The 142,509-nt window shown below is 51.8% G+C and overlaps 1 protein-coding gene and 1 non-coding gene across 4 annotated transcripts; one reads left to right on the top strand and one right to left on the bottom strand.

Moving 5' to 3' along the window:
- Nucleotides 1-25,315: 25,315 nt before the first annotated feature.
- On the top strand, nucleotides 25,316-142,137 carry ATP2B2 (ATPase plasma membrane Ca2+ transporting 2). 3 transcript variants are annotated; one of them, XM_042910832.1, is made up of 22 exons: nucleotides 25,319-25,555; nucleotides 64,412-64,609; nucleotides 70,502-70,759; nucleotides 71,764-71,889; nucleotides 84,646-84,771; nucleotides 86,467-86,499; nucleotides 87,637-87,696; nucleotides 92,853-92,894; nucleotides 93,732-93,890; nucleotides 96,899-97,113; nucleotides 100,817-101,059; nucleotides 113,025-113,266; nucleotides 114,402-114,636; nucleotides 120,387-120,566; nucleotides 120,748-120,835; nucleotides 124,913-125,019; nucleotides 125,486-125,677; nucleotides 128,507-128,720; nucleotides 130,434-130,645; nucleotides 130,818-130,925; nucleotides 132,759-132,941; nucleotides 141,136-142,137. In XM_042910832.1, exons 1-22 carry the CDS (start codon nucleotides 25,357-25,359, stop codon nucleotides 141,445-141,447), a joined length of 3,732 nt encoding a protein of 1,243 aa, XP_042766766.1. In that variant the 5' UTR covers nucleotides 25,319-25,356; the 3' UTR covers nucleotides 141,448-142,137. The 3 variants fall into 3 exon arrangements, with proteins under 3 accessions (XP_042766777.1, XP_042766766.1, XP_042766773.1); XM_042910839.1 differs by lacking the exons at nucleotides 86,467-86,499; nucleotides 87,637-87,696 and adding an exon at nucleotides 134,189-134,302; XM_042910843.1 differs by lacking the exons at nucleotides 86,467-86,499; nucleotides 87,637-87,696; nucleotides 92,853-92,894 and adding an exon at nucleotides 134,189-134,360 and having other exon boundaries at nucleotides 25,316-25,555; nucleotides 141,136-141,257.
- Nucleotides 40,391-40,463, bottom strand: TRNAN-AUU. Its single transcript has one exon. It is a non-coding gene; the product is annotated as a tRNA-Asn (tRNA).
- Nucleotides 142,138-142,509: the final 372 nt, after the last annotated feature.

Genomic DNA, 142,509 nt, shown 5'->3' with positions numbered 1-142,509 from the left:
TCCCCTGAGTTCTTTCTTCTTAGCTGTACTGGCATGGCAGGGAGTTGATCACTACAGGATTCTGAGCCACTGAACCATAGGAAAGCTGTGGAGTGAGAGGTGATTTTCAAGGGACCTTGCTTTACTGAGGGTTTCCAAGCAAGGGGTTCCAGCCTTGAACCTCGCTCTCTGTAATCATCCCCAAGCCACTGTGTTTCCTGGCCCCACCACCTCGGTGCTGTTTCTACACAGCATTCGTTGAAAAGCAGGGAGTTGGCTTGGTCCTGCTAGACAGTGATTCTGAGTCTTTGTGGAGCAGAGGGGTCCGGGACGCCTTGGAGCAGCTGGTGAAAATGACAGGCTTCCTTCATAGAAAACTGTCAATCTATACAAACCTTTACAAAGGACCTTTACACACGGACCTCAGCTAAAGACAGCTTGGTTGGAGCTCCCTGTAATGGCGCTGAGGCCACCCAAAGTGCTTTTCTGCTTTGCCCTCTGGTGATCTTCTAGGGGAAATAGGATTGTGCCAGTTTTGCAGATGGAAAAACTGAGGCTCGCAGGGGTAGCCCAGGAGGCCTGCCTTGTCCAGAGGGAAGTAACTGGGCCTGTGAGCTTGGAATTTGCAAACTCACCTTCTTCTGTAGAGTCAGGAGTCCCCTCTCTCAGCTTCTCTGAGAAGGGGTTATGAAATAGTCAGGGGTGGGTGGGAAGCTCTGTCCCTCGAGGGCAGAGCTTTTGTATGAATCATCTTTAATTACCCAGAGATCAGCCCAAGGTCCCAGATTCAACCAACTGTATGACAAGTAAGAATGTGTGCACGGGGCATGGCAGACTGGAGGGGACTTTGGCTTCGAAGGAAGAAATGTTCATAGTCATCAGCTCTGTCCATCCTAGCACTATGATCTGGACCTCTCTGAGCCTCAGTTTCCCTGTTTGCAAAATGGCACCATGCTCAGTGTTTCACAGAGACTGTCACACATCATCTTCCCCAAAGCCTAGGCAGGCACATGTACATATCCCCATCTCACAGATGGAGAAACTGAGGCCCAGAGCAAATCAGTGACCCACCCAAGGGCACGTAGCCAGGAGCAGAGCTGGAATCAGAGTGCAGGTCTGCCTAACCTCAGTCTGTGTCCTTGACCAAATGCAGAGTGCCCAACACCCAGTAGGTGCTTCATAGATGGATAAGCTTCCCCTCCTCAGTCCCTCCAGGCAGAGGGGGCTTTCTGAAAGAGCATGCAGGTGGTGACATCAAGCATAAACAAGAATAAAAGGGACTGGGGAGGGTGCGGGAGCTTTGACATGACCCCTCCAGGTCAGGTCCCCCACTCCCTGGTGAACTCTTTGATTTCCTACACAGTAAAATCTCTTGTTATGAGCTTGGGCCAGTTATCTGCTTTTGTCTTTTTACTTTTTTCTTTTGTCGCAGTGGCAGGTGGGAGGCCCAGCAAATGCCCAGTGTGGCCACCCCGCATTCTCATGCCCATGCGCCTCCTCCCTCCGTTAACGTTCCTTCCCGCGTCTGTTCAGAGTAGCAGCCCAGGCTCAAACTAGAAGTAATTAAGTCTGTCATCTCAGCCCACCCCAGCTCTGATGATGCATTTCAGACTAGTGGGTGACACAGGGACAGACGCCGAGTGCAGGAGGGCTCACCATGCGCCACGGGCATGCTGGGCCCAGGACACGCAAGTGGACCAGCCACCTCCCGCAGGGATCTCCCAGGAAGACAGTGACAGCGTGGGGTCTCCAGAAGGCCACAGAAGCACAGATGGTATTGCAAAGTCTGCCTAGGAAGTTAGAGAAAGCTTCAGAAGAGCAAGGCTTGGAATTAGCCTCTGCCCATAGGAGGACACTTTGGGCAGGGCACCTGCCTGCGCAAATGTCCGAAGGCACGGAACCTCACAAAGGTGTCTATTATGATTGGAAGGAAGGGGCCGGAGGACATGAGACTGGAGAAGTAGGCAGAGCCTGCGTGTCAGGCTACAGATTTTGAACCCTGTCCTGAGGACAGCAGGAAGCCACCCAATCAGGCCTGCTAGGGTAGCTGCATTCTCTGTCTCTACTTGACCTCTAAACTGGGGCCTCAACTCTGAGCCTCTTCCCTGCTCTCTCTCTCTCTCTCTCTCTCTCTCTCTCTCTCTCTCTCGATGATCTCACTCTATCCTATGGCTTTAAATACCATCCTTAAGCTGCTGATTCCCATATTTATATCTTTAGCCAAAGCCTCTTCTGCACCTCCAACTCGTCATCCAACTGGCCACTTGGCATCTCTACTTGGATTTCTCACAAGCCTCTCAAAGTTAACAAGTCCAAAACGGGATTCTTGATCATGTCCACCCACCCCCCTAAAACCCGCCCCCTCCCAGACTTCCCATCCCAGGAAGTGGCACCACCATCCACCCTCCTGCTAAAGGCAGAGCCTTCACCATCCACACCTTACCCCCTGAGCCCTGGCCCCTGGCTCACTCATTTGGTTCTACTTCCTAACTCCCACCTGCCCACACCTCCTTAACACCACTGCCACCCCATCCCCGCCTGCCTGGGTGATGCAGTAACCACTTTTCTCCCACCCTCCCTCTCACCCCCTGACAGTTCATCCTCCAGTGGTTGATGGATCTTTAAACAACTCTGTGCTAGTCTTCCACCTAAAATTCTTTCGAGATGTCCCTCTGCACCTGAAGCAAAAATCCACATTCCTCACTGTGGCTTCAGAGGTTTGCACAGTCTGGCCACTGCCCACCTCTGAGCTCACTGTCCCTCAGTCAAGCCCCAGCCATGCTGGCCCTCTTTGGATCATTAAAACCACACCCAACCCCTTTCTACCTCCAGGCATTTGTCTGTCCTGTTCCTCCTGCCTGGAACACACTGACCCCAGCTCTCTGGCAAAATGAGTCCCCAGGCGGCTGGTCATAATGCCTTATTCTCTTCATAGCATTTTGCATGATCTGTCTTCCCCAACAGGAGCAAGCTCACTGTGCCTGGCACACAATAAGTACTTCCTAAATAATTGTTGAGTGAATAAACCTGAGGACAGCAGAAGGGCCCCTAGAAGCAGGAGATCACAGGAGGGAGAATGAGACCTGACAGGTCAACAGAAGGTCACATAGAGGACAGGAACCAGCACAGGTGGGATGTTCGGATTTCATCTGAGAGGCACTGGGGAGCCACAGAAAGTTCTTCAACAGAGTCCAGGAAGTGGAAGCAATCCTTAGAGCTTAGAGCTGGGGAGGCTATATGTCTAGTGGTCACAGGAGTGGGTTCTGGAATCAGACTGCTTTGGGTCTTGGTTCACCAACTCCCCAGCTGAGACCTTGGGCAAACCACTTAGCCTCTCTGAGGCTCCGTGTGCTCCTTTGTAAAATGGGGCCTGCTAACGAAGCCTACACTTAGGGGTACTGAGATGTGAAACGAGCTGGTGCATGGAAAGTTCTCAGGGCGTCCCAAGTGCTCAATAAACATTGGCCGACACTGCTACTTGGGGGTTGTGGATGCTACTTATTAAGACTGAGTGGCAGGCATCCCACGTGGTACCAGGAAACTAGCCCTCCTGCTCCTGAAGCTCACAGTCTGATGGGACAGATGGGCAGGTATGGCTCGGCCGGCGGTTCCCGAAGATGAGTACTGAAAACTGAAGTAAGCCAAGCCCTGTGTGAGCAGAAAATTAAATCTGGGAGAGTCGGGGAAGGCCTCTCAGAAGAAGTGACATTGGATTTTGGGGAGACAGTTTCCTTGAGAGAATATTTTGAGTCAGCATCTACTGGCCCAGGAACAAGGGAGGAGGGAGGTGTGTTCTAGCTGCTCAGCTCCCAAAATAACCCGGATCCGAGGGCGGACAGCCCAGCAAACCCCAAGAGCTGCCACCATGCCTTTCCTGGCCAGGTTCCGGTGACCTTGGAGCAGTCCTTGCCCTGCCCTGTGCCCCCAGGTGGCAAGAGGGGGTGGAGTCAGGATGCCCAAGCCAGAGCTCCCGCCCTGGCCGAGAGGGCTGGGCGGCCAGCACAGGCACCGGTATAGGCCCTCTCTCCTCCTGCTCACGGGCCACTGAGCTACCCCGTGAGACGGAGTCATGTTTGCATTTTGGCTTCTGGACCGGTGGCATGACCTCCACGGCCAAAGAGAACATGCTCTGGAGCTTTGTCCCTCCCCTCTTCCTGTGCCTCTCCGTCTGGGCTTCTAATTGCATGTTTCACTCTCAGTGCCTTTACTCCGCTTCCTCTGGCTCTTTGTCCCTCCATCTCCCCCTCCCTCATTCCTCATCTCTCCCACTCTCCATCCGTCTCCTCCCTCTTTCTATCTACCTCCTTCCCTCTCTTCTCTCTCTCCCTGCTCCACCTCCTTTCCTCCCCTTCTCCCTCCCACCCCTGGGCTCTCAAGTTCCCCTCTATCTGACAGCTTCTTGTTCTCCCCTTTCTCTTTCCCTCCCCTTTCCCCTTTCCCCTCTCTTCTCCCTCCACAGAAAAGCACTCCAGAACAGCCTCTCTCTGCCCCTGTAAGACCAGAGCCCAGGCTCCAGCCCCCCCTCCCCCTAACACATACAGGCCCGGCCTGTCCCAGAACACAGGGATGATGGCAGGATTGGCCAGAGGGGTAGATGCTGAAACTAATGCAGGTAGTGGGGGACAAGGGCATGGGTAGTTCCTGTCCTTCCCCCCCCCCCAGACCTTTCCTCACCCCTGTGTCAGAGCTGGGGGTCAGGAGGAAGTCCCTGAGCAGTTTCCTGCCCTCTGTGCAGCTGCTGGGCTTCCCGGGCGGTCAGACAGCAGGTCGGGTCATTGGGCCCATTCAGCAGAATTATAAATAGCAGCTTGTGCCCAGCCTGGCCCACAGAGAAACCTCGGCCGCCGCCGCAGGGCACCCCCGGCCCCCTGTCCTCCACCCCTCCAGCCATTCCTCTGAGGCAAAGCCTGCCCCTCCCCTGTGCTGCCAGCGGGTCCCCAGGTCAGTATCCGATGTGCTGTCGCCATGGTAACCTGCATGTCCCCAGCAGGCTCAGGTTGCGGGAGGTGGGGGTGTGGGCAATCCAGGAAGAGGTCCAGTGGCCTGGAATCAAAGGTCACTGCTCTGTGCTGGGGCTTGGTGGCTCTCTTGGGGGCTGGGGGTGGGGTCCTGTCACCCAGAAATCTCACCTTGCTGGGGGACATGGGGCAGAGAAGTCTGATTCTGGGAGGCCTGGCCGAGGGGCACTGCCAGTTAACTGGGCACAGCAGGTCAGCCCAGGACTTAAAGCCAGAGAGATGTGGATTCAAATCCTGCATCCCCACCTACTGTTTAGGTCACCTGGGGACCACCACTTAACCCCTGAGTTCAGCATCCTCACCTCAGGGTTGAGCCAGGAGGGGTAATACTCCTCCCCTCTTGGGGGATGCTGAAGAGATCAAAGCCTACCAGCTGCGAGGCAGGTCCTTCAGTCCATACCCTTTTTGTCCCTAGGGACAGTGCGGAGTCAGGGTGAATCTTAGAGACTTCAGAGTTACACTGACCTGGGTTCCTATCCAACCTCTGCCATTCACCAGCTGGACGATCTGAAGTAGGTTGCACGATCTCTCTGAGCCTCAATTTCCCCATCTATAAAATGGGCGTGAAAATAACATCTACACCTCGCTGTGTTGTTTTGAGGATGAGTGGGGCCATTGTGGGAGGGGCTGTTGGCACAGTGCTGGGCACAAAGCCAGCACCCTACACGTGGCGGCTCTACCTGCCATCACTTTCTGAACTGTTATTTCTGTTCCAACCTTCCTGGCCAAGATGACCCTTGCTTCTTCACCAACACTGGTCACATCGGGCAACTCCCCTTCCCTCCCAGGTCTGTCTCCCCATCTGCAAAATGACAGCGGGACCACTCAGGCCTTGTCCACGTCTGAGATTGGTGTATCTTGAGTAGCCCTACCGGGCTGGGCTGTATCTATTATTATTTACTGACGCCCTCACCCGAGCCCTATCCTCCACTCCTGAAACTTGAGCTGCATGGTTGCCTGGCAACCAAGGTGCCAGCTCAGGAGGCTTGGGTGTCAGGGTGTCCGGCTGCAGCCCCCTCCCCGAAGGCCGGGGGCCCATCACTGGGCAGCCAGGGAGTGGGAGGACCCAGGGCAGGGGCTCTTGCCTGGGCCAGTCCAGAAGGGACCTCCTCTTCTTCTCAGACCTGCCCAGGCCCAGCCTGTCTCAGAGCCCACTCTTTCAGAGTAAAGGGGCCCATTGGCCTGGGATATTTTTATAGGTGGGGCACGTGGTCAGGCACAGAGAGAAATTGGAGCCTCCTCGCGCTGCTAACTGATATGGCAGCTGTCATTGTCACCCTCTTCCTGGAAGCCTGCAGCCCAAGTTTGCCCAAAAGCCTGGAGAATTCTCCTACCCTCTCTTAGCACAGTCGTTGGGAGGCCTGATGCCACCTCCTGGAGGTCCCAGGGCTCTTTACATGGCCACACTTAGCAAATAATATCACCCTTATGTTTACTTGGACGATGTCCTGTATGACCTCTCCCGTGTTTTCATTCATTCACCCAACAAGTATTTTATTGAGCATTCATCCCAGCTCCACTGTGTCCTGCTTGAGTGACCTCAGGCAATTTAACTTCTCTTTGCCTCTATTTTCTATTCTGCAAAATGGGTATAACAAGGATATCTGTACAGAGTTGTGGTGTGGATCCAATGAGATGACATATACAAATGTGCTGGTGCTTAGCCTAGAGCTTGGCACAGAAAAGGCCTTATTGTGATTGTTTTTATTAAATTGTTATAAAGCATAGGCACCGTACCACACAGGGAGAGAATAGGGCAGAGCTTTTTCAGAACAGGGCTGGGCCTGGCTCCCCTCTATCCAAGTTGCATCTCATAGGACCTGGCACATAGCAGACCTTCAGCAAAAGTTTGCCAAATGAGCAGAGGTGAGAAACGAACCGTTTCCCTTGGAATCCGTTGCTGCTTGGGGAACTGAGAGCTGAGACATTGACTTTAAACATGTTTTACAATTCCAGGTATTCCTTAGAATCTACTATGGCTGTTTCCTTCAAAATTACCAAAATAGTTTTGGAATTTCTTTGTAGCTTTTCAGCCTCAGCCCTGTGTTTGGGGTGGGGCTGGGGAAGGCAGGTGCAGGGGTAATCCCGGTGGACTTAAATAGCAGGGCAGACAACTGGTGGCAGCGTGGGGACTTGCCATTTACAGGAACCTGAGAATCAGCACCTCCTTGCGTGGTGCACCCTAGGTGCCTCACCTGCCTCACCACAGCCTCAGTCTCTTTGTCTTTAAAATGGACACCCTGCCCCCTCTGCCCCAGGGTCAGAGGCGAGATAAAAGGGGCCATACAGTGAAGAGCACCTTCCAGTAACAGTCCTTAGTTGCAATAGGATAGCCATGCTATCCATAGAAAAGGACTGGGCTGATGGCCCTGCCTCCCCAGGCCTCCCACTCCACAGCAAAACCATGTTGGGTGGCCGCCAGCCCTCTGGCCTGGGGGCCATTTCTAACAGCAGGTGATGTGGCCAGGCTGCCGGGTCCAGGATTTCACTCTTGACTTCTTCCAAACACAGGAAAGGTCTGCCATCTGCTTCCCACCCCTCACACCCAGCCTGCCAGGTCAGCCAAAGCCCCCGCCTCGCACCTGTCAGCAATGTAGGGGAGAAGAATCCCACTGGGGTTTCCTTAGTGGATGCTAAAGATGGCAAAATCCTGGGAGCCTCCTCCCAGCCCCCAGCCCACTTGGATGCCAGGCACTATTCCTCCACCTTGGATAGGAGGGCCATGGTGGCTTTGTCAGAACCCCCAGCACACTACGTTTCACTCCTCTGATGTCCCCATCACAGGACAGCTCTATTTGTGCTGGCTGTGGGTCTGGAAATCTGTTGCATGCCAACATCAAGAACACAGCCTTGCCACTCAGATGTTCATGTGACCTTGGCCAGTCAGCCCACCTTCTGAATCTCAGTTTCCACATCTGTGAAATGGAGAAAATAAGAGCATCCACCTCAGAGGCTGTTATGGGTATGAGCAAGATCATACATGAGAAATTTCTGAATATAAGGAGTGACCTTGGTAGTAATAAAACTTAGCTGCTCATAGGACTATTCTTATTACTGTTACAACTACTCAGATGTGGCTGCTACTGTGGCCACATCCCTGCTGGAAGTGTTACCTTGTTTCCTAATTCAGTCACAGCTTCCCTCCTTCCTGGAGGCCAATGCTGAGTACACAGTAGGTACTCAATGCCTGCTTTCTACCTTTGTATTCAAGCACAAGCATTTGTTGAAGTAGATGAGTCCATGACCCAGGCAATCGTATTCTCTCTTAGTTCCTGGGGTCAAACTATAGGTTCCTAGAGCCACTCAATAAGCTTCTCTTAGGCACCAGTTGTGTCTGTCAGGTGCACTGGGGACCTGGCGATGGAGGACACCGTCCCCTGCCCTCTAGGACATGAATGGTCAAGCCCCATGGAGGGATCAGTTGACTCTGACTTAGAGGGTGGGGTCAGCATAGGGTTCACAGAGGAGAAGCCCCCTGGGCTAGGCCCTGCAAGGTGAATAGGAGTCCACCAGGCAGAGAAGCAAGAAGGGAGGGAAAAGCTTGTGCTGAGGCATGGCCAGTGGTCCACAAGGCATCTCTGAGTTGCTTTTTTATTATTTAAACAAGAAATTTTCCCCTTATAGATGTCTCAGTGCCCAGAGGGTGACTCTGGCTGATCCATGGGCAAATCCGTGCCCATCAGGGTTGGGTGTTAAGAGCTACAGAGGCCTTCTTCTCTGGGCCTGATCTAGTGTCCAAGACTTAGCGTGAGTCAGCGTGTGAAGGTCTCTTAGAAGCCATCTAGTCTGACCTCCTCATTTTACAGATGGAGAGACTGAGACCCAAAGAGGGAAGACAGTTGAGCAAGGGCAACTAATGGCAGATCTCCTAGCCGGGCTTGCCCAAGACTTATCCACCCATGCTGGGGATGACCAGCCCTGGAATTACACGTTCTTGTAGGGTCCTGAGCCCACAGACTGCCCTCTGGAAATGTCGTTCTCTGTAGGACCGGCCATTTTTGAAATGAATTTTTGAAACCTTAGTTTCCTGCTTGTGAAATGGAAATAATCAAAGCGTTCTTTTGAACTTCAAACTGAAAAGCACTTTATGAACACTCTTATAAAATGCTATTTTGTCACCACTGTCGTTTTGTTCAGGGTGAACCCTAACGGCCGCATTCCCTAAGAGCTGAAGTCATCTGTGGCATGCTTTGGGGACCATGATTTTCAGGGCCACCCTGTAGACAACCCAAGAGACAGTGACGAGGCATCTGGTACAGGTTGGCTTTCTATTCTGTTCTGGAGCCTTAGGGGGTACCCTCTCTCAGTACCCACCCATCTCTCAAACTAGGAGACCTAAGATAGTCTCAAGAAAGTAATAAAACTCTTTGCTATGTCCCATCGCTTCACACAAAACCCCTATACACACACAGTCTAGAGTCTTATTTCTTAAATACGTACATTTTTTTGCACACCTCAACACATACCCTGCTCAGATATGCTCAAGCAGGCTCATACACATTCTCGGTGCAACCACACATGTGCTCCACCCTGCTCTGACACATACAGACACACATTTGTACACGCATGCCTGATTGCACAGCCATGTACACATTCTGGATGTGTGCATGCTCACACACACACATCTATGCACTCATTGTCATGAACTTTCAGTGAAGAAGAGGGAGCAGGGTTATTTTGCATGAGTCAGAAAATGCCCATTAACTATAAAACTAAAAATAGTTGGCAAGAAGAAGCATTTAGGTCAACCTAAAGAACTTTGAACCACTAGCATTGGCACAGATTATCATGGAATGAGGGAGTGAACCCCCTGTCAGGAGAGGCATGCAGGCACAGGTGGGACTTGATATAGGTGCTATGAAGGGACTTGAGCATTAGGGACTTTGACCCCTGAGGTCCTGCTGGTCTCTGGAGTAGCATAAGCTCAGGGAATCAGAGCCTCTTGCTTTTCTGTCGGGCTTTGCAAATAATGGTGCCCCTTTGGTGCTCTCTGCTCTGGGGTGGTCTTCCAGGGGACCTCTGTAGTACAAGACAGGGTAGTCAGTGACCAGGACCATATAAGCCTGATGTCATGGGGTATCAGCCACTAGAGATGCACACACTGGAGGCCCCCAATCCTGGCACCAATTTCATGTGAGGGCGGATCCTGAAAAGGGAAAGATGGCAGCTCTGACCTTGTCAGTCCCTTGTAACAAGGAGTCCAGGGTAGCAGAAGCCCTGATTTGGGCATTGCAAAGCAGGGGTGTCAGGGACTGAAATATCTAGAGGAGTAAGGAGTGAGTAAGGAGGGCTGGAGAAAGACCCCTTGACTTGGAGTTGTGCCAGACTTGAACATAGGTTCTGATTGCATCTGAAACCTAAAACCCACCTCCCCTGGATTATACCCCACACAGAGGCCTCAGAGACTGTACAACATGAAGCCTAGAATCCAGGCCTGGATCAGTCCCCTGTGGGTCCCCCTCTTCTTCAAGGAGATACCCAGAGCCATTGAGAACCCCAGGAGATAAAGGAAGAGCAGAAGTGGCTGGGGAAGGACTTTTGAAAGACAGAATAAGGTGATAGAAGGCCTAGGCCATGCCTCACTAGAGGAGAGGGAAGCAGGCAGAGCACTCCCACCCGCAGCCCCTATAAATTGCCCCATCATCAGACATGGGAAAAAGAGAGAGGGCTTCAAGCCTAGAAACACAGAGGGAAGAGAGCCTTTGCAGGCCATTGTGGGGCATCTGTTGGATGTTGATAACTTTGGGTCCAAGGATTGGGATCTCCTGGGACCCATGGAAGCTCTTGTCCTTTGAGCTCTTTAACTTTCAGACAACACTTGAACCTCCTTGAGAAGCTAGAGGGGATGGGCCAGGGGTCAAGTGAGAGGAGGCTCAGGGCTGGTTCTTAGCAAAAAATGGAGAAACTTTGGGGCATCTTTTAGACCGCCCAGGCCAGCTCTCAGGATTGAAGAAGAGACTGGTACTCAGGGAAAATCATGCCCAAGGATGAAGGTGAGACACATCCTTGGAGCATCCTGGGAATCAAGGGGATGGCTCAGGAGGGTGAGACCTTAGGCCTGAGCCCAGATATGCCAGCACCTGTTCTGTTGCCTTGGGTGGTACCTTTCACCCCCGGGCCTCCATTTCCCCATGTGGAAATCATTATCATTCCAGCTGATTGTGTGCCCCTTGCTGGCCTGGCTCTGGGCTGAGCCCGGTGCCCTGTGCCCTGCATGAACTCCCATAATCTTCCCAACAATCCTGTAAGATTGGGGGGGGGGGGGGCGGGGGGGGGGATTATCATGTCCATTTTAGAGATGTAGCAACTGAGGCCAGACAGCTGCCTTGGTTAATCCACGGTCACTGAGTGAGGGCATAGTGAGGGTTCTAACCCAGATCTCTCTGACTCTAAGTCCCAAAGAGGTTCTGACCCTACAAAGTTGAGTCAAATGAAAAGTGGCTTAAGAATCCATAGAAGGAAGGAGATCTGGGGGGACAGAGGAAATTCCCAAGAGGACATGGCACTAGGGGTTGTAGATCTAGGGATTCGGATATGGGGTAGAAGGCAACAGGCGAGAAAGAGAGGGATCCCAGATAGGGATAGGGCTCCAGGCTCCAGGCTCCAGATAGGGATCCCAGCCATGCAACATGTGCAGGTAGGGCTGCTAGGGCAGCTGCAATGATGGGGGTAGAGGAAAGCCAAGCTGTACACACCTGCCATGGCCTTGCTTACTCTCATTTCAGGGCTCAGAGCGTCATCAGTAGGCCCATGGTTCTGTGCAGCTTCGGTGAGGCTGGGGTCCCCTGGGCCTGTTTCTCCCGGGAGGCTGCATTTGCATCTGTCCCCGTGCAGATGGTTGGTGAGTGCAGCCAGCAGCCCCCACCCTCACCCGCACCCCCTTCTGTCGCTGGGACTAGGCTGCTCAGGGAGCGTGGTGCAGCGTTATTTTTAGAAGTGGCACCATCTGTTCAAGGTGCCGGGCGGATTCTGTTCATCTCTGCAGTGTCCAGGACAGCCACGCCAAATCAGGGGTAGAGCCGCAGAGCTGGCCGACTGGGACGGTCACTAATCAGCATGCCGGCCTGCTGGATGCAGGAGCCAAAGAGATTCTACAGGCCCTCAGGGTGTGGGATTCTGGAATCTGGGATCTGGGACTGCCAGTGGGATAGTTATGGAGTCAGAGCAGCCAACACAGAGGACAAGTTCAGCATAGAGGGTTGTCCTGTGCCCCCACACACCCGCATAGTCCCTGAGCCTAAGCCTAGGACTACCTCCTGGCAGATTCTGAGTGCCCTGCCCTTATCCCTGACCTCCAGCTTTGTATAGAGAATGGAGAAGAGGCAGGAGGAGAAAAGAACAATAGTCAGACTACAAGGATCCTCTGTGAGACCTAATACTGGTGTGGCAGAAACCACGGGCTTGACCAGTGTGATCCAGAAGTACTAGAACCTCTCCTCACTGGAACCCAAACACTTCAATGTGTCTCACTGCCTGAGCCACCACTACCCAGAGCTTCTGAGTCATCACAGGAAGGAAATTAGGCTGTTGCTTACGAGCAGGGGCTCTGACGGCAGACTGCCTGAGTTCAAATCCAACAGTTCTGTGACCCTCAGCAACCTCCTCAACCTGGCAAAGCCTCTTTTGCTCATCTGTACAATGGGACACCAGTAACTTCTGCCTCACATAGGGTTTAGCTGTGAATATGCCAATTTGATGCCTGTAAGGCTGTGGCATCCTGCCTGGATGCATTCAGCATCAGCTCTGTCTACCATCTGGCTGACCAGCTTCCACTTTTCAAATGCAGGCCACACTCTAAGATTCATTGTCCCCATTGGCTTTCCTTAGTCAGATTGATTTCTCAGCAGTGGAACCAGCATTGGTGGAGGGTGGTCCTGTGCTGGGGGCTGGTGTGGCCCTGTTCTCAAAGAGTTCGTGGTCTAGCGAGGGAGGCAAGCTGGCAAAACCCACCCCAAGACTGAGAATAGAGGGTACAAATCAAGGAATGATCTGCACATGATAGGCTGGCAATGGAAGGGTGGGCTGAAATTTGAAGCAGAAGAAAACTTCACAAAGAAGTTGGCATAGAGGCTGTGCCCTGGAGAGGAGGGTTTGGATTAATGGAAGAGTGAGGGCAGACAATCCTGGATAGAGGGGACAGTGTATGCAAAAGGTGGGAGGCAGGAGCATGCATTCATTGTTCAGGAAATGCAAGGAGTCCACTTAGCTCAAGCCAATCAGGCAGAATCCTGGATGCCATGGTCATGAATATGTTTTTCTTAAATAGGTACCAGGTGCCAGAAATGGTTTTTAATCTAGAGAGTAATATGCTCAAATGCAAGAGGCAACATCTTGTGTTGGTTTTAGAGCCAGACAGGTCCCAGTTCTACTCCTAGTTCTGCCACTCCTTAGCTGTGTGATCTTAGGCATGTTGTTATTTCACCTCTCTGACCTTTGGTTTCTCATCTATAGAATAGGCTTAATAATGTCTACCTCTGGGATTATTGTGGGTTATATACATTCAGAGCCTAACACAACTCCTGACATATGGAAGCCATTCAGTAAATGAGAGTCACCACCAGCATTATTTGGGGGAAAGTGAAGGAGGAGGAGTGAGAGGTCATTTGGGAGGCTGTGGGTGAGGACACTGAACTAGTATCAGGAGTCCTGATGGTAAGGAAGAGGAAGGAGCCTGAGCCCTTACCCCACTGCTCTCTGGATCTGTGCACCTGGTTTGTTACAAGTCAAGGGTGACCCTGATAGTCAACTCTGGGACCTGGGGATGCTTTAGTTGTCATAAGTGACTCAAGTCACAGAAGGACGAGGACATTGGGGGAATATGAAGACCTGAATGACCTTTAAAAGAGACATTTGTCAGTCATAGAAGGTTGGTTCTAGAGCTTGAGAGAAAGGGCAGGGTGTAAATGTAGGTTTGGGAACCACTTATGTTAGGATGAAAGTTGATACTAGGTGGGTGGTATTGCCCAGAGAGAGTGGGTCTTTAAGAGGGTTAAGAGCAGAAACAGGAAAAGGTTACAACTGGCCCAAAACAGAGATGCCATGCAGATCCCTGGACAGAATTGGTCAGAGAAGCCACAGGAGAGTGGGGAAAATGGTTGGGAGTCATCAGCATAGCAAGGGTGTGAATACTGAAAAGGGCCTTGGAGTCAGCCAGTGGGAGTCATCCTCAGAAGCCACTTGGGACCTGGTCAACAGGGAGTAGCATTTGGAAGGGCAGAGACAGGGACCAGAGGTGATTTTGAGCCAGAGGCTGGGTCACAAGAACAGGGCAGGATTCTAGAACCCAAAACTGGGGGGATGTTGGCTACAAGAGGAAGAGAGCTGAAAGAGGGGCTGGAATGGGAACCCCTAAAGCACTAGGGCAATGGTTCTTTTGCTTGTTTAAAAGTCCCAGCCCCCACCACTGGACTGACTCATCTTTACAGACTTAGAGCTAGGTATCTATATTTCAAGTAGCCCCCAAGTGATGCCAACACAGGTGGCCCTGAGGGAACTGCACCTTGAGCAGACATGTTCTGAAGTCCCCAAGTTCCACCTAGAGAAGCTTTTATGAGGAGAGGAAGGAAGGGAAACCTTGACTGTGGGAGAGGCAACTCCTTCTCTCAGCTGCTCCTCTGGATTCCTGGCTTTTTGGTTCACTTCCTGCAGTTCTGAGGCCAAGTCAGTGGCCTGACACAACTCTTTAGCTTTCTACCAGGGAGACTCCAAGGGGGATAACCTGGACTGAGGCAAAGAAGGCAGTGAGTGCACAGTCACAAAACTGGGGCAGCTCTTCTTCAGCCTAGAAGTCTGGCCACAGTAGTGAGACATAGAATCTAAAAAAACACCCCCCCACACGCACCCATACACACACCAGTCCCTGCAAGTGCTTGCATCAGTCTGACTCCCCTCTCAGTCTGACCCCCCTCCTCCTTTGAATCCAGGAGTCCTACTTTCTTTTTTCTTCACCCTTCTCCATTAGTTGTTTCCTGGCCTTTGTATTCTCAGGCCACATAGAATGACTTTCCTCCTAGCCTTAGCTTCTTTATACTCCGGACCCCAAAGGACCCACTCAACTATTCAAAAGTAATCTCCAAGGGGCGCCTGGGTGGCGCAGTCGGTTAAGCGTCCGACTTCAGCCAGGTCACGATCTCACGGTCCGCGAGTTCGAGCCCCGCGTCGGGCTCTGGGCTGATGGCTCGGAGCCTGGAGCCTGTTTCCGATTCTGTGTCTCCCTCTCTCTCTGTCCCTCCCCCATTCATGCTCTGTCTCTCTCTGTCCCAAAAATAAAATAAACGTTGAAAAAAAAAATTTTTTAAAAAAAAAAGTAATCTCCAAACTTAGACTTATCCTCTGGCACATCTGTGAATGAATAACACACTCTGCAGAAGAAAAAATTTAACAAACTCAGCCAGACTGAGATGCTACCACTGAAATATGTTCCAGTAGGAACCAGAGGTAGAAGACCATGCACAATGCAAAAGCATGGATAACTAATGATGATATTTCTGGCATCAGTGACAGATAGCACTGATGAGCCAAGCTGGGTCTTTTGCATATGCACTTAAATGCCCCCCAAGTGGCCCTTTGCGTAGTGTCATTTTATTGGCTCAGGCCTGCTCACTGGGACACCCCATTGCCTGAGAATCTGGCTTTGTGCATTAGCACCAAATCACTGGGGTCGCCTCCCCACACCTGCTCACAGAGCTCATGGAAAAAACCCTGTGCCCTCCCCTTTCCACCCACACCCAAAAACCTCAGGTTCTCCAACCCCACATCCTGTTGGTCAGCACTACAGTCCTGGATAGCTCCTAGAGGCACATTTAACCCTTTGCTCTGTGTCAGCACCATAGCACATGGATAGCTCCTTGGCTCCTGGTCCTTAAAGTCCACCCAAATCCCCAGTCAGCACCATTGCCTCAGGGACAGCTCCCAGTGGAGCTAGTTCTTCAGTGCCTGCTTCTTTGTCCTCCCCTGGGGGGGCTGTCAGTCAGCATCATGACTGCATGGACAACACTCACTCCCAGCCTCTGCTGGTCAGCCTGCAGGAGAGAGAGGGCCTGCGGTTATCAGGTTTCCTGACCTCAGCCACCCAGTCTCTCCCCAGCACCCACCTCTATCCATCCGTCAGCACTTCGTCAACAGAGACAGTTCCCTGGGCCCCAGTGCTCCATAGTCAGAGGTGAAGCCTGAAGACTCATCAACCAGCCAGTGATCTGTTGTGTGCGGCCAGAGCACTAAACAAGCAAAACCCTATGCTTCCCTATAGGAAACCAGAGAAAAAGGCAGGAGCCTGGTCTGGTGGTGAGAGGAATGTGAGTGAGCCTGGGAGGTGGGGGACCTATGTCTATGTGTGTACGTTTGACAGCTGGGTCTGCCACCCCCTCATCAATCACCTTACACCAATAACTACAGTCTCTTTTTCTGTTTTCTCCTCTGTAAAATGGAAGTGTCAGCAGCCCCTGTGTCATGATTGTTGTGAAGGACTAAGTGAGATAAGAAACAAAGTGCATAGAACAGTGCTTGGCACATAGTATGTATGATCTAAGTGTTGCTGTTGTCATCATTTTTTGTCCTTTCTTCAGCCTCTGCTTGTAATCCATCAGAACAGAGCAGGGGGTGGGAGAGAAGGAGGGAGATGAAGACAGGAGAGGACAGTGTCACTATTGCCAGTTAGGATCTGGAGGCTGGAGGCATTCAGGGCTGCAAAAAGGGCCTTAAGGCATTCAATGTATCTGTAGGGAGCGTTGAGCAGGGTAAGAGATGAGGCTGGGGAGGTGGCCAAAGCATTTGGCTGAAACCAGAGAACACTGTTCAAAGCAGCTGGTCTACCCCGGGCAGAGCCACCATCCTCAACCTTCTCACTGATGTCCCCTCTTGCAGCCCAAAGTGAAGTCCCACCCAGTGCTTTACTGCCTCAGCTAGGCTTTCTTGTCTCCATCTACAGTTGACGTTACTGTTTTAGCTTCATCAGGAAACTCTCAGACTTTCCTTAAAGGGAAGAATTCTAAACAAGGAGCACATAAAGTGTACAAATCCTGAAAGGCGGGCACTGCTGTGCAGATGCCCAAGGTGGGGCAGGAGATGTCAGAGGTAGCAGATGAATTCAGATCCACTTGTGATTCCCAGGTTGTAGGACTTTTCTGTTTCCTTTTGCCTCCACCCAAGCAGGACTTGGCCTACAACTGAGTGGCCAGGTCAAGTAGGACATACTGGGGACAGTGGGACAGCCGGGAGACCCAGTCAAGTGTGTGTGCCCTGAGAAGCAAGTCTCAGGTGATGGAAGAATCCTCAAGGATGGCACTAAAATGGCCCTTTGAGACTGAGCATCTGTCCAACTGACCCACTTACTTTACAGAAAAGGAAGCTTAGGTACAGGGGAGAAAACACTAGTCCAAGGCCATACTGTGAAAGGGTGAAAGATAATGGGACACAGAGGCTTTGGACCTGACCAGGCAAATTTAAACTATGCCAGATTCTATCCATATAGACTTGGTCATTTGTAACATCTCTGAGCCCCAGATTTCTCACCTGTAAGGTAGGGGCATTAACACCACATAGCCCATGGAAGTATTTGCTAGCAATCACTGTTAATAGTAATGCTCGAGCCAAGATCTGGACCCAGAAGATATGGTTCCCAGGCAAGTGCCATTTGGGTTATATCATCCCAAAACCTGAAGCAAATGTGTACAGGAATCACTTGACTCAGCCTACAGATCTTGACCATGGGGTTACTGGGGCTCTATGTGGCAAAGTGAGCAGATTTTAAATGGCAGGAAGGAGGGTCTGAGCACCTCCCTTGCTCTCCTCAGAATCCCAGTGCCCAGGGCAGGGTCTGAGATGCGCCTCCTCACATTTTTTTGGTGGGTAGATGGAAAATTGGAGAGATGGACACATGGACAGACAGCTGAAGAATGGATGGACGGATGGAAGGATGGATGGATGGGTGGGTGGATGAGTGAGTACATGGGGCACCTATAGGACCAGAAACTGAGTTTTTCCTACCACCTAACATTGGCAGCTCCTCTGGAGAACAGGGGACAGTAGAAGGAGTTGACCCTGGTGGGCAGCTAAGGGCTGGACTGACCCTCCCTCAGGCCAGACAGGAGGGCAAAAAGCTATGCAAGAAAACCCAGGTCCCTAACAGCCCACCCCCTGGCCCTGATTCTGCCATCTGTGCCTTCAAGGCTGATGCGTGGCTGTTTCTGTGGGATTTTTTTTTTTTTTTTTTTTTTTTTAGATTTTCCTTTTCTGGTTAACAGGATAGGAGTTTTCTAAAAATAGCACTAAATTTGCTTCTGAGGTATTCATTTTCAATTCCCTTCCTCTTTCTTCATTCTGTCTCCCCAACTGTGAGAATTCCAAGCTGAAATTGTCATTGTCAACTTTGATGCACATGCGCGCACGCGCACACACACACACACACACACACACACACACCATGGGGCTTGCACACTCAGATGGGAGTGGGTACAGACATTTCTGTCTCACATTCACAGACACGCACTCATGCTGAGTAGACCTGCACACAGCAAGCCTTGTCCTTCAGGGTCACTGACACTAAGCACATGTCTGCTGACACACCACAGGGACCCTCTAACACACACACATACCTACACACACACACACACACACACACACACACACAAAGTCACTTCCAGGCTCAGCCTGATACTGGCATTTTCACACTCCTTTTGACTCAGGTGTGTCCCCAGACTATGTACTGGCTGTGCTGAACATCCACCGTAACACACTGACACTGACCCTGCGAACTCACAGTGACATGCACACCCACATTCACATAGTCACTCCAGACCCATCAGCCTCTCTCCTTCTCATACACATGCACACACATAAAGGATATTTCCCTCTCCCAGAGGGACTATGACTCTCCAGGTGAGGTTGAAGGAGAAGCAGTTGTCCCTTTGTCTCCAGCTGCCTGGCTGAGTTAACCCATTTCCCTGGGTCAGCACCAAGGAGGAGGGTTCCCATCACCAGGGCATGGGAGGCACTCCTGAAAGGCCAGAATTTGCATCCAGGAGAGGAAAGAAAATGTCCTGCCCCAAAGGAACTAGTTAGCTAGTTGTGCTATACAAACTAGGACCCTCCCCATCCTTCAGAGCAGTGCCAGTGGTATTGTGGTACAGTTGGTCTGAGTTCTGAGCTAAGGACAGTAGCGTGGGGGACAACGTGGGTGAGCAGAGGACAGAGGCAGGACGTAAGTTCAACTGATATTGTAAGAACAGTCACCATTTACCAAGTTCTTCCTCCGTGCCTGGAATTGGGCTAAGCTCTATCTTGATAAGTCCTCACACAACCCTATGAAGTAAGCTGTCCAGTTGGTTCTGTGTAAGGAGGAGGAAATTGAGGCACAGGGAGGAGTTAAGAGCCTTGCCCAAGCCACAAAGCTGTCAAATGGGCAGCACCAGGCCTCATTGCCCAAGATCTCCAAATGGGACCTGGGTTCCTCACATCTGCCATTGGAACTACTGACAACTCAAAGGAAAAAGGAACTTTAAAAATACTTATTAAGGTGGCATTTAAATTCAGCATGTCTTAAAACAGAAGGGTTCTGCATCCGAAAGTTATTTTTAGTACATATTTCATTTGTAATTGTCCCAGCTATCATCCTTCAGTTAGGATTTAAAAAGCTGTTGGTTTGGGGTTTTGGTGGGTTTTTTTTAATCCTTCCTTCAAAAGATAGATTACTTCTTTGTTAAATTAACTCCAAAAAAAAAAAAAAAAAAAAAAAAAAAACATTGCTCCTTCCTCTGCCAGCATCCCTCCTGGCAGAGACTTTTATTAAGGCGCCCCTAACCTATTCTTGAGTCATTGAAATGTAACAATACAGTCATTTAAATGCTAATAAGATGAAACTGAAATGCATAAATCTAATATTATCAGAACATTCCCCTGGATTCTGAAGGGCCTGCTGCATCAGAGCCTGAAGGAACCCCAGAGAACATGTCCAATTCCTTCACTGTCCACATGGGGAAACTGAGCCCAGAAAGAAAAGGGGCTTGGTCAGTGTCACACAGCTAGAGCTTAGAAAACTGAGAGGGACTTTTCAATGGGCCTCTGACCCCAGTTGGCTCTGTGACCCCTGATGGGTTGCTGAAGCTCTCTGGACCCTGGCTATATGGCTTGCTCAGGTCAATGTCTCAGTCAGCTCAGACTGCTATAACAAAATACCATAGACTGAGTAGGTTAAACAACATAAATGTGTTTCTCACATGTTTGGAGGCGGGGAAGTCCAAGATTAAGGTGCTGGCAGATTCAGTTCCTAATGAGAGCCCTCTTCCTGGCTTGCAGATGGCCGTCTTCACACTGTGTGCTCACATGGCCGAAAAAGATTATTTCTCTCATGTCTCTTCATAAGAGCACTAATTCCATTCATGAGGGCTCCACCCTCATGACCTAAGCACTTCCCAAAGGCTCCACCTCCTAATACCGTCACATCGGGGATTCAGATTTCAACACATGAACTTGAGGGGCACATTGAGTCCATAGCAGCCTGTGTGCCCGTTGCTTAGGGCAGAGGTGACTGCACCATGTTGAGTGCTGGCTGCAAATGAATCTCATCACAACAATGAGAAAGCTGCACTTGCCAAGAAGGGGGTGCAGAGGGGTCAGGCAGAGACACAGAAGCCAGTGTTGTAGAGTGTCTGTTCCAGGCCAGGAGCCACACCAAGAGCCCACACACAGGTGTATCAGTCATTCCCACAGCAACCTGCAAGACAGGTAGGTCAACTCCACTTGGCAGATGGGGCCCAGGGAGGCTAGGTGACTTCTCCAAAGTCACACAGCTCATTTAATCCCTCAGCCATAGAGTGGTAGCTCATGTGGTATTTGAGTGAGGCAGTAAGAAAATCCGAGTCTGGTGGGCTTTAGCTAAGGAGACAGCTGCCTGCTCTAGTTTTAGCCTCACACCCGTGCCTTATTATAACAAAGAGACACTGGGGAGTGGAGGATAGGGGATGTATCTCAAAGAAAAAAATGCAACTACTGATTCTGACATCTTTTCAGACCTCCAGCAAACCTGCAACATATATGGAAAGGAATCCCTACTCCATTTTATAGATGAGGAAACTAAGGTATGAGGACCTATCTAAAGTCATACCTCCCAAAGACAGATGACCCAAGGGCTGATCCATTCATTCACCAAGCATTTATAGAGTGCCTTCTGAATGCCGGGCACCATACTAGGTACAAAACAGACATGGCTACTGTTCACACAGAGCTCTCAGGCTCCCAAGAAAGGGACACAGCTAAGTAGGCCTGAACAATAAAGTGTGAAGTGCAGTATGATACGAGAGGTGTCCAGAGTTGGGAGCATTTACACACTCCTGGGTGGTCAGGGAAGGCTTCCAAGGAAAGCGCACTGTGCTGAGCAGAACAAGCCATTGCCTGGGTGGGGAAGGCCCAGATACTGGAGAGTGCTCTATGACAGATATAGGGCAAGTATGGAGTTTTCAGTGAATTCTATACAAGCTAGCAGGTCTTCAGTTCCGTCTGCCAGAAGATCATTTGTGCGGCATCATATAGATGCTTCTGTGCCCGTGGACTTCACATTCTCAAATCAAGCAAATCCCACAGTCAGATCCAGTACCGAGGTGAGCTCTACAAGTTAGGACAAACCAAGATGCCCAGAACAACGGTTGTCTCATACATGCACCCATGAGATGCAGGAGTAGGGGACAAGTGGTGGGGGAAAAGCCATATCAGAAGAGGTAGCTGCAATGGGAAATCTCAAAGAAGGAAGTTCGTTTTGTTTTGTTCTGTTTTTATTCAAAGAAGGAAGTTTAAGATCATTTACCTACAGAGGCAGATTTCTGATTTTTAACTAATTTTGTTATCCCAGAATTGCCTCCCTCCATATGTACAGGTCCCTTCCTGCACCTTTTACTATGTCTCTCCCAACCCGTTAGTAATAGACAGCTGTGTATTTGAGTTTCTTCTCTGTTCATCTTTTGGCTTAAGTCCTGCTTTACCTGCATGGGAAAAAAAAATATTCTTTACTCATAATGAGAGGAAAAATCTTTCCTGATACCCTGGGCCAGATCAGATCTTCCTGCTCTAGATATCTACAGCAACTATCACTCCCCATCATGGGAAACCAATCATGTTATAGAAGTCACTCATTTAATTGTCTCTCATCCCCAATGTCAGTTTCTGGAGGGTGGGAACTCTGTCTGGATTGTCCAGTGCCTGGCACAGAGTAGATGCCTGAAATACAATTATTGAATGGATGGATGGATGGGTGGATGGATGGATGGATGGATGGGTGGGTGGATAGGTAGATGGGTAAATACATGGTTGAAGATCATTGTTCATCTTAACACAATAGTTAAAATCACCAGTAGCCCATTAACTCGTGCCTACTATTGTCATTGTAAATATAATTATTACTAACGATTCTCGTAGCTCATGCTGCCAGGGATGTAATTATCAGTGCCTGTAAGGCACCCTGCAGGTAGCAGGGGGATAGATAGAAAACAGCACCTCGGGTTTAGAAAATCCCTTGCGGCTTGCAAAGCACTTTCTTGTTCACATACGGCACTTTATTTATGCATCGTAAGAACCCCATGAGAACCCCATGAGAGAGATTCACAAGAGGAGGCAGCATAGTGTCCTGATTAAGGGTGTGCCTCTGGATCCAGACTGCCTGAGTTCAAATCCCAACTCTGGCACTTACCAGCTCTGTGACCTTGGGCAAGTTGCTTCACCTCTCTTGACCTCAGTTCCTTCGTGTGTTGTATGGGAATAGTCTTATTGGTTCGGTTGTAATATTTTATTTTTCAGGAAATAACTCATTTAAGCCTCATAGTACCTATAAGGTAGATATTATTATTCCCCTTTCCTTTTTTTTTAGATGATATTAAATTCATTTGATTCCCATTCTACTAGGAGGTGGAGGAGCTAGAATTTGAACCCAGAGACTGTAGTTCTTAGTTCTCCTGCAGCTAACCTCTATGGCATGTCCACACACAGGCATCCTTGGGCCCTTCCTTAGCCGCTCTTCATAAGGATACACCTTTGGGGTCAAACCCAACTCATGGTTTCTGGGAGTGGTACATGCTCAGATGGCCAAGGACCATAAGTGCTCCTACAGGACTGGGGGTGGGAGCCCCAAGCACACTCTTTCTTTGGTGTCTTTTGTCTCTGCTAAAGACATCAGGACCATTTTATATTTCATTCTATAAGATACTTGCTGCTCCCAGGATAAAAATAAGGCTTCCTACTGCACCCTTGAATACAGCTGCCCTCCTGTAAGGCATGGAAAGTTTCTCCAGTGGCTCCAGCACCCTATGACCCATAGCTGGGAAGCCCCACAACCCAGATGGAAACACGACAAATTTGAATGTGGTTTATAATTAGTTCCCAATAAATTGGGAGGTAGAGGAGTCAATAATTATTATTTTGCAAATGAGGAAACAGAACCTTGGGAAAATGAAAGGACTCGCCCAGGGTCCCATAGCCAGTATTTGAGAGGACTTGGATTTGAACCCGTCTTGCTCTGACTGTGGAACCTGTCTTGTTCACTGCCATCAGGCACTGTTCACCCATCAGCCTCTGCTCTTCAGAATAAGGAGGGAGCGCCCCCTAGGGGAAGGGGAAGAAGCACCAGGCTGGGAGTCCAGAGACCATCCCACCTCTGGACTGCCTCCCTCTGTGTGACTCTGCACAAGTTCCTTTCCATCTCTGAGCTTCCAGTTCCTTACTGAGAAAATGAAATTGAGTCTAAAATGCCTCCAACACTAAAATTTTGTGCAAGAGGAAAGGATGGTGAAGCAAAGAAATGGGGCAGGGGACAAGGGGAAAGAATTGGGGCTAGGTCAGGGGCTCAATCCCATCTTCCTCTCCCCACCCCTCCCCCTTACCGTCCTGGACCTAGGATGGCCAGGTGTCTATGCCTACTGGGTGGGGCCAGTCCCCATGCCAGGCCCAGCCAAGCTCAGCAGAGGCCCTTTGTCACCCAACGCTTGCCGGGGGCCTTGGACACCGGTATTGGGTGTCGGGGTGGATTGGATTCTCTCCTGGCAGCCCTGCAGATACGGCACTTCTGCAAGGGTGGACAGGCAGGCCAGCAGGGAGAAGTCCGTGCTCTCTTCTCCCGGGCTCCCCGAAGGACGTCGTGGCTGCTGTCCGTGGTGCTGAACTGTGCCCCCCTACCCCCCAGGTGAGGGCTCCATGCACCCCAGCTCATCCTTGGGGCCAAGCGGGGTCCTCAGTGACATCCTGGTGAATATGCATGAGCTGACTCCTCTGGCCAGACCAAGGGCCTTGATGAATGTGGTTGGGGGCTACAGGTGAAAGTGGGAGGCTTTCTCCCATTCCCATGCCTGGGAAACCAAAGGGGGGATAACAGTGTATCAGCAGATGTAGGTGGCATGGATGAAGGAAGCGTATATGCTGGGGGACCTGGGGGCTCTGTACTTGGGGGATGGATGGGGTTATGCTCCGGATCGTGAGAGCGTGGTGTGTGTGCGTAAACAAGACTGTGAGCACAGGTATTTTTGAGGAAGGGAGTGGGAATATTAAGATGTATTTCTAGAAGCATGACTGCATGTGACAGTGTTTATGGTGCCAAGGGGGGTGTCCATCAGGGTATGTGTGAAGTGGGACTCATGTGTTGGTATATGTGTATGGCAGGGGGATGGGACCTAAAAGCAGGCAGGTTAGGTGTACAGAGCACCCTGAGCTGTATAGGTCAGAGGGTGTGTATACACCAGGGTGCATGTCATGAAGTCAGTGTGTTAAATAGCAGAGTGGATGATTAGGGGGTTAGGGTATGTTACGAGGTTGCACTAGGCTGTGGTTTGGGGGTGGTATATTGTGGAGTGCCCAAGTGGGCACAGTATATTTGGGTTTACAGTGTTTGCTGCTGTGCTATGGGGTATGGTATGAAACACCCACGTTAGGGTATGTATATATGTAGTGGTTGTTATTTGGGGTGGTTTGTGTGTGTACAAGCACGTGCAGGCTGGGCCTTCCTAAGCACCTGTCCCATGAAGCCTTCAGTGCCTGACCCTTGTCACCACTCTGTGCTTGCCCCCACAGGAGCCACCACCCCTGACCATGTAGATGCCAGCTCCAGGGAGCAGCATGGGCCCCACTGAATGGAGACTCCTGGGTCTACAGCCCTGAGCCCCTCCGGCCCCTGGACGTTGCCCCGTGCCCAGGGACACCCCTTGGAGCTCACCACCGCTGTCGCCAGCCCACCTCGGCCGCCCCCTCCCCCTGGGACCCAAAGTCGGCCACCGGGAGCCACAGTCATCCAGTGAGGTTGTGCTAAGGACAGGCACACGGAGCCATCGCCCAGCAGCCTCTTGTCCAGCGCTGACTCTCGGGCCCACCCTGAGCAGGGACTGGGGCAAACATGGGTGACATGACCAACAGCGATTTTTACTCCAAAAACCAAAGAAATGAGTCGAGCCATGGGGGCGAGTTCGGGTGCACAATGGAGGAGCTCCGCTCCCTCATGGAGCTACGGGGCACCGAGGCTGTGGTCAAGATCAAGGAGACTTATGGGGACACTGAAGCCATCTGCCGGCGCCTCAAGACTTCACCTGTGGAAGGTAGGTGTGGAAGACTTGAACACAGTGCTTGGATTTGGGATCTAGACACCCAATCCCTGGCCTCCCTTCCCCAGACCCCAGGAACTGCCTCATCTGGGTTTAAGCATGGGACCACAGCATTGCTACTGTGCATTCAAATCCAGCTCCATAACCCACGTCACTGGCCTGGGTTGTGTCCAGCTGTCCCAAATCCAAACTCTGATGGTGGCTCCCTAGGTGTCTGGGGCAGCCATAGGCCGTGGAGCTGCTGGAAGACAGGGAAGGCAGGAAGATGGGCCGTCACAGGAAAGGTGAAAGATACCCATATGTGTCTTGCCCTGGAGATGGGTGTGGGGCTTTTGTGTAACTGAGAAAATGAACAGGCCTAGGATCTTGGGAGAGAGAGGGTTTCAGCTTCTGGGTGCTCCTCTGAAGGGGACCAAAGCCAGGTCACCCGCTGTGAGGCAGAAGGAAGAGAAACCAGCCCAGCCTGAGCACCAGAGCATAGAGTGTGGGTCACCATTCCCGCTATCACTTTCCCCTTGCCATGAGGGAGAAGAATTCCCTGCATAAACCCCAAAGATATGGGTGTGAGGCACCTCCACAGCACTCCCCATGCAAAGAGGCTACAATGAGCCTCAGTTTCTTCCTGTGGAAAATGGAACCGATGGCTACCTCACAGTGCCTACTAGAAGCCTGAGCATACAGTAGGTGCTCAATAAGTGGCAGCCATTATTATTCTAAAAAGTGGATGATAATCTCTCCCCCAAGCACAGATCACAAGCTGGAAGACAGCATTTGAATTCTTTTTTTTTTTTAAATTTTTTTTTTAACGTTTATTTATTTTTGAGACAGAGACAGAGCATGAACGGGGGAAGGTCAGAGAGAGAGGGAGACACAGAATCTGAAACAGGCTCCAGGCTCTGAGCCATCAGCACAGAGCCTGACGCGGGGCTTGAACTCAGGAACCGCAAGATCATGACCTGAGCCGAAGTCGGATGCTTAACCGACTGAGCCACCCAGGTGCCCCAGCATTTGAATTCTTATCCCCATGTGAGAGATGAGAAATCCAAGGCCGAAAGGTCCCTCCTGTCCTGTCTCCTGACTCCAGTCCCCATGCCCTGGGCACTGCTGGGTACCAACCCTCAACGCATTTCCTATAGAGGCTGCTTAGGGATCCAGCTGCTCACCTAAGCAGAAGTTTAGAAACACCTTGCTCTCTTGGTGTTGTTTGGTTTTGTTTGAGGGTGGGGAGGAGAATAGTAGCCCAGGGCTTGAGAATGGCTATATGTGCCCCAAGACAGGAGGGAGTCCTGCCTGGGGGCTCCTGGGCCTCATGTGAACCCTAGTCTGTGGCAGAATGATCCGTGCTCATCTCCGCCATCAGGTTGGCACACTAGCCTTCCGGGAGGCAGGGTTGCCCTGGTCATCTTTGTCTTTTCTATGGGACGAGGAGATTCTCTTGAGTTGGAAAATCTTAAGTGTCTCTGGGCCTCCGACCTTGTGAAGAACCTAATGAAATTGTAGTCCTTTTTCCCAGAAAAAAAACAAAAAAACAAAAAACACCCACATACTACAGACATGGCTCACGCTATCAGCACATTCGCAGAGCCCCTCCAAGCAAAGCCATGGACCTTGGCATACGAGACAAACCTTGGTGTTAAGAACCCCACCCTCCCCTCCCCCCTGACAGGCTCTTGGACCCTGGGAAATTGAACGGCCTGCGGCCAAGCTCCAGCACCGTCCGGGGCCATTACCATTTGGTTTACTGTGTCCCCCACTGCGTCCTGCTGGGAAAGCAGGAGCACACCAAAGGGCAGGGATCCTGTCCTGCTCCTCTCCACCCATCTAGTTCCCAGTCTGGTACCTGGCACAGACAAGGTTGGATAACTTCCCAGTAAAACCCTGAGACGTGGCCACTGAGTCCCCAGCCCACAGGGAGCAGCTCATATGGCTGAGCAGCCAAAACAGCACATAATTCAGCCCAAGTGTAGCGTGGACCCCAGAGCTCAGAGGAGAGGCAAGGTGGGTGGGCTGTGAAGGTCAAGGAAGGCTTCCTGTAGGAGGAGGCATTGGAACTTGGCTATGGAGAAAAGAGAAGGAAAAGCATGTAGCATGGCATAAAACAGCATTTCTTAGGTGGACTCCCGCAGAATGCCAGTGTACTTGCAAAAAGGTAGGCGTTATGTGGGAATAAAGGAGACCCGGTTTTCTCATCTTCTCGGAACATTGCTCTGCTGCCTGTCAGCTGTGTGTGTTTGGGGCCTTTTGTCTGACCTCGCTCGGTCTTGGCTTCCGAATTTTTCATGAGGACCCAATGAGATCTCTGATGGGAAAGATCCCTGAGAAGGAGGAAAGGCCGCTGCAGGACTAACCAGAGCCTCTGCTGTGTTGGTCCCTAGAAGGATCTCCCAAGTGCAGGTAGAGCTGGAAGAGGTTTGGGGAGAGGCAAAAGAGCAGAATGCTATTGACCTCAGACTTGGGTGACCTGGGTTCAAATCCCAGCCCTGCCATTTACCAGATGTGGGATTCTGGGCAAGGTATCCACCACTCTGTGCCTCGGTTTCCTTGGTTGTAAAATGGGATCATAATAGTGACTGTCTCATAGGGTGGTGAGGGCAAAGTGCAGTGGCTTAGAACAATGCCTGGTGCATGGATAGTGCTACGTGTTAGGATTCAGCCCCAGAGACTAACCACCTCCATTTCCGCATTGGTAAAATGGGTTGTGAACGTTGAATGAGATTAGGCCGAGTGCCTGGTCTCTAAGTGCTTTATAAGTGTCAGCTCCTGTTGCTGTTGTTTTCATTATGGTTATCATTAGTCTGGAAGAAGCATGTTCTCTGGAAAAGGTGGAACCTGACCCTCATGGAATGCTGGCCAATGTCCGTGAACGGTGTGACTACTTTTTCCCAGGCCCTTCTGTGTTCTCATTGCACGTGTTCCTAGAAGCATGCGTGGCTATCCCATTTTGTGGATGAGAAGTCTGAGGGCTCGAGGTCACCACCACAGTTCCCATCAGAGCAGACTTTGGACACAGCTCTCTTGGACACTATCCCCAGAGGTGCCTTCACACCTGAGCCAAGCGTGTGCACCTGGGAACAGTCCTCTAAAGACGCCTTCTGTGCGATGAGGGCCTGAGTAGTTGGGGGCCACCTTTTCTCTCGTGTTCAGCATTTGTCCTGCCCTGTTTAGCCCTCTTCTGACTTCGAGAAATGCTTGCTTGGCCTCCAGCCCTAACCCCCAGCTTAAAAGCCATGTGGTCTGGGGCTGTGCCAGGCCTGGACGGGGACTCAGGTTGGCCATTCCCGACACCCCCTGTGCCCCTGGTCTGCTCACGTCAGCAAGGAGCCGGCCTCTGAGTCACTCTACAGGAAACTGCTCCAGGCCGTGCATAAATTAGCCTTCCCCTTCACATCCAGCTAATTTTAGGCAAAAAGATCTCTGCAAGTGATAGAGGGAGGTTGACACCAGCAGAATTCAACTCCCACCCGGGGTACCACCTACTGCCAGCACAGGCAAGGGACTCAGTTCCCATGACCTGACAGTGTTGGACTTTCCCCCTGAAGTCCTGACTCTGGTGACAACTCTGGGGTAAACGGGCTCCCTATGAGGGCCTCTCTCCCTGAAATGAGTTCTCTTTCTTTCCTCTTCCACTGTTGGTTCTGTTCCACTCTGGTGATGCCCTTCCCTCCTTACCCTCCACTGCTTCCTTTCCTTCCATACCCTTCCAGCATAGGACAATAGAGCCCAAGGCCCAGCTTCAAATTCTGACAGGCTTACTCTTCAAGGGACACTTATCTTCAAGAGACATACCGGAAGAATTCAATTAACTTCCCCCAGCAAGCCTCCATTGCCTTATCTGTGAAATGGGAATAATAACACTACCTACCTCACAGGATGTGAATATTAGATAATCCACATGAAGGGCTTAGTGTGGCATATAGCATATCCTAGACACTTCCAAAATAACGTTCATTGTCATTATTATTATAATCAAATATTTCTTACAACAACAACATGCATGGGCCATATCCTCATGAAAAATGGGGCGATTAAATAAGACGGTACTGAGCAAAGAGTAAAAGTGCTACCAGAGAAGGCTTCCCAGAGTAGGCTACTTTGTGATGAGTCTGGAAAGATGGGTGATGAGTGGCCTGTGAGCCCCCAGAGGCAGGAGCTGTTTGTCATTCTCCACTGTGTCCCCAGCACTTGGTACAACACCTGGGGGATTGAACACATATTCACCGAAAGAAGGGAAGGAGATGGGCACTGAGGTGGCTTGGTCAGTTGAGTGTCTTGACACTGGATTTTGGCTCAGATCATGATCTCACAGTCGTGAGATCAAGCCCCACGTGGGCTCCGCACTGAGCACAGAGTCTGCTTAAGATTCTCTCTCTCTCTTCCTCTGCCCCCTCCCCTGCTTGCACGCTTTCTCTTCCTCTCTCCCTCTCTTCCTCTCTCTCTCCATCGTTCTCTCTCTCCATCGTTCTCTCTCTCCCTCTCTCTCTCCCTCTCTCTCTCCCTCTCTCTCTCCCTCTCTCTCTCCCTCTCTCTCCCTCTATCTCTTTAAAATAAAATAAAAAATAAGAAGAAGGGAGGGAGACAGAAGAGGTTGGGGATACCCCTGGTGCGGGGTGGAATGGACAGAGGGGAGGCTGTAGCCAGGGGACAGGACACAGGACACACGACACACTGTGTCACCCATGGAACTGGCTTCAGTTCCCTAAGCTCAGAGTGGCATTGCCCTGAGCTGCTGGGCAGGAACACCCCTTGTCCTTCACTTCCTAACACCTGCACCTCGGGCTGTCAGAAAAGACAGCTCAGACAGGTCCCTCTGGGTGCCCCCTGCATTGTGTGTTTCCTGGTGGGGGAGAGAAGGGGACAAAGAAGGTGGGGCAGCAGCAGGGTGGGGTGGGAACTGGATACTGGAGTGTTGTGAAACAGAACCTCTGGTTAATTTTGTATGAATCCTGCGGCCTGCCCAAGTGGAGGAGAGAGTGGGGCTGAGGGAGGAGAGGAGAGCGGATCATGGGGACGGTGCCTCATGTTGCATAAACACAGTGTTAAACCAGAACATCCGCGGACCCGGCAGGGCCCGTGTCATCATCCACAGAGCTGCCACCAGCTGGGCACGGGGGAGGGTGTGAAGGCCACGTGTGTCTTAAATGTCTCTGGGTCCCAGGCAGTGGGGATCGTCTGTTTATCATTGTGACACTCTATTTCTCCATGTTCTCCATCTCCCATGCATCACGGGGGCCCGGAGAGGTTGATAGGGAAACCGAGGCAGCCACAGATTCAGCAGTGTGCCAGGCAGGGTGAGGCTGGGCACCGCTCAGACATGGGGTCCATGTGGGGAATTCACTGCCTGGCCCGAGATGTGCAAGAATGCCTCTCAACCGGGGTCTTCAGGTGAAGTGGCCCATGTTCCGTTGTGGAACTCAGGACTCTCAGGGGTGAGGTCTGGAGGAGAAAAGCTCATCCAAGTATATAAGAAGCTGAGGAAGTGGGGCACCTGGGTGGCTCAGTCGGTTGAGTCTGACTCTTGACTTCAGCAGGGTCGTGAGATCAAGCCCCGCATCGGGCTGTGCAGTGAACTTAAGATTCTTTCTCTTCCTCTGCCCCTCCCCACCCCCACCCCCCGCACACACATACATGCTCTCTCTGTCTCTCTCTAAAACGGAAAAAAAAAAGGCTGAGGAAATGCAGTTGCCTTCTCAGATACTTGCATGGGTGGAGGAGGGGAAGCTGCGTAGGGGGTGCTCTGGCCTCCCCTCTGTCACCAAGCAGGATCCTGACCTCGGGAGCAAGACACTCACACTCTCTGGACCTGAAATGGGAATTGTGCCACGTTTGGAGACAGTGAGTTGAAAATACTTTCAAAGTTTTCTTCCAAAGAATCATCTTCCCGTATTCCCTGAGTATTTCTACCCATTAGGATTACATTTGATAGAAACCCATCTTAAACTGGCTTATGAAAACACGGGATTTTCTGGCCTGTGCCAAATGAAAGGTGCAGAGACCATCTAGCATCAGGCAAGGCTGGATCCAGGACCCTCAGTGCTGCAGGAGGGCTTTGTCCCTCCCTCTCCTGCTCTCCTTCACCTCCATTGCCTTCCGTGTTGGTTTCATTCTCGGACAGGCCCTCACACTGTTAGCTTCAGGCTAACACCCCCCCCATCCTGGCCCCCCCAGCAGCCAGAGGCATCTCTTTCCTCATGGTCTCCTCCCCTGGGTCCCAGAACAGATTCTCATTTGGCCACCTGGAGTCACATGGCCATTCTTGACCCAATCCCTGCGGCCAGGGGAAGGAAGAGGCGGATAGGTCAGATCCGGGTCACATGCTCGCCCCAGAGGGATGCAGGTCAGTCCATCCAGACCACATGGAGATTGTGGGAGGGAGAGGGAGATAGAGGCACAGGCCACACATGCTTGTGGGCCTACTGTATGGAAGGCCCCACTGTGTGCGGGGAGGGTGTAGGCATGCTCTGTGCCCTGGAGGAGAGCTTGGCCTGGATGAGGAGAAAGGGTGGAACTGAGGAAGCAGCTGAGCAGTAAAGGAGCGTTTGGGTCACAGCCAAACCACAGCACTGTTAACATTTACACCAGTGTGGCGGGCATAAGCTGGGACCGTCCACAAGAAGTAGGTATATGACTCGTGTCCCAGCAGTGAAGTGGCCAAGTAGGGGTCACGGTCAAATCCCAGCTGCACTTCTTCTCCAGCTGTGGAGCACTGGACCAGTTATCTACCTCTCTGTGCCTCAGTTTCCACATCTGTAACATGGGATGATAACAGTGCCTCTTTCATAGGGTTCCTATGAGGATCCAAGTAATATGCACGAAATGCTTGGTGCCTGGCATGCAGCAGGTGCTATGTCGGGGTCAGCTGTTATTATTCTATGCTGAGGATTCTGTGTGTGACTGTAGGGGCAGATTGGGTTTAAGTTAGCAGAGAAGACAAAGGCAGCTTATCTGGGCAGATCAGTGGGCCCAAGCAACGCCAGGGGAATCTGTGGGTTTAAAAAAAAAAAGCCCCATATCTGATTGGCAATGCTTACACCACCCCCCCCCACCACCATCACCAGGAAAAATACATCCCTTAAAAGCACTAGCTTTCTGTGAAAGTCTGATGAATCACGTGTGGATGCTTTCCAGAATGCCACCCTCACATCTTTCTGAATCATCAATAAGATAACCCCACATGTTGATTGAGACACACTATCCATTCTCCCAGGCGGAGGCAGCGGAATGTGTGCTAGGCCAACAGTTCTGCAGGCCTGGGCGCGGCCGGAAGAGAACAGGACAGGTAGCAAAAGCCCTGACCTGCCGCTGACCGAAGAGCTTCTGGGTGGATTCCAGCAGGACTGGATGAACTTCGTTTTCCACAGACAATGCTGAGTGGCCTCGTGGGTGCTTTGCACAGTCAGGCACCCACAGGGGAGTGGAGGCTCTAAGCAGTTGTGCGGAGCGTTTATGGGTGCGTGTCATGCTGTACAGACCCACTGTGGAAAACGCAAGTCCCAGAACTACCCAGCAGCTGTAACTTGCTGTGTGCAAACTCCTCAGGGCCAGGCTCTTCCACTGGGTTGCCTCGTGTGGTCCTCACAACAGCCCCTTGAGTGGGAAACAAGCACTTGGAGAGAAAGGGGGCCCTGATTCTTTCTCTGAAGAGATCTTTGCTCTGCAGAATAAATATGCACCAAACACTAAGTGCCTACTCAGGAATGCAAAGAGCACAGGCTTTGAGGCCTGACTCCACCACCCTGGAGGACTTTGAGTGAGTCATTCCATCCCTGTGAGCCTCGAGATCCCCATTTGTTAGGGCATGATCATAGTGCCCACCTCCCAGAACCGGTGGATACAGGTGCTCAGTGACTGTCCCACTGCTTCCCCTGCTTCAGGCATGCCAGGCAGAGATGTAGGCTGACACACATTCACTTGCTGACCACGTATGTATTGTGCACTTACTGTGTGCAGGCTTGAGCCACACTCCTCTTCTCCAGGCTCCTCAGGAGCGGTGTTTGTGTGATGTGGCTGTACACAGGACAGGTGGGGCAGCCAAGACAGGGACAGCCTTCCAAGACATTCCCTCTCCATCCAAGCATCCAGGGCAAGGAGAGAAGGATGTCAGACAGGAGACAACTCCAAGGTCACAGAGGCAGTCAAGAACCAGTAGGAGAGGGCAGCCAGGGGCAGGGGCCCGGGCCTCAGTCCAGGAGGAGGAAAGGAGGGAGGAGCCCCTCCTGACCCCCTCTCCCTCCAGAGCTCCCTAAAGACTTCCGGGAAAGGGGGTATGCAGAGCTGGGTTGTAAACTTCCCTGCCCTGAAGACCCTCCCCGTCTAGCTATGATACCAGTGACAGCTGTGACACTAGGGATGCATTAACACATATCGAGTGCTTTCAGACCAGGCTCTCCGCGGAGGATCCCTGGCACTACCTCATTTCATCCTCTCAGACAGGAATTGTTCATATCCCCAGCTTACAGATGAGGAAATTGAGGCTGAGAACAACACTAGTCAAAGGGGCCCAGCCAGGATTGGTACCCAGGCAGGCTGGCTCCTGAACATGCACACATAATCCTTCAGCTATTGCCTTCTGCTGACAAAAATAACTCTGCAGCCAGAGGGAGTGTGCTGAAGGTCAAAGGAGGAGGCGATCGGATCCATGCCTGATGGGGGACAAATACAGGAGAGGCTTTCTCGGGAGCTAGGTCTCAAAGGACGGGAATGAGCTGAATATGCAGAGGTGGAAAGGAAAGCACCCTCTTAGTGAAAGGGAACAGCATGAGCAAAGGCCCTGAGGTGAGCCCTGGGACGTTCACGGGAAGAAATGGGGAATGCATTGTGCTTGGAGCCTAGGGGACATCTCAAAGGGCAGAGAACTCCGGCCCACAGACCGGGGATTGATTTTTGTAGACTGTGACTTTTAGTTGGTTGGTTCATGCTATGTGTGCAGACTCAGCTTGGGTAATAGGTATTTAACTTGTCTGTGCTGTCCGTGAGAGTGTGAAAAATGGGGATGGGGTTGGGAGAGGGTCAGAGTACAGCTCCTCTTCATGGGCCAGAAGAGCCAAAGAACTTGCTGAATGCAGGAGAACTGAAGTTTGGAAAGGCGTTTCTCATACCGGGTTCTCTGGGGTTCCACAGAGGCACCCCAGGGTACAAGGAGATAAGTGGGTGAAGCTCTGGGCTTCCTGCCCTACCATGTACCAGAGCAGCTCCTTTTTTATCTGCTTTGCATGGTGAAGCATCTGGTAAGATTTTTTTTTTAACAAAGAGTTTTAAAAAAAGAAAAGAAAAAAATTTGAAAACTTTTGATGAAATTAGAAAAAGGCAGTAAACTAGAGTATCTAAAAGCCTGAGTTGGGGGCCAGGTTATATAAGTTCTCAGCGCCTTGGTTTTTATATCTGTAGAATTGGCAGGTGGTAAACAGCTCCAGGGCCCATACTGGTCTGTGAATTCAACGAGAAAACGCACAGGGAGTGCCTGGCCCACAGTGGGGCCTCAGGGAAGGTTTGTCCGTCCTCTTGTGTTGGGTCCCCAGGGGGTGCAGGGAAAGGACATTCAGCCCCCCAACCTGTATTAGAAGAGACACTGAGCCAGGAAGATGCAGGGGGGACCATCCTGACTTTGGCCCTTATTAACTGGGACCATCTCAAGCCCGCCCACCCTCACCCTGCAATTCTGTGCCTCATTCTCCCCATCTGGAAAATAAAGAGTGTGGGTCTGGTTGTCTCTGAGGCTCCTCCAGGCTCAGACATTCTAGAATTCTAAACACGCTGCCTCGCACCCCCAGTAGTACAGACATCAGACTGGACAGAGGGTGGCTGACTCACAGCCAGACCCAGTTCCCTCTTCCCTCTGGGAGACTGTGGCCTCAAATCCTGGGGGCATGCCTGAGGCTCCACCCCAAACCTTCCACAGCCTTGCCCATGGCCCCTCACCCTAGCCCCAGCCCAGCAGCCCTTCCCTAGAAGGCGGCTTCTACACACACTGACTTCCAAAGGCCCCGTGGGCATTTCTCTGGCCCCCAGAAATGTTCTGTTTCTGATGACTTTGCCTCCCTGAATCGTGATCTCATCTGCCAAATGGGCCGAGGGGTGAGAGATGTTCAGTAACTCCAGGCTGGACCAGCTCTAGTGTTAGGGCAACATCAGTGTTCCCCCCAGACTGGGTCCCACGAAGCTTAAGAGAGCTGAAGCAGCCTCTCCCTGCAGACCCGCCTGTCATACGAGAGGCTCCAACAGGGCAGGTAAGTTATCTATACAGGCCCCCCTCCCTGCACAATGATTATCTTACTCCTCCTGGCGCAATCCAGGCCCCTGCTGTGGTTTCAGACCCAGAGTTATTTATAGTCAGTGGAAATTAGTGCCTCGGCTGATGGTTCCCTAGTACCCCCCTGCCAGCATCAGCCTCCACCCCAAAGGGAGGCCCCCTGGAAATTTCCGTGGTCCCAGGGACTATTTCTGAGCAGCAAAGACTGCTTTTTCTGCAGGATAGCTTTGGACAAGAAGCCGTGGAGGTGAGAGGCAGAAGTGAGAACTTCTCACTGAAGAATCTAGGAAGGTTTTATAGAGGAAGCAGTATTTGAACAAGATGTTGAGAGATAGGCAGGGTTTGCGATAGGGAAGGGCACTCCAGGTAGAGGGAACAGTGCAGTCAAAAGCACAGAAGCAAAGAAGGGTGTGTAAAAAGAAGAGCCATACATTCTGTTTGGCTGGAGCTTGGGGGAAGGTAACTGAGAGTAACTGAGCATTATATCTTCCAGACACTATTCCAAGAGCTTTACATACATTATTACCCCCATTTAATACTCCCCAAACCCTATGAGGTAGGCATTAGGATTATCCCCATTTTTACAAACGAGGAAAAGGAGACACAGAGAAGTTAAATCACTTGCCCACGGTCACACAGCTAATGGGTGCAAGAACTGGGATCCAGATGCCGGCAGGCAACCCCAGAGCCCATGCTAGGAACCTCTGTGAAGGGATCTGAATGTTGAGCTAAAGGTTTGGGCTTAAGTGAAGAGATAGGAGGGAGCCCCTGAGGTTTCTTGAGCAGAGGAGCAGTGTGGTCAAGACAGTTGGTCTGGCAGCCCTGATCTTAGTTGTAATGGGGAGATACCCCAAGGGATAGAGCCAGAGCAGAGTGGGGGACAGGCATCCAAGAGAGAGGTGACAGAGTTCGACCTGGCCAGGGTGGTGGTGATGGAGAGGAAGGAGCACCAAGCAGAAGGTCTCAGCCTGTGGTAGGTGGTCAAGGAAGAGAATGGTGTCAGTGCAGACTCAGCTTTCTGGACAGCAACTGGCTGCTCGTGGAGGAGACTAGCAAACAGGAGTGGAGCAAGGTTCAGGGTGAGACAAAAGGTTTGTGTTGGGCATTATGCACTCTCGGGGCCTGGGGGATAGAACAGCAGGCATGGAACCCTGCAGAGAGGCTAGGCCCGGAGATGACAGAGAAGTCCTGTCTCTGCTCCCAAGTCCCTCAAGGGGGGAAGTAAGCCACAGGAAGGCAGAGATGTGGGCCTGTGGTGTTCGCTGCTCTATCCTAGCACCTAGAACAGTGCCTAGCATGGAGTATACCCAATAAGCATGCAGGAATGAGTTCAGCTGGGGCACTCACCAAGCATGGGTCCTTAGGGAGCACCAGCTACCCAAGGGAGCGGGCAAAGCAGGAAATATGCGAGAGATATAAGGAGGGTCACCTGCAGGTAGGGTGTGATCAGGGTGTCTGACACTGGAAAGGCAGTCAGTTAGACATAGAGGTTGCCAGGAGAGGTTCAAGGAGGACAATAAAAGAGCAACAGCCTTGAGGGCAGGCTGCCGGATGAGGTCTTGGGAAACATCTGCTGGACAGAACAGCAAAATAGAGCATTCCCTGGGGCTGTCCCCCATTGCCCATACCAGCTCAACTGGGTAAGAGCAGAAAGAACAAGGGCCTGAGGGACTCAGGCACCCATAGAACCACAGGTCTGGAACAGCTCTCGGGGACCAGCCAGCAATCCCGGGGTGCACATGGGAACACTGAGGCCCAGGAAGGAAGGGACCTGTCCGAGCACATAGCTCCAGGGACTGGGGAGCCCTGAGTCATCCCTACATGTGGTGAAGGGGACAGAGTCCCTCCCCTCTGCCCCCAATGCATCCACCCTTCCCCCCAGGCCCCGCCTCTCTCATCCATCCGTGCAGTTTCTGTGTTTGTTCCCAGAGGCCACATAACAAAGGACCACAGATCAGGAGGGAGCTTAAACAACAGAAATATGTTGTATCACAGTTCCGGAGGCTGGAGGTCTAAGATCAAGGTGTCTGTCAACAGGCTTGTTTCCTTCCAAGGGCTGTGAGGGAAGGATCTGTTCAGGGCCTCTCTCCTTGCCTTGTGGATGGCCATCTCCTCCCTGTGTCTTAACACTGGCTTCCCATGAGTCTCTGTGTCCAGCTTTCCTCTGTATTTAAGACACCAGTCATACATGATTAGCACCCCCTCCCCAACAACCTCATATGAACTTAGTAACTAGTCACCCCTGCAATGACCCTGTCTCCAAACATGATCACATTCTGAGGTGCTGGAGCTTATGGTTGTGGAGGGACACAATTCAACCCAGAACATTCTGCACTCAAAGACAGTTTCTCTCCTGTAAAGTGGGGACATAAATGGGAACAGACAAGGACTGTGGTGCGGGCAGACAAGCTCACTGCTCTGTGGGCACCTATGTTCTCCAAGAGCCTGTCACACGCTGGGCATTAGGAAATAGTGATGCGGCCTAAGCGTTAAACAACAGACGCCCTACATCTGACTCCCCACTGTGACACTTACTTACTAGCTGTGTTGTGCCAAGCAAATGACTTCACCTCTCAGAACCTGTTTACTCATCTGTGAATTAGTACTTATTCGTGGGCCCCTGTGAGGAATAAATGATCAGGTGCGTGTAAGAACATACAGCACAGAGCAGGAAGCCTGCAGGGGATGAAAACCATTATTATTCTTGTCATTACCGATGTCATCATTCACATAGGTTTCTGAGGCCCAGAAAGGGAAAAATCCTGCCCAGGATCACACAGCCATCTGGCACAAAACCAAATGAGAACTCATGTCTCCTGACCCATAGTCCCAGCTTTTTAAACCACATCTCTGTAGGATATTTTTTTAAAAGGTGGAGGGTGGGGGTGGTGCCCGGGTGGCTCAGTCGGTTTAGCATCCAACTTCAACTCAGGTCATGATCTCACGGTTCGTAAATTCAAGCCCCGCATCAGGTTCTGTGCTGACAGCTCAGAGCCTGGAGCCTGCTTCAGATTCTGTGTCTCCCTCTCTTTCTCTGCCCCTTCCCTGCTCACTCTCTCTCTCTCTCTCTCACTCTGTCTCTCAAAAATAAACATTAAAAAAAATTTGTTTAAAGGGGCGTAATTCACAAATGCCCAGTATTAGGAGAGCACATAAGCCTATTATCAGCTTCTCCATGTGTCTCGTGGAACACTACAGAAAATGGTAGTAACGGAGAACATAACGCAGAATGAATGAGGCTCTTGAAATAGGTGATAGGAAAAAGGTGGGGTTTACCACTGACCATGGCAGCAGCTTCACAAAAACAGATGCAAGGGGAAAGAGGCATAAAGGAAGTATCCCGAAGGTCCCGGTGCTGGGGTTAAGGGGTGAGATGAAGGGCGATGGTTTTTCTCTCAGGGTCACTCTGCATTTGTGAGGATGTTGTTCTAAAACGGGTCAGCCGAGGCATGCTGGGTGTAAGCAACAGAAACTGCCTGAGCACATGAGGAAGATCCCTGATCAGAATGCTCTAAGTTGGAGCTAGGTCTGAAAACCCCGGCTCAGCTTTCTGGAGGGAAATTGGGATGTGTCTGGATCTGTGGCAGGACTGACAGAACCAATGTCCCTTTGGGTCATGGGGGGTAGGGAAAAGTCCACTCCAGCTGTGTGGGTCCCCACGATCCTCAGGATTCCAAGCAGTGCTTTGTTGGAAAATGTATAACACGCAGCTGTCTGGGTAGCCAAGGAGTCCTTGTTCGTAGTGTGTGCTGATTTCTGTGGTGCAAATAGTCCCACCACGTCCCCAACACGATGGCATTGAAAGCAGAGTTGGGAAGAGACATATGCCGCAGCACAGTGTTATATCCTTTTTCTACCATCGGGCGCAATGGGCTCTCTATGCAAGACACAGATCCTAGTGACATTTGGTAAAATAATCAGGAAGGGATGAGTGTGAGATATTGTTACCCTTTGAATATAATTTATATAAATTTTAAGTATAATCATTTAATTCCAGTGATGGCTGCACTAACCAGTTCACAAAATTATCTGAAAACGTAGCAATGGGCTGTTACAAGCAGAAGTGAGCTGGCTGTGCTGCATCACGGATTCCAAGTCCACGGAGAGAGCATGTGAGTGGCCTGGCTTGGTCACGTGCCCACCTCCAGGCCAGGAAGGGGGAGGAGCATTTTGATTGACAGCCACCAAGACTCCTCCCAGTGCACCTAATTTCCCAAAGGAAGGAAGAAGCCACTGGACAGCCAAAACCCAACACCTGCTTTTGTTTCTCTTTTGATAATTTCTTTTCTTTTCTTTTCTTTTTTTCTTTTCTTTTCTTTTCTTTTCTTTTCTTTTCTTTTCTTTTCTTTTTAATATAATTTGTTGTCAAGTTGGCTAACATACAGTGTATACAGTGTGCTCTTGGTTTTGGAGGTGGATTCCCGTGATTCATCGCTTACCTACAACACCCAGTGCTCATCCCAACAGGTGCCCTCCTCAATGCCCATCACCCACTTTCCCCTCTCCCCCACCCCCCATCAACCCTCAGTTTGTTCTCTGTATTTAAAATGTTAAAAAAAATTTTTATTTTCAAGTAATTTCAACACCCAACATGGGACTTGAACTCACAACCCTGAGATCAATAGTCACATACTCTACCGACTAAGCCAGCCAGGCACCCCGGTAATTTCTTTAAGTTGTATTTTTTTCTCTTATGATATCCTCTTAATTTTTTTTTATTCATCATTGCTTGAAGTCCCAGAGTCCCTAAAAATAATCCAAAGCTTAATCCTGAGACTAGCAAACCAAAGGACCCAGCCAGGAGGGACAGTTACAGGGGCTCAGAGCAGCCACATCCGGGCCACATCTCCACCCCAGCCCAGCCTCCCCACCTTCTCCTGGGAGGGAGGTACATGAACTAAATCTCCTGTCACATGCCTGAGAGCCCACCCTTAGAGATTCTCCCAAGAGGACACAGACATCCCTAGTGGAAGAGTGTCATAGGGCAGAGTCTTGACAAGTACCCCTAAGGGTAGGGAAAAGTGAACAGAGACCCTCAGGGGTTTGGAGTAGCCCAGATAAGAGACAAGTACCCCTGAGGGCTTAGACCTGATATCAAAACCAGGCCGAGTGGACATCCTAAACATAGTGAATCCATGATTTAGCAGGGAGCCCCACCGACCCTCCAGGAAGATGGGAGTTCTCTCTTGTGGCCACATGTGCCTGGCTCATGGCCACAGATGTCCAATGTGAAGAACCAGATCCCCACACCAGAAGCTCTTCTGGGGCTGCCCTCTTATTAGGGACCACCTGGTGGCCAGCAGAAGGCTCAACCTAAGGCAGGCCAGGAAGTCGATTTAGACTGCCCAGTCCTCCGGTGATAGCCAAGTCAGCCATCGTCTTGTCCCAAGCACTATCCCAAAATGCCACTGTTTTCCCCATTCTGCAGATGAGGAAACTTGAGAAGCAGAAGGGGTGACTCACTTGTCCAAGCCACACCCCTGTGGGAATAAAACTCTGGGCCTGGATGAGGCCACACTTCATTCTCTTAATGGGCTGTTAAAAGGGGATGAGGGGGCATCCCCAGGGCTCCATGCTCCCCGCAGGGTGGTGCTGGGACTTTGCCAGAAGTCTGGGAGTTTTTAGCTGCTCCCAAACACAGTGGAGCTCAGGCCCAAATATGAGAGAGAGAGGCCAGGGTGGGGGCCAGGCAGATGCCTGATCTGCCTATGAACTTGATCATGGTTTCCAGGTCTCACTCACCTGACTCTTTCTGGCCAGCAACATTCTCAAGGGCCTCCAGGTCTGGGAGTAATGGGCTATAAAAGATGAGCCCAAATTCTAGGCCCAGGGGCTGGAGGCTGTTTGGCAAGTCCTGGACAGGTACACCAACTGAAGATCCAATGTCAGCCGCTCCGCTCACTCCTGTGTGACCACAGGTGAATTATAGTCCCTCTCTGAGCCTCAGTTTCTTTATCTGAAGAGTGAGTTTAGATATGCCTACCTACAGGGTTACCAGAAAAGTTAAATGAAAATAATGTATGTATAAGCCCCTCCCTTTTCTATCCTCTCCCCCTCCAAGTTATTCTCCCTATCATGGCCAGAATAGACTTAAAAATGAATCTACTTGTACCACCATTTACTCAAAACACAATGATCCCCACTGCTCTTAGAATAAAATATAAATTCGGGGCGCCTGGGTGGCTCAGTCGGTTAAGCGTCCGACTTTGGCTCAGGTCATGATCTCACAGTCTGAGTTCGAGCCCTGCGTCGGGTTCTGTGCTGACAGCTTGGAGCCTGGAGCCCGCTTTGGATTCTCTGTCTCCCTCTCTCTCTGCCCCTCCCCTGCTCACACTCTATCTCTCTGTCTCTCTCTCTCTCTCTCTCTCTCTCTCTCTCTCAAAAGTAAATAAACATTTAAAAAATTAAAAAAGAGGGGCGCCTGGGTGGCTCAGTCAGTTAAGCATCCGACTTTGGCTCAGGTCATGATCTCACAGTCCATGGGTTCGAGCCCCGCGTCGGGCTCTGTGCTGAGAGCTCAAAGCCTGGAGCCTGTTTCAGATTCTGTGTCTCCCTCTTTCTCTGACCCTCCCCTGTTCATGCTCTCTCTCTGTCTCAAAAATAAATAAATGTTTAAAAAAAATTTTTTTAATTAAAAAAGAAAAAAAGAATAAAATTTAAAATCACTGTGGCCTTCAGGCCTGGCATGATCCAGCTGCCACCCTGTTGCAGAGTCCTCAAACACAGGCTTCCAGGCCTACAGGAGACCAGAGTCCCTAGAGCTTCCTTTAAAACTACACAGCTTGCACCTCCATTGGTGCCATATTAGGATTCCAGAATAAATTAAAGATAACTGAAAGTAAATTATAATAATTATAATGTTGAGACTATAGATGCCCTACCACTTACTACTCCCCACCAAATTTCACACATCCTCTGGTGGGGTCTGCACCATCCTCTGGCCGAGAATCACTGCATTCATTTAATTCATCTATCCTTTGAAGAAGCCTTTATTGAGCATCTGCTTGTTTGCTAGGTGCTGTCCTAGGTTCTGGGGATACCTCAGTGAACAAAGATACCTACCCTCACAAAGCTTATAGGAGTCCAGCAAAAAATACAGGAAACTAATAAATGAACAAGAAAATGTATCAGGTGGATAAGGACTTTGAGGGCAACCATGGGAAGGGGCAGCTTAGACAGCCAGTGGGGGAGGGCTTCCCTATGGAAGTGATATTTAACCTGAGCCTCAATGACGTGCTGGATCCCCAAGAATTGCTTTCCCTGGTTCACTGAGGGTGAGTTCTGGTGGGGCTACTGCTTTTTCAGTGTTTTCAGATCCCCTATGTCCATTTCCTGGGCTCTGCCAGGTACTCTGCTAGGCACGACAAGCTTTTGTGATCTCTTTCTATATCGTAGATGCCATAGGAGAAAAGAATTTTCCGCCTCCTGTTTTAAAGAAACTGAGGCTCATAGAGGGCTTGCACAGGATCACACAGTGGTGGGTCACAGAGTTGGGATTTGTCTTTGAATCCACTAACTTTCCCACTCCTCCTTTTCCCCCACCTCTTTCCTTGCTGGGATGTATTTGGAGAAATCACAGGGTCAGAAAGGGCCCCCTAGTTTGTTAAACCTGGGGCTCTCAGCTGGGAGAGAACCAACTTCCAAGAGGTCACTGAGTGCTCAGTGAGAAAACAGGGTTCCAAAACTGCCCCAATCACAGAGGAATAAGCATGTGGAGAAAATCCTGGGCACGCCCCCTGCAGGGGGAAAAAAAAAAATCCCTGCAGAGGGAAACTGTAGAACACTATCAGTAGCTTTGTAAATGACCATAGTTTGGCTTACCTCCTAAAGGGCGAAATCATTTTTCTTCCACTTGAGAGAGGCAGCCATAGCATAGGTGGTGGGTAGGCAGGCAACCTCCTAGACGTTTGGATTTTATGCTTCCTGAGGGCAAGGGCAGTTTCGTTTGTCTCCGAATCCCCAAGTACCTAACAGGGATTCTAAGTAAATGAAAACGTGAATGGTGATTACATGTGCGTGTGCATATTATGTGCGGGCTGAAGGCTCCTCAGTCCACCTTTCCCCCAACCGGAACCCATCGCCCAGCTCAGCAGGGAGACCACAGAAATATCAGAGACTAACCCTGGCCAAAGCCACCAGCAATCCACCACCTCCCTGTCCCAGCCCTGGCCCGACTCCCCTGCATTCCCTGTCTCTGATGTGGAAAGGTGTGGGCCTTTCATCCCCACCCAGAGGTTGGGTCAGGGGGAATGTACTGGCCAGGGAGGGGCTGGGATCTGACTGGCAGAGAAGCAGTTCCTGCCGCCCCCTTGCCAGCCTCAAGGACGCATGAGCTGACACGAAGCCGCCAGCATCCTCTTGAAGTCCTGGGAGATCTAATTACCCAGACAAGCAGACAGTGTTGAACAAGTGAGCACTGGGGTTTGGAATAATCAGTTTTTTGGCTGCTGCAGTTAATGTGAGGCCAGGCTGCAAAACTGTCCCTCTGATGTTCTGATGACGGACCCATGAGACGGCTGACTGTTTGATCTGGAACTGCCAGCTTTTTTGTCACCCCCAAAGGCTTACCTAAATTGTCCTAACAATTACCATCTCAGGGAGTCAGCCGTGCTGTAATGAAAAAAGTACAGCCGCAACATGGGAGGCTGAGGGAGATCCTGCTGGAGACCAGGGTGGGTCTCATCCCTGGGGTTTAATCCTGAGCCTGGGATGTGGCCGGGGGGACTTGCCCTTTAAATACCACATCTCATTTCCGTAGTACCACCATTTTACAGATGAGGAAACTGAGGCACAGTGTGCTCAAGGTTACTCAGCAACAAGTTGGTGGATGACATCTGAACCCAGGCCTACGTGGCCCTAACCCCTGCCCTTTCAGTGTGTTCATATGCCCTCAGATCGTAGATATTTTTTCCCCTCTCCCTATTTTGTGTATTAAAATTTCAGAGCCTCTTGGGATACCTGGTGCTACTTCTGTCCTAAGTTTTATCCCTGAAAAGTGCTAGGCATGATGATTTCCTACTAGCATGCTTTTCGGTTTACAGGTATTTTTATTTTTTGCTATACATCCCTAGGAAGGAATTTCCTCCAGTAGATGTGGGGCCAAGCAGCAGGGGGTTAAGGGTGTCAGCTCACTCAGCTTTGCAGAGAAGAAAAGCCTAAAGTGAGATAAAGGTCGCAAAGGCTTGTGCACACCCGCTAAGCACCAGGCACTGGCAAAGCCCTCCATCTGGTTATGCATTGATTCAACACATGTTTCTTGAGCACTTACTATGTGCTAGATGGCGTTTTAGGCCCTGGAGATAGACACAGCAGTGGACAAAATAATGAATGTTGCTGCCTTTATGGGGCTCACATTCCAGTGTGGGCGACTAGCAGAAAGCCAAATAAATAGCAAAATCCCTGAGATTGTCCCTTGTAACAAGTGCCCTGTAGGAAATAAGCAAGGGGCTGAAGTTGGGAGTAACAGTGGATCCTCTGATCCTGGGAGCAGGAGGCAGAGAACACTTGGAAAATGAAAGGGAGGCTGCATGTAGGAGGCCTGGGGTTGGGGGGCTGGGGGGGGGGAAGTGGCAGGGGCAAAGGCTGGAGGTGGGACCTGAGGGGACATTTGGCAAGAGGTGAAGCCAGGGGAGTGAGCAGAGTTTGCCTGTGAGCTGTGGGAGGTGTGTGAGATTTCTTCTCAAGTGAGGCAGCCACCAGGGCTGAGAAGAGGGAGTGGCATGGCTCTCGTGTTATTCTCACTGGGGCCCTGAAGGCAGGGACTAAATCCTCACTCTGGCAGGTGAGGAGAGGCTCACCTGATGAGGAGGTGATGAGGCCACTTTTTGAACCCAGATCTAGGTAAGGGCCTCTGTGTTGTCCTACCCAGCCCATGGCCGGAGCCCCAGCCCCAGGGCACAGGGCCCTCCCCACCACATGCCTTGGTGCTCTGTTCTGTTCATTTTGGTTATGTTGCTCAGCCTCAGGCTGAACAGAACTCACTGGAATGTGATTTGAGGGTTAATCAGGAACATTTTGTTTCCCCATAAAATTGCAAGCTGTTGCCAAGATGTATGTTCCTGTTGCTAGGCAATCAAGCGTGACCTGTGAGCAGTGGGGGCCATGATTCTGCCTGGGCAGAAGTGACTGGGCCACCCACCCTCCCCTTTCCACAGCCCTCCAAGGCTCAACCCCCCTGGACAGGACCCCAGGGACTCACAATCAGTAGACAAAATACAAGGTAGACACAAGCAGGAGAGGGTGACAATTCCAAACACTGAATGGGTTCAGCCCAAAAGGATAAATAAAGAGAAGGGCCTTTTTCCAAAATGTAGGGAAAGACCTTTGTGACCATAGTAGTGGCCAGCAATTTTACCAGGTCCCAAACCCTGTCCTAAACCCATCAACATATATGAGGAAAGTTCTATCATAATCCCCATTTTAAAGATAGGAAAACTGAGGCATCTAGGGGTTAACATACCCAACCTGTAAGTGGCAGGGCCGTGCAGTCTGGCCCCAAGCCCAGCATCAAAGCAAATGGATGGATGGCCCATCTGAGAGGTCAGATTGGGGTTGAAGAGGAGAAATAGAACACATGAGAGATTTAGTCAAAAACTGGAAGTGATTCAATTCCAACTGTTAGTGGGGCCCTACTGTGTGCTGGACAATTTGCCTTATACAGAAATGACGCAAAAGCATCAGTTGGTGGAAAGGGAGTAGAAGCAGGTAGACCCAGACAGGCCATCATTCTGTGCCCCAGAGTGTGGCAGGTGCTGAGAGAGAAGAACCCTAGGAAGAATGGCTTTGAGTCAGATCCCAAAGGAGAGATGAAAGAAATGGTCTGGAAAAGGAACCAGAGGTTGAAAGAGAGGCATTTCAAGTGTCATTTTATTACCTTGGATTGGAGTTAATTTTTTAGGTGTCTGTTTCCACCCCAGACTGTGAGCTCCTCAAAGCAGAGATCATGCGTAGTTTATCTTTGTGTCCTTAGGAGACAACACATGTCTGACATTTTCCATGACAGTAATCACAAAATGTCTATTTAACAAATACATGAACAAAGAGGAAAGGAAAGGGGAATGAATGAATGAATGAATGAACGAATGAACAAACGAACGAATGCGATTGGTCTTAACTCTCAAACAAGAGATATTAGATACTGTTTATTGAGCATTTAGATCCATTGCAAGTTCCAGTGTGGAGAGTGGGCACTTATGGGAGATCAGAGCAGCATATGTTGTGGGTCAGAGGCAATGGGGCTGGAAGGACAGAGACTCCCTAAGGTGCCATTGCAGCAGTAGCCAGGCGAGAGATTCTGGAAGCCCAGATTCAGATGGTGATCTCAAGACTGAAGAAGAAAGGCCAAATCTAGAAATGCCAAAGAGGCTGTCAATATGACCAGAAAGAGGAATAGATTTGAAGGAAACAATAAGATTGGTCTTAGACTTGCTGACTTGGAAACATGGACGAAACAACCAGGGGCTACCTTGTGGGTCCCATAAAAATCCTGGCCCAAGGATCAAAAGAGAGCAGACAAGATGAGAGACATAGCAAATACCTGAAACACAACTAATTCTCCACTTTCTGAACCCACATCTGTGGCAGATCCATCACCCATCAATCCCAATGCTCAGACTCCTCAAGCACAACTCCAAGTAGACCCTACTAATCAATAACAGTCGACTTGCAAAAGGAAATTTATTTGTTGCCCCTGCATGAGAAGCAACCAGGGGAGCCTTCAGAATGGGCCGCTCTCTGACAGCCAGAATAAAAGAGGGAGGGAGGCAATGAAGGGGCAGAGGTGGGAGCAGTGAGCCTTGGAAGTTAAGGTCAGGGTGTAAACCACTTGAGATAAAGGTCAGAACCATGAAATTTTCCCTCTGTGTGTCTTTAAACTCTTTTTTAAAGAAAGATTTTAAAGAGTTTAAACACTTAAACTCCTTAAGAGGTTTTTTTTTTCATGTTTATTTATTTTTGAGAGACAGAGTAGAACAGGGGAGGGGCAGAGAAAAAGAGACACAAAATCCAAAGCAGGCTTCAGGCTCCAAGCTGTCAGCACCGAGCTCAACGTGGGGCTTGAGCTCACAAACTATGAGATCATGACCTGAGCCAAAGTCAGACGCTTAACGGACTGAGCCACACAGGTGCTCTAAAAGTTTTTTTTTTAAGAACTCTTTTGGGGTCACCTGGGTGGCTCAGTCAATTGAGTGTCAGGCTTCAGCTCAGGTCATGATCTCATGGTTTGTGAGTTCAAGCCCCATGTCGGGCTCCTCACTGGCAGTGCAGAGGAGGCTGCTTGGGATTCTCTCCCTCTCTCGGTCTGTCTCTCAAAATAAATAAATAATAAATAAACTTTCAAAAAATAAATAAATAAAGAGAACTCTTTTTAAGCGAAATCACCCAGCTCTTAATATTCATTCATTCCAATTTAGTGAAAAAGTATTTATTTTTATGAATAATATTCTGAGGGCACATTCAGAATATCACTAACTTTCCTGATAAGCCTAACTGTTCTCAACTGATTTTAGTTTCATTGTTTGCTGAAGACTTTAAGGAGGATGTTTTTCTTATACTGTGAGATCTGTAGCCTCCAGGCATTCATTCTGCCACACTTGTTTATTGAGCACCTACTGTGTGCTGGAACTCTGTGCCAGGTATCAAGCCAGTCTCAACCAGCCTCCTCATGCAGTTCACAGTCTGGCACACTGGGGCAAGAGCTGGCCTTAGAGCTGTCTGTGGCTTCACCAGTGGCCAGGCTCGACAACCTTTCTTCCTCTACAAACTGTCAGTTTTACAACTAGAGAAAGAGAGAGAAATGTTCTCAGTCTCCTTCCAGTCACCACGTAAGCATCACAGCTGGCATTTCAGTGTCCCTGCCTTCAACCTGGCAAGAACAGGGACATGGCTGGTTGGCAGAGTAACTGTCTCTTCTCTCCCAGAAGAGAGTGGACTTGCCTCCCAACAGAAATGTCACTGAGGGGTTGACCAGAGACCCGTGGGTCCTTAGGCATCACAGGAACCGGATTCCTGAAGCCAGACACATGCATCCTGTCTAATGCTTAGAGTTAGTAAAACTTCAGAAACAGTTTGCTGAAGGGAGCACACTGTGTCCCAAAACAACGGCCTTCTAAGTAGAGAATGTAACAGGTTTCTAGGTAGGGAGGGGAGTAGCCAGCTTCCTGCTGGACAGATGGGAGGTATCTAATACATGAAATGGAAGAGGCGCTGAGCCTTCTCTGTCACATGGGCAGCAATGGAGGTGGCCTTGGTCAAATTTTTGGAGAGATCCACAAAACATCTAAGTTACAAAAGAACATCCACCAGCGTGCAGTTAACTCTCAAGATAGACACGGGTTGCGAATGCTTACCGTTCCCAGAAGGGACACGTACACACCCGCCAGAGTCATGGAGCGGCGAGAGCAGGGGGCCTCGGTGTCTCAAGACTTGGGTTCTGGTCCCGGCTATGCCACCAATGGCTCGGGTTCCTCCTCCATAAAGGACGAGGCTATTGGCCTTATGTAGTTGAAACTGAAGTCCAACTGGTGACTTGAGGGAATATTTATTAAGTGCCCACTCTATGCCAAGCGCTCTGTGCCATGCATGGCCTCACATAATCTTCTCATCGGCCTCTAGAGTCTCCAGGGTTCTCCCATTTTATAACCCAAGAGGTCCAGAGAAGGTGAGTGACTCACCTCAGGTCACACAGCCTTAAAGGGGGTACAGCTGGAATCACGGGTAATCGTTGGATGCTGTAACCACACAGTTCAAAGCCCAGAGGATCAAGATGAAATGCACGTCCCACTTGCTCTCTAAAGATTCTGAGATGGCATATTTGGTATCAGCAGTACCCAGTCAGGCCTCCAGGTGGGTGTCCACCTACCATTTCTGCTCAGCTGTGTATGACCACTGTTTGGTGGGGGTACTGGTACCAGGGAGGAGCACTGTCACGTTTGATCGAATGCATGAGGCCAAACACTACAGCAGTTCAGAAGAGAATGCAAGCCAGCTTCCCTGGGTTCAAGTCCAGCCCTGCCCGTACTAGTTGTGTGTAAAAGGAGTTGTTAACCGTACCCCCCCCCCCCCAACAAGGAGTCACTTTGAGGATCAAATGGACTTATACGTGGCAGAGCTGTGAGCACAGAACCCGGCACGGGGGAACCGTGAAGTGTTGTCGGTGGTGATCAGGAGGGTGAATGATTGGACCAGAGGGGTTTGTATCCACGTGGTGACTGAGCACAGCCAACAGCCCTCCCTCCCTCCACAAGCACGTGGCGTCTCCTGTGTCCAGCCACAGCCAAGGACACAAAATGACACAACACAGGACTTGCCTTTGAGGAGCTCGAAATGAAGTAATCAGAAGGGTCAGTTGAAATGCCATTTGATAACCTCTGTGGAGATAGGAGGCAGCAGCATGGGGCCATCAGGTCGGATTGGGGCTGCTGGGGGTGGGGGGGCTTCCCAAAAAAGGTGCTGAGAGCCACCCCAGAAGGATGAGAGCCAGAAGGGCAGCCAGGCTGGTGAACGGCCAGGCAGAGAGCGAGCGGGCACACGGAAGGCAGAGCGAGGGGAAAAGAAGCTCGCCACCAGAGTGACATCATCGGCAGGGCGCCCCACACCCTGGGTGGGACCCTCTCTGTGTGTGCCACGCACACAGTGCACCCTCATCCCTGGGCAGCTCCATCCACGAGGTGAGCGGCCACAGGGCTGACCCAGCAGCCTAAAAAGGTCCCTCATTAAAGGTTAATAGCTTCGTGAATGAGTGATACGGTTACAAGAGAAGTGTGCAGGAGGACCTGGGAATTTGTGAGCGGCCAGGGCCCATACAGAGCTGATCCAAGCCCCTGGGCGGAAGGGTCCAGGGAGGTCACAGCCAGTGATTGGAGGAAGGTCGACCCGGGAAGCCGGCCCCCAGGGCTGTGTTGCACCCTTGCTCACACAAGTCTCACTTACCGACCTGTCTCCTTCTTCAGGGCTCCCCCCAAAGCAGAGCGCAAGTCGAGGCTGGGGTGCAGGTGGTATATTTGGGAGTGATCCCAAGAGGGAGTGGGGAGGGGAGGGGGGTACAACAGGGAAGAGAAGAATGCCAGTATAAGATATGTTACCGGCCGGTTACAGCTTTCACAGAGGTACCCTCAGCTTTCTGGGGTCCTCGTGGGTTTTCTGATTTGCTTCATAACTGTCACACCACCATCTTTTTCCTCCCCTCTCCATCTCCGTTCCCCCACCCCCGAATTCTTTCATCCTGAGGGAGCATCTATTTCTAGGAGTTGCCTCCTAGTCCTCAAAGAAGCTGCTTTTTTTTTTTTTTTTTTTTTTTTTTTTTTTTTTTTTTAGCAACAGAGAGAAGCTGCTGTCACAGATATGAAGGCCTCTACCTGCGTTGGCATATGTCTGATACTAGATCTCACTGACATTTTTTCCCCAGCAGCCACTTCAGCCCCCTACGTGGGAAGTGTGAGGGATGCCCCAGCATGAGGCTTGGCCTGGGTGTTTCCCCAGCAAGTCCCTTTGCAGGGGCTGGCTGTGGGCTTCTCCATCCCTCCCATCAGCAACAAGGACGGAGGAGGCCGCTGAGGTCATTGCAGTGTGGCCTTGGCCATATTGGGGGTGACTTGAGGAGACCCTAGTCTCTCCCCTGCCCCTCAGATCTCAGCATGAAAATGTCCCAGAGCAGGAATTGCCTTGGAGTTACACACTGTCCCCTCCTTACCTCCTTTCTCCCCATGCAATTGTCTAGGAGAGGCCCCATGTTTATTGAATTGAGTGTCTGTCTATCTAGTGTGTATCAGACCAAGACAGATGTACTCACTGCCTGCATGGATCTTACAGTCAACAGGGAGTCAAACATTAAGAAAAACGAGTTACATTACTAATTATTAAAATCATGATAAAAATAAAAGGGATTTCTGGAGAGCTCTGAGACCATTCAAAAGAGAACATTCTCTCTGGGGGCAGGGAGAGGGACAGGTTCAGCCAAAGGAAGTGCTGAGTTAGGTGCAAAGGGGGAAAGAGCATTCCAGGAAAGGGAGGGAACACCAGGTGCAAAGGCCCTGAGGCAGAAAAGCATTTGTGTTCAAACCGCAGAAAAGAGGCTAGAGTCACCGGAGCACAGTGGTCAGAGGGGGCAGTGAGTTTGCAGAAGAAAGTGAAGGCCACCACTTGGGGCGCCTGGGTGGCTCAGTTGGTTAAGCAGCCAACTTCAGCTCAGGTCATGATCTCGCGGTCCGTGAGTTCAAGCCCCGCGTCGGGCTCTGTGCTGACAGCTCAGAGCCTGGAGCCTGTTTCAGATTCTGTGTCTCCCTCTCTCTGACCCTCCCCCGTTCATGCTCTGTCTCTCTCTGTCTCAAAAATAAATAAACGTTAAAAAAAAAAAAACTTAAAAGAAAGTGAAGGCCACCACTGTACAGGGAGTGGAAGCCACTGGGGGATTTTAAGCAAGGGCCTGACGCTAACACCATATATTCCATACTTTTGAAATATCCCTCTGGCTGTTGGGCGAAGAATATTAGAGTGGGAACAGAGAGACCAGCGAGGTGGCTACAAAAGCCCCCCAGGGTGAGCAGTGATGGTGGCCTGGGCCAACGTGCAGGCAGTAGAGGAGAGTGGGCAGATCTGAGACAACCGTTTCTTTGGGTGGGGGAGGTTTTCTGGGTGGTGTAATAGGGTTGGGGGCAAGAGGGGACCCTGATGGGAGATGAGGACAGGACTCGGGGGAAAGAAGCGATGATGGCCATTGTACACGGAGCACCTCCTATGTGTGTGGCATGTCGCACCTGCCCCCCCATTTTAATCTGCACAACCAGGCTCTGGGCCAGACACCACAGCCCCTGCAACAGACAAGGTGAAGCGACTCACTCAGCAACACCCAGGTAGTAAGTCATGAAGCCAAGGTTTTAATCCCAGAGTATTTGTCCCCAAGCCCACTCTCTCCAAAGGTTATATGGAGACAAACCTATATTTTCTTGTAGTACATATTCGTTGCCTCTTTAAATTAAATTTGAATTATTCAAATAAAACATGAGCACCTTCTCCTGCTTAAAAATATTTCAGTCAAAAATAGGGTCCCCTTGACCACTATGATTGTACAGTCAATCCGAGCACCTTCTCCTCCTCCACAGAGGTCCCACCTCCATGAGTTTGGAGCAGATCTTTATAGGCCCGTTTGCTACACATTTTCATATATACGTACCCACAGGAAATAGAAGCTGTTGTTCTGTTGAGTTGTCTGTTTTACATATATGGAATCAAACTACATGTTCCTCTGTAACTTGCTTTTTTTCCACTCCCCAGTTTGTCTTGGAGAGCCTTCTCTGGGAGTACATAGACATGCATCTCATTTCTTTTAAATGTTTTTTAACGTTTATTTATTATTGAGAGAGAGAGAGAGAAAGAGAGAGAGAGAGAGAGAGAGCATGAGTGGGGGAGGAGCAGAGAGAGTAGGAGACACAGAATCCAAAGCAGGCTCTGGGCTCCAAGCTGTCAGCACAGAACCCGACACGGAGCTCGAACTCACAGACCTCGAGATCATGACCTGAGCCGAAGTCGGACATTTAACCAACTGAGCCATCCAAGCGTCCCCGCATCTCATTTCTTTTAACTGTTGCATAGTACTATTTTATGGTACACTATGTATGACAGTGTATTCAGCCCGCTCGCCTTCCAAAGACAGAAAGGCGTTTTTCTATAAATTTTGTAGCTTTTGAAGGGCTTGCAGATTTTTTTTCCCTTTCAAAATATGAGACTTTTATTTACGTTAATGGAAGAATCCAGACCTCACTGACAACACAAATATTTGGCAACACCCAGCCTGGTGACTAAGTTCTCCCATTTTCCTTCAGGTGCTTGGCATCCTGGAAGCTACCCCTTGTCCATTGCCAAGTCTCTGTTGATAGCAAAAGGCTGTCTCAAGAACAGCAGGAGAATGGTAAAGTTCTTGGCTTTGATTTCAGTGCCAGGTCCTGAAGCCTGGCACAGTGTGGAAAGGGTACAGCTATGGACCCTTAAAGATCCAGATTCAAATCCCAGCTTTAGCTCTGTGTCGCTGGGCAAGTTACTTGACATCTCTGAGCCTTGGTTTGTCCAGCCATCTAATGCGTAGAACTCATAGAATGGCCAGGAGAATTAAATGCAAGGCACGTGGATAGAGGGATGATCACATAACTGCACATACGTGCACATTTGGCCCCCTCTGCGGTCCCAGTGTAGTGGAGGGATGGGGGTGTGAGGAGCCCCCTGCCTCCCCAAAGGGTCAGTGAGAAGGCATATATACTCTGCCCCTCTGGCGATGTCATGTGGGGGTGGCATTTGAGTTCAGAGGCAAGAAAGGGCTATCTTGGCCGGGTTCTGGGCATCAGCTGTTTGCCAGGCACTTCCCACATCTCTCCTCCTTTCATCTTAACCCCAGCGGACAGAGCAAGATTGCCCCTCAGCTCCAATTTCCAGATGAGGAAACTGAGGCTCACAGAGGGGATGCCATTTGCTCAAGGCCTCAGTAAGTGGTCAAGACCGGCACTCTGCGCCTTGGTACGTCCCCACCAGGGAGGCTGCAGGCAGCAGCTGTGCAGAGCGCCCTCTCCTGGGGAGATAGAGAAGCTCCTCTCATGAGCTCTCCCGTGTCTACGTTCAGCCACCAAGACCCTGTCACAGAAGAGAAAAATGGCTTTTCTGGCCTCCATTTTTCCAAGGGAATGAGATAAAAGCTTCTCAGAGGTCACTTCAGGACAGTCTGAATCACATCCCTTAAATGAGATTGACACACAGAGAGAATATGAAATGGCCATCGTTTGGGGGTGTGCAATAAAGCTCACTGTTCATTTGAGTGAGACTAGCGTCCCCTCCCTTGGTGAAAAGGGCCTCCACCGGGAATCAGGAGCCCAGCCGCAGTGCCACAGCTGAATCACCCTGTGTCTGGGCTGGGTCACTTTCCCGGCTCTGGGTCTTCGTTTCCCTCATCCTCAGATGGGAGGGCAGGACTGGTGGCCACAGGACTTGTCCTGCTCCAACAGTGGAGAAGCCAGGAGAGGGGACTGGGGGAGCCTCAGGGGTAAGGTTACCAGATTTAGCAAAGAAAAATACAGGCCTTCCGGTTCAATTTGAATTTCAAGTAAACAAAAAATAATTCATGCTTTTATTAGTCGTATGTCCCAAATATTGTATGAGATATAACTTTTCCTAAAAAAAGTTATTTGCTGTTTATCTGAAATTCAGATTTAACTGGGTTCCTGTATTTCATCTGGCAACCCTATTCAAGGCCCCAGCTCCCCTGGACCCCTCATGCTTGGTAATTGCTATTTTCACAGCTTCAAGATGAGCCCCTGGCCACCCGCCTCCCAACCAGATCGCCACCACCCACTCCCACACTCCCCCATACCCCTGCCCTGCCCAGATGGAGATTCTGGAACCATGCGTGGAGAGATGTTACAGGTGTAAGGATTCCTACCATAGACTAAGGGTGGAAACTTGGCCTGACACGGGGAAAAGGTAACTGGTGGATTTAAATCAGTGGAGAAGTTCGTGTCCGCATGTGGGTCAAGGTGGCTTAGAGGGACACAGCGTCTGGGGTGCCCACAAGCCCTGGTGCCCTTCCATGCCATGTCCATGTGTATGCACATGAGCCAATGGACGTCGCATCCACGTGCTACGGAGAAAGCGGCCAGTGCTGCGGCCGTGCGCGTTCACACCAGCTGTCAGCTTTGTGTGTGAGCTCCTGCCTCCACATCGCCACCCGTAATATTAGAGACCCTGGATCCATGGACGACCTCACCTGGGGCCATGATATTTCAGAGACACAGCCCTCCTCCTGCACCCATCCGTTGGGAATCACTAACACCATGATGTGATCATGAACTCCAGGCACCTGCCCGCTGTGCACACTGGAATAAAGCCATCAAATCTCCTCTCTACTTACGGTGACTGGCCAGACACATGCAGGTGCAGACCGTAGGGATGCCCATGGCACGGGCTGTTTTTCTGCAGAGGGGTTGAGCCCAGGTGTGTTAAGCGGCTCTTATGGGTGGCACAGGCTATCGCTCGTGTGTGCAGGGGCCTCGGGGCGGCCCCAGCATTCACATCCCCATGTCGGGTCGCCAGAGAAGCAGGAGAGGGAAGGAAGTTTCCTAAGGGCCAACTCTCCCAGGCACGAACAGCCTCCTCTAGGGTGTGCTGGAATCGGAATCTAGAAGATAGTGGCAGCGAAGAAGGGTCTGTCGGCCTTTGACCCCAGGGCCAAAACCAGCACAGGAGGGATGTCCAAGTAAGTGTGTTAGTGAATGTCCCGGGTGACAAATGGTTTCAGGGAAGGAAAGAAGAATGGATTGCTCTTGCTGGGTAAATCAAGGAAGGCTTTCAGAAGGTGGTAGTGAATTTTCATCTGGGTCTCAGAAGACTGACTAGCTCAACATGGGGGAGGGGTGGGCCTTCTGGGTCAGGAGCCAAATGAACATAGACACAGCAGACAAACACCAGCAAATGCCAGACATGTTTAAGAGCTTGGCAGCAGAGAGGGATAAACATAGCAAGACCGAGAGTGAGGTGGGAGAAGTCCTTTGGGACAACCTCAGAGAGCCCACCAGCACAGGAGTTGGTCACAGTTGTGAATGGGGAGCCATGGAAGATTGTAGAGCAGGGCAGGACCTCTGTCAGCTCGACCTTTAGCTGCCTGATCTCCTCTTCTGGTCTCCTTTCTCTCCTCACCTTGTTCCTAGTTTTTCTCTAGGCTCCTTCAGCCACCAGCAGGAGACAGAAGGTCTGACTGTGGCCTCCATGACCCCCTTGGCTTCAACTCTGGGTCTGTCAGCTTCTCAAAGCACAACACTCATTCCCTCCTCTGCCACCTCAAGGCAGGTTGTGAGCTTGACATGCGTGTGCAGCCTTCAGGGAGAGAGACCAGCCGTGGGGGAGCAGGCACCTGCTGCTGAAGGAAGGGAAAGATCGACAAGGCTGGTCCAGGCTCTGTCCCCCACCTGCTGTGTAAGCCGCTCAAGCCACTGCCCGCTCAGAACCTCGGCAGAAACCAGGGTGGTCGGTGAGGCTCGAGGGCAGTGCCATTCCCAAAGCACCTAGCACGTTAGCTACGTCCTCTCCACCCTCTGCCCCTTCTTCAGCCTGTCCCCGCAGGAAGGCTGTTACCACACACATGCCTGGACCCCACTCCCAAGCGGTCAAGTCAGTAGGTCTGGGCTGGCGTCAGAATTTGCATTTCTAACGTGTTTCTAGCTGCGGGTCTGGGAACCAGTAAGTCCTTCACCCAGCACATCGAAGGCCCAGGCCACACCCCAGTCCATTTCAATCAGAATCTCTAGGTTTGAGGCTCAGACATTAATATTTTTCAGAGCCCCTTAGTGATGCCAACATACAACCAAGTTTGGAGCTAGTGGCTTGGGGGTGGCTCAAATAACAGCAGCAACAGTAGCAAGCCTACTGCTTATGAAGCCTTTACCCCGAGCCAGGCCCCTGTCCAACCTAACACATCCAGTGTGTTCCCTCCCCACAGTGACTCTGTGAGACGAGTGCTGTCCTCATCCCCAAGTTACACACCAGGAAACCAAGGCCCAGACCGGGGAGGTCACCTGCCCAAGGTCACGGAGCTCAGAAGTAGCCTTGGGCAAAGCTCAAACTCTGGTCTTTCCTACCGTTTCACCATTTTGTCTTGAGCATTGTGAAGTCCCAAACATCTCAGCAGTGATGTCTTTGTAAGCGGCCCACTCTCCCTGGCCTCTGACAGGGTGGGAGCATGTGGACGCCCCCTCCTACGTGAAGCTCCAGGCCACTCATGTGCACACGGACACAGCCACACCCTCGAGTGCACGCATACCTGCACAGACAGCCTCTCTCACATACTAAGTCACACACCTGCCTTCTGGGTACATTTCCCAGTTTGCACTGTCTTCCCTTTTTTTAAATGCACACAAGAGCCATGAAGCCCCCTTTGGCCTTCCTGGGGAAGCATTCACAATTTGTTTCATCTGAAATTTACTAAGCACCCCACAGCTGACAGATCAGGCCTGTGTGAGCCAGTGACTTATGTCAGCTTAATCAGGTTAAGATCGCTGTGGGGCATTTGTTCTGGGCAGACGCAGCCCACCCCTAACTAGATCAGGCTGGAGGAGGGCACGTGTGACCCCTGGACTCTGTGGCAAGGGGCCTGACTCAGTCGCCATCCCAGCAGAAGGACTCTGTGCCTCAGTGTACATTCTGCATAATGGGGTGACCCCAATAGAGGAGGAAGAATGTCACAGTTCACAAAGCACTGTCAGAGCCTGGTTCTGTTTCATCCTCAAGTGAAACAACCTGAGGGCCCCCAGAGAGGGTAAGTAACCTACTCAGGGTCACACAGCAAGTGAAGAGGCATCCAAACCAAGTCTCGGGACCTAGGTAGGGGTGTGGCGTGGCTGCAGTGGTGGGTCTCAGACAGTCTCAGACAGCAGCCATGCTGACAGAAACATCCAGGAGGCACATTCCAGGCCGAGAGTGATGGTAATGCTGATAGTGTGGTAGTTAGTAGTAACAACTGCATCTATGATTTATGAGGGCCAATATATGCCAAGCACCGGCATCTGGGGGGGCAGTTTGTTTTTGCACTAACGCTGAGCAGCAGATGGAGAGTTACTTTCTCCTTGAAATCATTTGCTCAGACAGCAGGCAGGTTCACTCAGCCAGGCAATGCCCCCCAAATATCAGCCAAATTCAGTGGCAGCATTCATTATGGCTACCTTCCTGGGGTTGAAAAAGTTCTCTGGCATCCCTCTGCGGGGAACAAGGATGCTCAGCCTTGTGGGGGTCTCAGAGCAGGGAAGAAGAGGTCAGAGGTCATCCAGATGGCTTGCCAACTGTCACCCTGAGCCCCTCCCAATGGCCAAAGCCCCCTACTTTTCACAGAGCCCAGCTGGTTGGCATGAGGAGTTTCACGTCAGTGTCCCCCACACAGGAAAAGCAGAGCCCAGCCCCCAATTACCAGGGCCAAAAGTAAGTCATATGTGACATGCCCCCATTCCTTCATCTTGCCCCTTCCTTCTGACCTCTGAATCCCTGCACCTGTGCCTACCTCAACACTCCCTTTTTTCCTACTTGATTACGCATGTCCTACAAGCAGAGCAGCTTGTAAAAGTTTGTCTCATACAGAAAGATTTTTAATGACTTTCGTGAGGAAATTCAGACAAAGGGAAGAAAGGAGAAGTAAGATGATGATTTACAGGCACAACAGGTACCACTGAGTCCTCCATGCAGCTCTAAGAAGTGAACTGTAAATTCAGTGCTGAGCTAACAGGCAGGCAAGGGAAAGAGGGCAACAAGATGAGTTCCGCTATCCATTAGATAGCCCCGCCCCGGCACTCCAAGGCCTGCTCAATGAGGACCCCGTGTGGCACCAAAAAGATGTGTCCTCTCCCTTGGAGACCATCTGCCCCCTCTCCTGAGGGGCAAACGGGAGATGCTTCAGCCACATTGGCCTTTCCCAAGCCCTTTGGGGTTTCTTCTGCCTTCGCCAACCCTCTTACCCTACCCAGACCCTTTCACCTGATTAGCCCCCACTCTTTCTTCTGAGCTCACCCAATTACACTTCCTTCAGGAAACCCTTCCTGGCACCAGAGTCCCCAACATGTAAAGCAATGTTTGGCTTATAGTAGGTGCTCAATAAATATTTGTCGATTAATTAAATAAGCAAGTGGAAGATTGGATACACGCCATCTAATAGGATCCTAACTACTTTCTCTACCTTCAGAGGGGCCGGGGGGGAATTCAGGCCTCTTTAGAGAAAAGACTCCTGAGTCGCTGGGGGCCTGGCATCTAGTGACAGGACACCATGGCGGGTTGTCCAGCCTCTGGGTGTGTTTCCCTTTCCTTCCTCCCTAGACATCCATCCACTTCAGCCCACTGGTGACAAAGTCCTTCCCTCTAGGGAAACCAGGATCCCTTCCTGCACTCACTCTTCCTGGTCCCCAGCTCTGCGCTAGGTCCAGGCGATGCAAAGACTTCCTCTGCTCCTGGAAGAACTTAAGCTGGTTCTCACTGTCCCCCTGAGCTTTCCTTAACAGGAAACATGTCCGCCAGCCAAGATGAGGCCAATGTTTGGGTCAGAGAGCTCTCATCCACAGGTTCCAGCTCCCTGAGGTCCACGCACACATCCTTGCTGAGCTAGACATCCGGATTTTTATGTGGAAGTACCTGAGTTTTTAATGATAGCAACAAATTATCATTTATTTTATTTTATTTATTTTTGAGAGAGAGAGAGAGAGAGAGAGAGCGCACACGTGCAAGCAGGGGAGGGGCAGAGAGAGAGAAAGAGAGAAAGTCCCAAGCAGGCTCCACACTGTCAGCCTGGAGCCCAATGCGGGGCTCAGTCCCACAAATCATGAGATCATGACCTGAGTGGAAACCAAGAGTCAGATGCTCAATCGACTGAGTCACCCAGGCGCCCCTATCACTTTTTTAACACTGTGCAAGTGTGCAGCTGACCAAACAAGACCTCTCTCATGGCCTGAGGCTGCCATTTGCGGCACTCAGGGCTGGGCCTGAAAGAGCTAAGGAGAGAGAAAGGCAATCCACATAGAGGAATGAGGATTAGCAGGGGCACGGGCTTAGAGGCTGGGAACAAATCCAGTTGTGTCCAGGACAGCGGGATAGAAATGAAGCTTGGCACAAAGGTTATTCTAATATCTAATGATAGCAAACAGCCATTGCAGCAAATAATTGCTGTACAACCCAAGCTTCCCATGCTCTGTGCTTGGCTTTCTCCTATTACGTGATTAATAGAACACACAAATTCCGATTCCAATAGAAGAATTTGTACAAGTGATGGGAGGCTTTTTACTGTGAAGGCACAATTGCTACGCCCGTACAATTTTGCACACATTCTTCTCTGCATGGTTCACCACAGTCTACGAGTTACTTTGCTCCCATTTTATTGATGAGGACACTGAGTCCCCTAGGGATGAGATAAATGGCCCAAGTTCATCCACAAACCTGACTCCTCACTCTGTCCTCTGCCTCTTGTGCAAAAAAAGAAATTCACATTAGAAACCCACAACCCCACACAGCTTCTGACATCAATGCCCAGGCACTGTGTTTCTGAATTTTCAAGGCCTTGTTGGCTTTGTCCAGCGATACTTGACACAGAATGTTAATTTTTAATATGCTAAATGGTGAGATGCTCTTTAATCTAAATTGAATCTCCAGCACCATTCATCTCTCACATCACCTTCTGTTGTTTCTGCTCCCCAAAATAGGCATGTTCATTTTCAGCCAGAAGGCAGGGAAACTATGAGATTCCACTCCTGGGGAAAACATGATAGGTGGATTAGACAGTGGGAGGTCCCACCTGTATGTCCTCAAAACCACTGTCTTTGGATACAAGGTATCAGAGCCACCAGCCCCTATCCTTCCGTCAGGCCAATCCTTCATGTCACCTATGGGGAAACTGAGGCCCCGAGAGGATAAGTGGCTTGTCTGCAGTCATATAGCCCTTCTGCTGTTCCTGTCCTCACATTGACCATCTTACTGATCTCCTCCCCATCTTACTGAAATGCCACCTGTCCAAAGTCTTCCTCCTCCGGCAGGCCATAATTATCACACACACCACCTAAAACTGAGCGACACTAACCAATACCCTCACCCAGTGCCAGGCACAGCACCGGGCACCTTACGCGAGACATCCTGCCAAAGGCCCGCCCAACCCTGTGAAGTAGGCCCTGCAGTTACTCACGTTTTACAGATGAGGAAACTGAGGCACTGAGAGGCGACGCCTCTTGCCGAAAGTCACTCAGACCTGGCATCTGAACCTATAACATCTGAGTTCAAGCCCATCTGAGTTCCTGGGGCTGGGTATCCCCATCTCCAGCTCAGCCCACCTTCTTCCCCTAAGAGGAAGAGGGTGAGCAAGATGTCATGGCCACCATCTGTCATCTCAGTCACCCTATGTGAGCACCTCAACACCCAAGGTTCCCATCTTGGGTTTATATACTAGGGTGTTTGTTGTGTGGAAACTGCCTAGAGATTTCTAAATGGGACTGGCCCTACAGAACACACAAATATTTTTATTCTGTGAGCTGTTATTTCTAAAAAACAGAGGAGACCTCAGAACCTGCAGGGAGCAGAGCAGGGCAGGGTGTAGTGCTGGGGAAGGGCGGAAGCCCGGGAAAGATGAGGAAGAGACAGGGAGGCTGTTCTACTCTGGCACCTCCCTGCTCCTCCCCTCTCCCCAGTCCATAGCCTTGGGGGTTTCACACCAGCAACCCCAGGGCTGAATCTAGCTCACAGATACATCGTATTTCATCCTGGGCTATTTTTAATGGGAAGATTTTACGTCAAATTTCAGGTGTCCAGCTTCCCTTGGAAGACTGACAGATCTACCTCATTGGTTCCACATTCTCCCACAAGAGCTAAGACATAATTTCCCCCTTTAAAATGACTGAGATTCTTCATGTTGCCCCAGTCCCCACTACTCCCTGTTGCCCCCACCCACCTACTTCACTCATTCACAAAAGCTGCTCAGCCCCATGGCTCTGCAGATTTGCAACCCCCTGCCCTGTGCTCTGTCCCAGGACCCAAGATCTCAAAGCCAGTCCCATGAATCCCCAGATGAATGAACCCCTGAGCTATGACCAGACTCCCAGAACTGGGGAATACCCACATTTTCAACTGGTCACACTCCAGAACGTTTGAATCACAGACCCTCAGAAGATTCAAAGACTCACTCTCTGTGAATCAATCAGGACAGGCCTAGGAGATAGACTGGCCCCAGTTTTGCTAAGCTTCTTCTTAGTGAAGCCCTTATTTATACCAAACCTACGAAGAGTTGTGAATAGACCCCAGCAGGACGACTTCAGGAACCTTGGAACCTGTGGGATCCTTAGGACCCACCCATCCTACTGAACTCTCCTATTATCAAGACTGAGGCTTGGAAAAAGGAAATGACTGGTCAAAGCCCAGCAAACTGCCATAACAGGCCAGTATTGACTGGTCATAGCCCTTTCCCTCCGAGGCCCCACCACTATCCCCAGTTCTCCTTTCTTCCCTTTACCAAATCCCACTCCCAGGAAAAAGCCTGAAACTCATTCACACCATGGTGTTCAGAACTGATGATGGCTTCCCTGTCCCAGGGAATCTAAAGGAATTGGAGTTTTTATTTCAAGGAATAAAGCCCAAGTGGAATGATTTCAAATGTTAACTATGGGTAGAATTGGACAATTCTTGTCCACACCTTGGAGCGAATGAGTTTGGGAGAGGACTTGCAGACAGGCAAACGGAGCAGGGAGGAGGGACGTGGAAGGCACACCCGACCAAACATGTGGCAGGAGGTATACACAAGCCACGCCAGCAGAGGACTGGCCTGATTTGGTTGGGAGGGGGCCAGGTAGTGAAAATGTGGCCGCAAGCATGGCTTGGGGGTCCGATCAAGAGGCCAGAGAGCCAAGCTGAGAAGCATGGACTTTATTCTGGAGGTAGTGCAGAGCCTCCAAAGATTGCTGAGCAGGGAGTAAGGATCGGATTGGTGAGGCAGGGAAAATTGTCTGGAAGTGAAGAAACAGTGGGTTGGAAGCGGGCCGCTATGTCCCGGCCCTGCATGATGAGGACTGCACTTCACCCCCATGGTCCATGAGACAGGCCACTAGCCTCCACTGAGTGTATGCCACACCCCAGGCACCGCTTGACCACGTCTTGTGTGTCCCCTGGGAAGTCAGCACTTCCGGCAGGGTGCTCTGTTTGTGTCTCTCACTGCTCTGTCCCAGTGTCTGGAACAGTGCTGGACACATAGTAGGTGCTCAACAAACACTGACCTAACGAATTCTGTCCTGAGATGCTCACAACCACTCATGGGCTACGTACAGTCGTCATCCCCGTCACAGAGGAGGACACTGAGGCTCAGAGCTGGAGGCACAGGCTGGGATTCACACCCAAGGCAGGGGTCTCCAAGTGTGTGCTCGATGAAGAGATTGGGAGGAAATGCAAAGCAGGCACACGGGTGTGGTGGGGGGTGGGCCTGGTGGTGTGTATGTGCTTTCTGTCCCCCCCATAACAAATGGCTACAGACTGGGTGGCTTTGGGCAAGAGCAATTTATTCTCTCACAGTTCTGGAGACCGGAAGTCTGGAAATCAGGTGTCGGCAGGGCCATGCGGCCTCCAAAGGCTCTAGGGGACATTCCCATCCTTGCTTCTTTGAGCGTCTTCGTGGCTCCGGCGTTCCTTGGCTAGTGGCTGCATCCTGCCATCTCTGCCTCCATCTTCGCATGGCCTGTGCCCTCTGGGTCTGTGTCTTCTCCCTCCGTCACGTATGAGGACACTTAACACTGGGTTTAGGCCAAGATCCTTAACTATATCAGCAGAGACCGTTTTCCTTATTTCCAAATAAGGTCACCTTCATAGTTTCCATGGATTAGGATGCGGAAATATCATTTTGTGGGGGACCACTCTTCACCCCACTTCATGGTGTCTCTGGCATTTCACAGGAGCCCACTCTGGGCCTGGCGCGAGTGCTGGGTGCCTGGCTGGTGCCTGCAAGTTTTCTGCTTTGTTTCCACCACCCCACCCCCACCCCCCGCTCTGTGCTTCCCCATGGGGCCAGCCCCATTCAGGATGATTCCCGGGAAGCTGAGTGTCTCTCCCAGGCCAACCTTCCTGCACTCTGTCCACAGGTTTGCCGGGCACCGCTCCAGATCTGGAAAAGAGAAAGCAGATTTTTGGGCAAAACTTTATACCTCCAAAGAAGCCAAAAACCTTCCTGCAGCTGGTGTGGGAGGCACTGCAAGATGTGACACTGATCATCCTGGAAATCGCGGCCATCATCTCCCTGGGGCTGTCCTTTTACCACCCGCCTGGAGAGAACAATGAAGGTAAGACCCCAGCGCCCCACCCTGTACCAAACGTGCACCTGCGGGTACCCGGGACTCAGCCACGGCTCCTCCAGGTGAGGAAATTGAGGCCCAGGGGACAGGGCCCCACCCACAGCCCCCAGTCCCCAGTTTTTCCATGTGCAAGATGCAAGGATTGCACCAACAGTGGAAGGAACTACAGTGAGCATTTATTGAGCACTTACAGTGTGCCGAGCTCTGAGCTCGGATGTCATCTTCCTAAATCCCCATGAGGTAAGGGCCATGATTAGGTGCATTTTAAAGATGAGGAAAACAAGGAACAGAGATGGGCATTAACTCACTCGAGGTCACCGAGTGGGTGCTGGACCTGCTACCACCATGGGTGTGACGGCCCCAGGCTTCCTCCTCCCAGTTTCCCTCGTAGGTCTCATCCTTCATGCGTGCGAGAGACTCAGTATCCACGCTATTCCTCCTCTTTCACATTCCTATCCCAGAGTTGGTTCACTATCACCCACACACTTGTGAGGCTGACGCCGAACATGTTTTCCCACGTGAGGAGTCCTGGTCTTGAGAGGGCCTCCCAAAATCTGTCCCTGAGTTCTGACTGGGGACACTGCTCCGTTGACGGAGGAAGCACCACCCACTCATCCAGGGAGGGTTGTGGAGCAGACCTTCTCTTGTCAAAGTCAGAACTTAGGACTCCTAATGGAGAACTTCAACTTTCCCTCATCTTTTCATTCCAGAAAGTGAGCACCTGCTAACAGCTAGTGCTTTATCAACTCAATGACTCTTTCCTTTATGATGACACAGTCTTTCAAACCTATGTCACATTACAGATAGATAGATAGATAGATAGATAGATAGATAGATAGACAGACAGACACATACTTTGGGATCACGTAAGATATATTGTTTTGTTAGATTTTTACAATCTGATTTTTCATTAGTAGGATGTTATAAACACTTGTTATTATTTATGATTCGACATTTTCCTAGTGAATGTGCTACATCAACAGATAATCCTACTATGTTCATTGCTTCAAGCAAGGAAATAAAAAGTGAATAGCTTATAAGAAATAACCATTATGGGCCTCATTTCCCACATGAGGAGGTGGTCTCTGAAATTCCTTGAACACCTGTCCCCTCACCCCATCCAAAGCCAGAGTTGCCCAAGTCTATTAGTTGCCCAAGTCTAATGACCGAGTCTCTTAGGCCAACTACCTCAATTTTATGCATAATATTACTAAGTTGCTTTTTATCCTGTGTGACTCTTCCCAGAAAGGGTTTAAAGACACAAGAAGGGCACATCTCACAAGATGAAGTTGAACAGAAAAGACAGGAAAGGAATGGAAGCAAATAAACCAACCATATTTCCTGCCATGACTGAGATTTAAATTTGACTTTAAGCTTCCTGGATGCCAAGGCAGAAAGGGAATTAGGATGACTTTCTTAGCTCAGGCTATCAACAAGGCAGGAAAACAGTTTCTTTGGTTGGTAGCGTGTCCCCTGACAGTGAATTCTGGGATGAACTTTCACATAGGGCCTTATAAGAGATGCATATCGGGCAACAATCTTTGCAGGAGTTTCACAGAAAATGTAGAAGGCTACACATGGCTACTTGATTGAATAAGCCTTGAACTCAGCTAAAGGTGCAACACACAACCATAATAATAATGATCATTCTTCTAACTATTTGTGTAGCTGGCACTAGTTGGGAGCATTTACAGTAGAAGTTCATTTGATCTTCACAAGAACCCTGTGGGTAGGTGCTGTTATCATCCGGGAGCCAAGGCCCTGAGATAGTAAATGACTCTCTAGGTCACACTCTAGGAAGCAGCAGAAGCATGACTCAGACCCAGACGTTCTGGCTTCCGAGCCCACGCTCTATCACTCAGCTGCATTTCCTCAGGAAGGGACAGGACTGAGTCAATGCCCCCCAGGTAAATGGCTTCCTGTGACCCAGTTTAGTGCAAGATAGAGAAGTCAGAGGGCAGATGGTAGAGGGGGGTCCCGTGAGAGCACGGATTAACTCCAAGTGCATGCCAGGAGGAGCCTTCCCACACACAGCCCTCCAAACAGAAGGCTGCCCTTCCCTTCTAGAGACATGGAAACCAAGGCCCAGAGAGGGGAAGAACCTACCCAAGGTCACACAGCTTGTTAGGCAGTAAGGCTCGACTTTCAATCCAGGTCTTCTAGTTCTTTCCACTGCCCCTCCCTACCTCTAGCTGAGACACTAGCTCAGGCCAGACCTGGGTGGATGAGGGCAGCCACTGCACATATCCCAGCACCAGAGAGTGAAGTTCCTGCACTCTGTGGCTATACGTTCTCCCCAATGCCCAGGCTCTGGCCTGAGCTCTGAGTTCTGGACCTTTCATGTTGCCAGGCCCACCGCCCTGCCAAGTCAGACTCAAGCTTCATCAGTCGTGTCCAGAATGATGCTGGTGATGGGTTTACAAACCGTAGAGCCTTGAGGCACCCACCGCACTTTCCTGTTTGCTTCCTTGGCTCAGAGTCCTCTAGATACTTGGGGGAGGTCACACAGCATGTTCATGACAGAGCTGGGATTGGCACACCAGTGTTCCCAACTCCCTGTTCCTGACAGCTCCCCTAGTGTCAGAGTGCCAGCAGAGTGACAGGCACATAGTAGGTGTTTAGAAAACGTTTGTGTCTCTTCTAGTTTCGAGGGCCCATATTTGATCCCGGGCCCTGGTAACCTTCTAGCAAGTCATTTTCCCATTTTACTGATGGACAAGAAGAGTAGGCCCAGAGAGGCCAAGAAGTTCCCTGAGGTCACACAGACAAAAGCCGAACCTTACAAAGCCTCAGGTCCAGGGAGAGCAGCTGCGGGCTGCTCAGAACCTGTTCCTGCCCCAGCCCAAGGGGCCCCAGAGGAGACCTCAGCAGGGTCTGCCCAGTGCCCCCCTTCTTTCCATTTCCCCATCTCTTTTCCCTGATTGCATCTGGGGCAGCAGGAGTTGTTCCCAGGGTCCAGCAGTTCCTGGTAGCTGAAGGCCTAACCCAGCAATCCACAGCCCCACTCTGGCCCACCCAAGGCACAGAGTGACCATCAGACAGTTCTCGGAAGGAAGGAAAAACAAATGGGCTTTGGCCAGTAGAGTGCCCTCAAGGACCCAAAGGGCTCCTTGGTATGGAACCAGCAAAGGCAACAGGCAGGGTTGGGAGTCAAGGGAACAGAGTGTGAACCCTGCTCAGCTACCACCCCCTTGGCTTCCAGAAGCCAGTCCAGGGAGAGTAGCTCATGAAAAGGAGACCATTTATCTTGTACCCAACAGATGCCAGGCCCTTACTAGGCCCTGGGATCACAAAGTCATCCCACATTACAGCTGTCCAAACGGAGACTCAGACAGACCAAGTCACTTACCCAAGGTCACACAGCAGAGCCAGGATTCAAAGTCAGTCTTTACAATTCCAGACCCCAAAGGCTTTCCATGGTCCTTGGTTATCTCTGAGTGTCCTAAATGCTGCAGTGACTGCTGTCATCTGTAAATGGGGGGGGGGGGCAGGGGGGGGGAACCAATGAAATACACAACAGGGAAAGAGTAGTCTTCCCATTTACAAAGCACGTAGCAGAGGCAGAGAGTAATAAAAGTCCCATAAAGCAAAGAACAGGGGCTCTGTATCTCAAGTCACTCCCCTAAAGCCCAAAAGAGCACATTTCCATGGATTGGGTTTCTGTTTAGAAAGGTTCACCTGTGTTTCCCAGGCTTTGGGGCTTCTGGTGTCATTCATGATGGTGGAGAGGTGCCCTTGTTTGCCTCCCCCGGTCATCGCAGCTGAACTCCAGCTGGACGCCTCCATAGCTTGGGGCCCCAGGCTCCATCCAAGGCTGGCTGTGAACTTGAATGCATTTAGGCACTCTGCACACCGGATGACAAAAAACAGCAGCTTTCACTCTTTGTTGGCTATGTGCTCAGGAGGGTGAGTGCTTTACATAAAGGCTCTCCCTCTGTCCTCTCAGCCACCTTCGAGGGAGTGTCTGTCACCACCCCCATTTTATAAATGAGAAAACTGAGGCACAGTGGTTAAGTAGCCCGGTCATAGGCACCCAGCAGTGACTGAATCAAAGCTGGGATTCAAGCTCAAGGCTGGCCCAATGGCAGTTACTTTAGCATGATTATGATTATCATCAGCACTAAAGGCTGGTCCAGTTAAGCAGTTTAAGATTATTGCAAAAGTCTGAAATTTCAAAAGAAAAAAAGAGTGACATCGAGGACCTTGTGCAGTGATACGGTTGTTTACTAGTCTGCAGAGTGTGACTCGTTTGGTGAAAGCTGTGGAATTTTCTAGTGATACATACTGCTGGGCCACATGATTCTGTACCGTCCCAAGCTTAGGCCCACCAGCTAGCCTTGACCTCCACCCCTCCAGGGGCTGGAAAACATTCCCTGGTACCACTTGGCCTTCTGGTCATGTTGCTTCTGACCCTCTGGCTTCCCAGAAGCTCCTGCTGGGATCTCTCAAAACTGTTCTCTCTTCCTTGGGGCTGAAGTGGACTTCCAGACAGTTAGCCAAGGGTCTTTGGCAACGTGAGGCCAGCACATGGCAGAGGAGGCCACTGGGCTCAGGGACAGTAGGCAGACCAGACCCAGATTCCAGGCCTGGATTCAAACTCCAGATCTGTTGTATGACCCCAGGTGAGTTGCCAGCCCTCTCTGAACCACTTCTCTTGGTCAGCTTGAGAACTAAAGTGAATGCTTGGCACAAGTCACTTGTGACTGGTCCAGTCCCCTGCCCTGCCACCACGAAAGGGAAGCTCTCTGAGTTTTCCGGGGATGGATAGTCTGATGCTACTCGGGTCATTTTCCATAGAAAGGGCAGTTCACCACCTCCTGGTGGGGAAAAGGGGCTGGGCTAGTCCTGGCTGTCACACCTACCTTGGCTGTTCCCTCACCTCTCTGAGCCTTAGTTTCCTCATCTGTAAATGGAGGTAACTCTCCCTCTCTGGGTCCTTTGGGGGACACAGGAGGCAGGGTGCATGGAGGGGCTTGGAAAGACCCTAGGACCTAGTACTGCATGGGCAGGGCCTGAGGCTTTTGTATCAGATAGGCCTGCTTTTTTCTTCTTTGGTTCACATGGTGGGCCTGGCAGGCCTCAAGCAGTTTGGGGAACCAGACTGGGATGTTCAACAGTGCAAGAGTGTATGGGATGCACAGTCACTGTAGGACAGATGAGCAGCCTACAGCCTAGAGGGTGGCATCAAATCCAACCAGAGATGCAAAAGGGCTGTGTGCTAAGCTCTAGGTGGGGCTTTCACCTTCCTCTCCTGGAACCTAGAAAGAGGTCTCCGTGACTCCAGTTTTGCAGAGGAGGACACTGCAGCACAGAGAGGACGGTGAGTTACCCAGGATCACGGAGGGGCAGTGGCAGAATTAGAACCAGCTCGTTGGAGGTCGGGCCCGGCACCGTGGTTCCTGCCCTCCAGCCTGCTGTCTGCAGACCTGCCTCACAGTTGCTGGAAGAATGGAAAGAAAGCACATCAGCCAAACTGCGCTCCAGACCCTGATCAATACTGACTGCCTTCGTCCTGTTACATCCTCACTTTTTCTCTTTCTTCATGAATCAGACCTGCTGGGTCTGTGCTGGAGCCACCATGGACCTTACCTCACTGAAGTTCAGCCCTCACAATAGGTCCCCCAGATAAAGAATATCCATCCCTTTTTACAGATCTGAAAACTGAGGTTCAAAGAGATGGAATCATTTGTCCAAGATCCCACCCCTAGAACCAACACAGGAAACCGAAGGGCTCACCACCCAGACACATTGGATAAATTGGATCGTGTTCATCTAATTATCAACGTTTTTTACTTGGGGAGCTGGGATTTAAATCCAGGCCCGTGAGGCCCCGCCTGCCTGGCTGACCCCACCCTGCCTGCTTCCTTCTGCCCTCTGCAGGATGTGCGACGGCCCAGGGAGGGGCAGAGGATGAAGGGGAGGCGGAGGCGGGCTGGATCGAGGGGGCGGCCATCCTCCTCTCTGTCATCTGTGTGGTCCTGGTCACGGCCTTCAATGACTGGAGCAAAGAGAAGCAGTTCCGGGGCCTGCAGAGCCGCATTGAGCAGGAGCAGAAGTTCACCGTGGTTCGGGCTGGCCAGGTGGTCCAGATCCCTGTGGCCGAGATTGTGGTTGGGGACATCGCCCAGGTCAAATATGGTAAGCGTCCCAGCCACAGAGCCAGGTGCTAGAGCTAGAGTCTGGGCAGAGGCGGGACAGGACAGGCAGACCCAAAGAGGCTGGCCCAGGGAAGGGGGTTGGTTCCTGAAAGCTAATCCCAAGGTAGGATGTCTTCTGAGATCCTTTGGGAGGTAGAAGGCTACTTCTTGGAGGAGGTAGGATTCCAGAATCCATTGAAAGTCAGAAATGGCAGATACATGACACATGTGCTACCACTCTCAAAACCTCCACCTGTAACAGACATTACTAATCAATCACAATTCAAAGCCTAGATACAGAAGCCTTCTCAACATAATGCTCCAAGGACCACTGACACTCAGAATGGGTTTATGAGACGAAATCCCTTTCCCATCTATAATTGGGCTGTTGATGGATGGTTGTTGGGCTATAGAGGGTGTTGTAGGGAGTGGACGTGGATGGGCCTGTGATACTACCGTGGAGAGAGTGGTCAGGCTGGCTGGTGCCAAAGGGGGTATAGGTGAGATATGTCCTGGGTAAGCAGAGGCAGACGATGGGGAAGAGATTGGAGTTCCCTCTTCACTCCACCTTAGGAGGCTTGGTTTCCTCTGATAAAGTGACCTGTCATAGGGTCTCCTCAGCCTAGCCAAGACAGACTAGTCCCTCCTAGAAGAATTTCCCAAACCGTAGTTGAGACCAGAGAATGAATCATTGAGAAAACTGGACCCCAAATCCACACCAGGCCAAGAGAAGCACTTTATAAACAGAAGTACAAGCCCACTTGAGCTAGGATTGTTCTTGGGCCCAGCCTCAGCCCTCCAGGCCTTGTGCCATTCACCTTGGCTCCAGTCTTCAGCTGCCTATTGGCCTGTGATGAGTGCCATCTTGGTTCCAACACCCTGGGAGCTCTAGGCAGCTGGTCCCCAATGGTGAACTTGACCTTGCAAACAAACCTTCAAAGGAATGTTCCTAGACCCTCCAGCCACCTGAGACCCTGCTAACTCGATTGCCCTTCCTACCACCAGGTGACCTTCTCCCTGCTGACGGCCTCTTCATCCAGGGCAATGACCTCAAAATCGACGAAAGCTCCCTGACGGGAGAGTCTGACCAGGTGCGCAAGTCCGTGGACAAGGACCCCATGCTGCTGTCAGGTGAGATGTGGCCCAACGGTGGGTCACTCCCATTGCCAGTTCCTGCCTCTATGCTGTGGGGGGCACCTGTGTCCCCTTCATGAGGCTGGAAGTTCTCAAAGACTTTGTTCCTTGGCTTCAGATCTCCAGCCAGCTCAGCCCCAAATGACAACTCCCTCCCTTTCCCCCCAACAACCGTACTTTGAGCCTACTGTGTACTTAGCACTGCTCCAGGCCCTGGGGATAGTGCAGTAAAGAAAATCGACAGACAATCCCTGCCTTCATAGAACTTACTTTCTAGTGACTTGGTCTTCTGAAAAGTCAAATGCCAGAGGCTGTTCTTATCAGGGATAGGGAAGGATCGATCAGGTGACAGTTATGTTGAATACCTACCATGTGCCAGACACTGGGCTGGGTACTTGGGATACAGCAATGAATGAGGCTGACAAGTCCCCTCCCCTGAGAAGCTTGTGGTTCAGTGAGAAGCCCCAGACATTGTGAAAACTCCAGGAGGTGGTGGGTCTATGATGAAAATAAAGCAGAGCGATGGAAGGCAGGTGGCTGCGGGGGGCGGGGGGGCCATGTTTGAGGTGAGGTGTGAACGATGAGAGAGAGCTGGCCTAGTGACTATTTGTGGGGAACGTATACGAGGGAACAACAAGTGTAAAGGTCCTGACGCAGGAGGAAATTGAGTAAAATGGACGGGGTGGAGGGCCTCGATGCCACCTCTCGAAGAGTTAGTTTGGAAATGTTCTAAGTATGATGAGGGTCATCTGGAATAGTTTTAAGCAGTGAACTAGACACATTGCATTTGTAAAATCTCATTCTGGCTGCTGCAGGGGGCAAGAGAGGAGGTAGAGAGACCTCGCAGAGGTGAGGCACCTGCTGGATGAGACACTCCCTTCGAGGGGACACACAAAGGGTCTCATTGCTCAGCGCAGCTCAGGAAACATCATCTGAGAAGCTGCCCTGGGCCAGGCCCCCACAATGATTCTGAGCCTCCTCCTGACCGTAAGAGCCTCCAGCCTGTAGACTGCAAACAGCTCATTCCACAGTAGAGGAGTGAGAAGATGCGAGAAAGCCAGAAAAGGGACAGAACCACTTAAATTGGAATTGAGCTGGGTTTTAAAGGGTGAGTAGGAGCTCGCCAAGCAGAATTATAGAGGAAGGGCCTCAGAGCAGAAGCAAATGTGTGCAGAGACACAGAAGTCTGAAGGAATATGGGATGTCCTAGCAATACGCAGAGGACAATCAGCATGTCTGCAGGGTAGGATGGGAGAAAGGAGTGAAAATCGGAGCTGGGGCATTTATTTATCCAGAACATACGTAACCAACATTTGTTAGGTAGCTCCTGTTTGCCAGTGGTTGGTGGGACAAGTAAGGTCCCTACCTTCCTGGAGCTTAAAATCTAGTAAAAAGAAACAGACAATAAAGGAACAAGCAAGCAAATATGTAAGATAATTTCAAATATTCAGATGACATTATACCACTGTAATGAGATAGAGGTTCTGAGAAAGGGGACAGGAATCTTTTTGGTCAGAGAAGGCCTGTCTGAGGAGGTTTCTTGTGAGCTGAAACCAGCACAATGAGAAGAAATAACACTCCAGGTAGAGGGACAGGAAGTGCAAAGGCTCTGGGGACTAGGAGATCATATAAAGCCTTGAACTCCTTCTTGGAACTTAGGGCCACATCAGGGTTCATGTCACTGAGGCTCTGGTTCTGACCTCTGAGATAAAGTGGTTGACGGAGAGGCAATCATCCTTGGGAGAAGTGGCCTGGTGGGTCATCTGGATCAGCAGAAGTCAAGTGGAGGCACTAGGCCTGAATGGATGGGTGATGAAGGTTCCAGACAGTTTGAAGAAGGGAGAGGAGGGGTAGTTACCTCACAGGAGGCTAAGGAGATAAAATGTTCAGAATCACTGACTTGGTGCATCACAGACCAGCCAAGGAGATGGGCACAAGTACAGGGAGACTCTGGAAAAGACACAGACAGTGCAGAGATGGGATGGGAAGTCAGCTAGCCAGCCCAAGTCGAACCAACTGTTTGGGCCTTTACCTATACATCTAGCTGGAAGCCCAGGTAAATAGTATAGGCCCTGGGCCTCCAGATGTCACGAGACAGCAGCCAAGGTGTCTTGGGATGCCCCTGTGGGCAAGATACAGCAGGATGTGCTAGGGGCCAGGAGATTTGGGTGGGTTTGTGCTGATTGATGGGTTGCTGGTAGTCCAGTGGGAGGTTTCTGGGCTTCTCTGGAGCTCTATCCTGTTTCAGCATGGAAAGTATGCCTGTCAACTTTGCAGAGACCATGCATGAAGTGCAGGGGGATGGCAAAAAGAAAGCAAGAGTCAGGACCCACCAAGAATGCCAGAGCGCAGGGTGAGCTTGACTGTGAACTGTAGTGCTGACATTCTGAAACATATCTGCATGGGGCTGGGACGGCCGAATGATTCACGCAGGCTCACGGGGAATGGGGGGGGTGAGAAGAGCGTATAGGCAACCCTACAGAAAGCAGTCTACAGAAAGAGAAATTCTGTAACGAAACCATTCTAGGACAAAAGAGGCTGCCTGGCAGGTAGTGAGTTCCTGGTCACGGTTTGTGTGTAAGCAGGCCTGGACAGGCTGTGGGGTGTTGGGGGTGTTGTGGAGTGGACCCAAGCACCGAATGGGCACTGCATTCAATGCCCTCCCAGGCCTGAGAGTCACAGATTCATCACACCCATCCTCACCTTGTACCTCTGCTACAGGTGCACCTTGCTTTGTTCCCTCTGCCCTGCCCCTGCTGAGGTTGCTCCCCACTCTTAGATGGCCCTCTCCCTTCCTTGTTACACATTTAACTCCTGTTCATCTGCTCAGGCTCCACCCCCTCCAAGAAGCCTTCTCTACCCACCACTGCCCGTGGGCAGTCACCCCCATACAGCATGGCACTCACACACATTTCAGCCCATGACACCCACACTGTGCTTGGCCCTTTCGAGCACAGCCCCGTCATGTTGACCGAGTCTCTCACTGTGCAAACCATCTCAGATAAGGTAAAGAGTAAAATTCTTCCAGTTCTGCCTCCCAAAGAGATCTAATGATGTCATTCTTACGGGCCCCTTCCATCCTTGGCCGTATGCAGATAAACACACACCATCACCATTTGGATGCCCTTCTTCGTGGATCCTCTCTCCCAGACAGGTCCAGCAGCCAGGAACCCTGGTGTGAGGCTACCAGGAGGTCATGCCCCGCCCATCCATGGGTCCACATGGCGTGGGGGCTCAAGCACTGTCTGCCAGAGAGAGGAAAAAGGCTGGGGCTCTTGTAGAAAAAGCTGGGTGGGGCTGGACTGAGCCAGATCTGGGCTTTGGAATGAACTCACTGTGTGGCCTTGGGCCATGTCGCTCCACTTCTCTTGATCCATGAGGACAGTAGGGATGTTCTGGTGTGTGATGTAGGCAAAGCCCCTGCCTAGCCCAGTGCTAGCTGAGGGATGCCCACAACGGGTTGGTTCCCTTCCCTATTCCTCAGATGGAGCCTGGACTTGGGAGTGAAACAGGTCTGGGTTCAAATCCCCACTGCTCTCATTTGCTAGGAGCCCCTGGACAAGCTTCTTACCCTTTCGGAACCTCCATTTCCTTGCTTATAAAATGGGTTGACCCCAGCTCACGAGTCTTCTTTCATCTTGACTATCTCCCCCTTCCTCCTCTCTGAGATCTGCCCCATCCAGCTCCTCCCCACCTTCAGCCTGCATGAGCCTGCCTCCTCCAGGGGATTTTCCTCGATTGTTCTGAACTCTGGAGAACTGCCATTTGGATGCTCGTTTTTGTGCATGGACAGACACCTTGGTCGCCTTCCCTGTGCCGGAAGGCCTTGTTGGGCCTTCCAGTTGAATGACCCCTGGGGAAGACAGGGACCTGGCTGGGGGCACCTGCAGGGTCCTCATGGTAGCTCAGAAACCCCCCTCATGGCATCTGGCACAGTGGTTCAACCTAGAGGAAGGCAAGGAACTCTCTGCTGCTGGGTCACTTGGCCCAGCCGTGCCCAGCCTGTGACCCTGGACAGGTCTGTCCACCTCCCTGAGCCTCAATGTTGGGAGACCAGCTCTGTGCAGTGGGGGAGTTGGTCAAAGGCCCTTCCCCTCCCCCCCGCCCCCTGCCTACCCCACAGGGCTGTTGTGGGGACCACATGCATGGATGGACGGGACTATCCTTTGCAAATGGTACAGGCGTGAGGTGCTGTGGGATGGGGAGCAAGGACAGCGTTTGGAGGCAGAACACCCAGGTCCCAGACCTCTGTCAGCTCCACCTATGACCTCTGCCCCGCAGGTCCTCAGCCTCTCCATCTGACAAATGGGGACAGACCTGCCTTCAGAAAGACTCAGATGTCCCCAGTGTTCAGGCACAAAGAAAATCCAATAACGGCCTGGAGCTCGTCTCCCAAGATGGACAGGTAGACACAGGCCCGTGACTGAGGTGTCTTTGGGCCAGGCACGGTAGAATGCTTACGGGGCGCGAGCTCCCACCTCCATGGGGTCGGGCAGGGAGAGCGTGGGTGCCACACCAAGAGCATGACTACTTCTGGCTGCTGCCTGCAGAAGCACCCTGGCCCCAGTGTGGCTGCAGCATCCTCTGTACAAGGGGAACCAGAAATCCAGCTTTCGTGTATGATCTCACAGTGTTCAACTGTTGGCAAGAAATTCCCATTTTTTAAAAGCCTGTGTGTGTGATCAAGCAACATATGGGTGAGCCCTGGAGTAAAAACTCTGACCTGGGCCTTTTTTTTTGTTGTTGTTGTTTTTTTTGTTTTAGTTTTGTACTTTAAGATAATTTCCAACTTTCAGGAAAGTGGCAATACTGGTACAAAGAACACCTGAACGCCCTTCCTTCTGATTCAGCTGATGTTACCATTTTTGCCCCATTTGTTCTCAGGAGGCTCATCCTGTCTTGTGGTCGTGATGGCCCTTTGGCCCCTTCACACTTTATGTGTATCTCCTTTTTTTAATTTTTACCATTTATTTATTTTTGAGAGACAGAGAGAGACAGAGTGCAAATAGGAGGGGGGCAGAGAGAGAGGGAGACACAGAATCCAAAGCGGGCTCCAGGCTCTGAGCTGTCGGCACAGAGCCCGACGCGGGGCTCGAACCCATGAACTGTGAGGTCATGACCTAGCTGAAGTCGGACGCTCAACCGACTGAGCCACACAGGCACCCCACTTCATGTGTCTCTCCTAAGGAAAGGATATTTTCACACATAACCACAGCACAGCTAGCAATTCAGGAAACCCAACATTGATGTAATACCATTAACTAATATTCTGTACGTATTCGTGTCCATCAACGGTCCCCACGGCATCCTCCTGGCTGGGACCCAGTGTAGGCCCTGTGAGGCGTCTAGATGTCCAGCCCCTTCCGCCTCCTTTGACACAACAGCTTCCGTTCATGGAACCCCGTGGTCTCTCATGCCCCCAGGTCATGAATCCCTGTGAGAGCCCCTTGGAAGCAGCGAAATAAATGAGAAATAAATACCTAGACTTGTGATTCGGCAGCCTTCCTGGAGATTCGCTGATCCCTAGAGAACTGTGGTCTCGTCTGGATTTACACCTGGGGAAACTGAGGCCCAGAGCAGGAGTGTAAAGCGCCACAGAAGGCAGGGCCAGAACGAGACCCCAGCCCTCCAGCCTCCTAGCCCCAAGCTCTTCCCGTAGCCTCTATGCACAAGCCCACCTCTGAGGACACTGTGACTTTATGACCCAGCAGCAAGGCCTGTTTGAGATGTCTATCGTAAATTCCATTGGGAAACCAGCGACCAGGCGCCATCTATGTGGCCGGGAAAGGGGCAGGAGCCAGGGGGCCGGGGCAGGGGGGGTGTCCCCAAAAGCAGCAGGGCCCAGCTCCAGCCAGGCCCATTGGCTCAGCCCCCTGCACGACCCCCCACCCACCTCCACCACCCCTGGAGCCAGAGCGTTAACAGCACGAAGTTGCCCAGGACATCGGCAGACCTTCTCAGGCCTGCTGCCCCACCCTGCCTGCCAAGCAGAAGGCCAGGCACGGAGAGCCAGACCTGCCGCCATTGCCGCCGCCTCCAGGGAGCCTAGGACGACACCGTGACTGCAGGAAGTCCCAGTCTGCTGCTCGGCCCGCGCTCTCTCCATTACACTACCCTGCCTCTTCTCCATGAGAGGCAGCGGGGTGTAGTGGATAGAGCACGGGTTCAAGTCCCGGCTCCACCGCTCACAGCTGTGTGACCCTGGGCCACCACTCCACCTCGCTGAGCCAGAGAGGCCATGGGGAGGGGAGGGGCTTGGGGTTGTACTTGCACCAAAACCTACCTCACAGGGCTGTTGTGAGGAGGACAGTCTTGTGGGCGCTGAAATGCTTTGCAAACTGTCTAGTGCTCTGCAGGCATGTGTTATTACTGTTATTAACTGCGTTGATAACAATAATGATGAAGGAACTGCTCCTGGGCTGGGAACCGCATTGGCTTTGCTCGGAGCCTGTGCCTGGAGGCAGATGATAATTCCCAGAAAGGCCAGAAATGGCCTTTATCCTTTCTTCATATCTCTACCCCCAGAAAGAGACCTTTTAGGAGGTAAGACCTCTCTCCTCTCCTGTCCAGAAAGAGGCCTGGGAAGTCAGAGCCAGAAGAGCGAGGAGCCCTAGGTTTGAGCCCCCAGCTGTGCCCCATGTACCCATGTACCTCATGTACCCATGCCCTCATGTACCCATGAGGTACACCGTGCAACCTCAGTCAGTCATTTGCCCTCTCTGGGCGCAGAAGCCCCACTCTGTACAACTAGGCCCCTCCAGCTCTGCCACCAGAGGCTCAGTGCACCCCACTTGCCATTACATAAGGCTTCGGGACCGAGACAGCTGACATCTGGACGAGGCACAGTGGGGGCCATCTCCTGCTGCCCAGAGCCAGTCTGAAGCAGAGATGGCCTTTGAGCCAGCAGTTGGGAATGTTCTGGCCCACCCTCTGCTGCCTGTGTGGGGAGGAGATAAAGGTTCAGGTGGGACGGGACAGGCCATCTGGTTGGTGGAACACCCAGCATTCCCTGGGCCTGAGCTCCTTCTGTCGTGGACAGACGGCCGCTGGGTGGCTGACACGGTTTCCCCTCCATTCTCCTGCCTCCCACTTCACTACAGGCCTTCCCAGCGAGGTGGAAAGAACTGGCATGACACCCTCAGTCCACCCTGGCCCTCTCCCCCTAGGCTGAATGCGGGGATGACCTCTCCAGGCTGCTTCCCTGTCTGTAGAAATGGGGTGATGATGGTCGCTCACAGGGTGATTATGACAGCCAAGTGGAAAAAGCAGCTCAGACAGTATTTGCACAAGGGACTGCTCACTAAATACTAATTGTCTCCCTCCCTGCCCTGGAAATGCTTCCAGCGGCTCCCCCCTTGAACACCCAGCAGAGACCCAGCTCTGCAGCCCTCTCTCCACTCAGGCCATTACACCGTCCAGCTTCTCTCTTGCTCCTCCTCTCACGACCCTGAGCGGCTATCGTGCTATCCCACCTCTCCATCTTTGCCTGGGCTGTGCCCGCCCCCGCCCCCTGCCAGCCCACCAGGCCCTAGGTCTCTCTTGTCTTGCGTCGTTATTGATCTGTGTTCCTGTCTGCTCCCCTCACCCCAGCTGGACTGTGAGCTCCTGGAGGGCAGGGACCTCCCTTTGGGCCCTGCTGGCGTTGTACCACATCTGTCCATCAAGTAAATGAGCATGGTGTGCACAGAAAGTGTCACACGTAGTCGGTCTGTCTGCACGAGCCTCTACTGGCCCATCCAAACCAAGATCCCAACTCCCAAGATAACAGCCTTTTAATGGAGGCTGCCCTACGCCACCCAGGAGTGGCCCTTGTCTCTCTGGGACCCTGGGTGCCCAGACTTCATCACTCGGAGGTGATGACCTAACATAGACCACCCATTTTACAAAGGACAGACCGAGGCCCAGAGGGGAGAGGGCTGGCCTCAGGTCACACAGGAAATCAGAAGTAGACACCAGACCAGTTCCCAGGTCCCACCCTCCCCTCAGCTCACGGCTCTCTCAGTTTACCCACCCCCCATGTTTGTGTATTCCAAGGGGCTCTGTGAGACCTACAGGAGGTGGAGGCTGCAAGATGATGGCAGAGGACCACAGACAGTGAGGTCCTGGTGCAAGGCTCTGCCGGGACCCCCAAACCTGAAGGGTTCTCACCTCCACCTCTCCCCAGAGACCCTGCCGTTTTCCTGTGGAAGATTTGGTCAACCTTGACCCATATGCCCGTGGCTCCACCACAGCTGCGGCCCTTGGGGTTAAACATTGCCCTTTGTGGGGTAATCTGGGGCTGGGGTGTGATAGCTGAAGGGGGTGACCTGGTCCATTCAACTCCTCCTCTAGGAGGAGGGTGCAGCCAGCCCCTGGGAGGGGAGATGGACGGCCCAGTGCGGCGTGGGGATGAGTGCTAGGCAGGGATAAATCTGACCCTTTGCAAAACCATAAGGACAGTGTACGAAGGGTGTGGAGATTTTCCATAAATGTAACACGTACCCACCACAGAAAATGCACAGCAAGGAGACAGCAGTAAAAAGGGGCTGGAGTTTCCAACTATGAGCTGGGATCTGCTAAGAGGAGACTCACAGTCCGAACCTACAGCAAGTAGTTCGCAGCCTATGGGGGAGCCAGGCCTGGAAACATCCCCAGGGGAAACTGCAGGGGGTGGGGCAATCCAGAGGAGAGAGAAAAAGTCCCCTTGTGGGGATCAGGGAAGGCCACCTAAGAGGGACATTTGTCCCAAGCCAAGAGGAGGAGGTTTTGGACCAGAGGAGGGAGAATGCCACTTGGGGGGTGGTAACTGGGTGAGCAAAGGTGGGAGGCTGAACACAAATTTCCAGTCAGCTGCCCGCTCGCAGGGCAGAGGCCACAGGGCAGAATCGGAGGTCAAGGGTGTGGAGCAGGCTGGGGTCTCATCCAAAGCCTGCTGAGAGGTATTTGGATTTTGGAGATGATGTCAGGGGTGTCTGGGCTGGGAGACAGTGGTTAGAGCCGTGGCGGGGGGGACCGCTGGGGCACAGGGGGAGGGAGGACCAGGGCAGGGGCGGCTGATGCCCCCCAGCACTCTTGGCCCATCTAATGCTGAGGCCTGGAGGCCCACCCTGAGGCTCATCTGAGGCTGAGCAGGCATGTGCTGCGCCTTCACCCCGTGTCCCCATATCCTGTGTCCTGTGTGGTGCCCCCTTGGCTTCCTCCTCCCTCCTCCCTACCTCCTGAGGCACAGCTACCAGCTCCCTACTGTGATGGGAGTGATTAGATTAAAAGGTGATTTGGGGTCTGATTATCTTGGGTGGAAATTGGCCCCCTATGTGTTTTTCCATCCTGCTTAGGGCTGGGGAGGTGGGGAGCGGCATCCTCATTACCAACGAGGCAGAGAAACTTCCTCAGAATACATTTGAGACGAGGGTGTGAGGGCCTGGCTTCCTGGGGTGGGCACTGGTAGGTGACAGAGAGGATAGGCTCAAGAGAGAGGGGAGAGTTCAAATCCCAGCTCTGCCCCCACCAGCCAGTGACTCTGGGCAAGCCACTTCTCCCTTAGCCTCAGTTTCCTCCTCTGTAAACTGAGGGCGGGTGTGAACTCTAATGAGATAATGGTGTGTGAAAGGTTTGACTCAATGCCCGGCCCACGGTAGGTGTCCTACAGAGGTCAGCACTGGCCACTGCCCCTGCCATCTGTGCTCTGAATCAGTGCACTGTACTCCTCACCTTGAAGAATCTGGTGACCCCACCCCCCACATGACCTCTCCAGGCCCCAGGCTCCTCATCTGTCTAATATTGCTGCTGTCAAACTGTCCCCCGCCCACCCCACACAAGCTGAGCCAGTACGCAAGAAATCTTGTCAGCAAGTTACTGTAATTACCAGGGTCCTGTCAGTGGGCCCTGGTGTTCCCAGTTAGTGCCTCTTGGGCAAGTAGATGGGCTCCAGAGTCGGCCTGGGCTGCTTGGCCTCTAGTCAGTGTCTGAGCTCATCCTGTGGTCCCCACTGTGCCCTGCCCAGAGATGAAAGAGTGTTGTCCTTCTGCCCTTAGAATGAACAAGGAGCCAGCTGACCATGTGGGTTCTGCTACACCTCACCAGGCGGCATGCCCCTTCTGGGAGCCTTCATGCCTTGGTTCACCCATGCACGGTCAGACAGACTGACCTTTACCCACCATGAAGAAACTCACTGGAGAGTGTCCATCTGTCTGCCTGTAAAGCACTTTGAGATCATGAGATCTTAGAGGGCCAGAGGCTAGAACACACATATACACACATGCGCACACATACGCCTATATACACATGGGTGCACACACATGCACACCAGCACATGCACACACACAATCTCAGGATATCGCTCAGGTCCTAGAACAGAAAAGAAGGAGTGGGTGAAACCTTTTGAAAGGTGAAAATAGATTCCTTTCTTGAGGAAAATGTTGTAAGGTAGATGTTTCTTGAGTTTGCTGACCTAACCTTCAGGTCTAAAGCAAACCAGAAAACAGAAAGCTGCTAGAGACAAGTCACCCCGAAAACAGGGAGAAGTGGCCAGCAGTCTGGAAGAAAAAGAAGGAAAAAGTCTAAAATGCAGAACTGAGTTCAAGAAGCAATTCATCAGGGCCTTTTAGCATCTGGGTCGGTGTCTGTGGCCATTGGGCTCAGCCCCTGTCTGGTTCTTACTGTGCGGCCTGTGGATGGCCTGAAATGCTCCAGCCAGGCTGGGACGCTCACCTCTCTGTCGGAGAAGGAAATACATGCTGCATTGAAGAGAGCTTTCTACCCTGGGTAGTAAGGATTTATATTTAAAAAAAATACAGGTGCCCAAAAGTCCAAACTTCACTTACCTAGGTTCTTTACTAAATAGAGGGACCACTGGCAGGACGGAAGGTGCCTCCTCATGTGTTCCTTGGAGCCTTCTGCATGTGACCCCACACAGGCCATGCAGGTTAACTCTTTCTGTGAGTGACCTGTCTGTCTGTGAAAGCTCCTGGGACACAGTGATGTGTCCCCAGCACCAGCCTGAGGATAGAGGGCTGGCTTCACTGTATCTCCTGTGTCAGAACCAGGCTGCCGTAGTGGCCATCCCCTCCCCAGGCTGGGTCCCAGCTGCCCTCCCTGGACTCCCCTTGTTTCCCCAGTGAGGTCACAGCCAGCTTCAGTGGGTTTGTTTGGTTTTTTTCCCCCAATTTTTCTATCATGGCAAAATACACATGACGTGAAATTTACCATTTTAACCCCTCTCAAGTATACAGGTCAGTGGCATTACATCCATTCACACTGTTGTGCACCCATTACCACCATCCATCTCCAGACCTCTTCATATTGCAAAACTGAACCTCTAGAGCCATTGAATGGGAACACCGCCCCCACCATAAGTTCCCCACTCTAGCCCCTGGCAACCACAATTCCACTGTCTCTGCCTCTGTGAATTTGAGTGCTCTATGGAGCTGCTGTACTGGAATCCACCATAGACGTCCTTCTGTGACTGGTGTATTTCACTGAGCATAATGTCCTCAAGGCTCATGCCTGTATCAGAATTTCCTTCCCTTTTAAGGCCAAATAATACTCCATTGTATGTATATAGCACACTTTTCAGCAGATTTACCTTTGCATTTAATCCTCACTCTGGTACAGAGTCCCCCGAATGAACCTTGGACAGGCTGCCCTCTGATCCTGCACGGTGGAGGGGCCTGTGCAAAGCGCAGCTGACACAGAAACCCCAAAGATGAATAAAAGTGGAGCCACTCTGACCAGAGGCCTCCCTCACCCCCCACAGCCAGCCCTCCTGCCCCTCAAAAGAATTCCAGGGCCCTTTAAACCAGTTTGAGGGGCACCTGGGTGGCTCAGTCAGTTAAGTGTCTGACTCTTGATTTCGGCTCAAGTCAGGATCTCACGGTTCGTGAAATCAAGCCCTGCACGGAGCCTTTTGGGGACGCTCTCTCTTCCTCTCTCTCTCTGCCCCCCCCTCTCAAAAATAAACAAAGAAACTTTAAAAAAAATTTTAAAGTCCAGTTTGGAAATCTTAAAATTCTACAAAAGGGGTTCTTAACCTTTCTTTCACCAAGGAGCCTGGGGAAGTCTGGTGTCCTCAGAGATGCCACCCCTAGTCGGAATAAAGCTTTAAAATGCATAAAATAAAATACATTGGATCACAAAGGAAGCCGATGATATTGAAATAATTAAAATAATAAAAAAATGTGTGTGATAGAGTAACGTATGTGCTTCTTTGTCAGCACACTAATGACAAGATCCAGCGGTCAGTCTGATAGCTGCCTTCCTTGTAAAATCAGGATGAGCATGAATGACTGCAACAGCTATAAAGTCGCATGACAAAGAACCTGTCATATTTGTAATACATGTAACGGCGTCGCGGGCGACTAACACTCCTGGGGTCGGTAGCCTATGTCATGGTGAAAATGCTAACTTTCAGTTAGACGGTTGTGAACACCAAGATGTCATTGTCTTCTCATGCAAGTTCACAGAGCCCTGAGTTCTTTCCCAGATCTTTGGGAGGGAGTGGACCCCATTTTAAGCAGTCCTGTCTAGTCCTGTCTAGGACAGAGTGGGGAGGTGGCTCTCTAAGAGAAGGTAGTAGGTGGTAGACGTAGCAGGGTTTGAGTCCCAGGCCCGTGACAGCTCTGTCCCAAGGGCATAGTTTGAACCCTAATCATGGGCGGCACCCCAGGACCTTGGCAGACAGAGCCAGGAGCTTTCTGGGACCCAGTTCCTTCCACTCCTCTGGGGAGGGGGCTTGGGCCCATGCAACGGTAACTTGGCTTTCGTCCCCCTCCCCAGGGACCCACGTGATGGAGGGCTCTGGACGGATGGTAGTGACCGCAGTGGGTGTGAATTCTCAGACTGGCATCATCTTTACCCTGCTGGGGGCTGGCGGTGAGGAGGAAGAGAAGAAAGACAAGAAAGGTAAGCGCAACCCCCTCACAGACCAGGAGAGGAGCTCTTCAGGTCACTTTTTTTTTTTTTTTTTTTTTTTTTTGTCGTTTATTCATTCACTCAACAAAATAGTTATTGAGTGACTTTTATGTCCATGCCCTGTGCCAACAGCTGTCTCCTGCATCCTTGAGGCCCTGCTTGGGCCAGGAGGGTTCTGTCTGTTCCATCTCCAGGGTCTTGTCCCAGTCTCTGTCTGTCTGGTCATGTCATGGAGTACCCTCCCGTCAGGCCAGGCCCAGGGCACTGAACACTTTGTTGAGTCTCCAGCCTTGAGCGTGACCTGGTCCCATCATCAGCCCTGATACGGAGTCGAAAGCCCCACCTGCACTCACTCCTGCCATTAGTCTCAACTCCACAGAGCAGGGCTGCAAACCCACCCAGCACTGACTCAGCCCAGATGTGGGCAGAAGAGATTCTGGGGAATGTGGCCAAACTCATGGTTTCCTCCCCTATCCCCCCAGAGCTGGCACCTTGCCTGGGTTCTAGCTCCTCTGCCACTTTGGAAACAAGATTCCTACTCCCTGGGCTCCCCCTCGGTGCAGCGAGCCGGTAGCCTGGCTACAAGTGCCTCTCAGAGCAGAGGGAGGGATGCACGGAAGACCCTAGAAGCCCAGGCCCAAATCCAAAGGCCCAGGCCTCTGGCCCTTGCACAGCCAGCTCCTTACCCAACACCTAAAGTCAGTCTCAGGAACAGACCCCTCTCACATCTTCAGTCTTTTGTCCTATCTCCTTCCCCAAGCTCCAGAGGAGGGTCCACAACACCCACACCATCTGGGGTCCAGGGGAAGAAGATAAGAATGCTCTCCTTGAATTTTAGGGACAGGCCTGCTACCTCCAGCTCTCCATGGCCGACCAGGCCCAGAGCCTGGGTCACAACCAAAGGTTGCTTGTTCCTAAGGGTAATACCTTATATTTTCTAGAAGGGTCTCCCTAAGATTATGGCAGCCCCAGCAACATGAATAGTGGAGCTAAGCTGTGATCTGAGAAATCCAGAGGTGGGAGAGAACCTGTCTCAGGAGACAGCTGAGGTTGAAGCTGAGGACACAGTCCTTGTCAAGAGCCCCAGAGGGTGTCAGGACAGTGTTCTCACAGTGACGTAGAAGCTGTGGCCAGCTCTGGCCCCAGGGTGCAGACGGTGGGGCAGATATAGGCAGTGGGCGGGGTATGGCAGGATGACACAGGCTTTGCCCCTTTTCTTGGCCTCCCTGGGTCCTGGGTGAGGGGCAGAAGCACCCAGAAGCTCCCACAGGCCAGACCAGTGTTCTCAAAGATTTCAGTAGGAAGATGGGCCTCTCCCGCCCGGAAGCACAGGTCAGAGCCCTTTACTGAACACACACCTATGGCCCAGTGAGATGGGGGTGTCAGTGTAGAAGGAAGAAGTGGGGTGTGGGAGGACAGGGCAGAGGAATATACAGGGCAGCCCCACCTCTCAAGCCCCTGTGAGCAGCACGGCCAGGGCTGGGCCCCCTCTGCATTCCCATTTCATCACCTCCACCAGGGTCATTGCTTAGAGCCTGCCAACCCCGGGCCCCCATTTCAGGATGAGCACAGGCGTGCAGCCGGGTGTGTGTGTGGGTGCGTGTGGGTGTGTGTGTGCGCGCGTGCGCACAGATGAGGCTGGATGTGCTTCTCCTTCATTAACGTGTCTCAAAAATCATCACACAGGTGTGAAGAAGGGGGATGGCCTTCAGCTACCAGGTACAGTAAGACACCCCTCAGGGTAGATGGGGCTTTTAGAAATAGCAGCAGCCTTCGAGCACTGAGCCCTGGCCCCAAGCCACCAGCACACAGCTGGAGGAGGCTCCCTGACCCACCAGACCCTCCACTGTGCCCCCACGCGATGCCAGCCTCACGGCAGGAACCGGCGCCTCACTCTGCCCGTTTGCCCTTCCGGACCCTCACCCCGCCAGCCCATGCACATGGCGCCACCACAGGGCCCGCAGCCCCACACACTGGCATGTAGTGCCCCGCTCACCACCCTGTGACCCCACAGCCCTGCTCTCCTGTGCACACCCCACAGAGCCTGTCCCAGCTCCCCTCACCACTCAGCATGTGCCCCCCGCCCACTAGTGTCACTTCCCTCTCCTGCCCACTCAACCCATTTCCCCACGCCTAGAAAGAACAACCAGAGTGGATTTGAGCATCTCATGTCATTTGTAATTTCTAAACTAAGGGAAACTTGCTAGTACTTTCTCTGTCTCAGGCACAACGTGTGACATGCTTGGTATCACCTATTAAATGATGGGGCATCTCGTAGGGGGGGTAACCAAGGCGATCTTTTGAGTGCTGGTTAGGAAGGAGGAGGTGGCCGCAGGCAGTAGCCTGAGTCAAGGGCTTGAATCCTGAGTCACCACCACGGCTGTTCCATGTTCCACTGGGACGCAGTGATGGCAGTCATAGCAGATACCCAATCAGAATGCCCACACTGCACCCATTACTGAAGGTTTGGAAATGACTCCTGGCCATGGGTCCCTCTGGCCCTGACGGGCAGCCAGATGCCCTCTCATAGAAGCTCCTGTGACGGGGACTTGCCCGATTGGCATGGCCAAGGGGTGCATCCTACCCAACCACATTGATCATCTGCCATGTTTTATTTCAAAGACCCTCCATGTCTGAGTTTTTTACCCTGATTTTTACGGCATCTCTATGGGAACATTTCACCCCCGCCCCCAAATTTGAGTTTCTTGATTTCCAACGGAGATTTTTTTTTTTTTAAAGAATATAGTCATGTTACCTCCCGCAAGTTGGTTCATGTCTTTATTGTTGTTGCTGTTCTGCATTGTTGCTTTTCTCCATTGTGACACACTGCATTTTCCATCCCTCCCACCCCCACAGCGGCCGATGGTGCAGCAGGCTCAAATGCTGTAGATAGTGCAAATACCAGCCTAGTCAATGGTACGTCTTCGATGGCGAGCGCTCGGTCTCGGTTGGATGGGCGTCTCTCTCCCCCACCCCCAACTCTGGGCTTGCCTCTCCCTGTTCTGGACCGCACAGATCTTGGATGTGCATGGGCAGCTCTGGGACAATCGTCCTCTCACGTGGGGCAGGCGCTTAAGAGAGAAGCCACCACCGGGGAATCCGCTCCGCACCCACTTGCGGCTGCCAAAATGGCACTGGCTCCTGGTGGGCCCTCAACCCCCAGTGGAGCCCAGAAGAGGGACATAACGTTGGCTTCAGATTTGACTCCCAAGAAGCAGCATCCCACCCGGCGTGGCCCTCTCCTAAGTACATTCCTGGCCCCAGCTTGGGGAAGAAGGCCTGGGGTCAGGACCTGGGCTGAAGCTGGCATCTGGGTCCCTAGTGAAGTCTCCAGTCCTTGGCTCGAAAATTCCCTCGAGGCAGGGGGGACCCAGGCCGGGGTTCAGCCCCTTGGCCCCACCCCATAGCATGGCTGAGCCACAGATAAACATTTCTTCCTCTTCTCTTTCACGGAGTGAACGGGCAGGGGGCTCGCTTGGGCTCGGGCCTGGTTCTGTCCCTCGGACGTGGACTGGTGTTTCCTGCTGTTGCCTGTGCTGGAGCATTTGTCCTGAGTCTCTGCATTCTTATGGGCCCCTCGGGGGTGAGGGGTGGTGGGGGGGGGCTGCCACTGTACATGGGGTCTGCATTTTAACCTCGTTACCCACAGGCATGAAGGAATTGTATTCACTGGCCTCCAAGCCTTTAGAGGGTTTCTTATTTCTATACCCTCCCATCTTCAGAGTGAAGAGGCTTCCGTTTGCTCAGAAAGCTCCCCTGTCCCCAAATTAGGTAGCATGATAGTCACCCAGACTAAGAGCTGTAGGGCTTGATCATAAAACTGTTGCCCGAGAGAATCGAAGGGAAAGGAAAAGTCTTACAGCATCACTGTGTACGAGGCACTGGGCTGTGGGTTTCTCATTCATTATATCATTTACTCCTCACCACTCCTGGACGACATGGAGACCCTATCCTACCTCATACTCCCATCCCCTGCCGCAGACCTCTGGCTGAGCCACCTGCATTCAAAATGACCAATGATGGAAGCACCTAGTGGATGTCAGGGGCCAAGCAAGACACTTCGGCGAGCCGCGCCTTGCCAAGAAGGGCTAATTCGGGTGTAGGTCTATTTCAAGCATAGGAGGAGAAAGGAGAACAGCTTGGGGTGTGGGAGGTGTCATGCGTCATGGAGGAGTGGCGAGGGGTGACAGGGAGAACCGATATAGGCAAACCCGGGGGGGGGGGGCGGGGGGGAGAAGGAAACGGGAGGTGGTATTCTGCTTCCCCCAGAGCAGTGAGCCTCCTGGGCTCGTTGAACATATAGACTACATCCAGTCTGGTCGGTCCCAAAAAAAGGCAGCTTCACTTCCAAACTGTAGCAGAAACTCGCAAGTATCCTGAGGAAAATTACAGGAAAGATGGGGAACTTGACCACCCACTGTAAACCAGGCACTTTGCAAACATTTCATGCTCGTGGCCTCATTTGGTCCTCATGATAACCCTATGATACAGAGTTTATTGTCCCCACTTTAAAGATGGGGAGACTGAGGCTCAGGGAGATCAAGACACTAGCCCAAGGTCACAGAACTAGAGAGCGGCAGGGCTGGCATTTGAACCCAGGCCTGCAGGCTCTAAAGTGTGTGCTCCTCTTCCTAATCCAGGATTTCCTGAAGGAGTATGTCTTATAAACTTCATAGGGATAGTTATCGGTCCTATCTCCAAAAAAAGGATCCTGTGGTCAAAGATGGTTAAGAACCGTGGGACAGAATTGGTCTCTTCCTCACTGCAGGACTTCTCAGAACCTTGAATAGGCTGGCATATAGTGGAAAGTTAGCCATGGAGGGCTTCCCGGGCTGATTTGGCTGCAGGACTTTTCCTGGCTGAATCTTATGAGATTGGTGTGGCTCCATAATATACTTTGGGAAATAGTACTCTACGCCGTTGCTACTCAAAATGTGGTCAGAGGACCTGAAGCCTGGACATCTCCTAGGAGCCTATTAGAAATGCAGAATCTCAGGCCCCACCCCAGACCCACTGAATGAGAATCTGCGTTCTAATAAGCTCTCCAGGCTCTAGGCCAGTGTGCATTAAAGGTTGAGAAGCACTAGGCTGAGCCTTGGTCAATGAGAGAATTAACTGTTCCTTTCCCTCCCTCCTCTGAGCCAAGTCAGGATGATTTGGACATGGAAAACACACCCAGCTGGCAGTAATCCCCCTGACTCCACCCCCCCATCCCCCTCCCAACTGAAAGTGGGTGTATTCCATTAATCTTGGAGGCATTACGCTTGTTATTGTTATTTTATTATTTCTTTAACATTTATTAATATATCACTATTTAATATATCACTTATAATCATAATTAGTAAATAATCACTCTGGACCCCAGACATTTACAGGACACTTTGTGGTGCTTTTCATGAGCGTCATCTTGGTTCAAATGGTCACATTTCACAGAGGAAGAAACGGAGGCACAGGCGAGAGGGGACATCCCCCAGTTCACCTAGTTAGTGGTCAGTCTCCCCAAAGCTTGTTTATCAGGCCGTCTTCCCGTGAACCCTCCACACATGTGTTTTTCACACCCATGTCCCTGGCAATGCATGAAGAGAACAGACCTAGTTGTCAAAGCTGCATCTGGCATCTGATGCAGAAAGGCCTCCAAGTCTCCACCCCAGGTCCCCATCCCAGCTCCCCTGAAACACAGCCCACCCTCCAGGTTGTGTGTGGAGCCAGACCTAGCTGCCCCACCATAGTTCCCGGGATAGTCAAGCACCAGTTTGGCTGAGGAGAAGCAAGTCCCTTGCTTCTGCGAAACCAGGCCATCTGCACCAAAGCACCCCCAGAACACCTCTCCCTTCCTCGAACATATGCATTGGTGATTATTTTTCAAGCCACGTGATCACTATGGAAATAAAAGAGGAAATTGCTAGCTTGGTTAATGGGCACACACATGGGCTGTTGCATCTGATAATATGCAATGCAAATAAAGGCCCCTTTGTGTCTTCTAAAATCAAGTATCAAAGAGGAGTCCTCCAGTGCCCTTTAGCCCAGTTAGTAAAATTATTTTTGAAAATAAAAATAATTGTTGTAGTCCATTCCTGTTTGCTCTAAAAAGGCTTTTCCTGTTTTGTTTTTAATCCAGCAAAAAGAGCTTTATAATTGAGCGACAGGGCCCTTCTCTTTCAACCCCAGGGTGGGTCACTGACCCTTTGCTGTGCGAGGCAGTGGGAACAGCCCTGCATTTCCCTTGCAGAGATAGCAGGGGGCTGGGATCCAGGAAAGCCACTTCTCCCCTCGGAGTCACTTACAACATGGTATGGTGATGCTGATGACAGTTTTATGGAACCAATGAGGCAGCGTTATGATCAGGATGTTCCAGAAATGAGGGCTACCTCTGAACCTCCTTTGGCCTCAGTCTCCTCATCTGTAAAATGAGACTGATGAGAATCCTTCTTATCCCACCTGCAGGGCATTGGGAAGATTGACAGGAGATGACACTCGCAAAACTCAAAGTGCTAAATGGGCAAGTGGTTATTACTAAGGCAACCATCAGGTGCTCTGGGAGCTGAATGTTGCATCCCATTTTACAGAGGTGGAAGCTGAGACTGGGAGAGGTAAAGCTGCACAGCTAATTGGTGTCAAAACAGGGGCTTCGGGAGCCCCATCCCACCAAGGCCGCCTTGATGCCCCTCCTCTGGGCTCAGAGGGGCTGAGGGATTGCTGCTTTCTCTGAAATTGGAGGTGGAAACATAGACGCACTTTGGGGCCAGCTCTCCGTTTACCCCCTGGGACCCGGGCAGGCCATCTGCCTCTCTGAGCCTCAGTTTCTCATCCGTAAATGGGTGCACTACAGGAGTGCCCTTGTAGGGATGTGGTGAGGATTATATGAAATCACGGGGGTTATAGATGCGCCTGGCACATGGTGGGTTCTCACAGAACGTGAGCTGTGAGAATCACCTTTGCAGCAAATGGCCAAGGGTGTCTGACCTACTGAGACTCCTCCTGAGGTGGCAAGGCGCATGGGCAGAGCTCTGAGTGAGCTCAGTGGACAAGCCCAGGGGACAGGAGGAAACCCCTTTTCCTCAGTGCCAGCAGTGAGGGCAGGTATCTCAGCTGCCAACTAGTGACCACCAGTACCTGCCATGCTGCAAACCCAGCCCCCAAGCCTCTGGCTAAGACTGGGGAGGGGGCCTCCCAGGCAGCCCCGATTAGGTGATGAGCAGCCCCAGATTCGGCCCTTTCCCCAGCCCTGGCACGCAGGGCCGGGGCAGGGGTGCACCCCAGGGAACCCACCAGCCCAACTTCCCTGTCTACTGGGGCCCAAGCTGGTCAACTGCAGAATAAAGAGCACACACCTAAGTGGAGGGGAGGGGCCAGCAGTGTCCCCTTGAGAGACAGGGCACTCCCACTGGGCCCCCTGGATTCACTCAGGGCACCTCAGAGCCCACCACTGGGGAGCCCTTGCCCAGCCTTTGCATGCATTACCCTCAATAGGGCTGGGCAGGGGGTTGTCCATGCTGTGCCTTCACACTCCTCCAGGTGGAAAAAGGAGAAAGTAGAACTTTACGTACATCCCTCCTGAAGCCAGAAAGTAAGGAGCACATTGACCAAACTCCTCCCTTTTCTAGAATCTCTCTCGTCTCTCTCTCTCTCTCTCTCTCTCTCTCTCTCGCTCTTGCTCTCTCGCTCTCTCTCCCTGTCTCTCTCTCATTTCCTTTGCCTCCTCTCAGTTCACAAAAGGCACCAGCCAAATTAATCACTGGGGACCTGAGAACCCCTCTGATTCCTGCCAGCCTACTGTGGTCCCTTTTACCCTCAAAGGCTGTCATTTAATCTGTAAGATGCTCAGGGCCAAAATAATTCCCACCGAAGCTCTCTCTCCAAGCCCCTGAGAATCAAGACAGACCCTGCAGTCAATGTGGTGGCCAGGTTTGCTCTTGTCTCGGGGCGTCCCCAGCATCCCTATATGGAGGGACGGAGTCGGCTCGGCGCTTCCTCCTTCTATGACATGAATGTCCGTGGCCCTGTTGCGTCTTCGTGATGATCAACGTGTGTTGTCTGTTCTCTGTTGTCTGTTAAAATTCTTTGTCGTGTAGGTAAAATGCAGGATGGCAATGTGGACGCCAGCCAGAGCAAAGGTAACCCTTTTGTATTAACCGGCTTCTGTGGTCCCCGCAGCCCCTCCCCACCGGCTCTGAGAGCCAAGCCAGACGCAGACATGTCCGCACCTACAGGTGCCTGACGTCTTTGGGGGGCATAGCTGTGATTCATGTATTTCCAGGCCAAATGGAGACGTCACCGGTGAGGACAGGGGACACCTGTGAGCCAGCTCTTCCCCAGCCTTTGAGCTATGCTGCCCATTTAGCTGAAGACTTGTACCTGGTTCTTTGAGATCCTTAGGGGCTAAGGGATAGGTCCCCAGGCCCACCAGTCAGTCCACCACTGAAGGAGGAGGAGGCTCGTCACCCACGGACAGGGACACTCTCTTTTATCTTTTACGCCCCCTATGTCCCTTCTGTCTGGTGACTATTTAATATCCCAGCAACATATTCAAGAACCAACTGGGGAAGTCCAAGCCTACCTGCCTTGTCTGAATGTGGGGAAAGGTGAGGGGCCATTTGGGAAGGGTCTGTGGGCTTATTCAGGCCCAGAGGGGACCCCAGCCTCCTCCTGCTGGGAATCCAAGGTGGAACTGTGTCACTCCCTGGTTGCACTTGGATTCCAGCTCCAAGGCAACCACTGGCCCTGGGACCAGAGTCTCCACCTGGAAGAGGCAGACGCCACATCGCAGGGTTTCTGTGCCAGCCACACAGGGGTCCAGGCAGCGGAGTGCATGAATGCCTCACCACACTCCCCTGGGCAGGCAGGGTGGGTGCCAATATCCCCACCCAGCAGGCTGACCTCGGTGCGTGCATGTCTGTGTGTGTGTGTGCGTGTGTGTGCGTGTGTGTGCGTGCGTGCTCTGCCCCCTGCAGCCAAACAGCAGGACGGGGCAGCCGCCATGGAGATGCAGCCCCTCAAGAGTGCCGAGGGCGGCGATGCCGACGACAAAAAAAAGGCCAACATGCACAAGAAGGAGAAGTCTGTGCTGCAGGGAAAGCTCACCAAGCTGGCTGTGCAGATAGGCAAGGCAGGTAAGTGTGCAGCCACAGTGGATGGGGCAAGGGGGAACGTGGGGTGCACAGTGGGACCCAAAGCTGGCTCTCAAGTGCTTCATCTGCAAAGTGGCGGCTTGCATGAGATGGCCCTGAGACCCACCCTTTTCTACCACAGCAACCAGCCCGAGTCCTGAGACGATAGACGCTCAAGTAATAGGTTGGAGTACGGGAGGGCAGGGATGGATTAGGGCTCTATATTAGCCACCCCGGCTGCAGGGCAGAGGAAAGATGGGAGAGGTTGAGGGCAGTGACAGGAGCCCAGGGAGAAGCCTCTTGTCTGAGCCTCAGTGCAAGCTCAGCTTCCCAACTGAGCTGGTGGCTCCAGGTGATGGCTGGTGGTGGCCCCTCTGGCCCAGGAAGCTGAGCCCAGCTGTAAGGCGTGCCCCGCCCGGCTGACACGGCCTGGGCCTCTCCGCCCGCATGAGGACACAGCAAACGCCAAGGCCTCCCCACCTGGCTGTCTCTTGGCTCTAATTATAGGCACCACTGCGTGGAGAAGGGGGGCAAATTACAGGCTTGACTGTCTATATTTAAATTCGGGCCTGGTGATAGCTCCCGGCTGCTGGGAGCTTGGCTTCCCGCCCCTGCGACTGTCAGATGGGGGTAGAGCCGGCCCTGAAGTTCCACAGCTGGAGGTGGGGGCGGGCGAGCGATGGGCCCAGGGATTTCCTCCATTCTCGGCCTGGAGAAGACTCCACAAAAACAGGCAGCAGCCCTGGGGGGCAGGGAACAGAGAGATGAGGAGAAGGAGGAGGAGGAGGATAACCCCATGGCCTTCAGAGCCCTTGCTCATCTCCCTCCTTCTCCTCAGCCTTGCCGAGAATGCAGTTCAGAGTCTAGGTTCACACCCCACCTCTCCTTCTCTCTTGGGCTGAATTCCCTGAAGCACAGCCTGACGTGGCTAGGAGCAAGATTTTTAGGGGTGAGGGTGTGCTCAGGTGAAACCTCTAAAGGGTAAGAGACTTGACAGGGCCAGGGGGAAAGCCAGATACTTTCTGGAGAAATCCCAGTCTCTACCTACCTCTGCAGGGTCTGTCCCAAGTCATGCCAAGGGGACTGGGCTGTTGGACCCCCACCTCAGCCATTGGATATTGGCCATCACATTGGGGTGGGGTGCCCTCCCAGGCACTTCCTGACAAAGAGACGGTGATCACCGAAACGCGAGCTTCCTCTGGCAGCGGCCGCAGGTGTGCACAGCCTCAGGGGCACCTGCCTGGCACCAACAGCAGGTGGAGGCCGCACACACCCAAGTGGCAAGGGGATCCCAGGGGATCCGGGCAGGTAGGCACCTGCCTCTACTAATTCTGCAGCGCTTCTCTGGCCTGTGGCCTTGAACAAGTCACTTCCCCTCACTGAGCCACAGTCTCCTCATCCAAAAAAGGGCCCCCTGCTCTTTCCTCTGTCTGGAACACTCTTCCTGCAGGTCACACCATCTGCCTGATCCTTCTCATCATTCCCCATCTTCTCAAGTATCACCTCCTCCAGGAAGTCTTCCCTGGATGCCGTCGCTAAAGTAGTCACTCCCATGCCAGCCCATGTTTTGTTTTTAAGCTTTATTGAGACACAACATATATACAAAAAATTGCTCACGGGGGCGCCTGGTGGCTTAGTCGGTTGAGTGTCTGACTTCGGCTCAGGTCATGATCTCGCAGTCTGTGAGTTCAAGCCCCACATCGGGCTCTGTGCTGACAGCTCAGAGCCTGGAGCCTGCTTCAGATTCTGTGTCTCCCTCTCTCTCTGACCCTCCCCCGCTCATGCTCTGTCTCTCTCTCTCTCTCTCTGTCAAAAATAAATAAAACATTAAAAAAAAATTTTTTTTAAATTGCTCACATTTAATGTACATCTTGATGAGTTTGGACACACGCATACACCTGTGATGCCATCCCCACAAACAAGGTATGAAGCCTATCCACCACCTCCTCCTAAACGTCCTTGTGTTCTTTCATGAGTTTTCCTGTTTTCTGTTCTGGGGGTAAGAACACTTAACAGGAGACCCATCCTCTTGCCCAATTTTGAAGTGCACAATACTGTACTGGTAACCGTAGGCACTGTAGCGTAAAGCAGAGCTCTAGAACTTATATATGTTGCATAACTGAAACTCTGTACCCACTGAAAAACAACGCTCCCCTTCCGCCCTCCCCACAGCCCCTGGCAATCACCCTTCTACTCTCTGCTTCCATCAGTTTGACTATTTATTTTCCTCATGTAAGTCCTTCTGTGTCTGCCTTCTCTCGTTCAGCGTGATGTCTGCTAGGTCCATCCATGTTGTCGCAAATGGCAAGGTTCCCTTCTTTTTTAAGGCTGAGTCACATACCGTTGTGTGTGTGCCCCACGTTTTCTTTATCCACTTGTCTGTCGATGGACATTTGGGTCGTTTTCTCATTTTCTGCCCATGTCACTTTCCGTCTTGTCATCCTGAAGTTTTTCGTCACAGCATTATCCCTATCTGAATTATCTTGTTCATGAGCTTGTTTCTGGTCTGCCTCCCCCTCTGGAGTCTCGGCTCCCCAAGGGCAGGGACTCTGTCCTCTCTATTGCTGTGTCCCTGGTTCCTGAAGTAGGAACTACTAGGTGTCTGGGTGAATGAGTAAATACATGGTACCAACTGCACATCATTATTGTGTGAGAGTACTATGCAGGCAGTTCTAACTTACTCACATGGTCTCTCGGCACACATTTCTTGAGCCCCTGCAAGGTGTCGGGCAGGCACCGTGCTACGCACTTTATGCGCACTAATCGTATTTGATACTTATAAAACATGAGATAAACGTGCATCCCCGTTGCACAGAGGAGGAGACTGAGGCTCTGTGAGGATCAAGAACTTGCCTTAGGCCACAAAGTGAGTAAGTGGCAGAGCTGAGATGTGAGCTAGGGTCTGCCTGGCCCCAGAGCCCTTCTGGCCAAGGGTTTGGTCTACATCTCACTTCCCAGGCCCACACCCCCAGGAAAGCCCCTGAACAGGTCTTCCCCTACCCGTGTTACAGGACTGGTGATGTCAGCCATCACAGTGATCATCCTGGTGCTCTACTTCACCGTGGACACCTTCGTGGTCAACAAGAAGCCGTGGTTACCCGAGTGCACGCCCGTCTACGTGCAGTACTTTGTCAAGTTCTTCATCATCGGTGTGACAGTGCTGGTGGTGGCCGTGCCCGAGGGGCTCCCTCTGGCCGTCACCATCTCACTGGCCTACTCTGTGAAGGTGAGAAGGAGGGGACCAGATGGATGCAGTTGGCTGCCCCCCCCACCAGGGGCTCTGTGGGGGTGGCCCGTGGGGTAAGTGCTGGGGCTGAGAGAAGCGCTGAGAAGGAGGGAGGGGGCACGCTGGAAGGTGGGAGAGAACACGGATGCAGGAACCCAAAGCTTGCACACCCTCAGGGAGGCCCAGGGCCTGTGGCCACAACCAGAGGGCCACACCCTGGCTGCAGGGACAGCCGTCATTCACCCCAGCCAAGTGTCGCCTTGCAGAGAAGCCCCTTTGTTGCCAAATCTTCACAATTTTCCAGAGAAGCCAGAAACGTGGACTTAATATGAACTCTCTTGGTTTTTAAACGTTGACAATCAACTCAACTTAACAAAAAAAACAAAAAAGCACAAAGAGCAGACGTCACCGTGTAGGCTCAAACCCATCCCCAAACCACCAAATGTAAGTAGAAGTCTGTAGTACTTCTATGACTAATCTCAGAGGGTACTCCCTAACTTTGGGAAGAGATAAACCTAAAACCAAAAGATATCTGATGTAAGGAAGCCCCCTCCTCTCAAGGGACGGGCAGAAAATGGAAGAGGGTTTAAAAGCAGTTTAATGAGGGTGCCTATGTGGCTCAGTTAGGTGAGCATCTGACTCTTCATTTTGGCTCAGATCATGATCTCACAGTTTGTGGACATCGAGCCCTGCATCAGGCTCTGCACTGATAGTGTGGAGCCTGCTTGGGATTCCCTCTCTCTCTCTCTCTCTCTCTCTCTCTCTCTCTGCCCCTCCCCTGCTTGCTCCCACTTTCACATGTGGGCATAACAAACTTTAAAAAAAAAAAAAGTTTAATGAAGAGGGGTAGGCCCAAGAAGGCTGACTATGAAAACTTGCGTCTTGGGGGGTGTTCCTAGTGCCCCCCAGATGGCAGAGACCCCCGCCCCCTGCTTCCAGGCAATGACCATCCACAGAGCCTGAACACTGAGCTGAGCATCTCCACGGGCACTTTGAGCCTGGTTCACATGGCGGGCTCATTCTCTTCCCTTGGCCCCATGGTTTTCCCACCTTGCGCTCCTGGTTCCCAGGGCCCGGATGCCAGGACATCCCCGTGAGGACAGAGGCCAGGGCGTGTTTATAAACAAGGCATTCTCTCCGAGATGTTGGCAGAGCTGGTGGAGGGCACAGCGAGCGTCAGTTTCCAAGTTGGAATTTGGACCGGGCTCACCGATGTAATTTCATACAGAAAAGAGATCTCCAGGCAGGTGCCAGAAAGTGGCAGCTCTGTGTAAAGGATACGGCCCTTATCGTCTCCTTGTTTTAGGGTTCTTGAAGAAACTCCATCCCACAAACCAAAGCCCAAACAGGTCACAACACGATGCTGCTTGGGGACCTGGGGCCCAGAGATGGAGACTCCCACACACACAGCCATGAGTTGGGACCCCCATGGCCACCCAGCTGAGCTCAGGGTGTCTTTGAAAGTCACACAGGGTTAGTTTGGGGGGATTTTGTACTGACATCTTTAGACCTCTGCACCATCTACAGTTTGTATCTCTGGCACCTGGTGCCTTCAGCTGTCTTAGGTCACTTGATAGACTTAGTACAGCACCCCAACCAGTCCCTTGATAAACTTGATACAGTCACTTGATAAACTTAGTACAGCACCTCAACCCAGGAGAGGCAAACTGTCCCCTCTCTGAGCCTGGCATACCCCCCTGGGAGCCGCCATCAAAACACTAGAGATGACACTTAGATCAGCGCTGACCAATAGAGATATAATATGAGCCACGTGTGTGATTTTAAATTTCCTTGTAGTCACGTTAAAAAGAAAAAGTAAAACGAAACAAGTGACATTAATTTTAATAATATAATTTACTTTACCTAACATGTCCAAATTATTATCAATCCCACATGTAATATAAAAATCACTAGTCACATATTTTACATTTCTTTTTTCATGATAAGTCTTCAAAATCCAACATGTGTTTTACACGTACCACATGTTTCATGTCAGACCAGCCACATTTCTAGTGCTCGGTAGCCACCTATGTATTCTGAAGCCCAACAGACGAACCCTCTTCCGAGAGTGCAGGTGGTCAGAGGCCTGATGGAATGATCCAGGCTGTGAGGTTCAACAGAGCTGGGTTCCTGTCCCAACTTTAACCCTCACATTAGGTGTGTGATCCTGGTCAAATCACTCGGCCGTGACTTTTTTCAGTTGCCGAAATGGTTGACAACAATCCTTGTAGTAAAGTCAGACCAGAAAGTGAGGAGGAACTTTGCAGACTATAAGTCTGTAAGTTGATCATCCATTAAATGTACATTAAGTGTGTTATAAGAGAAAATGGCAATAGCACAGATCTCTAACCGATACCCATTTTGCAGTGACGTGAACTAGTGTTAAAATTATTCTCCTGGCGCTTCTTTTTACCCTTCTTACAAAGAGCTATAATGGGCAAGAAGAAAGGAAATCAGATTCCTAGGAACAGGCTGGAACTGTGCCTGATTCCGCCTCTAGCAACTTTTCATGTCCCTCCTTGGCAGATAGGGTCCCTGTGTCGGGAGGGCCTGCACTGAGTGGCAGTTCCTGGAGAGTGGCTTTATTTGCATGACTTGCTTGAGAACCTGAAAGAAGCTATAGGAGTGGAGCTGGAAAGACAGAGAGGAAGACGAATACAAGAAAATTAATAATAATACACATGGTAGGATTTCATTTTTGCTATAAATTTGAAAAGAAAAGATGTTGATACATAAACTGTGTCAGTTCTGGGTGATGGCATTATGGCTGGTTTTTCTTTTCCATATATCTATGTTGAAAAGAAATCTGTGATTTTTATTATACAAGTTATAATCTGTATTGAATGCAGAAAATAGAGTCTATAGAATTTTTTTTAGAATCTATAGATTTTTGGGGTGGCTCAGTCTGTTAAGTGTCTTACTTCGGCTCAGGTCATGATCTCACGGTTCATGGGTTCGAGCTCTGCGTCGGGCTCTGTGCTGATGGCTGGGAGCCTGGAGCCTGCTTAGGATTCTGTGTCTCCCTCTGTCACTGCCCCTCCCCTGCTCTTGCTCTGTCTCTCTGTCTCTCTCTCTCAAAAACGAATAAACATTAAAAAAATTTTTTTAAAGAAGAATCTATAGATTTTTGAAAGAAGACAATAAAAATCTCCTATAATTCTACCACCCAGAAATAATGACATTAATATTTTGATATTTTTCCAGATATTGTTCTATGTCTATAAACACACATATCTATCCTAAATTTATTTATTTTTGGTGGAACCAAATGAAAACCAGGTGCCAGCAAAAGATGGTACATTTGAAAAAAAAAAACCCATAACCAGATAAGGAATGGTTCTTTCTGTCAGGGCGTAAGAGAAAAATATTTGAGGTAACCAGAAAGGACCCAACCTTAATTTCTCATCCTTCTCCTTTATTTTTTTTCTGTAAGGAATACAGATTATTTCCATCATTCAAATTAACAAAGTCAATTCATCAAATCTTCTAAATGGTTCAAATCAAAGTAAAGGAAAAGGCTGCACACACACGAGGAGTTCAGATGTCAACGTTTCAGTGAATGCCCTTTGCGTCTGTGGGAGGCAAAGGGGCAGATAGCAGAGGCAGAGCCTCATTTACTGCGTGTTTCCCCCATGCCCTCAGCTCTCTGGCCCCCCAGCTCCCTCTCCTTACTGCCGCCCTCTCACTCGCCCCTTTCCCCCAGAAAATGATGAAAGACAACAACCTGGTACGCCACCTGGATGCCTGCGAGACCATGGGCAATGCCACCGCCATCTGCTCAGACAAGACAGGCACACTGACCACCAATCGCATGACAGTCGTGCAGGCCTACGTGGGCGATGTCCACTACAAGGAGATCCCCGACCCCAGCTCCATCAACACCAAGACCATGGAGCTGCTCGTCAACGCCATTGCCATCAACAGCGCCTACACCACCAAGATTCTGGTGAGTGGTGCAGCCTCCTCTGGGGGAAGCAACAACGTCCGTGGGGCGAGGCACAAGTTCTGGGCAGATGGAGCAACGTGACTCGTATTTTTGAATCCTGCTGGTGTCTTTTGGGATGGTCGTGGAGTAAGCAACTTGTTTCCGTTTGATTTAGCAATGGTGTTTATATGACAGAAAAATAGTGTGTTAATTGTGTTTTTTAGATCCCATCATTGTCCCCCTTACCAGAAAACTTCCACACTTTTTATTAGCAGGCTTTTGCTACATCACTACGGTAGGCTCCCCGTATCTGTAGTCTCAGTTACCTCCAGTCAGCCTCGGTCCCGTAGCAGATAACCCTTTGCTAACGATACATCAGAAGGTCAGTAGCAGCCTAATGTCATGTCACATACCTGTATCATTCACCTCACTGCATCTCAGCACGTAGGCACTCCACTGTCTCACCTCACCACAAGAAGAAGGGTGAGTACAGTACAGTAAGATATCTAGAGAGAGATCCCATTCACATATACCTCCAGTATATGGTTCTAACTGTTCTATTTTATTATCAGTTATGAATCAGGTGTTATTCTCTTACTGTATCTAATTTATGAAGTAAACTTTATCATGGATATGTGTATCGAGGAAAAAGACATAGTATACATGGGGCTTGGTACTATCCGCAGCTTTGGGCATCCCCTGGAGGTCTTGGAACGTGTCCCCCAAGAATAAGTGGGGGACTGCTGTACTCCAAAACTTAGTGGCTCAAAATCAAACTGTGTATTTAGCGCTCGATTGTGAGCTGGCAATTCAGGCTGGGCTCAGCGGGGTGGTCCTTCTGCTCTCAGCAGGACTCCCTCACACGTCTGCATCTGCGGTGGCTCAGGGGACAGCCCTGCTGATCTCGGCAGCACCGCAGGCTGGTCTAGGATGGCCTCAGCTGGGATGGTTCACCTGGGCTCTGTGCGCTCCCGCCTCCTCCGGCAGGCTGGTCTAGGTGTGTTCATGTGGTCATTTTGCCACATCCTGTTGGCCAACACAAGCCAAGAGGCCTGCCCAGACCCGGGGAACGGGGAGGCTGACTCCATCTCTTGCCAGGAGGAACTGCCAAGTCACATTGCAAAGGGCACGGATTTAGAGAGGAACTAATTGTGGCCATTTTCACAATCCACCACCGATGACGTTGTTGTTAGTAACTTCTATTAGGTAGCAGCATCACAAGCTTTGATAAGAAAAACTATCATATTCCTGTCTCAGCTAAGCTGCATAGACTCATCATGCTGTAATCCCTTTTTGGTTTAGAAGCACAGATGGCTTTTTTTTTTTTTTTTTTTTTTTGTAATTAACCAGCATTCAGATGAAGAGAAGCACAGACTTGTCCATCCGGAGGTCAGTCAGCCTCCAGATGTGTAGGGCATTTCTGCAGTGTGAGCCTCTGGGTGAGCGGCTGGGCTTTTTTGCTTACCCTCCAAATGTGCCCTAGTCCTGACCTCTCCCTTCTGCCCCTGAGCCAGCTCAAAGCATCACCATCAGGTTGGATTGTGGGAGCCGCCAGAAGCTTTATCCAAACGGGGAGGAGAGTGTGACTCAGCAGCAGCGAGGGGCTGAGGGCTGGTGGGAGAGGGGGAGGAGGCAACTTCTGCCTCTAGACACCGGCCAGTCCAGGGCTAAGCAGCCACCCACATCACCCTAGAGCTGCAGGCTGCGGGAGGCAGCACAGAGGAAAGGAGAAAGTAGGTCGGGAGGATGCAGGCAGATGGGCGATAGAGAACCCCGTGTGTGATGCCAGAAATGACCATGTTTTGTCTTCTTCCCACCCCACCCCCACCCCAACCCCAATGTGGGAATCAAGGGAGATCAGCAATGTTCTATTCTGTTTCCCAGGCCTCCCTAAAATCACTGAGATGCTGTTCATGACCTTGTCCTGGAGATGTGGCAGAGAGGGGAGCAGAGCAATTCCCAGAGCAGGCTTCGGGCGAGGGGGTGGCCGCGTGGGCAGAGCCCTGCGAGGTGGGCTTGGATGGAGATGTGTGTTATGCAATCACCATAAAAGGGAGTTCTGGGATCTGCCAGGAAGGCTGATGAAACATCTCAATTAGGCAGTGTTTCATAGCACTGGCAGCAAAGTTAAATTCTCATTTTCAATGTTGGTTGTGTCTAGGTGGCTTAAAGGACAGGGGTCAGTCAGTCTACCTGGGGAGGTGAACTGCTGAGACTAAAGAGAGTTCAGGGACCCCAGAACTGGAATCTTTGGTTTGTAATCAGGCTAAATCACTTACTTCTTACTTAGGCACCAGTGTCTCCTGATGTGCCTTGAACCCCAGCATCCTAGGACCCCTGTGCCTCTCTTTCTGGGTCTTTTCTGAAAGACCCCTGGCCACATGGTTCTCCTTGCTGGGGGCTGATGGCCACTGGTATAGAAGGGATAGCAGAGTCCCCTGGTATGACAGGGTAGTGGTTAAGGCTCATACTCTGGAGCCAGGCAGCCTGGGTTCAAATTCCTCTCCAGCTATATGAATGTCAACAAGTTACTTAACCTCTCTCTGCCTCAGTTTCTTGGGGGAAATGATAGGATTATTGTGAGGATGAAATGAGTTAGTAAGTGACAAGTGCTTAGCACAATGCCTGGCTCGTATTCAGCACTAAGTATGGTTAGTGTTGTCATTAAATTGCCCATTGAATAAAATCACCCATGGAAAGAGGATTCCGTTTGTAGCAATGCAGAGGCTAGCCAATAAACAGACAGCGGAAGCATTAGGACTACAGAGGAAAGGGTCCTACCCAAAGTCACATAGCAAAGTATGGCAAAGCCAACTTACAGACACTCCAAAGCCAGCTGTTGAGTAGAGTGTCCAGACCAGGCTCTTGGTCACTGAAACCAATCCTGCAGCATCTTTAGTACAGGGTGATCTCAAAGAAGGAAGGCCCGGGGTCCAGGCAGTCATATTCAGAACCAGGGCCTGCCAGCCATGTGGGGCAAAGGGTGTCTAAGGGACTGTCCTTCTAGGCCCAGAGGAATCCTGAGAAGAGTAAGGATTTGCTCGGTCCAGAGTAGATGTCCAACCACCCTCTAAACCAGGCTGGGAAATCTAGACGTATGGGTGGATGAATATGTGGGCAATGGATGGGTGAATGTAAATTAATAAGATGCTCAGAACAGGACTATCTCTGTGTTCTACTTTCCTGTTCTTGTGGCAGCAAGAGGTAGGGTTTGGCCCCATCTCTGCCCCATGGTCAATAGCAGTGCTCTCTGGGTCCCTCCAGCATACTGAGCTGATCTCTTCTGCAGCTGCCCTCTGCTCTCTGGTCTTCATTGATCCGGAGACCTCCCAATTAGTTAGCACCTTTCATTCTTAAAACACACACACACACACACACACACACACACACACACACACACAAACCTACTTGAGTATTTGCAAGGGTAGGTTGTGTGGGTGTCATCTACATGGGTTTGCATACCTTAGAGACATACTGGTCCAGCCCCCTTACTTTATCTGAGGCCCAGAAATAGAAAGGGACTTGTGCCAAGTCACCCTGTGGAATCCAGACTTCTGGACACCCAGTCCAAGAAGTAATGAGGTTTGGCTCTGAAGTCCAACAAACCAAGGTTCAAACCTCAGCTCCAGCACTTACCACCCATGTGACCCTGAGCAAGTTACTTGACCTCTTTGAGCTTCTGTTTTCCAATCTGCAAATCTATAAAGTGAGTACATAATTAATTCTAACTGGTAACATTCACTTAGCCAGGCTTGATGCTAAGTGCATACCCCATTCTGCCTTGTATAACAACCCCATGAAGTAGGTGACATCACATCTCTAATTCATAGCTCAGACCCTGAAGCTGGGAGAAGTTAAAAATCATGCTTGGAGTTCCAGAGCAGATAAGAGGCTGAGCCAAGATTAGAACCCCATCCAAGCTGGAGCCTGTGCAGCTCACCACCCCTTCCCACCCAACTCACGCAGCCGCACCTTTGCCTTGAGGCAGCTTCAGGGCTCCCGTGAAGATCAGATGAGAAAATATATGTGAGGCTCCCAGCACAGTGCTTGACATGTAGCAAGTGCTCAGTCCACATGTTATTACTCTCACTACTTCTGTTATTATTTCTGAGCCTTATCCTCTGTCGTTTATTTTGCCAGCCACTATCTTCCTTGACCCTCCATATCCCTTCAGGGGAATAAAGGCAAATATGACCATTCCCATCTTGCAGCTAAAAACACTGAGCTGCAGAGATATCAAGTAACCTGCCCAGCATTGCTCCTGACCACCAAGTGGCAGAGTGGGGCCCAGAGAATTCTGGGGGAGTTTACCAAGTGGGCAAGGGGGCAAGGACATTGCAGACAGGGACACAGCCCTGCAAAGGCCCAGGGACCCTAAGATGCATGGCTCATTCACGTGATCTGTGGCCTGTGCATTTCTCTGGGGCTAGAATGATGAGAGTCGAGGCTGGAGGGCAGGGGGCGGGGACAGCTAGGTGGCATCAGATAAGCCCTTGAAAGGATGCTGCTCGTGGTACTTAGAAAAACCACCCCAGGCAGAGGTGGAGAGTGGTGTGAGGGCCACGGCTAGTGTCAGGGAGGCCAGGAAAAGTGGTCTAGAAGGGCCCTCCCAGCGGGCCAGCTTCAACCCCATAGCCCCATCCTTGTGAGGATGGCAAAGCTTTCTTCTTTCCTGTCTTATTTCTAACCATTAGGAACTAAACTTGCCCTCTGAGAGAAGCTATGTGAATCATCCTTTAGTGAGAAATTGCTTCCCTGCCTCAGAAATCCTGGCACACCCTCAGACTTCCTTTGTTGTCTCTGACTCTTTGAACATCAGGACTTCTACTAGCTTCTTTCCATCACCCTGCAGCTTCTCAGAACCACAGCTGAGTGTTAAGAGAGAAATACCTCCTTCCTCAGACTTTGGAGGCCTTCTTGTGCTTTCTTGGGAAAACATTCTCCTTTTCCAACCGTGTGTCCTCTGTGTGCTGAAACTGCCAAGCGGACCTTAATTTTGTATTTTATGAGACCTCTTTGAAAGTAGGTTGACAGTGCAGTTAACATTTGAATTATTAAGCTGAGGATGGAGACTTGTGGAGCTGAATTGTTGGAAGTTTATGGCGTATTTCTGAAAACATAAACTATTGAGACAAAAACAAATCTCCCTGGAGCCCCTGAAGTGGTTCTGGAGGAAAGAGCAAAAAGGGTTTTCCTGGCAGGATGGTTTGCCCAAATAGGTAAGCCAAACTTCACCAAATGAGAAACCCCGGGTCGTCAACATACCCCATGCTGAGATGCCCCTCACCCCAGAGAGCCCCAGTAACCCTCAAAGGCAGGAAGGAGCTGCTTCACTGTATTTCCCATAAATCTTAGAACCTGGGCACTTAGAGAGGGGGAGGGAGTGCTCCAGGAAGCAGAGAGCCAACCCTTGAACTCAGATCTCCTGGCTGCAAAGCCAGGGCTCAACTGAATGTTCCAATGAGTCTCAGAGTCCCCAAGTCAAGCCATACTCTGCGACTGGGCTCTGGCCAAGCCAGGCGTGCCAAAAGCGTGGACGACTGTGGAGGCGACTTTGCAGGGCATTAAGATGGGGAGGTGGGGTGGGCTGTGATTCTGTGAAATGGCAGGGGCCTGTATGCTGAATTTGACACCTGTTTTGGTTGTTTTCTTTTGTTTTTTTTTTTTTTGCAAACACCATCTCTGGGAGAAGAGTTCAAAGCAAATAACTCCAAATGGGGAATTTGGATTTTTAACAGAGCTGTTAATCCCTACATCCCATGCTGTCACCCTGCGTGTGTGCATGCACACACACACACACACACACAATTGCACTTGCATGCCCTATACACATACCACACACATATAACTGCACATACCACACACAACTGCACACACACCACACATACACACACAAAAAAACTACACTTGCACACCATGCACACATAGCACACACATACAACTACACACACACCACATGCATACACTGCACTTACACGCTGTGCACACCCCATACATACACGTACACCTGCACTCACACACCATGCACAAACACACACACCACACACACACACAACTGTACACACACACACACACACACACACACACACATACACACAATACACTGCTAAGCCTGGGAAGGTTTCCGTGTCAACCTGTCCTGGACACTCACACTGACCTGCCTTCCCAGCCTCTAGGGAAGATCCCGCAGCCCTGCGCCTCACGTTCCTCAGGAGGCCTAGCACCGAGAAGCTCCTGGGGAGGCCGGCCTTCAGACGACGATTCTGGAGGCCAGAGTTCCGCCCCCTCCGGCCTCCCATTGGCAGCACCCTACACACACAAGCATGGGATTATTCATTTATTCATTCCACAGATATTTATTGACTACCCCGAAGTGGGAGGTAAAGATAAGCAAGACAGACATGTCCCCCCGCCATCCCCTTGGACTCTAAAGCCATCAGCAGCAAGTTCCCAGTCAACTAAAGATCTCCAGGGCCAGTGGAGACGGGCGGGGCTGTGGGGAGACCATGTGCTGTGGGCTCAGAGCCAAGAACACTGGGGTCAAATCCTGGCTGGGCCGCTTCGTAGCAGTGTGACCTTGCCTCGTGTGCACAGCTGTGAAATGGGAATGCTAGTAGCTGGCCTCCCAGGAATCTGGGAAGGTACAACCAGATAGTGCGTGTGACAAGCCCATTACAGGACAGGGCAGAGTCACCATGCAAACAGTGGCTGCTGATGCTGCTGTTGAGTGGGCTGGTGGTTCATCTGGGCCTTAGGGAGGCTCCCCACCAGTGCCTGTCCTTGAGGGGTGAGGAAGAGCGGGTTAGGCCACCAGAGGCAGCTGCTCAGCGGAAAGTCGTTCCCGAACACGCTCCAAATCATCATATTGCAGATGCTATAGTTTACTATGCTACGGTTGTCAGGTTTTTGGGGGGGACTTTTTAGAGGTTTTTTAGTGGTTAAATACACATCACATCAAATGAATCAGATTAATTGTTTTTAAGTGCACAGTCCCACGGCGTTAAGTACATTCACACTGTTGTGCAACCATCACCACCATCCATCCCAAAACTTTTCATCTGCCCACACTGAAACTCTGTCTCCATCAAACGCTAACTCCCCATTCCCCCCACAACCAGCCCCTGGCACCCACCATCCTACTTTCTGTTTTGGTGAATCTGACTCTTCTGGGTACCTAATACAGTTGGAATTATACAGCATCTGTCCTTTTGTGACTGGCTTGTTTCACTTATAATGTCCTCGGGGTTTATCCATGTTGTCACATGTGTCAGAATTTCCTTCCACTTTACGGCTGGATAATATTCCGTTGCATGGAGAGACCCCACTTTGTTTATCGTTCATTTGTCGATAGACACTTGGATTGCTCCCGCCTCTTGGCTTTTGCGAGTAACGCTGCTATGCACGCGGACATGCAAATCTCTTTTCCGGCTCCTGCTTCCAATTCTTTTGGGTATATATCCAGAAGTGAAGTGCTGGATAGTATGGTAATTCCATCGTTTAATTTTTTGAGGATCCACTATCCTGTTTTTCTCATGGCAGCAACACCGTGTTACCTTCCCACCCACAGTACGCAGGGTTGCAGTTTCTTCACACCCTCACCAACAGTTGTTGTTTTCTGTTTTGTTTTTTTACGATAGCCACCCTAGTGAGTGTGGGGTGGTACATGCCAGCTATGCTTTTTTAATCTCATTTGTGCGGATGTTATTTGTAACTTGTAGCTCTTTAAGTCATCATTCCTTGCCCTTGCTTCTGTTCACCCCCCAGCATCCCAAAACAGGGACATGAATTGTCCTCTCAAAATTATGCCTTGTGGCTGCACCCAGCATTCCCAGAGGGCTCAGGACCACACTGGGGAATGTGCTGGATGAAGCTCTTGCCCTGGGAGCCAGGAAGCTTGGGGACAGCCCCAGGCCTGCCCCTCCGCAGGTCTGTGATCAAGAGCAAGTCACTTCCACGTGGGCCTGCTTCCTGTCTGTTAAAATGGAAACAATACTGATGCCTTAACTCCCTTATAGAATTGGAGCCCTGGAGATAAAAAAGCTCCTGGAAAGTCTACAGCAATAGCAAAATCTCTGGGTTTGTCAAGATTTAAAAAAAAAAAAAAGTCAAAAGAAAAAAAGGGATGGGCCTCTGCTTCTTAGTAATGCACGTGGGCGATGTCAGAGCTCAAGTTCATGGAAACAAATTGAATTACGTAGGAGGCAGCTCTGCCATTTGCAACCATGGATTGTTTGAAATCCTTTTAGAGGAAAATTAAAATATCTCACAGAGGGTAATAAAATGCCGGGTATTTTGAAGGCATAACTGCTCAGCTCTCTTGGGCAAAGAAGTAATTAGGCATTTTTATTTAAGCCCTCCGAGCCGTCATTTTCTTTCATTGGTGGAGAGGGGAGAAAAACTGTTGTGGAAAATACATAAAACTCTGGAGGTCACCAGAAGATTAATTATCAAAATGTAGAAAACATTAAAAGTAAGTAAATAAATATATCATTTTTAAAGCACAACATAATACCACGCTGCAGAGACAAAGGGAAGTGCTTCAAATTTATTTTCACAAACATCAGAAATGGGAAGCTGTACCAAAGGTTCCTTTGTTTCCAGATCAAATCCCACGAAAGAGCCCAGGAGTGGGGAGCCTTCCAAGGCCCATGGTGCTGGAGACATAGTTCTGCTTGGCGTGGGAGCAGGGAGGGCGTTCTGAGCCTTGTTCCCGCCCAGAGCCCTCAACCACCGCTGAGGACTGTGCCTCCACCTTGTTGCAGCATCCCTCACCATGATCCACTTGAAGAAAAGGGTTGCAAATGGTTGATTTTTCTCTCAGCTAGAGATCATCTGCTCTAGTCTCTCCATTTTACAGACAGAGAAACTGAGGACAAGAGCTTAAGGCTCTGTCCTTCCTATGAATCCCTAAGTCTCAAGACCACCGCATTATCAATGCCAGTGACTCCACAGCGCTTGGGTGGGCTCCCTAGGCCTGAGCCCTAACTGTGGAAGGGGGAGTTGGCCAGGGCTATGTCCCGTCGCCGTCCTGTCCCCTGCACAAGTGGTCCATGCCAGCATCTCCCAGACCCCACCTTCTCCTGTCTGTGAAGATTGTTCGAGCAATATGACAAGGGGCTGGGGCTGAGGATACAGAGTTCCTGGACAACGCTGGTTTGAGACCCATGCAAAGCCACTAATGGCGGTGGCGGGAGTGGGGGGGGGGGTGCGGTTGGCACAGGCATTTCATAGGTAGATATTCGTCTTCTAAGTCTCTCTAGGGTTTCAGTTTATCTGTGGTGCCTTTTACCACTCCCAAGCCACCTCCACCTAAGATGCTGCATAGTAATTTTATGCAAGGAAAATGAGCAGTGCATGCACGTGGGTGTGGGTGCAGGTGGATGTGAGTTCACCTCCCATTCCCTCCGGCTAATCCCACCATTAGCCCACGTGGTGGTTTCTTGTTCTTACCTATTAACCTCTCCCACCATTCTGATCTGCATGGAGCCATCCCGCCAACAATGAGTAAGTGCCCACTGTGTGCTGGGCTTTATGCTGGTCCTGAGAACCCTGCAGAGAAACGAATCTGATAACTCATTTATTCAGGGGGAGACAGACCCATGAAGCAATTGTCAAAGACACTGTGATATTTGAGCTGGCCCTTAAAAAGCAAGGAGGAGGGGTGCCTGGGTGGCTGGCTCAGTTGGTTAAGCGCCTGATATCAGCTCAGGTCATGACCTTGAGGTTCGTGAGTTTCGAGCCCCACATCAGGTTCTGCGCTGATGGTGCGGAGCCTGCTTGGGATTCTCTCTCTCTTCCTCTCCCCCACTTGTGTTTTCTCTCTCTGTATCAAAAATAAATAAATAAATTTAAAGTAAAAAGGGAATGGAGGAGTTTGCCTTGCAGGGGAGGGGGAAGGAACAGCAGAGGCAAAGGCACAGAGGCATGAAACAGCTTGTGTTCAGCCAGCCACACAAGGAAGTGAGAGGTGCTGGGGGAGAGGTGAGTGATGATTTCACTGAGACCCCAGGGTGGGAGTTTGTGTTCATGCAGCCCAGCACCTGGCAGAGGGCCAGCACCCAGCCAGTGCTAAAGAGTGTGTGTCAGATCAGTGAGTAGAAAGAAGGAAAAGCGGAAGGGACCAGGAGAAGGGAAAAGTAAACTGTGCCTTAGTCATAGAAGGGAATCAATAGAACAGTCAAAAAAAAGAACAAATCAGAACCATAAACACAGGTGCCTCTCAAAGTGCAATTACATGAGCAAACAACTTTTAGAAGAATGTCTACAGTCTCCTTACACACACATACATGCAGTAGGTTAGGCTACATGTAATTGACCATTTTGACTTACAACATAGCAGTTTCAGGGGCGCCTGGGTGGCTCAGTCAGTTAAGCATCAGACTTCAGCTTGGGTCATGATCTCGCGGTTTGTGGGTTTGAGCCCCGCGTCGGGCTCTGTGCTAACAGCTCAGCCTGGAGCCTGCTTTGGATTCTGTGTCTCCCTCCCTCTCTGCCTCTCTCTCTCTCTCAAAACCAAATAAACATCAAAAAAATTAAAAAAAAAAAAAAAAAGGGACAAGCTGTTGACACACACGTAACTTGCCTGGACCTCAAGGAGATTATACTGAGTGAAAAGAAGCCAGTCTTCAAAAGTTACACATACAGTATGGTTGCATTTACAGAACAGGCTTGAAATGACAAAATGATAAAGATAGGGAACAGACTAGTGACTGCCAGGGCTGGGGGTGGGGGGGAAGGGAGGTGACTGCAGCTCTAAAAAGGGTGTCACAGGGATCAGATCCTTGTCATGAACTGTGTGTATCTTCATGTATCTTCCTGCTGGCGGTCGTGGGAATCCACACTCAATGCCGTTGCATAGAACTAAACACACACACGTGAGTGCATGTAAAACCGGTGAAGTCTGAGTGAGGTGGGTCTGATTGTATCGGTGTCAGTGTCTTGCTGTGACATTGTACTGTAGTCATACACAGGTGAGCACTAGAGGAAACTGAAGGAAGAGTGTATTTCTTATTGCATGTGAATCTAGAACTATCTCAAAATTAAAAAAAATTTTTAATAAATAAATAAAAATAAACATTTAAAACACACACAGGGTAATAATAATGCCACATTTGACACAGAGGTTCTTTCTGGGAGGAGGGGAGGATTCTGCAGACTGGGAAGGATACACAGGGGGATTCACCTGTATCTGTCATGTTTTCCTTCTCAAAAAGGGAAAATCTGAAGCTAATATGGCCTATTTCTCAGGTTCTACAAAGCTGAATGGTGGGTACACCAGTGTTTCTTTAATTATTCTCTATCCTGCTTTTATGTTTGAAACAGTTCGTGATTTATATATTTTTTAAGTTTATTCATTTATTACTTCTGAGAGAGAGAGGGAGCACACAAGCAGGGGAGGGGCAGAGAGAGAGGGAGACACAGAATCCATAGCAGGCTGCAGGCTCTGAGCCTTCAGCGCAGAGCCTGACTTGGGACTCGAACTCTCGAATGGTAAGATCATGACCTGAGCTGAAGTAGAACACTTACTTGACTGAACCACCCAGGTGCCCCGAAAGAGTTCGTGATTTTTTTTTGAAAAATTTTTTTAATGTTTATTTATTACTGAGAGACAGAGAGACACAGAGCGTGAGCAGAGGAGCGGTAGAGAGAGGAGACACAGAATCTGAAGCAACTCCCGGCTCTGAGCTGTCAGCACAGAGCCCGACGCGGGGCTCAAACTCACAAACCGTGAGATCATGACCTGAGCCGAAGTCGGTCGCCTAACCAACTGAGCCACCCTGGTGCCCCTGAGTTCATGATTTTTAAAACACAGATCTTGCTTAACTCCTTTCATCCAGAGCCAGGATTGGGTCTTGGATGGAGAGGGCTGAGGGTGTGGGTGGTGGGAAGGGGGCACACAGGGCTCTCTGAGAAGGGGAGGGGGTGGCTCGGCCCCAGGGCCTCAGCAGCAACCCCCTGTGAGCCACCTGGGCCTCTCTCTCTGCAGCCCCCGGAGAAGGAGGGTGCCCTGCCTCGGCAGGTGGGCAACAAGACAGAGTGCGGCCTGCTGGGCTTCGTGCTGGACCTGAAGCAGGATTATGAGCCCGTGCGCACCCAGATGCCAGAGGAGAAGCTGTACAAGGTGTACACCTTCAACTCTGTGCGCAAGTCCATGAGCACAGTCATCAAGCTGCCGGACGAGAGCTTCCGCATGTACAGCAAGGGTGCTTCTGAGATCGTGCTCAAGAAGTAAGCCGCGAGTGGTCGGGGAGGGGTGTGGGGAGCCGGGGACCACCAAGTCATGAAGCACGGGCTGTCCTACAGGCTGGGCCGAAGGGCCATCTGGCACTCAGAGGTGTGGGGAGGGCCCTGCCCAATGTCCCACGGCAGGACCACCTCCAGGGTTCCTCGCCCACTGCTTTTCTCCCCGTTTCCTCTTATAAATGTCTGCAGAGAGCCCTCCCCATCCTCCTCCCTACATCACTGGATCATCAGGAAGGGCTCTCCATCATCAGTGTTAAATCTCCCTCATTTTACTTCCTTTAGCATAAAGTGATTTTCATCGTGACCTAGTCTACTCTAGCTCCACGCTGGAATCACCCCAGGGAGCTTTAAAAAAAAAAAAAAAGAAAAAATAGGGCGCCTGGGTGGCTTAGTCAGTTGGGTGTCTGACTTCGGCTCAGGTCATGATCTCACGGGCCGTGGGTTCGAGCCCCCCGTCAGGCTCTGTGCTGACAGCTCCAGAGCCTGGAGCCTGCTTCAGATTCTGTGTCTCCCTCTATCTCTGCCCCTCCCCCGCTCAAGCTCTGTCTCTGTCTCTCTCAAAAATAAATAAACATTAAATAAATAAATAAATAAATAAATAAATAAATAAATAAATAAAAAGAAAAAACATTGATTCCTGAACTCACCCCAGACAAACTGAGTTGGGGTGAACCTCTGGGGCAGGGCTCACACACAGGTATTTATTTATTCAGTGTTTCTCCAAACCATTGTAATGTGCAAGCAAGGTCCAGAACCACTAGCATAACTAAGTTTCCTCCCCTTCGAAAATCACTTTAGTTGTGGAACAATTTTTTCAGATGAAATCTTGTGAATATAAAACAGATCAAAGTAGATGTGCTCTTGCTGAATGGACTGGGGCAAATATTATAAGAAGGCTGCCTGATTTCTTTTTGGCTGGTCTTGATTTCATCCCTCCCTGGGGCCCAGGGGCCTGGACCAGCCCTGAAGCATTATGGGAGTTGAACTGGATGGACACTAGTTGACCAACCACGGCCAGCTGAGCATCACTGGGGAGGGGGAGGTGAGCTCAAGCTGGTCAGAGGGAGGATCCTTGGGCCCTCAGCTGGACCTTACCCATCTCCCTCCCATCTGCCCCCAGGTGCTGCAAAATCCTCAACGGGGCAGGGGAGCCCCGGGTCTTCCGGCCCCGCGACCGGGATGAGATGGTGAAGAAGGTGATCGAGCCCATGGCCTGTGATGGGCTCCGCACCATCTGTGTGGCCTACCGTGACTTCCCCAGCAGCCCGGAGCCTGACTGGGACAATGAGAATGACATCCTCAACGACCTAACCTGTATCTGTGTGGTGGGCATCGAGGACCCCGTGCGGCCCGAGGTAGGCACCCTACCAGCAGGCTTGGAGAGTCTGGGAATCCAGCCTGCTGCCAACCTGACATAAGTTGCCTCACCTTTTGGAGCCTCGGTTTCCCTATAGCGTCCACAGGTTTTTTCTGCACATACTCCTAAACGTTCGGACTCATGAGACCAGCGTAGGCCACGTTTGGCATTGGTCTGCTCAGGACCCGTGGCAGCGCCCACAGCCGACTGCTGGGGATAGTCCCGGAGCCATCCACCCAAGCACCCAGAAACCTTCCCTTGCCCCCAAAGGACAAGCATGGGGGCTGCCCTGCCTTAGAAGCCTCTTGCCCCACAGGAGCCAGGATCTCCCATCTGAACAGTGAGAGAGTAGGACATTCCCAAGTGAGAGACACATAGCAGGGTTGCTGGTGGCACTGCTTAAAAGTATAAAAGCTCTGACCTGTTGACTCAGCATCTCCCAGTGGGGGTGGGGATGGCTTTTGATCTATTTGGTTTTTAGGCCGGGTGATTGATACACACAGAGCCAAATTCAAATGGTTCCATAGCACAGAAGGGGTGAAGCAGCCTCCCATGCCACCCCCAGTCCCCTGGTCTCTGCCTCACAGTTTCTTGGGTGACCTTCGCGGAGTGTCTATGCCCACAGTTTTTGGCAAGCTCTCCCAGGCCACCGTGAGGCTGGTCGGAAGCCTCAGGCTGGACCACCTCTAGGGTCGTACAAACATTTTCAGATTTGTTGGGCAGCTGCCCCTGGAGCACAAACCCTGCCTCCCTCAGTTTTCCCATCTGTCAAGGGGACAAATCACGTTGCCTTCCTCCCTCAAGAAGCGAGACAACGGAACAGATCGAAACAGACTTGCCCGTCACCCCCCAGACAACACATAGGATGCTCCCTCGGGTACACTTTCCGAGGCTGATCGAAGCCGCTGCAGCTAAAGCCATCAGAAGAGCAGCAGTCTGGGATTTGCCGGGTTATCTGGGGGTGTTTGGAGCCCTTGAAGTCACAGACAACGGGTGTCACCAGAAACAACAGATGTTTAAAAGCCTTTATTTAATGAAAACAGGAAGCGCCCATTTCCTGGCTGTTTTTCCTCAGTGAGAAAAATCTTGGATAATTTTAGCAAAGGAAGGGATTTTTTTTTTTTTTTGAAATTTTACAGCTACTTTATCTATGTGGAAAGTCTATTTCAACCAGATTGGTGCCCTTGTGGCTTGAGTCTTCATCATCTCTGGATCCTCAGTGGCCAGAACAGTTAGATGTCCAGTAGCTATTTGCCAAACAGATGAATGAATAAATACAAGGAAATGCTGGTGCAGTTTAAGGAAGCACCCCATTGGGTTGGAGGAACCCAGAGTGGCTTCATGAGGAGAAGGCAACTCACCTGAAAGAGAAGAAACTTTTGACACACAGGTTAAGGGAGAGAGGGTGTTCCAGACAGAGGGAACAGCGTGGACAAACGCAGAGAGGTGTCCAGGAAGGGATGCTAAGTGTTTGGAGTCTAGTGAATACCCCACTTTGGAGGCTAGGAAGAGGAGCCTGGAGCGACATTGTGAAGGGTCTCATGTCCCCATCCAAATCCGTTCACCAGGTCAGGCTTTGAGGGATGTAAGCAGAGAGACTGTTTGTGATGACCCACATTTACGAAGCACCTACCCTGTGCCATGCCCCTCGATCAGCAGTCCCTGCCCCCCAGAGCCCACAGCCTAATGAAATGCCTGGTAAAAAGGCAAGAGTAGTAGACCCAAAGCACATGAGAGCCTCAAGCCAGACCGAAGCGCAACACAGACGTCCAGGTACACGGGCCACCGCCCAGAAAGGAGGTGGAGTATCTCAAGGAGGTCGGAGATGCCCTGGGGTGTTTCTGGAATCCCCCCACATCCTAGGCAGGTCACAGACCTCTAAGGCACCTGGCCCAGAAATCATGGTGAAGCGTCCACACTATCCCACTGCCCCAAACAAATGGCCGCCCCTCCAAGTCCCCGACACCAGCTATGCCCCACCCCCACCGCATCTACATCCACACCCTCTGCACCCCTCCCCCTCTCCCAGAGCAGGAAGAACAAGCAAGGAAGACCATGGTCAGGTGTGTTGCCAGGCTCCCCACCGCCACCACCAGCATGGCTGGCTCCATGCGTGGTACTGTTTACCCCTGTCATGGCATCGTCCAGCCTCGCTGAGGGGTGTAGACTATCATCCCCATTTTACAGATGAGGATGCCAACGCTCAGGGGGAACCCCAGGGCAAAGCCCAGCCCAGCCTTTTGGTCCCTGAGCCCTCTCTCCAAGAGGGAGAGAAGCCTCCACCATACAGAGGAAAGCGCGGGGGCCATAAAAATGAGCTGCCTCTTTTTTCTCCCTGAGCCAGCTTGTTTTGGGGAGCCCCAGAGGGTGAGGATTCCATGCAGGCAGATTGCAGCTCCCGAGACAGCCTAAAAAGTATTAGTCTTTCTAAAACACAGTGCCAGTCACCTCATCACTAGTTCAGAACTTACCACGGTTCCCAGGCCTGAAGGAGCAAGCCCCTGATTCCAGCACCTTCTGACCTCGAGCCTTTCTCCAGCTTCATGGCCACCGGCTCCTGCCCCACAGCCTCAGCCCCTCCAGATCACCTGCCACACCTTCCTCCAGCACCCTTCCCACCTTCTGTGCCAGTGTCTCTCATGGGACAGAACCCTGTGGCCTGGGCCACAATGAAGTGGTCACCTGTGTAGTCCCAGCCAGGGCACAGTGCCAGGCACCAGAGCCTCAGTTAGTGTTAGCTGAACAGAAGCAACTCGAACGTCCCCTCCTCCAGGAAGCTTTCTCGGATTTCTCCTCTGCATCTACTTCCTTCTGAAGTACTGGCACCCTTCTCCTTGCTCCCAGAGCCCGTTGTACGGAGATCTTTACCAAAGACCCTGCCTCCTACAAGGGTACAGCTCTGACCCAGAGCAACTGCTTTCTCATCTGAAAAAAAGAACGATTCTGTGAAAGGATATGATAGACTTGTTCCACTGTGGAGCGTTCAGCCTGGGAGGGAGTGAGCACCCTGTCACCAGAGACCTACAAGCAGAAGCTGGCTGGCCATCTGTTGGGATGCCTAGCAGGAGAGCTAGGCAACGAGGAGAGAGTCAGAGTCATGACCTGAAGTCCCTTCCAACTCCAAGACTTCAAGCGTCTTTAAACCAAACAAAACCTAAACTATTCCTTTGAGGGCAGGAGCCAGATCAGGTGGATGTCCCCGAAAGAGCAGTGGCTCTTTCCGTTCCTCTGAACAGGAGACAGCAGGGGGCTGCAGCCCGGGTTACAGCCATTTTGAGGACATCGATCAATTATGTAAGCAGGATGTTGGACACTCCACATCCCCACTCCCTCTGGCTCTGTAAAAAGAGGTCACGGTTGCCTATGTGAGCAGCAGCTATGGCACGAGGCAGAGGCCTTGCTCATGTGCCCCCTGCCCAGCCCCAAGTGGGCTCTTCCTCAGGCCCTGGAAATGCAGCCAGAGGAGACCCGTGGTCAGCTTACCCTACTCCAGCCCTTGTGACAGGGAGATCACTACCTCTCACCACAGACCTGGTCTCTTATACGATTCTGGTAGCTGGAGGGTGCATTCTCCTGACCTTGGCCGGGACCCTGCCTCTTCATGATGTTCGTTCCCTGCTCTACCACAAGATGGCCATGCTCAGGAGTCTTGATTTTCTCTATAAGCAGCTGGGAGGGAGTGACACCCCAGGCTGAACTCTAGGCAGGTCATTGGAGGTCAGGTAGGGGAGCGACGGAAGACGGGCGAAGCCAGAAGCAGGGAGACTGGGGAGGGGCTGGGCAGTGGCCCCCACTTGGAATGGTGGCGCTCTGTGCTGAGGGAATAGCAGATGCTGTGGACGGGGGTGGACAGAGGCTAGATATTTTCAAGATCAATCCTTGTTTCTAAAATTCCTGAGGGCGGGAAGGGGACCAGCAGGCAGGAGCTGTCCACAGTCAGGTTTTGAAACAATGTTCTGACTCTTTGTATTAGTTGCCATGATGCAATAGCACAGACTGGGTGGCTCAGACAACAGAACTGGATTCTCTCACGGTTCTGGAGGCTGGAAGTCCAAGATCAAGTGTTGGCAGGGTTGATCTCTTCTGAGGGCCATGAGGGAGAATCTGCTTCATGCCTCCCCCAGCCCCAGCTCGTGGGGGTTTGCTGGCAATCTTTACTGGTCCTTGGCAGCAACACCCCAATCTCTGCCTTTCTCTTTATATGACATTCTCTGCGTGTGTGTCTGGGTCCAAATTTCCCCTCTTCATAAAAACTCCAGTCACACTGACTGAGGGCCACCCTACCGGCCTCAACTTAATTACCTCTATAAACACCCAATCTCCAAGTAAGGTCATATTCACAGGCACTGGGGGTTAAGACTTTAACATATCTTTTTTTTCTTAATGTTTATTTATTTTTGAGAGAGAGGGAGAGAGAGAGAGAGAGAGAGAGAGAGAGAGAGAGAGAGAGAGAGAGAAGCGGGGAGGGGCAGAGAGAGAGGGAGACAGAATCCGAAGCAGGCTCCAGGCTCTGAGCTGTCAGCACAGAGCCTGACACGGGGCTCAAACCCATGGGCTGTGAGATCATGACCTGAGCCGAAGTGGGACACTTAACCGACTGAGCCACCCAGGTGCCCCAAGACTTTAACATATCTTTTTGGAGCAGCCACAGTAATCAAATAATCACCAGACCCTCTCAGCAGCAACTTTGCAGAGCGGGGATGGGAGTGACCTCCCAGACACTATGGGTACGAGATGAGGGGGAGACAGACTCCCTGAATCCAAGCCTGAGATTCTAAAGTGCTTTGGTCTTTTGATACAACCGGACTTTCTGCCCTTGACGTGTCCTCTTCCACTCAGAGACTTTGTGCAGCAAATAGCAAATATTACCTTATTATTTTATCATTTGTCACTGCCCATGGGTAAGAATCACTTGTTCAGTTGATCTGTGTTGTGTGTAAAGGGCTGTGGCAGCTCCAGGCTGGTTTCTGCATCCTAATTGCTGGGCAGATAAATCCACAACTCTGTACAGGGGCAGGGACTGGGGGGATGGGGAGAGAGGGGAGGGTGCTGCCACCTGCTGATTGGCTGAGTCTACTCTGGCCTGATTGGCCCAGACATCAGTCTATCATTGCAGTCAGGGCAGGAGGCAGTCCTTACTCTCTCTGGGGAATGTCCTGTTTTACAGGAAGCATAATCATTTGTATGTATCCTAAGCCAGTGTCACATTCTGTAAATAAAATGCTCCCAAGTGCAGTATCCCCCCAACCCCCCCCCCCAAAAAAATCTAAAAATACACAAACATACTTGTCACTGAATTTGCAGGAACTGTGCATGTGGATAAAGCTGTGCATGTGGATAAAGCACATTCTCATGCAATAGTAGAGTATTCTACTCCTGCCTGGGGCCAGATCTGAGAGGGTGTTATTGGGGTCTTTCTCAAATTCCTTGCCCAAGTCAGGATAGCCAGTGGTTTCATCTCAGGACAGACTATCATGGTGATAGGTGGTAGCTGCCTGAGGCTCTACTGAGAATTCTGAGACCACATCAGGGTTTAATCACAAGATTCTGTGATCAATTAACAATGCCTGCCATGGGCACAGGAAAGGAGGAGATGGCCCATATTCCATGCATGCTATCGGTATCTCATGGTCATCCAGGCTCCTTATGATAGGGCTGCCTGTGAGCAGGGCTCACTCTGGAATCCACGGGGCAGTGAGGGCCTGCCCCAGGTGGTGCTCACTCCCATGGCTCCTGCCCTCCTGCCAGGTCCCAGAAGCCATCCGCAAGTGCCAGCGAGCGGGCATCACAGTCCGCATGGTCACCGGTGACAATATCAACACGGCCCGGGCCATCGCCATCAAGTGTGGCATCATCCATCCTGGGGAGGACTTTCTGTGCCTGGAGGGCAAGGAGTTTAACCGGAGGATCCGCAACGAGAAGGGGGAGGTACGTACCCAGCACAAAGAGTCCACAGAGGGATGAGCTAGGATGGGAGACTGGGAGGCATGGGGGCTGCGTGACTGTGCAGAAGCCAGCCAGCGTGCCACTAAGAGCCCAGTGACTTTGGGTGAGTCCCCTCCCTTGTCTAGGCCTCAGCTTCTCTCTCAGACCCCCCATCCCTCTCCAGATTGAACAAGAGCGAATTGATAAGATCTGGCCAAAGCTACGGGTGCTGGCTCGCTCCTCCCCCACGGACAAGCATACCCTCGTCAAAGGTAAGACTTGGGGGAGGCAGTTCTGAGGACAGAACCCCCTCTTCTCCTGGTGCCTGCAGCTTCTTTCCAGGACAGAGGGGCTTGTCTCTCCCCGGCAAAACCCTTGTCTCTCCCCATTGCAGCCCTGGGAGGCCCTCTAAGGGCCACAGTGAGATGGGGAGGTTGTGAATCTTCTCTCTGGGTGCCACTCTTCTAGGAAGCAATGAGACTGGGCATGTGTAGGTCCAAACCTCTTGGCCTGAGGGCCAAGGGGGGCCCAGAGATGTGTTGTATTTGGCTGGTACAGTGCCTTTGTTTATGTTGAATTTGGATGGCTTTATACAAACTCTCCTCTCACTTTTTTTTAAAAGAGCCCTTTTTTTGAGGGGGGGGAGCACAAGTGAGCAAGAGGCAGAGAGAGGGAGGGAGAGAGAGAAAGAGAGAGAGAGAAGCAGGGCTTACCCAAAGTGGGGCTTGTGGGTTTGTTTGTTTTTTTTTTTTTTACCATAAGTGGGGCTCATTCTCACCCAATGCAGGGCTCGAAATCACAAACTATGAGATCATGACCTGAACTGAAGTCAGATGCTTAACTGTCTGAGCTACCCAGGCACCCTCCCCTCACATTTGAAGCAGTCCTCACCACTCCTTGTCATCTGACATTCAGCGCACTTCACTTATTTGTGTTCTCAGTCTGGCCCCAGAGTTGTGAGTTTGAGACCCTTGGTCTGCCTGCTCTCTGAGGACCCCAACCAACAACTGTAACCAGGACCCCAGGGGTGGTTTATCCCGGGAATAGCAACCTGAGAAATGAGGCCAAAAGCTAACATCTTTCTCCTTCCTTGTCTCCTTCTGGATACAGGGCATACAATTTGCTGAGCTCATGCAGGTGGCCAGGTTCTGGGCACTTTTACAGTCATGCCTTCCTGGCTTCCCATCCTGGCTCTGCCACTGACCTGTTCTATAGCCTTGGGCAAGTCCCTCCTCTTCTGGGACTCAATTTTCCCATCTTTAAAATGGCCATAGAAGGGCAGATTTCTGGCTGAGGTCATCCCTAGGGCATCTCAGATTCTCCTCCCAAAATACTACCCAAGGACATTAATGGAGGCAGATGTGGCCCAGGGACAGAAACATAGAACCTCAGAACCACAGATACCAGAGCAGGAGGCCCCTCACCCCATCCCCATTTATTTTTCAATCACTCCTTCATTTACTTATTCATTCTCTTGATAAATGTTTATTGAGGATCTACTAAGTGCAAGGTCCTGCTCTTGGCAGACATGGTCCTTCCCTTTTGGAATTCACGGTCCAGATTCCATCCAGCAGACATTAAATAGCTTTCCTCCCATAGACCTGGAGGCTGCATTGGTGGAAGAGAAGGGTGGGACTGTCTGTTGGCCTCTCACTCAGGCTGGGGATGGGTGTCCCCTAACAGGCCGTCAAGGTGGGTTGAGACTCCAGGAGAAAGGGCCTGTGTTTCAGGCAGGGAAGAGGACTGCACTGTGAAAGCCCAGAAGATTTCCAGACACTTTGAAGGAGTGGAAAGAAGCTGACCTGACCAGGCAGGGACCTCAAGAGAGAGAGAGGAGCCAGTGAAGGGGGTGCCGGTGTCAGATCGCGTAGGGCCTTGAACGCCAGGCTGCTGACCTGAGCTGTTAGCCCAGGGTTGGGAGCCTTTGGGTGGGCCTTGAGGGGAAAGCATTGTTTTAGAAAGTTCACTCCCCGCTTGTGGGGAGAATAGCCTGGAAGCAGAGGGACCACCGAAGCTGTCCATCTGTGAGAGGTGATGCCAGGACCAGGGTGGTGACAGCACAGGTGGAGCTGGAAGGCAACGGGTCAGAGACCTGCTTGGGTGGCAGAAGGATATGGGCCCAGCAGCTGTTCGGATGTAGTGGAGGTCTGACAGAGGGGAGGGGTCCCATATTCCCTCTGTCTGTACCTGTTTGAGAGCCGGCAATGTGTCAGCATGGCCCCTGGGTTTTGGATGGGCAGCTGGATGTGAGGAGTCACAAGGGACACGTTTGAGAGCAGAGTGTCATGTGCAGTTTAGGGCTGGCTGAGCTGGAGGCCCTGTGACATCCAAGTGGGGCGTCCAGAAGACAGCTGGCCATCCATGCAGTCAGGACTCAGGAGAAAGATTAAGGCACAGGTGGAGCGTGCCAAGTGGGGAGAGCCAACTGAACCCAGGAATCTCCCATGTGAGCGATGGGCAGAGGCCGAGAGACCGAGAAGAGGCCGCCAGAGTGGTAGGAGGACAGCCAGGAGCGGTGGGGTCTAGGAAGACAAGGAAGGGAGCCTGCTGAGGAGGAAGGTACAGTCCATGGCATGAATGGCACTGAGAGGTCCAGAGAGACAGAACAGGGGTGTGGCCACAGGAGATGGCCACAGGAAGGCCCTTTGTGACCACACACGGTGGGGACATGTTAGTGGGGTGGTGGGGCCATGCCAGCGCTAGAGGTGGAGGAATGGGGTGTGAGAGGAGGTGTCCTCCCAGCTCCCCCTCTATTGGGACCAGTGGGAGGGCTGGGGCAAAGCTGGTACCAGCCTGAGGGGCCACAGAGGAAAACTTGGCCCCCTTCCTGCTCTAGAGGAGCACGTAGGCAGGCTGAGGGAACCAACGGGAACAAAGTCCTCAAATGCCCAGTAGACAGAGACTGGAGGCCGAGTCTTGGGGGGCGACTCAGGGACAGCCACCAGCTGGGGGGAGCAGCCCAGGATGACTCCCGGAGTACGTGGCCTTGGAGCTGGGCCTTGAAGAGGGTGGAACTTGGATATTTGCAAAGAGCTGGGGGAGTGTTGGGAGGCTACGAAGTCTCCCAAGTCAAGAATCCATTCCCTCATTCCATAGGCTGCTGCTGTTTGCCAGGCACAGGAAGGGGGAGACACATATGGGAGCTACAGTGATCTGATTAGGGCAGGCGAGGGTCCTCAGGGAGTCACAAAGGTTTCCCGGGGGAAGTGGCTTCTGAGCTGAGACCACAGGTGGGTGACAGCACAGCTGCTGAGGGAACAGCCCATGTAGACAGGGGCAAGGAAGCCAGCTTTGCAGACCGAGAGCCATTCCTATGGCTGGAGCACAGATTGGGGGCGGCCTGAGGCGAGAGAAGAGGAGATTGGAGAAGGGGGCGAGGCCTGACCACAGGGAACTTCAAATTTTCAGAGGGAGCTAAGAACATGGATGTCACCCCGAGGCCAGGGTGGGCAGTGAGAGAATGACTCTCAGTTGGAGGGAGGGGACAGGTCTGTCCCAGGGCTTAGAGAGAGCCCCTGGCACTGCTGTGCAGATTGGAGGGGCAGCCTGGGGTTAGGGAGAGGGCAGGGGGATGCTGGTGGCAGAGGGAACAGGGCAGAGAGAAGTGGAATAGTTCACCTGGGATCTCGGAGCACAATCTGCAAGCCTTGGCCATGGATGTGAGGTGCGGGACGAGAGAGAGACATGTCAAGAGTGACATTCAAATTTCTGTCCTGTCCGTGGACATGTCCTCTCAAACTCCACGTGGACCCCATGATGACATCTTTCACCCACTCTTCTCCACTGGCCCCAGCTCAGTGACGGAGCCACGTGTCACCTATTTATTCTCTTTCTGAATATTTTATATTTTATTGAGGGTGAATGTCTGGAGAGAGGTCAAGGCCAGAATGGTGGGTCAGGGGTCATCAGCAAATGGCCCAGCCCAGGCCTCCTCAGTAAGTGAGTGACTGGATGGCCCAGGGAGAAGGTGGTAGGACCCCAGCCTCTGGAGAACAGAGGAGCTCCTGGAACACAGGCAGACGGGGAGATGTTCTGGCTGGAGTGGCCACCGAGCCAAGGGCTGCAGAGAGTGCAGAGTGTGCTGGAAAGGCAGTGAGGGCCCAGACCGCAGAGGGCCGCAAGCCCGCAGGGGGCTAAGGTGCCCGACATGCCCTGCAGGTGCTGGCAGCTGTGGGCAAGCCTGGAGCTGGGAAGAGCCAGGATGGGGGGCAGGGAGGGGCATGGCTGGGGCCAAAGAGGAAGCTGTGCCCAGCCCAGGGCCCTCCCAACAATCAGGCTGGTCCTGGCTGCCCTGGCCCCATGGAGCGTCTATCCCAGGGCCCAGATTACACTCCTGCCCCACCCCACAGGTATCATCGACAGCACACACACGGAGCAGCGACAGGTGGTGGCCGTGACAGGGGATGGCACCAACGACGGGCCTGCGCTCAAGAAGGCTGACGTGGGCTTCGCCATGGTAGGGGCAGCTCACAGCGGGCCCAGGGTGGTGCCTGGTAGGAGCTCATAGGCAGGGGGTGTGGGCAGCACGGCCTCCAGCTGACTGTGCGGGACCCCCAGTTCACACTCAGCTCACCCACCATGCACCTCATGTGCCCAGTGCTCTCAGGGCTGTCTGGCCCCCCCGCCACGGTCTTCCTGGAAGGGTAGAGGGAGGCTCCCTGCAATGGGTGTGGAGGGGGAGGCGTTGGTGGTGGGGATGGGCCAGGGAGAGGCTTCCTGAAGGCAGAGAGCTGGCCTCAGGGGGCTGGGTCTGTGAGAAGTACAGGCACACACACCCCACGTGGTCCCGGCCATGCAGTTGGGAGTATGCATGTGAGGGATGTTGTAGGACTGAGGATGTGTAGGGGAGGAGGATGGTGCTGCTTGAACTGCTCACCATCCCCCCAGCTGCCCCACCCAGGCTCCTGTCCGTGTCCCCACAGGGCATCGCAGGCACGGATGTGGCCAAGGAGGCCTCGGACATCATCCTGACGGATGACAACTTCAGCAGCATCGTCAAGGCAGTGATGTGGGGCCGCAACGTCTATGATAGCATCTCCAAATTCCTGCAATTCCAACTAACAGTCAACGTAGTGGCTGTGATTGTGGCCTTCACAGGCGCCTGCATCACGCAGGTGGGTCCTCCAGGGGGGCGGGCAGGGCGGGGCATGCCAAAGCCTGGGGGAGCCCCTGCCAAGGGCCAGGAGCTGCATCGCAGACCTCAGGTGCAGGCACCAGCCCGAGGAAATGAGGCTCAGCAAGGTCGGGGGCTGGCCCAAGGTCATCTGGCAAATGAGAGATGTCAAGCCTCACCCCCATGACGACCCAAGCCAGGCACAGGCCCGGTCCTTGCTCCAGGAGGCAGTAGAGATCATCCCTGAAGGAAGGCAGAGCCCCCAAAGGGCCAGAGGGAGGCAGGGCGGGGCAGGACCCAAGGGGTATCGGCAACCGGCTGGAGACAAGGAACCGGCAGGGTCCTGGGGGCCTCAGTTCTGGCAGGAGTGTGACGGGAGAGGCCTGTTTGCCTGGGGCCCTGAGGACAGGTGGGTGCTCTTGGTCATGGAGAGGCAGCTGTCCATCAGGATCACTATCTGGGTCAGGGGCAGCCCCATCCCCTGAGCTTCGGGGAAGCCAGCCAGCAGGCCTGCATGTCTACAGCCTCACTGTTTCCTCCCCCAGCCCCATGAGGTGGGAACTGTGATGATGCCCATTTTACAGAGGCAGAAACTGAGGCTCAGAGGATGGACCAGTCAGGAACCTGCCATTGTTCCCACAGCCTCCTTCCTTCCCCTAGGGACTGACCAGCCTGGCCTGGGGAGGAGAGGGCTGGTATTCGAAGGCCTTCTGCCAATCACATGGGCAGACAAGCTCCTGCCCACAGACAGGAGCCCCCAGAGGTCCGGAAGGTAGCACTGCCCTGAAGAGCTTGTGGCTTCAGGAATGCTGCTCCCCTCTGTTGCATTCTGAGCCCCTGGGGCTGCATGTGGCAGCACCCAGTACCCTATCCTGAGAATGTGAGCTGGGAGGTGGCTGGTGGGTCCCTTCTGCCCAAAGGGCCCTCTCCCGCTCTGTGGGCGAGAGACTCCCTCTAGTGGTGGCTTAGGGAACACTCCCGCAGCACAGCAGCTCCTGCAAGGCTTCTTGGAGACCCACTGACACCAGCTGGGGAAACAGGTTCAGGGTGGACTATCCGTTTGCCTGAGGTCTTAGACTAAGTTGGCAGCAGGGCCATGTAGGCCTTGGTGGAGATGTGGGGGGGGGCCCTGACCCTGAAGCACTTGTAAACAGAGAAGGCTAGTGAGCAGGAAGAAGCCACAGGGCCTGGGGAACTTGGCTGGGCCAGGGCAGAGGTGGGAGAGGTGGCTTGGAGGAAGGGCTATGATGAGTATCTAGGAGAAGTGAGTGAGTGTATGGGGTGCAGGCAGAGTGGGCCTTGGGGGATGCACTGAGAAATGACAGGGGCGTGACGAACAGCTCAGTTTAGGCTATTAGGTTTACAGAATCTGTGGGCTTCCTGAATGGAGGTGTTCCCCCAGTAGATGAGGCTCATACCAGAGGGGGAAGTCTGGGGTGGAGAGTGGGGAGAGGTGGGCACCAAAATGAAAGCCAGGGGGACAGGTGTGGAGGGGAGAGCAGGGCTGAAGAAGAGGCCATGGGAGACACGGATTTAAAAGGCAGGGAAAGGGGCACCTGGGTGGCTTGGTTGGTTAAGCATCCGACTTCAGCTCAGGTCGTGATCTCACAGCTCATGAGTTTGAGCCCCAAATTGGGGCTATCACGGAGAACCCTGCTTCAGATCCTCTGTCTCCCTTGCTCTCTGCCCCTCCCCTACCTGTGTGTGTGTGTGCACGTGCTCTCTCTCTCTCTCTCTCCCCTCTCTCTCTCTCTCTCAAAAATAAACAAATATTTAAAAAATAAGAAAATAAAAGGCAGGGGAAGAAGAGCCTGAAGGAGATGGAGAAGGAACACAGAGAGGAAGAGGAGGGCCAGACGAGTGGGGTCGGGCTCCAGGAGGAGGCAGTGGCCAAACCAGGAGATGAGGCTGCAAAATGTGTCTCTAGATTGGTGACAAGGAGACCTTGGCTGGTGACCTTGGAGAAGGGGATTTGGGGAGCACAGAGAGGCCAAAGTCTGGCTCCTAAAGACATGTCAGCCGGGTGTGCGAGGGAGGAGGGGACAGTCGATCGGCTCCTCCAGGCAGTGCACCCCGCGCAATATGATTGTGCACAGAGTGGTACCACTATAGGACCCCAGTCTCAGCCAGAGAGAGGCGTGCAAGCATCCACACCAGAATGTGGATGGCAGCAGCCTGTAAGTGACAAGACCACTGATGAGTTTTAGCTTCTTCTGTTATTCCTTACTTGCCCAAATGTTCCACCACCAAATGTGTTATTTCTGGAATCACAGAGGCACACAATAATTGCTTAAAGTGGGATGATGAGGTAAAAAGGAACTGGGTGGTAGTGAAGAGAGGACAGGGGTCATGGGCACTGGTTGTGGGATAGCAGAGACCAGAGCCATTGACAGCTGAGCGGAAAGCAGCAATGGGGAGGGCAGAGGGAGGGTGAGGACATGGGATTTGTGCCGGAGACGGGATCTTGGCCTTAGCCAGGAAAGATGTGTCCACAGGGAGTGAAGGGAAGGAAGGCAGATGGTGGGGGTGTAGGTAGGTTTCCCAGAAGGCAGAGAGCTGCTCACCATTGTGCCCAGAGGACTCTATTTTCTCTTTGGAAGAGAACACAGGTACGCAGGTCTAGGCTGTTCTCCGGGGAAGGGAAAGCCTATCAAACCTGCTGGGTGCCTGCTTAGGAGCCCAGCGGGCAGGCCAGCCTAGGGCAGACCCACTGGGCAGAGCTGACTCAAGATGCCACCAAGACGCTGCTGAGACCCATACCCGGCACTTCGTAGCGGCAGGTGGGGCTGACCTCCCCCGTGACAGCCTTCCCCACCACTGCCATCTCCAGGACTCCCCTCTGAAGGCCGTGCAGATGCTCTGGGTAAACCTCATCATGGACACGTTCGCCTCGCTGGCCCTGGCCACTGAGCCGCCCACCGAGACCCTGCTTCTGAGGAAGCCATACGGCCGTAACAAGCCCCTCATCTCTCGGACCATGATGAAGAACATCCTGGGCCATGCCGTCTACCAGCTCACCCTCATCTTCACCCTGCTTTTTGTTGGTGAGTCCCCCACCGGCCCACCTGGGACACGGTGGCCCAGACACAGCGTTCTGGATTCACATCTGCCTTCTCATTTGCCAGGGAGGTAACAGAGGCCCAGGGAGGTGAAGTTAGTTGCTCAAGGTCACAGAGCAATTCCTGGGCAGAGCCAGGCCCCGTCTCAGGTCTGGCCCACCCCAAAGCCAGGGCTTTGCCACTGATGACGGCTCCAGAAACTGAATACACACCGTGCAAGGCGGCACCCAAGTGCTGATTTATGCTCCTCTCACCTGCCCCATAGGAGCCCAGGGCTCTGGCCTCTCCTCTGACCCATCCCTGCACCTTATCCTCGCCCCTGAAGGCATCCTCACTGAGACTTCCCTGGGGAGGTGCCGCATGCCTGCCTAGCCACCAGCTATTTCCACAGCATTCTCATCTAGGCTGCTTCATTTAGGTTTTCCAGCCACTCAGTGGGGCCGGCACCTGTGCCACCACCATACATTATAGTGAGTGCCCTGAGGCACACAAAGGTGAGGTAACTTTGCCTGGGGGACGCAGCCCAACTCAGAAGCCTGGGTAAAGACCAGGCCTCGTTTCCTTGGGTGCTTCAGAGATGATGCGGGCCAAGCCTACCCCTGGGTCACAGAAAGGCCCAGAGTGGGGAAGGGGCTGGTCCACAGTCACACAGGGAGTGGGGGCCAGCTGGGAGTCCCCAGCCGGGGCAGGGCCCCTCCACGTGAGGAGCTGGGCTTTCCATGCCCATAATGAGCACTTACCTGCTAAGTCCAGGGCACAGGTGTGGGTAGTGCATGGACCCTACTCCTCAAGGGGAAGTCCTCTTGTGTAAATTTTGAAAGCAATGTGTTGGCAGGACTATCGTAAAGGTTATGTGTAGAGTCTTTGAAGAAGCCACATGAATGAAAAACTAGGAGAGAAGGTTGCCAGGTGGGGGAGGGGAGAAGAGGGCAGGTTCCCGGTCTAATTGCTGGCTTCCCCCACTTGAGCACCTACCCTCAGTGGTCTTGGATTCAGCTCAACACCTCACACTCTGAAAATTCCACAAGCTCTCCCAGCACCTGCTTACGCAGCTTTGCAAAGGGATATAGAATGACATCAGGCCTGCCACCTGTGGCTGTCCACACAGCAGCCGGGGGGGGGGGGGGGGGGGGTTGACTCTCCCCCATCACGTGACAGCTCAGGTACAAGAGAAGGAGGCCACATAGGCAGAGCCGGCCTGGCCTAGGAGTCCCAACCTCCAGGTAGCACTCGATGTTTCCTGTAAGAGCCCCAGGGGTCTCCAGAGGCCTCAGCAAGGGATACATTCAGTTACAAGAAGTAGCCCTTTCAGGGGAGCCCAAGGCCACAGGCTCCACCAGGGATTCCTGGTTCACGCCCAGTCCTCCCAGTCCCCGATGAGTTTGCCAGCTGGAGGTCACTTTCTATAAGCAGTGTTAGCTCACAACACAGCTGGCATTCCACCTTTATCAGATCTCCACAGAAAAGCGAAGTAAAGTTCACCCAAGGTCTTTCCCCCTAGAGAAGAAAGGGTTCTGTTATTCCTCCACTCACACTCAGGACCACGCAACAGCACAAGCCCACTCTGCCCCCTGATATCCAGAGCACCGCCTCTGACCTGCATGACCCACCTGGCTGTGTAGGAGAGGCCCCCACGCGGGGCCAGCGTCTTCCCCAGCCGTGGCCCTCAGCCCAGTTCCCTCCCTCTCGGCTTGGCAGGCGAGAAGATGTTCCAGATCGACAGTGGGAGGAACGCACCCCTGCACTCGCCACCCTCGGAGCACTACACCATCATCTTCAACACCTTCGTCATGATGCAGCTCTTCAACGAGATCAACGCCCGCAAGATCCATGGCGAGCGCAATGTCTTTGATGGCATCTTCCGGAACCCGATTTTCTGCACCATCGTGCTGGGCACCTTTGCCATCCAGGTAGCCAGGCCCCACCCTCACCTGGGCTGGGGTGGGCAATGGACAGGCGGGGCCCCTTGGCAGTGCCCTGAGAGCCCAGACCCCTGAGTTGGCCCCTGATGGCCTATCTCTCTCTCTCTCTCTCTCTCTCTCTCTTTCTCTCTCTGTCCCTGTGCTCCCCTTTGACCTCCAGATAGTGATCGTGCAGTTTGGGGGGAAGCCGTTCAGCTGCTCTCCGCTGCAGCTGGACCAGTGGATGTGGTGCATATTCATCGGGTTGGGAGAGCTCGTCTGGGGTCAGGTACGTTCTGGATGGGTTCTCAGCAGAGGGAGAGAAAGAGCACTGGACAGGGAATCCGGGAGCCCCAGGAATAAGTCCTGACTGCCCTGGGCTCGCTGTCTGGCCCTAGGCAAGGTCCTCCCCATCTCTGGACATGTGAGCGATGGGGTTTGGCCCCAGGTCCCAAATACTGGTCTTTGGGGTACCACCACTATAATTTTTGCTATAGATCTATATACCTCTGATCCTACTATTTGCTTGATGGTTTCCCTCAATCCAATCAGTTATTTTAATTGAAATTATTTCAAAAGGCAACTTTATGTTGTTAACAGGATTAGAAAATCGGCATCATCTGTCATACACAGAAGCTAACCAAAAAAATAATAATGCAATGAGAACTATGTTATTAAACTCTAACTAGATCCTGAAGCCAGCTTGTTGTCTAAAGGGGTCCAAGCAGAGACTCCTTCAGAGGGCTCCAAGGAAACAGAAGAGGGGTGAACGCTGCCTTGTCTCAGAGCTATTCAGTGCTGTGTCTGAGATCCTCCCCAGCTTTAGGGAACCATGGGCTGAATGCTCTGTGGGGGCCCTTCCAGCCGTGACCCAGAACATTCTCCCTACTTTTGCCCAAGTCCTAAGCATGTGTGCGTGTGTGCATGTGTACATGCATACACACACACGCTCACACACACGTGCACACACTCCTTCAGAGCACGTCTGCTTGCAGACAGACCAGGATGCAGTGCTTGGGAGAAGTACCTGGAACTGGATCTGGGCCAAGGGGGCCTTATTCCCAAGGTGCTCCGTCATCCAGGTACTGGGAGCCCCAGGTTGCCTGAGACATTGTTCTTGATTTCAAGCTGTTCCAGGCTGGAGTGGGAAGTTGCAGTAGCAGAAATTAGATAGAAGATAAAGAAGAAAATTTAGTTTCATCCAAAAAGGTCCTTCTTGCAACTTTGGAGCTTCTTTGGGAAGTTGATAAACTAGATTTGACTTTGCAATCCCATTCCTTGGGCACCCTCACAGCCAGGCCATCTTTATCCTCCTAGAGCCCACACCCTCAGGGAGCTCTTGGCTTCTGGGAGAGCAGGCTCCTGACGCCTGAGGATTATGCCGGTGGGCAATGCTGAAACCTCCAGAGAACCTGTGAGACTGAGTGTCCAGGCCAGCCTCTGTTTGTCCCTACAGGATAGGAAAGGGGCCTCTAATCTCTGTCACCTCAGCCTCCCCATAAGGTCTGTCTTTCAGGTCTCAGCCCCACGGACAAGCCCTTTGGAGGACGATTAAGGATAAAAGCATATCCCCTTCCCATATTGCCTTCCCTTTCTGGGAAGGCAACCATTCCAAGTCCTAGGACTGGCTGCCCCCAAGGTACCCGTGCCCTGGGCCCCTATTGCCCACACTCAGGTTCCACAGGACCAAATGATCAGGAGGAATGAGCCCAGGGACCTGAGGGCCAGCCATGAGCCAGGCTCATGCACAGCAACTTAGATACACCACCCTGCTTAATCCTCCAACTCTGAGAATTACCCCCAGCTTTACAGATGGGAAAGGCAGAGCTCAGAGACATTAAGTGACTTACCCAAGGTCATGTGGCCTGTAAGGCCTGGGGCATATTCAAAGTCACATCTGTCCAACTCCTGAAGGCCAAGATTTTCCTCTGAATGAGTGAGTGACTTAAAAAGCAAATCAATAAGCAATTATACAAGACGGAATTGAGGAACAGGTAGGATGAGTTAAGGAGCGAGCTGAGCATGAGTAGGTAAGTGGGGAGGAGAGGGGGGTGGGGTGGCAGGGCGGAAGGAGGCCACCTGTGGGACGACCCCCATCACCCTGCCGCTGGACCCCCTGCAGGTCATCGCCACCATCCCGACCAGCAGGCTCAAGTTCCTCAAGGAGGCGGGGAGGCTCACGCAGAAGGAGGAGATCCCAGAGGAGGAGCTGAATGAGGACGTGGAGGAGATAGACCACGCTGAGAGGGAGCTGCGGCGGGGCCAGATCCTGTGGTTCCGAGGCCTGAATCGGATCCAGACCCAGGTACGGGAGGCTCCCAGGGCGGGTGGGTGACGGAGACGGGCGTGCTCCATGCCACCCCACAGGCACTCAGAGACCGGACTCCGGCCCTGCTCTCCCATCTCACCAGCCGTGTTCCCTACACACACGCTCCCGTGGCTGCTGAAGAAGCTGCGGCCTCCCCAGGAATGTTCCGCCTCGCCCCGCAGACCAGCGAGGGGTCAGACTGGGGGTCACACCCACCATGGGTTTCGAGGGGGGATGCCCCAAAGCGGGGAGGGGGCCTGAGTGCTGAGGTGAGTGAGGGGCTCCGGTCGGGGTCGCGGGGCGGCCACCGGGAGGGGCAGTGCAAGGGTGGGCACCAGTCCATGTAAGGGCAGAGCCAACCCCACATTCTCCCGGGCCTGGGGGTCAGCCTGGGAGGTCCTGGCGTCTCTACACGTGCTTACATGTCCTCCACCTGGGCCTTCAGACACTGCCCTCCGCCAGGGTGTTGACGCCACTCTGGGAAGCAAAGTTTGGTCTTCCCCACACATACACAGACACACACGTGCACACCAAGGACACACAAGCCAAGCACACACGTGGGACGGATTCCTTCCCCAGGACGGAGACACGTGCCACAAATGTGTAGGCCCCACACACTCCTGCACAGCCCTCTGCCTAGGCTGGAGCTGTAGTTCACACTGTGCGTTCACAGCCCTGCGGGATGAGGGACACGGGGGACTAGGAAACTAAGAGAGGGTGGGTCCCTTGCCCCCCCATCACTCTGGGAAGTACTGCCCAGCCCCTACCTCGATCCGCCAGGCCTAGGCAACAAACAGAAGATCACCTGGGCTGCTTCACACCCCACAGGGCACCCCCAAACATCCTCTCATTGGCCTCCACAGCCCTGAGAGGTAGGTATGCCCCCCTAGTTTTAGGGGTGACCAAGGTTCAGGAGACAGCACTCTCTGAGAGCCGGGGTCGGGGTGGGACAGGTTTCAGACCAAGAGCCTCCTGACACAGCCTGGGTTCTCCCCCACGACAAGGACCCCAGCACACGGCCCCCTTGGCCAGCCCTCCCCGGGACTCTGGGGCCTACAGATGGGCCTGGAGCTGAGCAGACATCTTGCAGAGGCTTTGAGTGTGTCTGGTAGTCTTTGTTTGACTTTAAGTGACGTTGTCGTTGTCACCGTGGCTGCGGCTGTTCTCGTGGCGTTGCGCCTGTCAGTCGTGTAGCTGTGTGTCCGTTCTTCTCGCAACTTGTCTCGTTCTCTCCTCCGTTGCAGATTGAAGTAGTCAATACTTTCAAGAGCGGGGCCTCCTTTCAGGGGGCCCTGCGGAGACAGTCCTCCGTCACCAGCCAGAGCCAGGACGTAGCCAATCTCTCTAGCCCTAGTCGCGTGTCGTTGTCCAATGCTCTTTCCTCTCCGACCAGCCTTCCTCCTGCTGCAGCTGGGCGTGAGTGTGAATCCTTACTGCCTCGGGCGCCACCGACGCCAGTGCTGGGCGGGCAGGGGCCGGGGCACCAAGGACACGGGGGGCAGCCAGTCATGGCGAGGCCCAGGGGGCTGAGGGACCAGAGCCATAGAGAAGGGTCCCAGTTGGTCAGGAGAGCATTGCCAGTCATGGGGTGGCAGTCATTTGGTGGGCCAGGGTTGGCTGGGGTCAGGGTCAGGGATTTAACCACTCAGCTAAGGGGTCGTGAAGGTTGAAAGTGGCCAAAAAGGTCTGGGTCAGTCAAAGGATCAGCATCTGGAGGGGAGTTTCCCGTGATCAAATGTCCCAGCACCACAGGGTCACAGCAGCCAAGGGACAGCAGTCAGCGGGGAGGGCAAAGCGTCAGTCTAGGATCAGTCTAGAATCATACTCAGTCAGGAAAAGCCTAGCCCATGAGGGCAAAGTCAGAGTTGGCCAAGCAGTTAGAGTCTTATAGTCAGGTAGGTAGGGGGTTACCAGGGGTCAAGGCCCTGAGGGGTCACAGTCAAGTCACAGTGGGGTGCAGCCAAGAGAGGGGTCACTATAGGTCAGAGATCCTAGTCGGTGAGGGCTCCCAGGCCATCAAGGAGATCACAGCCTGGTAGTTCAGAACCTCTGCCTTCTCTCCTTGTACATCTGAGGACATCCACTGCTTTACACACACTTTTCCCTGCACACTGAGAGTCTGACCCCTTTCTAGAAAGGACAGAGCTCCTGACCCATTCAGCTTGACCTCAAGTACAAAACGGTGGGCCCAGGCTCACGTCTTGGCTGGGTGCCAGGAGGCCCTGAAGAACCTGGTCTAACCCGTGGCTTCTGGCCCTTCCTCATCTCAGGGATAGCAGGGTACTCTGACCTCCTCCATCTTCTCCCTCCTGCCAAGCTCACCTCCTCCTCTCAAGTGGAGACTTCTGACCTGGGTCTCTCATTTCTGGCCTGTCGAGATCTTTCTGAACCACCCCTCCCCCATGGCTTCAGGCCCCAGGGAGAATAAGAAGGGTCTATTTGCCACCTGCCTCCTTTACCTTGTCTCCAGTCAGCCTCTCCCAAACCATAAGGGAACCCCTGGTTCTCGTCTTCTCAGATTGCCACAGTGTGTCTGTTCTAGCCCAGCTTTTGACGAGGAACAGACTCTAGGCTTCATCTCTCCATATTTTGTAAAGTGCTTGTTCCCCCATCCAAACACAGTACACCCACCACACACATCCCCTTCCACTGGGTGGGAAAGGACTTGCATGCAGGGTGGGACCTGGGCCATCTGAGCCCTCTGGTGGGAGACACAAGCCACAGAGAGACTGCTGATGGCATATGCTCATGTCCCATGACTGTTCAATGGATGCAGCCCTGCCAGGTAGACAGGATAAGGGGGCGGGGGGGTGCGGAAAGGGGAACAAAAGCCCTTCCATGTTCACTCATTAGCACAAAATCCCAGCAATGGGGAGGTGAAGCCAAAGTGAAATGGAGAGCTATTTGAGCAGATGGTGTCCAAGTCGCATGTCTGTGACTATCACTAGGAAGTCACTGCCAGGCTTTCTCAGGGCAGGAAACACTTTGGTCCCCTCCTCCTCCCCTTTACAGCAGAGAGCCTCACCCAGCTGACCTACTCCTGCGTCCACATAGCTCTGGCCTTGCTCAGCACTCACTACCACCTTTCTTGAAGACCAATGACCAAGTGTTCTGGTCTAGGGGCACCTCGCTGGCTCAGTGGATAGAGCATATGACTCTTGATCTTGGTTCAAGTGTAGAGATCACTTAAAAAAAAAAAAAAAGTTCCTGTCTGGAGAGCCACTGGCTGAAAAATCCATTTCTTTTGGCTCCTGCCACCCCTCCTGGTGACTCCTGCAGCCCCCTGGCTGGGTCTGGCTGCCAGCCAGTTTGGCTTCTGAGTGCTCACTCAGCTGTTTGTCCATCCCGGGTTAGCCTCTTTCTTGAGGCATGGTGCTTCACCCTGGCCACAGCCAGAGACCACCTGGCATTTCTGGGTACCCATGCAGCCTTTGGAAGTCTTCCTGTGGCATAGCCCCTCACCTTAGCTCTTATAGTCTAGGGAAAGAGCTTGGTCATCTCAAACCTGGGTAATATCATTCTCACCTTTTCCTGTGCCTTTTATAAAACCATAAGGCCAGCCAAGGAACAATCAGCTCTCAACACTTCTTCAGAGAAACACCCATTTTTGCCCGCCTCTCCAAGGACCCAACAGGAATGGTCAAGCGTGACTCCCTCATCCAATTGCCATCTTGTCTCCTTAAGCATTTTGTATTCCTACCCTCTATTGGAGACTCCAGACTGTAATTCAGCATGCTTTATGGGAGCCTGACCATCCCCCCTAGCCAAGGGTACTGGTTCCAAAAGAGATCACGACCTCTGTGGTTTCAACACACACATTTTGGTCAATACAGTCACAATGTGAACTCTAAATAAATAGTCCCAGTTCCTCCTTCTCCTGAATAGTCGTTATAACAATGACATACCCTCTGGTCTCCAAGGACTCTGAGGGCCCTCTAGCTACTGGCCAGGGTCCCTTCAAAAGCCAAAGGCTTTCTTCCCACAGGGAGGTGTGAAGCCAGTAGCCACAGTTAAGAGAAGGGGTCCCAAATTGGGTGGGATGGAAAGGTAGGCTGCCTCCCACCTCCTCTGAGGAGGGTCTTCCTCCTGGGGATTCTCCAGCAGAGGAGGATAGCCATATGCATTCTGAGTTCAAAATACCTGGAGTCTGTATATTCTAGAAGGAGTCAAACCACTGTTTCCTGGGTTATCAAGAGTTAAGCACCAAGGCCAGGGACCCCTGTCCCTGGGATGGACTTCTGACTCATGACCTTGGGGTGAGGAGCCCCCCCACCACATCACACATCGCTCCCCAGGCACCACTGTGGGACAGAGGGTGCCAGGCAGACAGGTGCATGCAGACGTGACAGGCAGGTCAGGCTGGCATCCGGAATGTTTGTGTGGGAACTCTCGTCCGCTCTCGTGCTTTCCTCTTCTGACTCACTCAAAAATGAGAGGTTTTTTCCCCCAGAAACTTAAAGGCACACGCCTATAAGGCCTTATACTTGAGCCTCACTCAGCGTTTTCCAAAGCTGTTCCCATATTCTTCACTTCACATATGCCTCGCAAATGAATAGGAGGAAGGAGTTTCTTCAATATATCCATTTAACTGAGAAAGACACTGAGGCTCAGAGAAGTGGACTGACTTGACCAAGATCACCCAAGTGAGTGGCAAGAGGCCTGACTCCAAAGTCCCTCATTTTTCCCACCAGTGCACACCACTTTCCAGACAAGCGCATAGACCTGGAGCCTGCAGAGGTGGAATTTTCATTCCAGAACCAGTGCCCATGCCCATAGTCTCATACAGTGGAAAGGAGCCAATCCTCTGGGATTTAGAAGGCCAAGAAAGCTGTCTCTCTGCTTGAATTTCTACCAGCCTGGCAGGGACTGGGGAGAAGGGCACCTCCCCGCTGGTGATCCAGGACAAAATTAACATTCAGCTCTGACCCAGGGCCAAGCTACACTCATCTGCACCCATCTCAAACCACTTTTGTATTTAGCGAGTGTGTGGCAGGCTCCGTGTTGGTCAGTGAAGGTCCTACTCCTTCAAACCAACCAAGCCAAGAACTGCAGGGTCCTTACCCAGAACCGGCCACTTTCTGGCCACTACCAGAGTGGGCATCTTCTATTGCCACTTCCCCGTCACATTCCTGATTCTGAGGACTGCTAGGAGCAAGGAGTTTGCATCTCTTAAGGGGAGAAATGAAGAAGGAAAGAAAAGAAAACTGTATCTCTCATTAGCGTTTTGGTAACTGACTTAGTGCAATCTTGGGTTGGCGAGAAAATGGCTTGCTTCTGGGGTGGGGCCTAGACCTCTCCACTGTCTGAATATTCCATGTGTTTGTTTCCCTAGAGGGCTAGAGAACCCTGGATACAGAGTTCAGCAAGAGAGAGTGAAATTAAAAGAGGTTGTGAGTCTTTAACCTTGAGCCTGAAATGAATGTGAATCAATCCCAGACTCTTGGCTTCCCTGAAGCCGGGTAAACATTCGAGTATGTCGAACCCGTCCCAGCCCGGGGCCTACGCATTTCCTCAGAGCCCTCCAACACGGGCATGGGTGTCCTACTCCCTTTGTGCCGATGAAACCAAAATGTCTAAAATCCCACAGGCCCGGTCCTCACCCCTCTCCCCTCCCCCCATGCCCAAATGCGGCTCACGCCCAAAAATCTCACTTTAGGGTAGGCAGGGAAGGGAGGCGGAAGAGCTTTTTTTCTTCCCGTATTTTTTTTTTTTTTTTCCATTTCAGCCGCGGAGTGAACCGAAGTGGAGACTTGAGATGGCCGTGGTGGGGTGTCCCGAAAAGTCTTGTCCCCACAGTCTTGTCCAGAGCAGTTCATTCTCTCTGTTGTCTCCATGCCAGGGGGAGGGCAAGGGGCCTGCATCTCATTGTGTGTCGTCCCCTCTGCATTTTCAGTCACATGACAGGGTCCTGCCACCATCCCTCCTCCTCCACCAGGTGCCCCAGCCAGCATCTTATTGCAGTTCAGCCTCAGAACACACTGGGCACTAGGCTGGGCAGTTACAGTGATTATTATTCCCATTTTACAGATAAGAAAACTGAGGCCCACAACACCTTTTTCATTGTTTTCACTGAATCAAGGGTGTAGTGGCCTGCTCATCAGGAGATCAGAATATTTAATAATCTCTGCAGAGCCACGAATGGGGAATCCAGGGAGAAAGAATCCTCGGAGCAGTGAAATGCCTGTCAGAGGGCCAGCACTAATGCATGGCATCTGCAGGCACCTGCTACCTCTTATTTAAAGCATGATTCCAACAAGGAGGCTCCCATGCAGTCCCCAGCCCCAGCACATAAGAAGGAAAAGGGACAGAGATGCTTTTGAGAAAACAAGGAAAAATCAGAACTACTAATGATGGCTGACAACAAAAGAAACTTAACAAACAAAATCAAAACTGTGGGGTCTTACACAAGACTGAAAAGGATTCCTGACCAACTTGAAGTTAAACCCTTCTCTGTACACACTAAATAGATACACATATTATGTGCTTTAGAAACACTTCCCTCTGAAATAGTAAAATAGACCCTGAGCTATGACACTTAAAGCCACCAGCCACAGTCACCCAGAAAACTCACTTCCATGGCCCACGCTTTCCCCACCTGTGTCCCACCAGCAAGATACCCCTGGGTTCAGCTGAGAGTTCCACAGATCCTGGGACCGCAAGGGCCTCCCCACAAGGACCCCAGCGGTCCTCTGCCTCCCGCGGGTCTGTGGTGTGGAGGCAGCCACTGCTCTCAGCTCCACGGCCACCTCGGCTGAGGCTCTGCTCCTTGGAGACACTGAGGCTGCCTTGTATTCCCCTGCCACTGCCTCCACTCTGAGTTGGGGCTAAGAATAGAGGAGAAAGTACCTTTTTATCCCAAGTTCCATCTGCCCCTGGAGATGACAGGCATGGCTTCCCCCTCCCAAGAGTCTGGAGAAGGGACCCCTCTCTTCAACACAGGGATCCTGTTCCTCTGCACTCTGTGAGACAGGACAGGGGACGACCAGTGAGGCAATGTGGTCACTTGCCCATGGTCAAGGCACCAAAAGTGCCAGAGCCAGGACTCAGGCTCAAGTCTTCCTGACTCTGAGTCCAGTGCTCTTTCCACCAACCTGGAAGACTCAAGATCCAACCCCCTTTCGTGGTTCAGAGAACCATGGCTTCCAACGAAGTCACAGAAGGTGAAAGAACATGCTGTTTTGTGGCTCAGGTCCACACCCCCTAGAATCCCACCCAGGGCTGGGTTTGGCCATCTGATTCTGGCTTCCTTTTTTGGGGTTTTTGTGTTTTCAAAGCACAAGTAAATCAAATACCCCAGGAAATGAGGGACCCCAAAGCCAACTCCAATGACTGGCCAGGGCTTTGAGTCTATACTCGAGTGTTTACCTCCCAAATGCATGAAGGAAAGAAACGTTGGGTACAAAGACCTCCGTTCACATTGTCCAGGCTTCCAAGTGTAGCCGTGTGTCTGTCTGTGTGTGCTGTGTGGTTCCTGACCCCTCACTGTGGCATGCTCCTGCCCATGAATGTCATCAGTCTGCCGGCTCCTTCGTGCTTTCTGGCTGCCTCTGCTCTGCACCCCAGAAAGCCCTGAGTTGGCTTTGGTTTGCTTTGCTGCCTTTGGTTTGATGTTCCTGTTCTCTGGCCCTCGTGTGTCTTCTCCCATCCCGGCTCATCCAACTGTCTCCCCCTTTCTGTTCCTTTTCCGTTTGTGACGTTATCTGTTCCATGTTGTATGGTTTCTTAACTGTGTGTGGTTTTTTTGGAGATTAATTTTCTAAAAATAGCCTCTCCTCCTTCCTCCTTTATTCCCACCTGGTCCCGCACCCCTTCTGCATGGTTGAACTTCTGCTCTAAAGTTAACAAGGCTCAGTCTCTCACTAGGTCTGGGTGGCCGCCGGAGTGGACTATGCTTCCTTTAACCACTGTTTCCCACCATCTCTGTGATGGGGCTTGATTCCTCCTGTCCTCATGCTGTAGTTCTGACCAAAACCAAAGCAGTTTTTAAAACCTCTCGGATGCATATAACCTGAGCCCCTCTTCCATTCTTCCCCCTCCTCCCATGCTCATAACACCCAGCGACTGTGGATTCCAGCCGCCTGCTGTGCCCTGACCCCTCCCCCCAACCCCTCCTCCGAGCCCCCCCCCCCCAGCTTGGCTACTGGGCCCCCCACCCAGGGCAGTGCTTCTCACCCCTATGTTTCCCTTGCAGATTCGCGTCGTGAAGGCGTTCCGTAGCTCTCTCTATGAAGGTCTAGAAAAGCCTGAGTCTCGAACCTCCATCCATAATTTCATGGCTCACCCCGAATTCCGGATCGAAGATTCACAGCCCCACATCCCCCTCATTGACGACACCGACCTGGAAGAAGATGCCGCACTCAAGCAGAACTCGAGCCCGCCGTCATCGCTCAACAAGAACAACAGCGCCATCGACAGCGGGATCAATCTGACGACTGACACAAGCAAATCAGCTACCTCTTCAAGTCCAGGGAGCCCCATCCACAGCCTGGAGACGTCGCTTTAGCTGAGGACCCCGCCGCCACCCACCCCCGGGCCCCACCCATCCAGGCACCCAGCTCACCCAAGCAGCAACGAGCAACAACAGGAAACCAAATACTGGCGAGAAAACCAACATTTCCACCCAAAAGACCCTTTTTCTGGCTGCGATGCTGTTTGAACTCTTTTTCACTTTGAGGCAAGGGGCGGGATCTCCTTGGGGAGGGGGGGCTTGCGGGAGTGAGCGATTTTCCCAGAACAAGCCCTTCCCAGCTCCCGCCCGAACACGGACCAGCCATGCACCCGCCAGGCCACCACATCCCCTGCATGAATGTACTGTGCACTTCCAGTCCTCCCCTTGTTTGGTTTGGGGGGGGTCGGGGAGGGTTTTTTGTTTGTTTTCTTAGGCGGGAACTGACAACAGACTCTTTTCTGAGACTATTTATCCAATCGACTGGTCTGTGAGTTTTTGAAATGCTTGCGCAGCATGGTCTCAGTTGCATAGGTTAATTTAACAACTTTTTGAAACTGCAGAGCTTAACTCACCTAGTAAATTTGCACCAATGGAACCGAAGAACTTCATAGACACTCACAAGGTTATATCCATTTCTTTGTATCTATATCAACGTATACTTCTGCAAGACTGTATACGTCCATATAGATAGGTATACACACACACACACACACACACACACACACAGATATATAAAGTTTTTTTGCCGGCATGTTGCCTTGTTTCCGCTTAAATGCTCTATTTTAACTTATTTATGTCCTAAAACAAGAATGTAATTTGTTTACAAACCTGTAGATAACGTCTTTGGCTATTTGTACGGTTTAAGAACACTGGTGGCTGAGATGCTATAAAGACAGCTCAGCCCAACAGACACTTCCCTGGATTGCATCCTTGATGTTTTACAATAGCCATGCTCTGATTTTTGCCTGCTGTTTCCGTTCAATTATGTCACTACCGCGGGAGGCTCAGGCAGACGCCAAATGCTACTGAGTGTCCATCCGGAGTGGGTTAACACCGTGCTCGTGCTCCGTAGACACAGGGAGAGGAGGAGAGAAGGCTTCCTAGGTTTGCAGCACT

This window comes from Panthera leo, chromosome A2 (genome assembly GCF_018350215.1).
Source record: "Panthera leo isolate Ple1 chromosome A2, P.leo_Ple1_pat1.1, whole genome shotgun sequence".
NCBI lineage: Eukaryota > Metazoa > Chordata > Mammalia > Carnivora > Felidae > Panthera > Panthera leo.
Note: the sequence above shows the minus strand (reverse complement) of the source record. Positions and strands in the feature narration are given on the sequence as shown.

Coding starts and splice junctions, on each gene's coding strand:
- ATP2B2 (XM_042910839.1), top strand. CDS start 25,357: ATGGGTGACATGACCAACAGCGATTTTTACTCCAAAAACCAAAGAAAT. Junction 92,895..93,731: donor GGACGCCAGCCAGAGCAAAG/GTAACCCTTTTG, acceptor TGCCCCCTGCAG/CCAAACAGCAGGACGGGGCA. Junction 130,926..132,758: donor GAGAGCTCGTCTGGGGTCAG/GTACGTTCTGGA, acceptor GACCCCCTGCAG/GTCATCGCCACCATCCCGAC.